The sequence below is a fragment of the Camarhynchus parvulus genome, chromosome 3 (assembly GCF_901933205.1).
Source record: "Camarhynchus parvulus chromosome 3, STF_HiC, whole genome shotgun sequence".
NCBI classification, from domain to species: Eukaryota; Metazoa; Chordata; class Aves; order Passeriformes; family Thraupidae; genus Camarhynchus; species Camarhynchus parvulus.
In genome coordinates, this window is record NC_044573.1 from 83,828,962 (window position 1) to 83,973,140 (window position 144,179).

Sequence of the window (144,179 nt, forward strand, 5' to 3'; positions counted from 1 at the left end):
CACACCCTAAAGAAAACTTAAAATAGAAGAGTGCTCAAGTGTAAAGGCAGACAGGGCAGGCTGTAAATGCCTCCATTTCTGTAGAGATAATAAATATCGAATGAGAAATGAAAAGTAGAGTGCAGTGAGAACTTTAAAGTCTTCCTGAAAAATGACCTTTTACCTCCCACAGGAAAATTCAATAGGAGAGAAGAGATGGAGCTGGGTAAGTAAAGTGGGTTTGCTCTGGATTATTACATGCTAATTACTTTGACAGCTGCTTCTGAAGCAACATCTACATTCAGGGCATATGCAGTCATTCCACTCTGTCTGTCTCTGTAGATCTAATTCTGTCAGACTGAGTTATAATTCAAGATCAATGGGAGGAAGGGAGAAGTCTGTTTCAAGCAAATGGTAGCCCTAGATGATACAAAAGTAAGAAAGATCCTTACCAGAGCTATTTAGGAAACTTGTCTGAACACTGCAGATGGGATAAGAATCAGTGATTTAAAGGCTTTTCCACCTCTTGCTCTGCTTCCCTACATGTATACATAAGAGGAATGTATGACTTAAAAAGAATATTGTTCGTGTATCAAAGTGTCACGTACCAAACAGTGGAATAAATTGTCATTTAGTGACTTTGACAATGACTGGATTTCTGTATAAGTAAATTAAAAATAGATCTTGTTATTTTCAAATAATTTTAAGATCAATGAGTTCCCTACCATTTGTATGTTGCCGACTCACTGATTATTTAAGTCATTGTGGGCTAAGTCATGAGGTGTGATTAGGTCTGCCATATAGCCAGGTTTTCTCAGGCATGTTGTCCTATTTCCAGACAGAATAAGAAGAGGGTGATTAATTATTCATGCTCGTCACAAAGCCTTGTGGGAAGTCCTACCCTTCCTTCCCTTCCCCCAGACGGATGCAATCCTTGTGGGGCTGTCTCTCACCAGGATGGGGCAGAGTGACTGATCCCAAGCCTACCAGCTCTGCAGAGCCAGTGCTGCTACCCCCTGCCATCTGGACAAGTCAGAGCCACCACAGTGGTGCCTTGTAGCTTCTGGACAGAAACCTAGGAGCCCTACAGGCAGCAAGCATCCACTTCTGCTAGTAATAATCAGGAACCGTCAGAGACCACCAAGGTCTCACAGAGCTGACTGCTTTGGCTGTATTTTTTCCTCTGCATGCTTGTGTCTCTATGCATATTAAATTCTTCCTACTTTACCTACAAGACATAGAAAAATCTCTCTCAGATTGACTGGTGATATATTAGAGATGGAAATAATAGGGGTTTTATAGAACTGGTATGCCTTCATTTGTTGCAAACATTCTCACATCCAGAGAGCTCTTAAGGAAGCAATAGGGAGGCTCATTTTACAGCCCGAAGCGCCGAGGGGATCTCGTGTCTCTACTAATAATATTCTGGATTTATGTCTCCTCACTGGTCTTCTAAGTTACTGATTATTTTAAAACTTCAAACTTTTATAAATAAAAAATTTAAACTGTTTTCTGGCATTCAATTGCTTCCCATGTGCTTGGTGTTGCTGGGGAAAGAATCCCCACTTTCAACATAAGCAACTGCTTTTTTAAAGAATGAGTTTGTCTTTTATTAAAATTCAGTATTAAACTCCATATAGGCTAATGCTTTTCTTTTGCCTTTATATCACTCCCTTATTACATATTAGGCTGACCCCAGTTTTGGGAGAATCACTTGGTTAGTTCTAAATATAGCACTGCATCTGCCCTTAAATAGGAGTGCAGGGGCAGTAGCTTTAGAGAGGAGAATTATTTGTTTTCCTTGGGCAGTGTTTGCTAAGCTGGGAAAGGCTGGTCTTCCTCTTTGCTTAACAATTATTCTATATCCCTAGGTAAGTCAATTTTCTATCCATGTTTTTCTTGTACAGAACAAATGAGAGTGCTTGTAGGAGGAGGGTGGGTGCTTTCCTGTGGGAAAAAAAAATCTTTCTTCAGGGAAAACAAATGATAAGTAGGACACAAATTGATTCATGAAAAGCAAAACAAAAAAATAAAGTGAGATTGTTCTGTCCTGTCCAAAGTCACCTTGATTTTATTGTGTATTACATTCCATCTGCTTCTTTCTGCATATAAAGAACTACACTGCAGAAGTCCATAGCTCTATTAGTATATGTGCTTTTTCAATTGCACAAATATTGGCAATACCACTTTCTTGTGTGCTTATATGGTATGATTTTTTCTGAAGTCTGTGTCTAAATATATTAAGTATAAAATCCCATAGTAGCTGGCAAAACTATTTGGCCTGCTGAAGAATGGGATGTAGGTAGGCAAAAAAAAAAAAAAAAAAAAAAAATCTACTTTTATTTTGTGTCTGCCATGCTTTCAAGTACATGTTTCCAGAAGATATGTTTCTGGTGTCTGTATTACTCTAAAATAAGTGATATGTTCTGTGCCACATGAAAATTCCAGCTAAATACCGCTGATAGAGTCCTGGGAAATCAAGTTCATGCTCTCAAAATTAGGCCTGTGCGTTGATAATGCCTATGAGCCAACAAAAGTACCATAATAAAGGATAATGACTGTTGGAATGGTGGGAAATTATTTTTATCATTTCACTGTCCAACATTCTTAGCTGTCCAGTTGAAGGGATAGAATACACTTGCCATGTAAAGGGAAGTCTTCAAACTTTATCAGAACATGTTTGAACATTTGGAATGTTAGGGTGGCAAGGATCCAAGTCAATGTGGACAAATTTAACCTCATTTAATTCCCAGTCTTGTATGATCATGAATTCACAAGGTAACATCCACATTTGTTCCCTGCCTGGGATATATACTGTTCAGCTTCTATTAGAGATATGGAAAGAAATTCAGTTTGGAAGCTTCCACTCCTCTCCTTCATAAGAGTCACAGAAAATGCAAAATTACATTATTTTACAGACTCACTAAAATACAGGATCTGGCGCTTCCCTCCACAACAATTACCTTGCTGGAGGGAAGGGTACCCATGACTCTGCCTGCTGCTCACCTCCACAGAGCAAAGGTCCCTGTCAAGGGCTGGGATATGACTGTGACCACCCATTATATATTTCAAATTACCTCCACACTGACTGTCCTGGCTAGAGTGTGAAGCAAGCCATTCAGGGACTATTACAAAATCAAGGTGTTCAGTCTAACTAATCATAGATGTGCTATAGTGAAATAATTGCATTAAAATGCTGAATCTACCAGTATGTCATTGAAAACAGTATCATTTGATGTTGGGAAATGTTGAAAGTCTACTTATTCAGAACGTATGAAATTAGTAAAAATGATAGACCTGTGATTAATAAAAATGATAGATCTGTGATGGCTGGTACTGTCAGCTGCTTGAAAATGTTGATTTATTGAGTATTCAGATAAGTAGAAATAGAGGAGATAACTCTTTTATTATTTTTTTTGTTATTATGTTTAATAACAAAAATAATGCATGCATTTTGGGGGATTATTTGAATCTGTTTAAAACAATTGGTGAAATGAGGAAAATACTATTTCTATGAAAAGGAGGTGTGGTCAGTAAAACATAAAGCTAAACATGATGTAGCTAAAGAAATCAAAAAGAAAAAACACAAAAAGTGTTCAAGCTCGCTGAATGATGTCTGGAATTCAGAAGAGTAAGCAAGTGAGAATTCCACACGATTTTTTTTTTAATGATGAGCATTTTTGTTCTATTGTCAAAAGAGCTAAAACTGAATTATTATGTGGTCTGAACAAGAAGTGTTCAACAGAAGGCCTGAAACACTTTAAAATGACAGTACATTTCAGTAGGTTTTTCATTCACAAAACATAATTTTCTGTGGAAGACCTAAATATACACAGGTGTACAGAGAAAAAAGACTGGAGAGACATATTAGAAATGTAGTCAAATCGGTTTTTTATCAAATTAGTTTCTTATCAAAATGGAGAATTACCCAGATCCTCTACATACCATTCTGTTTTGACTGCAGTGTCTAGAGCTGCATAATGACTCATGATGGTTTTACAAGATTTCCACTGAAGTCAGTTTATGGAAAAAACTGGGAAATTATAATATGTTATTAAGTCTGCAATGTCTATAGCATGGATATAAGCATCTGGAAAGGATAGCATATTTATTGAGGCAATATGGTAAATTTTTATACTGGTAATTAGGAGCAATTAATAGAAGATGGGTTTTTTTTTCTATCTTTCATTATGGTATGTAAGTGATATGGATTTAAATATATTTTATCATTTAAATATCAAGGGCTTTTATGCACCATAAAAGTATAAGTTGGCAGCTCACTGAAAACATTTAACTTTGAACAATGTGGAGAACAGCTAGCAGAACAAGAGACAGGTAGAGAAAAAAAATGTCTTAAGTCGTGGGAAAAACAGGACAAGCCCTCAAATCAGTGCAAATGGACAAAGAAATTTCTGTCTACGTGAGGACATGCAAGAACCCATGAATAATTTTTGGCACTTCTGCAGCTTGCCAGGAACAGAGATGAGCACCGAAGTGCATGTTGCAGGGTATAGCATAGGCAGGTCAGGCTGACAAAATACATGCTGTACAGTGCATTGCTCATGACACGAGCCTCCTGAACCTGGGAGTGCAAGTTATCTATCTATGGCGAGTGCAGCCATGTTCCTCTTACCATGGCATTTGTCAAGCCATCCATCAATTTAGTTGGATGTGTGCCTGCTCTCTGAGGCAATGTGAATGATCATGCTACAATTTACTGCTTGTCCTTTAAATCTTAAATTAACTCACTTATCAGACTAACAGTGTTTATATCAGACCCTTGGCTTCTCTGCTCAAGAATGTGGCCCCTTGTCACATGGTCCTAGATTATGGCTTTCTATTCAGATCAGTATTACTGTGTCACAAAACTATGCATATCCTGACCTGGGAGCTTGGCCTTTTACTCACGGTCAAGCAAAAATTGTTATATACATGCTACAAAGCATGAAGAAATGTATGTTTTTGTAAACTGACTTGAACAGTCTAATTCACCTGTGGGTGATGTCATTAATCCTTAAGGAGGTTTTGGTTGAGGTAATACTTTTCTTTGTGTTTAATAATCTTCTGGGTGGTTTATACAGCACTTAGATTAGTGCACTTTAATTCCTTTTGATGTCCTCAGCATTTTCAGTCATAGAACAAATAGGAATAATAATAATAAAAAGAAAGGAGTACAATGATGCTACATTGCACTAACAATGCAAAAGCCAGATGAGACACCAAATGTTTTAGGATCATCTTTTTCCTGTAATTCTAGGGTTTTTTTTCTTGAAATCCAGGGTTGTTAATAGGATGTGCGTGGATGTAATTCATGGATTGTTTGTGACACACAGGCCATGTATTTCAGCAACGCCTCCAAAATTCTTGCAGCAGAATTTGGTAAATAAGACTTGAGATTTGCTTTTTAATTTGTTGTAATCATTCAGATAATTAATTTGTCTTTCTCTAGACTTATGCTTTTGTTGTTGTTGTTGTTGTTGTTATTGGACCACTTCCCTCATTTTACTTTTGAGTCAGTTCTACCAATTCACTTGCCAATATAACCAGGTCTCCAGACACTGTCATTAATAAAATTTTGGTTCATCTAAATCAATAAATTCACTGGGGTTAAGCTGTCATCAGCATATCATGTTTTCTAACTGTCTTAGTGGTAGGTGTCTAAATATTAGAATATATTTCAAAAATCTCATATAAATGTGTATCAGTGGAAAACTGGTAAAACAGTCGACATATTGTTCCTAGGAATACAGTATAAACTTTTATCAATACCCTATATGCTGTTTTGACAGTGGGACTTTGATTTTGCTCTTCTGATACTTGTCTTCGCAGCACTATTAAGTATTAAATACATACTCTGAAAATGTTGTTGCAATTAACTGATGATTATTATTACATTTGGAATTGTTGCCAGGCAGCTCCCCTCTGTGTTAACAGAAGGCAAAGCGAGTCTGGCTGCTAAAAAGTTCTGTTAATTACTTGTATGAAGGATGTGAGCGGATGGCTACCCTTGTTTCTATACTAACGGTGTTTGGGTAAATTCAAAAATATACGAACCAAAATTCGAGGAGTCCTGGGTGCTGACAAATAGAAGAAAATACACTAATTAAAATGTAAATTTTACATTTAGTGAAAAAGGCTGGACTGTAAGTGACAATGGTGTTTTCTCCTCTCTCAAAAATGAAAATAACTTAGACTGATCTATCCGGATAAATGGGCATTACTCTGCAATCCTTATAAAGTGGATCTCAGTGTGAATTATATACATAGCAACATTTACATTGCATGTTGATTAAATTCACAGAATTATTTAACTTGGCCACATGTGAACATAAGTAATGCTTAACAGTGGAGTGAGCTTAATCTGTGTTTGACTTCTGACACTTTCATTTAGGCAAAAAAGGCTAATTAAAAATAGAGAAAAGGGAAAATTATGCCCTACATTGTCCAGTTAACATAAGAACTAATGTAGAAATCCCCTGTCATATACACAATAGTCACACAGTTAGCAGGAAGAAAACTAGTGTTCAATGTCTGCAGATGTACAATCGCATGATGTGCAGATGTCAAAACTAGGAGAAGCCAAGGCTGCTCGTGGGTCTGTGTGACTCTGCTCATGTAACCAAAACATTTTGTCATGTGATGGGTTAATAGGTCCATGAGGGGTCCATGTCAGTTCAGCATTGTATGAGACCGTCTTACTGAGCCAGCATCTCTGTGAGGTACTGAACTAACTTGGGTCATGCTAACTTTCATATTTCTCGATAAATGTGGCAATATATTTCTTTAATGCCCCATAGTAATGTTGTAAACCTGTTTAATTTTTGTTTTGCAGTGTCTTGTGCTTTGCCTAAAGCTCTCATTACTGAACCTGTGACTGGTCATTCTCATATCTTGAAAAAGAACTGAAAAGATAACTGTAAGTTATGCTGAAGCTGCAGCTAGGAGGTGATAAATTGTAAAAACATCTTTAGATCTCCGAACATTTTAAAATAAGATGTGACTTCTATTTAGTATACCTACTCTTTTCTCCTTAATCTTTTTTGGAAAAGTAAAAGTAGCTGATATGAGAATATCATAATTTGAGAGCACCTAGCTCTTCCTTTGACTATCTCCAAGTAACAATCAGACACAGTTACAGTTTTTTACTCTTCTTAACCAATGACTAGCATTTCTTTTTTTTGATAAATACTATATGCTGGAAATATGGTACATATTAACTGTTATTTTAACTTGTTAAATTAGTTTATCTAAATGAGTTTATAAGATTTCTTTTCAAATCCCTTTGAGCTTTCATTCAATATACGTTATGATGCTGCTTATTTATGTGACTTTTTGTTACAAATGTGAACTTTTGGTGTGGATCTGAGGCAGGTTCTTCTTGCATGGTCTACACCCAGGCAGGGCCAGGCTGTGGGGAGCTGGAGACTGGTTCTGCTATGTCATTTCTGGGGCAGAAACTGATGGCCCTGGGGACTGACATAGGGTCCTGAGCTGTGGGCAGGGTAGGAGGAACTCTGGAGGAGGCTGGGTTGGGACAGACAGGTCCATTGCTGTCCTCAGGACCCCGACACACTCCTAATGTGTTCCCTGGGTGAGCTGGTGCTGCTTCACTTGCCATGGATGCCCTGAGGTGGATCCCAGGCTGTGCCTCAGCCTGCGCCCTGGGTGCTGGCATGGAGCTGGCAGCCTGCACCCGACAGGGAGCACAACAGCAGGGATACTCCTCTCAGCTTTTTGTAGGGTATTGGATGTTACTGCAGTAATTTACCTGACTAAATCTTCATCTGCTTTATTGACTTATGCTGGGAGCTTGCTTCTGTTGTCACTGAAGTGTAGGTGCCTTGTGGGTGAGGTTTTGGCTGTTCAGCTAGGATCCCTCACCACTGTTGGGACAAATGGTCCAGGAATAGAGAACCCCATACCCCACTGAGACTGCAGTTGCACAAGCTGGCACCTACTCACAACATGGCTCATGATATTCTCCACTTTTGCAAGAAGTTGTCATCATATTTCTAATGAGCACAAAGGGACATAGGCACCTCCATGTTCTTTTAATAATGTGGTTGGTAGTCTGCTTATATCTAACTCAGTGGGAAACATGGTTTTGTCCCCCACAGTGCTTCTAGGGGCACCTAGAATGTTTCTTAGAGCCTTCCATCCAAATATTGACCAAAAACTATGCCACGCTTTGGAGAAAGTCCACAAGAAGGAAACCAGAATGATTTATAGTCCAGAAAAAATAATCCACGAGGGAAGATTGCATAAGCCAGCTTTGTTGAGTTTAAACAAGAGAGCAGGAAAGAAAAGTAAAGAAAATCTTCAACAGGCTGCTATAAAAGTGAGAGAATACTGTCTATTTGTTGTCATGGTGAATTGAACAAAACACAGTAAGCATAAATTGCCAAAGTGGAAAAAGTGAAAGGTTTGAAGAACAGAGAGCTGAACTGTCTAACAATGGCCAAAAAACTGTCAAATTTCCATCCCTGGAAATTTCTCTGGAGGTGTTAAATGACATCTGCAAAGGAGAAAAATGATCTGGTGGAATATCTTTTATGCTATCATCTGTGATTCCATAGCTCACACTGCACGACTGATAAGCTGCAGCCTGAGCTGTGTGACTGATGGCTCTATTTGTCACAAATTGCTGCAATTTTATACATTTGGACATATTCACACACATGTGAACATATCAAAAAATATCAAACCAGAGTCTGGAATATATGACTAAACGTGTGCATGGCTAAATGTATGGCTAACTCCACTCTCTGCAGGAATTACTGGCTGTCACAGAGGAAGCATGTCTTCAGTAGCAGTGCCGTTTTACCAGAGGAGGCACAAGCACTTTGATCAGTCCTATCGCAACATTCAGACAAGATATGTACTTGAGGAATATGCAGCAAGAAAGTAAGTGCTGTGCATTTGAGCATAAGCAAGTCTCTGTTTTGGGTAGTCAGTCCTTAGAATCAAGATATTCACCTTTCCTCTCCACCCCAAAAAGTGTGATTTATACAGAATGATAGTCCACTTCCTTCCATTGGCATGCTCCTTGTCTGTAGTCTCCCACCAGCATAGCTAAACTTCCTAGCAGCATTGCAAGATACCTACACAGGCCTTTTAGCTTAGGATCTGTCCTGTTTGGTACCTCTAAATTTAAAATTCTTCCTTGTAGGCTAAAATTGAAACTCTGACTTAAGAAAAATTGCTGTGAAATTTATAGAAACAACTGAAAGTCAGTTGCCGTGAAAGTCATAGAAACAACTTTTTACCCATTCTTCCATATGATATTATGATATTCCTTCTCCTGAAGTTGGCTATAACTAATTATAAGTTTTGTGATTCAATTTCCTTTTTAAACTTAAATTAAAGCTTAATGCTTCTCATTTGAAATCTCAGAGTTTTAACCAGAAAATACACATTCTTTGTATCTCAAAGCCAGAAACTTTGTATTGCGGTTGCTCCAGAATCGCCATTCTCCCTACTTAGTAATTAATATACCTACCTAATTGTCTAGCTGGTCCAGTTTCCCTTATGAAAGAGGAAAGTTGCAGAAAGATCTGTGAAATATAGAAAAGCAGGAACACTTTGAAACAGACAATGCTATGGGGAATATTTATGATTTGTGTATTAGACAGTCTGGTACCCTCGGGGTTCACTGAAATGCTATCATCACACGTGAATGATTGAAGACTGAAATAAATATAAATTTAATAGAATGAAATAAAAATGCCTAATGACCCCAGTGACAGATGATGGGCATTAAACCCTGGAAGGACAAGTGACAATCACCACTTAGTGCAGTCAATGACAATGCAAAGGTTTCTCACTGAACAGTGCTCAGTCATGGTGTTCAGCTCATTGAGCTCAAAGTAATTTCTTTGACATTTGTGAGTTCATGTTTTACCTGAATTGCTGGGTTATAACAATGTCTTTTATATTTGAAGGGCTGCTTCCAGGCAGGCTGCTTATTATGAATCAACTGGCTTGGGCAAAACCACATGTAGACTCTGTGCCAGGAGGGCACGCACCTTGGCGCATGAAGCAATGCAGGAATCCAGGAAAAGGTAAAGCTCTCTTGGTCCACTCTGACCTGTGTAGTGGCTCTGGTCCCAACTCTTTTGCCAGAGCTCTTTTCAGAGTTGACAAGACTGGAGGCTTCTCTGTCACTGTTCTTCACTAATCTATTTTGGCTGGAACACTAAATGACTGAGAGTCACTTTCAGTCTCATATTTCAACCCAGAGTTGTTCCCCTGGTCCCCACTCTGACCCTTGAAAACAGCTTTAAACCAAAAATAAATTAGAATCCACTGGGTGAACTCATTTTGAACAGAGCTACTCTACTATTCCTAAATTTCTAATTTGGATAAATTTAAATCTTTTAAATTCTTTCCTGAATATCAAAACGGTTTACTGTCATGTCTCAGTTACTGCCTTGATAAGATGTCCCAGAGTAACCATGCTGATGACAATATTCCCCTTAGTGAATTTCACTGTTTCTGCCCTGCTATGTTACTGCACCAAAGACATAGAGGGTTTATATTATGAGAAGGAATTCTGCTGTGTTTTTAGAAAATATGTTGTGCAAATCATACACATCTGTATGGTTCTGGTACTTGGATTGGTTTGAAATATATAACCTCAAAACAGAAATCTCTAGGAAAATCAAATGATTTTGTATACTTTAATTTAGGTTTTTAAAACTGTTTTAAAATTCAGCAATATAAAAAATGGCAAGACATGGCTGGTATTTAAAGTACATTGAAATGGTAGGTACAAATATTTTTTTTTAACTATCAGACAAAAAATATCTTGATTCACTGAATTTTGTGGGAGTTTTCTTATTTGGGTTATGCTTTCAGAGTCTTGCCATATGTTGTCTATATTGACAGACATGTTAGGAATATTTGATATTCACTACCTTCTTTTGTCCTGGGAAAGAAAAGAGAATCAGCATGTTTACTGAATCAGTGTGAATGAAGGAAACTGAGCTAGCTCCTCCTAAAAACATTTATGAGTTGGGGTATTTTTAGGAATTCTGGAAAATCTGTGGAATTAGGTTTTCAGGGAACAACTCACAATTTTTTCCAAACTTTATATTTTTCCTGGTAGTTTCTATAATAATTCCTCCTCATCCTTGTCAAGGAACAGCTCTTTTTGCACGCAACTCTTCATCAAATCCTTGTGAACTCCTTGGTCTGTATCTTTCAGGTGAGGGTCAGATGATACAGCCCGTGGAGCTACAAGAGCTCCCAGGTTCTAAAGCTTCTAAAGCTAAGGGTACTAAGTAAGCTAGGCACAACTTTTAAAAGGTTGTGAACAGACACAGAACTTGCCTTTACTTCTCTGCCTTCTTGTGCCCATGGGAAGGAAAATCAGGGGCCAGAAGGAGGCTAGGCAGGTTCTTGATCTTGATTACCAGAGGACTGTGGGGAGCCATGTCAATGTGACCATAGCAGAATTCAAGACTTAGAGATATGGCCCCACAAATACAGAGGGAAAGAATATGAAGAAAGTTCACATGATTTTGCATACTCAGGATGTGGATATAGATGCAAAGAATGATTCCAAACTTAAATTTTACATCCTACTGATATGGTTTCATAGCCCTTGGTGCCCTGATATGTATGATGACAAACTTAAACCTTCACAGTGGTTACCTGATTTTTTTTTCTTGTCCCACAGGACTCATGAGCAAAAGTCTCATGTAAGTGATGAGAAAAGAATCCGTTTTGCCAGTGAGTTGTCTGCTTTGGAAAAAGAGATTCACACTGCCAGGCACCGAGCTCGAGAACATCTGGATAGACTTGCTGTGCAAAGAATGGTACCTGCTGAATCTTTTTGCTCCTATGCAAAAATAATTATAAGTTGTACAGAAATTTAGGCCTGTACTTCATATATGAGTAATCATTAAACATCTTTTTGTGAATTTAAGGTTGGATCTCCTATCCTATTTGAGTCTGGTGCCAGATGCTTCTTTTCTTTTTCCATGTTTAATAGGTAGAAGAAAATATGGCTCTGGAAAGACATATCATTGAAGAAAGAATAAGTCGAGCCCCTGAAATTCTAGTGCGCCTGAGGTCTCACACCATCTGGGAAAAGATGTCCGTGAGCCTCTGCTTTACTGTGCAAGGATTTCCAACGCCTGTTGTACAATGGTAAGAGACTGGCCTTTCCTAGCTCTCTAAAAATGTTGTTAAGCTTTTTTCATTTGAAAGTTATGCCAGAACTGATAAGTGCCATGTGTATAATGGCTTTGTTAAATCCCCTTTATAATCCTCCTAGATGTGCTGGATTGTAGCAGTTGATACTGCAGTGGAAGGAGTGGGAGGAAAACTTGCTGAGTGGCCCCGTGCAATGTGAGACAAAAACTCAAGCATTTCAGAAGGCAGACAGTGGAAGGCATTCCAGTCTTTCTGGCCATTGAGTTTCCTGAACACAAAGCAGCAAGTGGCAAAATACACAGAACTCACAGGCTACTTTCTAAGCCTGGGTAAATGTGCACAGCACCACTGTTGTCACGGGCCGTATCTGTGGTCATTGAGGAGGACATAAAGGTCCTTTCAGCTGCCCTCCTCTCTGGACAGGTGCTGTCCTATAAATATGAAAGCCTCAGGCTGGACTGTAAAGACCTAACATGAGGCATAATTCTGTTGCTGCTCCCCTTTTTTTTTGTGCTGAAGTGTTTTACTGTGGTGGAAGATAAAAGTTGCTTCCCATCTTGTGACAGGGTTAGTGGATTTAAAAGCTAAAGCCCCATGCCATCTTCTCTTTACTTCTTTTTCTCATCTTCTAGATTGAGTGCACATCTTCTCTTTCTGCTTCCTTGCTGCTATGATGGTCCTGCTTTACCTTCAAGGCCCAATATGTATCTATCCATACATACTGGAAAATACTCTATGCAAGCAGAGAGAGTTCAGATAATAGTAAATGATATGTTGATCCAAAGATCCACCAGATTAAGGAATAGTTGCTGATATTTATGAGTTTTATTTTTTTTCTTGATTGTCAGGTACAAAAATGAGGAACTGATTTCTCCTGCAAGTGATCCAACAAAGTACAGAATTGAAAGCAAATATGGAGTACATGTGTTACATATAAACAGGTAAATCCTTCTGGGGAATAACCCAGCTTTTTTATACTCTATACAAAGTATTTTAAATCAAATGAAATTAAAAATTCACATAAGGGCTGTAAGAGAATTGTTAAATTCAGCACACTTTTCTGTTGGCTCTCACTTTTAGGCTGGAGAAGGTTCACTGAGTACCTGAATATTAGATTATGAAAATGAAATGATAAATTAGATGTTTTTATTCATTAACTTCAGCAATCTACGAGATATAAAAAGAAGAGGCAAGTAGCTGAAAAAACAGTAGTTCCTTTTTTATTAGAATTATATCTTCTCAGCATTTGAAGTGGAAAATTATATGTTCTTGTCATGATGAAGCTCTTTTAGGTAAACAAAATTATAGGTGGGCAGGGCAGGGATACACGGCTGTATTTGTTTTACTGTATGCTAGGTCCTGCTAAATTTTTAATTTCCTTTTTTTTTTTTTCTTCTGCAAAGTAAGGAAGTGTAAATCACTTTTTTAAAAGGTTCTAATGAAATGAATTTTATTTTTTTCAAAATGCTAACTTTGTGATATAGAACATGCTTGGGTATAACAGCTTCCCATAAATTAATCCCATGCTTTCTGAAACAATTGAAATGTTACATGTGACTTGGTGTATGCTTTTTAAAAAAATATAAAAACCAAAATAAAAATGAAGAAATTACTACAATATTTAAAATAGAAAATTAATATCTAGAACAGAGACAGAAACCCCTTCTTTTAATTTCTCCAGAGCATGAGCATCAGCTGTGCTGAAACAGCTGGAATATTTGTGGCTAACACTTGGCTGGCCAAACATTTAATCTTCTATCCTGTCTCCATCTGTCAGCAGTGGAAGCAGCCCTGAGCACAGCCTTGTGGCATTAGTACAGAAAATAAGTGCATCATTTCTTCTGTCTTTGGGAAAGACTACTTGCCTTTGTCATCCTGCAGCCAAGTCCAGCCCAGCTCTCAACCTTTTCATAGCTCAAGATGGGAGAAACACATCCCTGTACAGAACCTGGCAGCAAGAATCACCAGACTGTTGCTTCCTACGATGCTTCAAAGGCACTCAGTCTTCCACCCCCAGGCCATGCTTGCTAACTGCTCTCTGTACCCATGGAATCTGTTCATACCACTGCTTCTTCCTACCAAGATTACTTTTGAAAATAATAACAGGAGGTTAAAATATAAAACCAGCTTGTCCTTTTGCACTCCTCTCCCTTTCATCAGGGAAATGGAAAACTCTCCCCTTTGTCTGGATATGTGTGAGTGCCAGTCAGGAGAGGAAACTTTGGTCACTTCCTGATGGTGAGTGACTGTGACTGTTTATTTCCCTTGGTTAGTGCCCCTGAGGAGCTGCTTGGTGACTCCAGATGCCAGTTATGTAGTAGTAGGTCCCCTTCTGATATTTTGGGAGTAAATAGCTTTTAGGAGAAATGAGAATCAGTGCTGATGCTGCTTTCTGAGCACCTGTAATCATGAGGCTGAAGGGTAATAATGGCTTCCATCCCCTTGGTGATTTTTATCTTTTCTCTGCTGGTTATCAGTCATGTAGGCACAACCAGCTTTGGGAGTGTTCAGACCCAGCTGTATTTCAGGCAAGTTCAGACATACCACAGAGTCATTTATGGGCACCCACTCAGGTTTCCTCATCCTGTGTTTGCTAGTCCCAGACCTGTATGTACTCATGCAGACTCCCTCACATTCAGCCAAGCTGCCATCTTCAGAGACTCTTACTCCATTTCTCTTTCATTCTGTTTGGCAGTGTGGTCTTTTTGCAACCTAAAGATTCCTAGCTGCTCTCCCACAGATTTCCCTTCTACACTTAATACTGGGGGATGGTTATGATTTATAGACCTTATTAAATTAAAATTTCTAATTAATTTTTTTCTTTTTTACTAATCCATTTTATTTCAAAACTTGATCATCACCAGTATTTTCTGTCCCAAAAACACAGAAGATGGACATGCAGGAAATGGAAGAACATTTTATTAGAGCATAATTAAGCATATCTTGCATTGAAAGAAATAGATGGATAGATAATGCTTAAAATTATAAGTTATTAATGCTTTTATATCAATTAATTCTGTATCTTCCATTAATATCTTTGTGCACTTACATTTTGTATTTTATGAATAATTTGTTTCTCTGGGAGGTGGAGCCATCAGGAGTCTCTTCCTATCCACTTCTGTGCTCTTCTCAGCTGTTCATACTAAAGTGCTGAGCTGAATGTAATGTTATCCACAGCCGCTCAGAACGGCCTTGGAATTTCTTGGCTACTTTTCTAGCACTTCAGCGAAGCCCAGGGAGTGAACTTTTTCCTTCTGATGCAAGTGTGATATTTATTCCTGTGAGTATTCCCTGAGCCCAGTGGAAACATTCTTGAGGCACCAAAACCTTACCGTCACCTTGTTGTCTTAAAGTAGTAACTGGACACAATTTCATCCCCCACTGTTTGCTGTTCTCCAGAACCCATAAGCCTATACAGCAACCAGATAATTTTAATTTCTCTGTCTCATATTTTTTATGATGCTATGTTCTCAATTTACCACATTTTTTACATGTATTCAGAGCTATCATGATCATATAGTGTTTCCTTCTTGGTCTTTTAAAACTTCGAATTGGAGTTAGAGCTCAAGATCTCCCTTGAGCAGTGAAGAAAAGGAGTTTAGAGTTTAATTCTGTTCTTTGCAGATCTCATAATGATTGCAGAAGTGATATGCACTGGGGTAGGGGTTCATCCTATCTTTCAACTCACATCTGATAGGTTATTAGGAGGACACTGTGAGGAATCCTTGGAGGGAAAGCTCCTGATAGTTCAAATAAATCATACGTGTCTGAGAATGTGCGGGTTTGTTTAAAATGTATTTTTTATCTCACATAATTTAAGTATGGATAGGCACATAGCAAAAGAAAAGATTTCTACATCAGTGGTAGTCAAGATAAGGGTGGCCATTGCTTTATGAAATAGATGAAAAATATTTTCTATCTTAGTGAATATCTTTGTAATTAACAATTGTAGCATTTTTAACTTCCTGGTTGCTAATACTTGTTTAGCAACGGAGTTGGGCTTTTTTGTTTCTTTGTTTACCGTGAAGACTTATTAAAAGGATCACCTGGTTTTATTCAGCTGTGATTGCCTGTGTTATACTCCCAGCTACATTGGCTGGTGTGCAGAGGAGACCGCAGGATGCCCCTCCCTGGGGGTATTCCTGACTCCCACCCCTCACTGGGCAGGAGGGTAAGCTGAGCTGGGCGGCAGGAGCAGGGAGGGACATTCGACATTCCAGGGCACTGCCAGTGTGGTGTGGCCACACTGATTCGTATATACAACTGATTCATATATACACAGGTTCATATATATAAGGCTCAAAGACTGACAGCATTTTGTCTTTCCTTAGGGCCCTCTCCCTTTCCTGTTTGATGAAGTCCCAGCCCAAGCAGTGGCAGAGGAGCAGGTTGGCAGCTGCAGCAGCAGCAGCAGCAGCGTGCGGCAGAGCCGGCAGAGTGCAGTGTAATGCAGTGTAACTCCTGCCTGCAGAGTGCAGTGTAACTCCGCTGGCACAGGCAGGGCCTGCAGAGTGCACTGTAATGCGCTGTAACTCCTGCCTGCAGAGTGCAGTGTAACTCCGCTGGCACAGGCAGGGCCTGCAGAGTGCAGTGTAATGCAGTGTAACTCCTGCCTGCAGAGTGCAGTGTAACTCCGCTGGCACAGGCAGGGCCTGCAGAGTGCACTGTAATGCAATGTAACTCCTGCCTGCAGAGTGCAGTGTAACTCTGCCGGCGTAGGCAGGGCCTGCAGAGTGCACTGTAATGCGCTGTAACTCCTGCCTGCAGAGTGCGGTGTAACTCTGCTGGCACAGGCAGGGCCTGCAGAGTGCAGTGTAACTGCCGGCGTAGGCAGGGCCTGCAGAGTGCACTGTAATGCAATGTAACTCCTGCCTGCAGAGTGCAGTGTAACTCCGCTGGCACAGGCAGGGCCTGCAGAGTGCAGTGTAATGCAATGTAACTCCTGCCTGCAGAGTGCGGTGTAACTCTGCTGGCACAGGCAGGGCCTGCAGAGTGCAGAGTAATGCAATGTAATTCCTGCCTGCAGAGTGCAGTGTAACTCCGCTGGCACGGGCAGAGCTAGCCTCTGCTCCGGCGCCCCAGCCCTCAGCACCACCCGCACCGCCTGAAAAAGGAAAGCTTAAAAATTGAATGAACCTTCTCTTCTAGCTATTCTCATTTAACAAATGACCCCGTGCGGTCAGTAGAGTGCTATTTTAGTTTGATTAGGCACGAAAGGCTTGAGGTGATTTAATCCGGAGAGCTGGAGAGCGAGGCGTGCCCTTTCTCCGCCGGAGGGGAAGCCGGGCAGAGCAGAGGTGCTGAGACAAAGGCAATCCTCCGGCGGAGCCCGCAGAGCCTTTGGGTGTGCCAGGTGTGCTGACAAACTGCAGCTCCCTGGGTTTTGCAGGAATGCAGTATCAGTGGCTGTACAGGCAGCAAAATGTACAGATGTACTGCTCTCCTTTCCTTGCTGAAAGGTAAACAACAGCCCCCAAATCTGTGATCTGCTGATTTGTCAGTCGCTGTCCCCTGTAAGCTGATGCAGCTGGGGGCTTGAGGAAATGGCCACCTCATAACAGAGGTCCCTCTTCCCTAAACATGAAATCCAGCCAAACAAAAAGAATCAGTCAGATTCATTCTGACTGGAGAATCAGGGCAGGAGATGGCAATTCTGCAGAGTATTTTCACAATTTGATGTCACATAATGCTGAAAATTTTGTCGTTTGAATTCAAAGGAGTAGTTTTTAACTCTGTAATTTACTACGTACTGCTTCGTGTTCTTTACATGCACTGAATTGTGTTCTGATTCAGGCAAAGATGCTATTTCACTCTTAACTCTTGTGTTTAAATGTACACTAGGCAGTTGGATGAATATATGCATTTTAAATAGATGTGTCTGCCTGGGGAATATTCCCCACACAAGTATTAGCACTTCAGAACCTCATGTGGATTCAGAGCAATTTAATATTTGCAAAAAAGTATTAGTACCTTGGGACAGATACAGTTCTGCAGTCACATTTTATGCTGTCTAAATGTACTCTATGCATATTTTATCTGACCTTTGTAAAGGCTGAAAAACACATTCTCCATCATAAAACAAGAATAACTGTTATACCACACCTTGCCTCCTGGGTACTTCAAATGTAGTTTCTAACTGGTCTTGACTCAGTGCACTTTACAGTGCAATTTAGGAAATCTAAGATTTTTTAGCATACAAAGAAATAGATAATTTCCAAGATAATCCTCCATCTGAGCATTATCTGGCACAAAAGAAAAGTCAGAACATTATGTAACTTGCCATCCTGTTCAACTTTCTTCATAGTGAACATAAAACAAAAGTGCTATCTAGCTCCTAGCCACTAAAACCCTACATTTCCAATATAAGATTTAAAGGGGTCTCAGTGAGTACTAGGCTCTCTAAGATTATTTCTCTTCTGGACAGTCAGAGGAGTGATCATAGCAAAGACATATAAAATGCTTTCAAAGCAGTAAGCTACGGAAAATGGGTAGAGTTGTTTTGACCTCTTAAATAGCAAGAAGTGCCTGTGTTCATAATAACTCTAAGAGCCTCCTTTCTCTTTATAAAAAAAAAAAAGGATGCTGTAAGAATGTGGTCAGCTATTTGGTCAGTTACTTCTCAGTTCTTCCTGAGAAAATTAATTATAGCTCTATCACTAACTTTTGTGAAATATTTGCTTTTAGATTTTGAGCTTCATTTGGCTAAAGATATGACCCTTTTGTGAATCTCCTGTCTGTTCTAGAGACATTTAAGATAATATTCTGTTTTCTCTACCTTGGACATCATCACAAACAGAGCTCATCAAAAGATGTGTTTTGCTGTTTCTTAGGAGAGCAAAACTCTGGGGAGGGGATTGAGATGAGCACAGATATATATCCATTTGAAAAGTTAATCAGATATCTGCCATTCTACTTCTTCATTTTCGGGAGACAACTTTGCAGTTCTTACACTTTTACATTTCTGACACTTTGAGTGGTTTAGCACAGTTTGGGACCCCAAGTTAGTCCACAATACATGTTTCTTTATTTTCTGTATTACTTTTAGGCCACCTGTTTTTTAACAATAAATCTCTCTTCCTAAGTCCTGTGTAATTCTTACAGGTATTGGTTCTTATTTAACAATTTTATCTGGTGTTCTACTGGAAAATGAAGTCAACACTGAGAACAGATGATGACTGGTTTAAAGTGAGATTTAATCAGAGTTAACCTTAGCCATGCTGTTTTTGTATCTTTGTTGTCAGCACTCTATAGGAGCAACAAAATGTTAGAGAGCAGTTAAGTTGTATTTAAGAGAAGTGAAGCAGCCTGAAGTAATGTTTTGTTTATGTGAGGAAATGGCCTAGTGCAGCAGTGCTGGTGTAATGTTCATCACTCATTTATGAGCTGGGTGCTGTGTGCTGTCTAAACCGTGCCCAGGCAAGGGAGGGATCAAGCCTGGTCAGCATACACAGGATGGCTCTTCCAGCAATGTCCTGCCAGGACAGGTCAGTGTGCACCATCCTTTGGGATGGTCTGGCTCATCCAGGGGAAACCTGGGCTTGCAGGTGGTAGGAAGACGCTGTGCACCTGTGTGGGTCTTTGGCAGGATGTGTGTTGTGATGTGGCTTGAAGGGCAGGAAGCCTTTGTAGGGCAGGTATCTAGGGACAAGGACTGCAGGGCATGCTGTGACATATACCTGCCAGTGCCTAGGAAATGCGCTCCTGGGCTCTGCCTGCACAGCAAATTAAAGACATGCTCTGCCACAGTGGCCTCCTGGTGTGAGATAGACTCATTTTCTAACCCTTCAGGACAGGGTTGCCAGACATCCAGACTACTTTCTGGAAAAGGTCCCTCACTATCTCCTGAGCTGTGTGTGGGAATCCTTTTGGTGAGCTGGAGCACACCAAGGCTTGGCAAGGGGTGTTTAAAGCATCAACATTAGGAAAATCAAGATCCAGTTTCTGGGGAGGAATGCTGTTTAATTTGCTAATATGTAATATATGTTATTAAATATACTACCTACTATATTTACACTATTTACTGTATGTTATATATATATAGATTCTTAAGTTAGGGATATAGCAGGGTGATAAAAATGCCTTAAAGCTACAGAACAGTTAATTCTGCAATGCCCCTTGTAAGAAATTTTTGAGCTTCTTCATTTGTTGTTAACTTGCTATAGTAAGATACTGTACCTGACTGTGATAAATGCACGAACTATGCACATTTCAGTATAGAGGCATAACATGCCGTAGGAAATTGTCCTTTACTGCAGTTTTATGTTGCTTTTTAACATTTTATTGCACAAGTGTTAAACAGTATGAAACTGGGATAGTGAAAAAAATGTTCTGCTTTTAAAAATTCATTGCGAAGAAGTGCTGTCAAGTCTGACATCTCTCAAACAAGTCCAGAATCAGTTAAGCTTTATATAGCTCTGGGAACAGGTATTGTAATTTCCTTAAAATCCTTCATGGAAACAAAGTGTTAAATAACATCCCGCCCAGAGAATGGTGATGAATGAGATTACATCCAGCTAGTGCCAGTCACAAGTGGTGATCCCCGGTGCTCAGTGCTGGAGCAAGAACTCTGATACTGTCATCAGTGATGTGGATGAGGGGAACAGGTGCAGCCTCAGTCTGTCTGCAGATGTCACCAAGTTGGGTGGGAGTGCTTATCTTTTGGAGGGTAGGAAGGGTCTTCAGAGGGATCTGGACAGGCTGGATCAATGGGCTGAGGCCAGCTGTGTGTGGTTCAACAAGGCAAAATGATGAATCCTGCTCTTGGATCAAAACAACCCCAGGCAGGGGTACAAGTTGGGCACAGAGTGTCTGGAAAGCTGCCCAGTGGAAAAGGACCTGAAGGTGCTGGTTGACAGCAGCTGAACATGAGCCAGTGTGTGCCCAGGTGGCCAAGAAGGCCAATGGCATCCTGGCCTGTATGAGCAGTAGTGTGACCAGCAGGACCAGGGCAGGGATTGTCCCCCTGTAGCTGACACTGCTGAGGCCACACCTGGAGTCCTGTGTTCAGTTGTCGTGGTTTGAGAGGAAGTGAGTTTTTTGGTATGCTGTGGTCAAACAAATGGGTGCTCAGATTTGAATATTGGCACCTGGTGTGGCCACTGGAGACATGGATACGCCTCTGAGAACACAGGGGTTAAAAGCAGAGGACTCCCAGGAAATCTCTCTCTTGGGTTCCGCCAGGGAAACAGGTCAGACCTCCCTTGGCCCAGCTGCCGGCTGGGCGGGGAAGCCATGCAGCTGGGTGAGGTAGGCCTGGCCCTGAGGATGGAAGGGTGGAGAAGAAACGAGAGGCATCGGGCAGCACCCCCCCCCCCCCACCCCCCAGGAGACAGAGAGAGAGAGAGCCTGTGCCACCTTGAAATTTGATATCATGTGCTGGCCACACAGTCGGCCGGCAGAGAAGGAGGGAGTGCAGCGGGGGCACGGTGAGAAGTCGTAGGAGTTCTGGGCAGGCTGAGCTTGAGATTTTAACCTTTTTCTTGAATAATGGAAATCTTACAAATACTGATCCTCCTGGATCTGAATGGGCAAGTGTGATGAAAGTTCGTGCAAGTGAAAGATGTCGAAAGAGTTGAGAAGAATCCTAGGTGGAAGGGGATGATGGAGTGGCCTTTGGCTGGACTTTCTTATACAGCCATGGACAGAACCATTTTTTTCCTGTGACACAGAGACTGCATTCAGGGGGGAGGCAATGGCTCAGAGCCAAGAGAGTGCAGTGATGTTATGGGAGTGCATGAACAGAGACAACAGATGAGCAGGGTGGTGGTTGGTGCCCTCGATATTCAGTGAAGGAGAAGATCTCTGTTCTTGAGACCCCTTGGCCCCAGGGGGTGAAATTTGGTGGGGACAGCTGTCCCAAAAGTGAGAGACTGTGCTCTTTTTGGAACTGGACAAAGCATCCTTAAAAGGAAAACCCTAGAAGCAGCTCTGGTCCATGTGCAGTGGTGAGAGCTCTGGGCATGGAAGGAAGATGTCACGATGGCAAATGTTCTCCGGGCAGTGCCACGTGTGACAGGAAACACAAGTGGTCTCAACTGTGTTTCCAGGGGAAGCCTATGGCACAAGGGAGACTCCTCACTCCTTGATGAACTGAGAATTGATTATCTGAAGGGTGGTGATGGACCGAGAGTGGGTGATCTGAGGGATAGATGTATTGGAAATTTGATGGGGGGAGGAGGAAATGTTTTTGGAAAGTTTTCATTCTTTCTGTGTGTTTCTTTTTACATATAGTTGTAGGTTAGTTAATAAGGTTTTCTTTTCTTTATTTCCAAGTGGGAGCCTGCTTTGCTTATTCCTGGTCACATCTCACAGCAGACACGAGGGAGAATGTATTTTCATGGGGGCACTGGCCTTGCGCCAGCGTCAAACCATGACATCGGTTCTGGGCCCCTCACTGCAAGAAAGACATTGAGGGGCTGCAGAATGTCCAGAGAAGGGCAATGGAGCTGGTGAAGGGTCTGGAGCACAAGTCCTGTGAGGAGCAGCTGAGGGACGTGGGGGTGTTTAGCCTGCAGAAAAAAAGAGGCTCAGAGGGAACCTTATTACTCCTACAACTGCCTCAAAGGAGGTTGTAGCCAGGTGAGGCCAGGCTCTTTTCCCAAGTAACAAGTGACAAGGCAAGAGAAAATAGCCTCAATTGCACCAGGGAGGTTTAGTTTAGATATTAAGAAAAATTTCTTCACTGAAAGGGTTGTCAAGCATTGGACGAGGCTGCCCAGGGAAGTGGTTGAGTCACCATTCCTGGAAGCTTTCAAAAATCCTGCAGCTCTGGCCCATGAAGTCGTGGTTTAATAGTTTAACATGGTGGTAGTGCTGGGTTGACAGTTGGACTTGATGATCTTAGAGGTCTTTTCCAAACTTAGCAATTCTATGATTTCAATTCTTTTAAATTGTTTTTCAGTGTCACTGTGCCTGTCCAGACTGTACTAGGGTTTCCTACCCAGCTGCAGGCTTTTTGGTTAAGACTGTAGTCTAGTCTTAGGACTTACCCTTTTGTCTTAGATAATTAATTGTATGATAGACTTTGCAATTGATTTCTTGATTTTGTGAAATATGTGTCTGTAGGGTTGCCTCCAGGAGGAGCTGTTAGACCTGTAAATTTAGAGATAAATTGCAGTTTAACGGGACTTTCATCAAGTTGTGCTTTAGCCATCACAGTACTGATAGTATCATTTTATGATATGACACTGTCCAGAACATATGCAAGAAGTGAAAAGTAGGTGTCTGATGTCTCTGTGACAGCTGCTGCATACTCCAAAATTGGCATCCTGTTTTGCAATTTCCATAAAACCCCCTAACATATTTCTTCTCCCACATCTGGAATACATGACCTCTTAGAGGACAAGTGCAATCAGAATTTCACCACTTGGCAGTTGCCAAGAAGATAACAAGTTTGTTCTTCTGAGAAAAAACTAAATGGATGCATTCACACTATTGTATCTCATAATTGAAAATTTTTGAGTGGCCTCTATTAAATTTATTACTAAATAAGGTATTCATGATGGACTCCATTTTAAATAAGAAAAGAACTGGGGCATCAAAGTTTGTACCTATACCTTAACAACTGGTCATATATGTGCTCATGGGACTTCAAGGAAGGATGTATTAAGTGTGAGACTATCAGTGTTTTGCACCAAGTAACTATTTTTTTGCTTTATATTTGTTTATACTGTCCTTGCATAATGAATTTTTTTCTCACTAAAAAATAAAACAAACCAAACCATGTATGCACGTAAACAATTTTGACCAGTGTTCCTGATTTTGTATCATTTTCCTGGATTGAGATATAAGAGAGCAAAAAATACCAGTGTCTGCCAGATGGGAATAGCCACAGAAGGCACAATTTTAGCAAGAATGACATACTTTTATCCTATGTCTCTCTTCTAAAATATGTAAAAGGCAAGATGGATTTAAGAAGGTTACATACAGAAAAGGAGTAGTCAGACTGGCATTGTCCAGCTATCTCCTTTTGATCATTCTCTAAAGGTAATTTCCAGTTTGCTAAAGTTAATGCAGCCTGCACACTAAACTGAGATAAAACTGCAGTTTAAAACAGTAGCAGCTTTCTGATTGTCTTTCATGAATGTCTTGCACTGTGTAGACAGCAAAGAGCTTTCTACACTTTCCCTATCAGTAAAGAGCTTTATACACTTTCCTGATGGTTGACATAGTTTAGCTTGTAATATCAATCATTAAGAGAATTTTTCTTTGCATAAAGAGACATCTGTTTTTCTCCTTCCCCTTTTCAGAGCTGACTTTGATGATTCTGCAACCTATTCAGCAGTTGCAACAAATGTCCATGGTCAGGCATCAACTAATTGTGCTGTGATTGTGAGAAGTAAGTCCTACTTCATATTTAAAACAATAAATAAATATAATGCTCGTGTCATTGAATGTTTCTTATCTGTTTATTCATAGGGTTCAGAGAGGATGAAGAGCCTCACCCAGCTGCAATAATGCCCTTCCACTGTAAGCCTTTTTTTTCTATGTGCTTAGATAATTTATGTCCTCTTGTCAGGGCAATGTTTTACAGATGAGAAAACTGGATACAACTTGCTTCTTCTGACTTTGCTTTCTAAGCATTGAGTTACAGTAGGAGCTGTCCAGATGCTCCTGCTTTCCCAGTTGAATTTCTAGATCAGCATACAATAAACAGAAAACTCCATCTCCTGCTCAGATCAGACACTAATCTGTGCCAAGTACAATTTACTTGTACTCAAGAACTCTTTCATTTTCTCATGCATAGTGCCTCTGTCGCATGATATTTGCTTCACCCACATTGATGTCCAGTTTCTGGAGAAGTTTGGAGTCACTTTTGCAACTGAAGGTGAAACACTGACCTTGAAGTGTTCTATGTTGATCACTCCAGAGTTGAAAAGACTACGACCTCGTGCTGAGTGGTATAGAGATGGTGAGTTATTACATTGAGTAGAATCTACCTGGAAAATGCTGGAGGAGGCATTGAGGATTCGGATCAGGTTTAGAGCAGTAAATTCTCTGAATTAAATTTGAAATAGAGAAAAAGAAATATCTCTAGTTAGAATTTATAGTCCTGCACTCTCAATTAAGTGACTTGGTCAACATTTTTTTGAGCACACATTAGTAACAGCGGGAGGTAATGTCATATTGTGATAGTACAATAGTTAGAACATTTACTTGGAAGAGATCCAAAGCCAGTTCTTAGATTTCACAATGACTCATAGTTGAATACTGTGACCATTGAGCTGAAGGGTACTCACAGGGCAGTAAATTAAAGTTTGAAGTATTGAGGTATGGCTCTCCACTTTAATCTTCCTCCAGCATTTATTGTGAATTTTATATTAAAATCACATAAATGTATAGTTAGGCAATACTTATAGAAGCCAGGCCTAATACACATATGTTTGCTCTGCTGTTTATGTGTCGTGTTAGTAGGTTTCTTACCTTGTCTCTTTTGTCTATGAAAGCCTATGTTATGCCAGGTGAAACAGTCTTCCCATGAAGCACTCAAAACAACATCACTAAACTTATCATATACTGGGGTGACTGGTACACAAACCCTGGATGAGTACTGTTGGTTCACTGCAGCAAAGAAGGGTTTTGAAACATGAAATTCACTTAGAGCTTAGGATAGCAGCCTGTTGTAGATATTTATCCCACCACTTTTCACCAAGCACAACCTGTGTAGGATTGTAAAGTAATTATTCTACCTGAGAATTTAAGGAAAGCCTTGGCTGTTTTTGAATGGTTAGACCTTTCCCGAGACAGACCTTATTTGAGAAGGGTGGACTTCCAAGACTGGTGTTTGGACTGCTCCCAAAAAATTGACAGAAATTTCCATAGTGGACAAATGTGATGAATAAACTAAGAAATGATAGTAAGGTTAATAAGGCAGTCAAGAAAACTCAAGATTACAAAAATTGGAAAAAATTATTTTGTTACTGCTTGTTATGCCTTTTGTTTCATGTAGATCATGGTTTTACATAGATTCACATCTGATTCTTCAGGGAACAAACTACTACCTAATTTTTCATTCCTGTTTTTCCATCATTGTGGATACTTCCTTGTGATGAGCTATTAGATGTCAATAAAGTAAAAAATTTGAGATAAGAAAAATGGCTTTTTCTGTTTGGTGAATAACCTAAAATCTAAGGCTGATCCTTTAATTCAGATTCTGTTCCCACTGAAGCATACAGGAATTTTGCTATATGCTTCAGGATTTTTAATAACTAAAAAAAAATCTCTCATTTTACTCTCAGATGAACCATCATTTTCAAGGGTACCTTTACTTTGTGTCTTACTGGTGCAGTTTCTCAAGGTGCTAAATCTCTCAAATTCTAAATTTGAAACTGCAGCTAAGAAGAATTTCTAATTTTCAAGGAATGCACAGTATTGTTCCACTTTTCACTGAACATGAAATTTTCTTGCACTATGAACCAAAGCTCATGACCCTTTCTCTTTGTTATTTCGTAATGATGAGATAATTCCTTCTTGATATGTAACAATACTATGTTCTTTGTTTCTCCCCTTATTTAACTTAATAAGTCCTTGTGAAAACCTGGACTTTTAAGCCAATGGATTTTTGCTAGGAAGTCAGATAGGTGTTCATCCCATTATTCTACTTATGTGAAATAGGATGTTACAAGCAAGCTTAGATTTTTCCTTCATTACAAGTACGTGGATCACAATATTTCCAAGAGGTATACAGGTGCATTAACTGGCAGAACTTCTTCCCAAACACAACAGGAATTCATGCACTATGAACCTTTGTTATGTGCTACAGTTCCCTATGTTGAGTCCCTTGAGAGCTGGAGGCAATGCATAAATATAAGCAATGAGAAGTTATAACTTGTCCAACCTCATTGCTTTAGGCATTCTGGTTCTTTAGAGAGGTAATACTTAATTCTACTCTTGCATTAAGACGGTACTCTGTTGAATTATGAGTTGGTCTTGGGTCTTCGAAGAGACAGGAGCAGTTGTTGTGAAGTTGTTTATTGCATGAATACATCAGCCTCGAAGGCGAAGAGTTGAGAGTATCCAAGTCTGTGCTAAAAGCATTCTGGCATAGCAGTCCCAATGTTCCAAGCAGAAGCAGCAGAAGCAGCAGAAGCAGTAGCAGCTAGCAGAAATTACTACCACCTCCTTTGCATCCCAGTATAGGGGGATTTTATTCATAAATCATCCAATCAACTAAAAACACGATTCTAAAGCATTCTTCCTACACCTATCCAAGCTTAGTTCTAATGTGTGTCAGTTCTTACACAAAATCTACACACGTAGTTCTATCTGTTCATGCAAATCTGTTCTATCTGTTCTATCTAGAATTACAAGCAATGTTCTGCTATGTTTTCCTTATGTCTGGAGCTAAATTAATTTTCTGAAAGGTAACACTTCTGAACTTTAAACTAGGCTTCAGGGCTTTTTACTAGCTAACACAGTCTCTTAAGGCACTTAAGATATATTTCTACTCACTTAAAACTGAAACTTACACTCCTACTTCATGTCTGTGTGGCTTAATATATTCCAGTTTCTCTAAAGGTTCCAATTCAATCACTGCCTTCCTTTCTCTCTCTGAGGGACTCAGAGAGGCTTCTATTTCATGTATTCTAACAGTACTCTTCCTAAAATTTTTGAGTTTGTGTTAATCAAATAATAGCAACTGAAGCCCTGAGATGGATATGTATGATTTACGTATAATTATACACAGGAGAGGTATGTGTTTATCTAGTATAAATAATGTTCACACTAGTGAGCCTTACTGAGGGTATCTAGTAGACTCCTAGGGGTGTATAAGTCAGCTCAGTGAAATCCTCTGAATTGATTTGGGATTTCACAAACATGAATATGATGTCTATTATTCACGGCCCACTTAGAACAATTTAAGATACTGAAAGAATCAGTCAAGATACTGAAAGAACAAAATCAAAATAATGCCTCAGGAATGTATATCTAATCTGGACATGATTTCAGCTGATAATAGGAATTTTCCATTATTGATCTCTAATGTAATATAAACGCTATAAAGCCTTATGTACCAGCATTCTGCAGCCGTTTATATTGTAATCTAGAATAAAATAATTGATTTCAGAAGGAAAAATCATGGAGTGAAGAATCTAGCTAAAATTTCAGCAGAACAAAAAATACATGATGAAAATAAATTCCAGTATATAGTAGTTCCCCGCTCTTTGTATGAATTTTAATCAAAGTCATGTATTAGGAAAATTATCTTACACATTATAAACAGCATATGAGGTTTGAGACACACTGCTTCTGAGGATTAGTCTTCTGCAAGTAAATTCTGGGAAAAATAACAGAGTACAACACATGAATAGGCTGTGAAGAGTGAGAACTTGTATTTGTGATATTATTGTGGCGGCAGGCTGATGGATACTTGTTCTATTAGAACTTTTAAACATGTCCAACCTTTTTTTCTAATTGTCTTGCCTACAAAGTCATTCATCCAGACTGCATTAAAAAAAAGCAGGCTTCTGTTAATTTCTGGTGAATCTTTGGCCTTGTGTGGGGAAGAGAAGTTTTTCTGCCCTTACCAAACACAACTGCCTCCTCCATTTCTGCTGTCAGGTACACTTAAAGAATGGAAAGGGGTGATTCTGGCCTTAGTAGCATTACAGACTTGCCTACAATTTCTATATACTCAAACAATGGTGGCTACCAATCCACTGAAACTTTCAGTCTAAATAAGTGACCAGCTTTTCAGAGATGCTGGTTAATCAATATTTTTATGCTTAGGATTTTCTGCAGAGCTCATGCATTGGTTAAAGTTTCTAGGTGAAGATATTTTCTGATTTAATTTAAAGTACATCATGTCTCTCTACACAAGTCTGAGTACCATTGTGGCAGGCATGACAGAAAGGGGACACTCAGGTTTTCTAGGTAAGGATCTCATGGGAAGGAATGTGATTGAATTTAGTTTGTGTGCTTCTCATAAAACTACTACATGCTTAGCTGATTGTTCAATTTACTGCTGTAAGATTTAGTAGCTTGTGTCTCGCACATGCTTTGTTATTGGAATGTGTGTCATGTTTTATACTTGCTTATGAAACTCAGCTGGTAGGTGAGAACACTGATTCCTTTGCAAATGTTTGAGTGTCAGCTCCAAATCTATTTAAGCTGTAGAATAATGAACATTCATAGATATTCAGATCTTTTAAATACAGTTCTGCTGCATTGATTACAATAAATTTGTATGTGATTGGCCTTAGGGAGTTAAAAATCAAAAATAATCCAATCAGTTATTTAAAAGGATGACATGAGAAAGCTCCTTGCCTAGCATAAAGCATCCTGTTCACTTTTTTCACTAGGTAATCAGATTAATGTGCATTAATCATGGGTCACCACCTCTCACTCTTTGAGAGGTTTAAATTTAATTTAATTCAATCCTCAACAGGCATGCCTTGAAGGTCAAAGTTTGGTGTATATTTATAGCAGTTTTCAGATTAAATTGAAATCTGTTTTTTTAAATTTGGAAGAAAAAATTGAGTAAACTGGCATTTGACCTGAACAGCAGGCAAAACTCATTAAAAATGAAACAAGGTCCCACCCTGCATTCATTATAGGGTATGGCAGGTTTTCATGTTAGTATTTCTAAATGTGAGTAACATTTTTGTCTCTCAGTGTATTAAAAAGAATAGTGATGGGAATTTTGTGGTTGGCACTGCATAGTGTATTACTAGACCTCATGTTCTCTGAAAGTCATCGATCAAATAATTTCAGAGAGATGCAAGTTACTCTCTGTAGAGTTTTCATGGCATCCAAAGCACTATAATTCTGAATAAAACTGGCATAAATATTAGTTTGTGTCCCTGGTTGGCAGAGAACTTCACTAGGATGCAGGTTGTTCTAGCAGCACAGTAACATGTCTGATGGGTCTTCTCTTCCAGATGTGCTGCTAAAGGACTCCAAGTGGACACAGCTGTATTTTGGAGAAGGCCAGGCAGCTCTTTCCTTTACTCATCTGAACAAAGATGATGAAGGTTTATATACCCTGCGCATGGTTTCAAGAGGTGGAATCAGTGAATGCAGTGCATACCTGTTTGTAAGAGGTAAACTTTTAATCTGGTTCATGATGAGAAATTAAAAAAACATTATACAGTTTAGTTTTATGAAAAAAATCCCACAATAATAACTGAAGTATGAAAGAAATTTAGCCCTGTGGAATTTCATAGTCATTTCATTTGTATATAGTAGTCTGTACTAAAAACCAGTCACCTTACAGGAATGGGGAGCTTCAAGAAGAGCATGCTCCTGAGGACATTTTGTTTCCTGGAGAACCAGAGAAACCATACTTGTGAAGAAACAACTTATTTCTTTATTTTTCACCTCCTTTCCTGGTAGGAAATAAACATCTTTGCATACAATCAGTTCTCGCTGTAATGGTTTTGGCTTTAGAGATTGGACATTGGGAATGAGCCTTGTTGGGCATTCTTGTATCTTGTGCCTGGTCTTAGGGATACATGCAGGAGAAGGCAAAAGAAATATTCCCACCACTATACCAGTCATAGTCATGTCATTAACAGAGAAAAGAAACAAAGTAAGAAACTAGCTGACTGAAGAAATACAGTTTTCACAAAGGACATAGATAAAAGGAGGTAAATGTTTTAAAATAGAATAAAGGTCAGAATTTTTCATCACATTTCCGTGCACAGCTCTCAGTGAAGTAAAAATGAACTTCTGCATGTACCTGTGAGCAGAACTTAGTATTCAGTTTTATATTTCTTCATTGAAAGATAAAAATATTACGGGTTGAGCAGTTCTCTCACTCTCTTAAATACATTGGACAACATCCTTGATGTGGGCAAACTGGAACAGCCCCACTGAGGCCACTGTAGCTGTATTAATTTTAAATCTTGTTCTTCTTGGAAACATATTAGAGCATATGTGCCTTGTGGGAGTGTCATCGAGACAGTTTGTGTGGGGTAGAGGTAGTGAATGTCTTTTTCAGAGGTTTGAAATTCAGCTTCCTCACAGGAGTAGTGCAAGAGCTTCATCAGCTTTGCAGTATGCCTTGAACAAGCCACTCTGGCATCCTGATCTCATTAGGAAAATGAGATCAATTTGCTAAAGCTATTTCTGTCCAGGTTACATTCCACAAAAGACATTATTCAGGTGAAAAACACCCACTAATATACAAAAACTTTCTTAGAAGTTTTTTTTTGTAGTGATGGGTAAATTTTAGGCATCTCTCTTGTCCATTTTATAGTATGTTTGATGCTTTTGCATGCCCAGGACCCTGGCCTTGTGCTATGTCCTCTGGAGTCTCTAGTGTTGTCTGTTGGCCATTCTCTTGCCCTTTTTCATGAAGGCTGCGATCTGATACAGAGCACAAACTGCTTCACAACTGACTGGGATTAGACTCTATAAATTTAGACTCTTTACAGGGTATTTTTTTGTTATAGAAGTCTTCCTTTGAAGGGAGAGAACTTTACCTGTTAAGAGATTTCGTTAGGAGTTGTGGGTCCAGATTAGTCAATATCTTTAAAAATGAAGCCACAAAAGTGTGTCTTAAAGGTCATATTTAGGACTATAAATAAAACATAGCATTATAATTGTTCCAGAAGTTTGCAAATTTTTCGTTCTTTAAGAGATTTTTTTTCCCTGATCAACATGTTTTTATTGAGTACCTTGGTCTGATTGGTAACACATTGAGTCACAGCTTTCAGTGTGAGGGAGCATCAAAAACGCATGGGTGGGTTAAGCTTTTAATTCTCATGAAAAACATGACGTGTTTGGTTCCTAAAAAGCTTTTCTGTTCTCAAAAATATCCTTGAACATTTTGTCTGTATAAAAATATAGACATTATGGTCCTGAATCATTATTGCAGTGAATTAGTACATCGTGAAATGTTTGGGCTTCCATTCATATAAACAAGTAGCACAATGAACTGAAAGTATTCCCTTTGACTTTTTGATGTACATCAGAGGAGTTGGGGTCAAAACCAATTTATTTGAATTTGTGGTCCAGATGCTGATGCATTGATCGCAGGAGCACCAGGGGCACCGATGGATGTTAAATGCCATGATGCTAACAGAGACTATGTTATTGTTACCTGGAAACCACCGAATACAACCAGTGAGAGCCCTGTTATTGGATATTTTGTTGACAAGTATGTAAATATTAGCATTTATTTGATTTTGTTAATTTTCAGAAATATGTTTATACTGAAGAGAAAAAAATACCATTATATCCTTTTAATTGTGTGTGTGTTCTTTGGATATATTTTTACAGATACTTGGTACTGGAACTCAGTTACACACTGTGTTAAATTATGAGATTGTTCCCTGGCAAACTTTTGGCCCAGATGATTTAGTACTTTCACAGGCAATTCTGGGCACAGTCTGGGAATTAGCAGGGGCTGGAGGCCATTCCAAGTAATATTTGCAGGCAGACACATTTTATCATAAACTTAAAACGTTCAATAGTATGGATGTGGGCACATCAGAGAATGAGCCCTGACAGTATTTAATTCATAAAAACTAGAATCTATGGGCATCTTGAATTAGATTTAGCCTCTTTAATCTCTATACTGCAAAAGCTGAAACCTAGGAGTTATTACATTATGTTTTTATTTCTTTCTTAAATGTAGTACATCAGGAGCTCAAGGCCTGGACTCCTGGGAGTTGGCAGTTTAAATCAGACTGGCAGTCTTCTGTCCCTCAGTGAGCTTTGCACTTTGCTGAGGGTTCAGCTCAGTGCAGGCAGCTGGTGAGCAGAGGATCCAAGCACTGTCTTTTATGTTTTGCTCTTTGACTGAAGTGAATGCTTGCTCCTTGTAGCCAGAGCAGATCATCTGATCCTTAGTGTCTGAAACTGTCAGTCAGCAAAGCCTTTCTGAAATGATTTCATAATGTATACAGCTCTGCGCTTAAAAGCAACATTTGCAGCTCATTGCTATTTGCTTCCCTGTCATTTGGTGTAATTCAAAGGTAACTGTCTGGGAATAACTTGAAAAATAGAGGTTTATGAGTGGCAGTCAGTATGAGGAAATTAACTTGAGACCTGGGGAGTCTACCATCTATATCCAATTTATGCAGTACATAGATCTTAGGAGTATTTCACCTATATTGTGTATAATCTAGTCAGATGTGCCATTTGACACTTTGCTTGTATCACTGCAGTGCCAAGGAGCTCTTGATCATGACATGACTTTTTTCTGGTACAGTCAGGGCAACAGAGAGTCTTCTACACAAAAGTTTCTATTAGTAGGACACAAACTGTATATGTACACATATGTATATGTGTATATGTACACACAAAGGAGTCAGTATGAGAATATCACTCTTCTTCTTGATGACTCCTATACTCTGTGGCCCAGTCATTTTGGGAGGGAAAGATGCAAAGAAGTTTACTTGAAAATATGACAAAGAAGAAATGAAAATCATTAGGTGAATCTTGCAAATTCATCATGTTCTGTGGAGATGAATATTAAAAATGAAAGTGAATAATTTATTCTTTACATGGCAAGGAAAAGCACCAAACAGAAGGGAAGCAGATAGATTTGAAAAGGCCGAAAACCGTGGAAGAAAAATGACCTTTGCATTATGAAAAAAATGTGAACAGAGTGGGGATTGGATCTCTGACCAGAGAAGAGTGTTTAAAGTGTGTGACTTTCATTAATGAGGTATATGGTTTAGCTCCTCAGCCTAGCAAAGGTGACTTCTGTGGTTCTGACCTGGTGTGGGTAGCATGGGGCATATTTATTGTGAAGTGATACTAACAAAGGCTGTCTTCTGCTATTCCAAGATGTGAAGTAGGTCTGGAGAACTGGGTCCAGTGCAATGATGCTCCTGTAAAAGTCTGCAAGTATCCTGTGACTGGTCTTCAAGAGGGACGGTCTTACGTATTCCGTGTGAGGGCAGTGAACAGTGCCGGCATTAGCCGGCCTTCTCGAGCCTCCGAACCAGTTGCAGCGCTTGACCCCCTTGACCTGGAGAGAACACAAAGTAGGTTATTCAAGGCTTCTTAAAAAAAATAAATTAAGATTCTGTTTGCCCAGTTAACCTAAGGAGAAGAGTTTATTTCTTCCTTTGATCGAATATCTCACTACAGACTGCAAAGTAGCATTATGAGAGCTTCTCCATGAATAGAGTAAGCCAGCTTGCCCTGGGGAGTAGTTTTAATGTTTTAGCCTTGTCCTAAACCCCTGTGCAGATTCTGTATATCATGTACTTGCACACCTTCTGTTTCATGTCATCCTTTTTGTCAGAGGGGAATTAAAGCAATTATGTATACCTTAAAGCACTGCCCCAGTGTTGCTGGTAAAATCTGAGCCGAATATGCTCAGATTTCCTTTACATATGTTTTATGTATGTGTGCATGCTTTATGATCAAGTCCTATAACAAAAGTGAACTTCATGACACAATTGATTAGTAATCTGCCTCAAATCCATCTACTGTGACTATGACTCTTGCTTTTTAGCACATCTTTGAATAGTACTGTCTTATCCAGCCCTGTTTTCCTATGAAAGTGAATAAACCAGTATATGACTTCAAGTTGACTCTATATGGGGAAAGATTTAATAACAACATTATAGAAACACAGGTATACAGGTTTTTGAATACGTGACAAACAATAATTTGTAAAATCTGCAAATATATTGAACTAGTTTGAGAAACTAATTGAATATTTTGATTAACAGTTGTTCATGTGGATGAAGGGAGAAAGATTGTGATCAGTAAGGATGACCTTGAAGGTATGTAGCATTTCTGCAATTTCACTACATCTGCTTATTCTCCAGGAATTTTGCATCATAGCTAGAAACATAACTTGAAAAGAAATCCATCTAGTGATAAAGTCTCTATATTAAGAAATAAAGCCACATTGTGACTTGCAAGGTTGAAAGAACACAAGTGAGGAGTGAGGTCTAAAAAGATGGAGAACATCACACTCTCAACAGCAAAACTTTTATATGTCAACACCATTTTCTCACCTTTTTGCTTTTACTAGCGCTAAGCTGACTTAAATGGCTGAACATTTATTTGCCCATTTGATTGGGCATTTGATTGCCCATTTTCCCCTCTTTCTAGCTTTCTGGGAGCTAAGTATAGTTTTTTTAGACTGATTTTGACTGTTTGAGCAAGTTACTGCCATTCTCATAAAAAACTTGCACAATCTATCTCAATTCTTTAAATAATATATATCTACCTGAATACGGAGGTTATTCTTAAGGTTAAAATTATAGCCTAAGTAATGTTTTTCCTCAGGAGAATTGGAGAAATCCCTGACAACCTTTGAGATAAAGTTTGATTTTTTTCTGGTTTTGGTTGTTTCTCTATGGAATGATTTGGCTTTTATACTTGAATAATGACCTTCTTTACACTTAAACTGTTAAAATTATTAACTATATTGGATCAAAATTAAAAAAAAAAGTGCCTGAGAACAAATGTGGTTTGAAGGAGAATCAGACATTAAATGGCTTTCCCAGTGCATGGACAAGACAGATGAAGTTTCTCTATTTTTATAATAGTACCCTAAATTAATTGATATGGGTATTACAGGATCAGAGGCACGTCACAATATCAGATTGTAATTGTCTTGTTTGTCTTCACAGATCATTCTTCTGCTCTCAGGATTGCCTTAGAATGATCAGGTCCAGTAAATGGCCACTCTAGAATAGTCATAAGTAATGATATTTGGATTTCTGTCACATGGATATTCATATTTAATAGAGTATGAATATTGAAATATCACTCTTTATGTAGATCACTACTTTCATCTGCAAGATCAAAGACTATTTCTGAAAGAGCAATCTTACAGATCACAAATGGTTTTCCTTTTTAGTGCAGGCTATTCTGGCAACCATTCTGTACCACCATGTTATGTCATTACAAAGTATGGAAGCTTTTGTTTTTTCAAGAATGAAAGAAAACGTTGAGATTTTGTTACCGGAAATCACTTGGAAGCCTTTTTTCTTAATGCTGTGAAGGATTATTTTAATTTTCTTGACTATATGTCATCAATTTCATTTTAAACTCAGCTGATTCATGTATCTCTCTGAAAGAAAAAAATAGATTTGTAGGAAATCAAATATAGAAAGCATTGTGAGAAATGAATTTTCATTGGCTATGTCAGTTTGCTTTAAAAAATGTTTGTTTTTGATTTGGTAACTATATGTGATGAAGTAGTATTAGTGTACATTTTGAGTCTGGTTCGTTCTACAGATATGTATAATAGATTAAAATATCACTGCCATGATTTAGAGATCATTACTGAAATATTTTTCTCTTTTTTAAAGACAAACCTTTAGAGGATATATGCTCTTTTCTTAGCCTGAGAAGTAAAAAAAATACCTTCAAAACAAAGATTTTTTTATTTTTCTATCACAAGCCATAAAGATAAAATTTTTAGGTGTCTGCTGAGTTGCTACTTCTGACCTACTACCAAGGTAAAGCTTGTTCAGGGCTGTGTAGCTGTGTCTGTGTAGAGGTCAATCACAGGACCATGACAGGTCACTCTCCCATCTGGTGCTGTTTTACCCCGTTGTAATCCCTTGGATAGCAGAACCAGCTTTTGCTCGTGTTGCAATCAGCGAGCAGGACCATGAAAGGCTGAGCTGAATTCTTCCTACCTGGCCCAGGGTAGGCAGGTTGGCTCTAACACTGCTGGTTACTCTGCAAAGTGAGTGGGGAGAGGGGTTTGATCAGGCCACACTATGTAGTGGAGCCATCAGAGGGCTGGTGACATATTTTTATGTCTCTGATTCACAGATTTTAGAAGTGCTTTAGACTATACAGCTGATAATACCATTATGTTATAGGATATATTGCTGATAGATTCTCCTCCTTTTCCTGCTTTCCTCCTTGTTGTAAAGCTTCTCCTCTGATTGTACTTCCCTTCCAGCTATTTTTTAAAATTCTAATTTCTCATAATAACTCTTTAGATTTCTGTCTTTGATCAAAAAATGTTTGCATACAGTAAGTAAGCTTTTTACTAGGAGATTGAAGTAATTCAAATGTGATCAAAGAAAAAAGTGTGACAAATGCACAAGAGTTTCAGAGAGCACATTTGACCTTTACTGAAAGAGTAAGTAACTAGCTATTAATACTGAAGTTTTATTTATCAAAATTTAATTGGAGTGATCAGGTGAACTGCACAGATGATATCACAACCCCTAATAGCTGAGCATTGCAGTGCAGGGTGGGAAAGTTGAATCAGAAAGATGAGCTGTACCCTGAATGCTGATCCAGGAGTTAATCTGCTGTTTAACACTTGCTACATTTATTAATCTTACAGGGGATGTTCAGATTCCAAGCCCTCCCACCAATGTACATGCTTCAGAAATCAGCAAAACATATGTTGTACTCAGCTGGGATCCACCTGTTCCCCGTGGCAGGGAGCCACTGACGTATTTCATTGAGAAGGTACTGCAATGTACAGTGGTGTTCTGTGGAAAGGTGCTTTATTGCTGTGGGCAGTTACACTCAAACCATTTTCAGAACTGCAGAATGAGCAATAAAACTGTGGTCTACCAGGATTTGGAAGTGGGATATTAGAGAAGCATGGATAATCAAATGTCTTACTGCAAGTTTTAAGGAGCATTGAAATTCAAGGACCAGAGAAAAGGATTCCCCTATGCTATTTTCTTACAGCTGTCTAAATGGGAACAAATAATTATGTATGTAGCAGTTAAAAAAGAAAATAAATAAAAGAAACATCTATAGTTTTCACAATCCTACAGGCACAATTGTAAGTTTTCAATCTCTCTGTAAAAAAGGGAAGTTTCTGTTAGTTTTGTGATAGAGCAAGGAATAAACAGTAACTCAAAATTTGATCCTGACTTCATGCAGGCTAATGGCAGCATCTACTATACACTGACATTTCCAGTTTATCTCCTGTAAGGTCAGCAAAGAGGCAGATGCCTGTCTCAAGTTCACTGCTCCCTGGTATTCTTCATGGCTGCCTTCCTCCTCTCTTTGAATTGAAAGGGGAATTCAGTGTTCACAGTAGGAGAGGTTTGTTCTTCATCCACCTGAGTGAATAAAATTTAGATAAATCTCCCCCTGAACCATGTTTCTAAATTATATTGGGTTGGAGCAACTTGTTACAGTTTTCCTTGTAGGTAAAATGGGCCTCATACCTGACCTCTAAAACACAGGTCAAGCTATACTTAGTTTTTATGAGTTATACCTCTAGCACATGCACCCTCTTACCATTCCACATACGCTAAACCTCTTCATAAAACTGCCACACATTCAATTTGCACCATGAATATTGTAACAGCCTTTTCTCAGGCCCTTACTATGCCAGTTTTTTTCTTTGCACATCTAAAATTCTGCACATTCCTCCACAATTTATTCCCCAGCTGTCCTGTTCATGTCATTCCTCATTTTGCAGCCCCCCAGCTTGTCTTTTCCCTCTGAGACACACAAAAAACCCTTCCACTTCAAAAGAACTCCATAGGCCATTTCTACACTCTTCATCATCATTACTTGCTGGATGTTGAACAAATTGATATAAAGTGAACACCACTCACTGGTTAAATTTTCCAGCAAGCATGACCATTTCTCCCACTCTGCCATATAGATTCGAAAGAAGTAATGACAATTTTTATAGAAAAAAGTATCTAGTTTTTCTTTCTATGTAATAAAATATAATCCTTTCTTGCATTTATTCCTACTTGCATATGTCTTTGCTTATCTATAAATTTCAAGAATATTGATGTAAAGATTTTGAACCAGCTCTTCTCATGGAAACACCTTATTAGTTCCAGAATATGCAGAAATAGCCCAGATAAAAAGCTCAGAGGTAGATTTCCATTGAGTGGACACCTACACCTGGCTGGATGAATTTCATTCTAAGAATGAATTGGAAAAGATACGTTATCTGCTTGTTTTATACAAATAAATTTATATAGCTCCAGAAACAGTACACAGCAGTGACAATGATGGAAAAAAGTGTCTCATTTAAACATGAGACTTACTGAAGGAAAGTGAGAATGAGGACTAAAAGGCTATTATTAGAAAAGAGAGCTTCATTGTACTAATTAATACCTGAATCTAAAATATTTTTGCACAAATAACTGATATCTATGAACAGCTTAGTCAGTTCATGGGTGAATGTTTGTTTTTTGCTTTCCACTGTCATCTGTTAATTTACAACAGTTTCTAACTATTTTATTTTAAATAAAGAAGATTCCATCCTGAAGAATAAAAATGTATTTGTAAAGCTTTCAAGAGACACAAAATAGAAATGAATTTTCTGTTCTCTTGAAATACTTTTTTAACAGATAAATCAAATCAAACCACAGAAAAAAATGTTATGCTGATTCTTTGTGAAAAGAAGAAATTTATGCTTTTCGTGGCAAAAAGTAAAATATATGGCAAAATAATATTTATTTTATATTTTACAGCTTTTTATTATGAAAAAAATTGATGTTATATTTCTTTTTTTTTGTTGAGAACACTAGGTGGGTTCAGTACCTATGAGAAAGATTTTGATGTATGGACTCCAGCTGTTTACATTATTATTATTATTTGTCTATTGTAGGTGTCATTATATACAGGGTAGTTTCCAAGCACCCATGAAACACTGTTCCTCCTCTAAGAAGTTCACAGAGTCTATCAGATTTCGCTCCCAGACTTTCTGTTCCAAAATTTTATGAACATATAATTTCTATGCACCTATCTATGTGCCAAGGAAATTTTCTTCAATCTATTTATTAGGTACTTGGGTTTTACTGAAATTTCTGAATGATTCCATGACTAATTTTTGGTTAGAGTCAACAGTTTATGTGGGAAATCGAATGGACAGCAGACTTCTCTCAGAGTACGGATTTTCTGGCTCTCCTCCATGTGCACTTGTGGCGATGATAAGCTCAGCTGCTGCACTGAGAATACACAAAAGTAATTACTTTATTTGATGAATGCTTTTAGGGGACATGACCTTACCCAACAGAATAAATAAAGTTGTGAGTAAAGTAACATTTCCCTCCCTACCTTTCTGCAGAGTTTGGATTAGGGCTTGTTTGCTTGACTCCAAACCTTTAGGTGTTCATGTGAGTTTTGCAGGACATGAAAGCAATTCTTTGGGGCCAATCACAGTTGACAGTCACAGCCCTAAAAGAAGGCTGGCTGTATGTTCAATACAAGTGTGCATGTATTGAAGTCGAGACAGGCAAGGAGACAGTGAGCTATTCAGATCTTTTTGTAGAGTAATAGAATGCAGCAGCAATGAGAATTTGCATATGTTTAAGTCAGGCATTTGAGAGTGATCCTTCTCTCATAGCTCTTAAATAAATTCATGACAGGATGCAATACAGCAATATGTTCAATTTTTGACAGTTCACAGAAATGATTCATGGTTTTTTTGTTTTTTGTAGTCCATGGTTGGCAGTGGAAGTTGGCAAAGAGTCAATGCACAGGTTGCAGTAAAATCTCCTCGCTATGCAGTGTTTGACCTTGCAGAAGGAAAACCATATGTTTTCCGAGTGTTGTCAGCAAATAAAAATGGCATCAGTGATCCATCTGAAATCACAGAACCTATTCAACCACAAGATACTATTGGTAAGGTATTAATTGCAAGACATTAATGTTAAAAACAATAGATATTTTGCAAACTGGAAATAGACAACTCTCATTAGAGTATAACTATAATAATAGTAGTTGACTTTATTTGTGTTCAGTTCTGTGAAGGATTTAAAAAAGACCAAGATGCTAAATTTTAGAGACTTCCCTGAATTTTCCTAGTGATCACAAGCCTTAGTACTGAAAACAATAATCAGTAAAATTATTTTTAGTTATTCACTCTTTAGTGTTCTATTAATGTGACATCAAAAATAGGTTAATCACTAACTTTGATAATTGTATTTGCTGGCTCAGGTAATTATATACTTCCTAATTCCCTACAGTTTCATCTAGATAAGGTAGCCTTTAATTTCTTTCTTAGTATTCTGAGTTGCAAATTGCTGCTAGTGCACTGTTCCTCTGTCATACAGATGAGTAGACTTCAGGGAAAGATACAACTACATATTCAGTGGTGATTTTCCAAATGAAAATGAAGTGTTTATCTTGGGGTCACATTCAAAAATACAAATGAAAATTTAGGGAGTGGCTATTAATCTTGTTTTTGAAATATTTGTTTTGTTTTTGCACTTTTATGGAAGCCACACACAACAGCTTGATGTATTAATAACTGTCACGTTAAGTGCACATATCTTACTAGTACACTTTCTAGTAATATACAAAATATTTACAGTATCTGATATACCATACTTAAAAAATATAATCCATACTTTCAGCTTGATCTGTGACTACATGACAAAGAAAAGCATCTTTTGCTTTCATATATTCTTGATTTGATGTCTCATTAATGCATATAAATTATTTAAACCATTCAACATTCCCCATAGTAGGGAAGAAAACCACTGTATTTATTGCACTTAGTACAGAAAAGAAGCTATCCCTTAGGGGTTAACACAACACCTTCTGCATAACTCACAGCTTTAAATTAAGCACAATGCAGAAGAGTCTATTTTAAAGAGAAACTTCAGCACTGTTTTCAGAGACAGAGTTTGCCACCTGAGCTAAAATATATCAGAAACACTTGGCTCCTTTTAGTTGCCTGAACTTAGTGTCATTTGATATTCTTAAGGGTGACTGGGGCACCTTCATGGGGACAGAAATCATTACACAGTGACTGTTGGTACCTTATGAGCAGAAACTAAGTAATGGTTGGGGCATCCTAGGCCATCCTAAATGATACTTAAAATGATGCAATTTAATTGAGTGGTAAAGAGTATTGAGTTTGAGGTTAAAATCTCAATTTAGGTGTTTCCATGTAGGTATCTACACATGCAGTAGATGCTTCTGCTCTGACTCTGGCAATTGGAGCCTGGAATATAAGCTGACTGATGTTGTCATAAGTTGCCCCATGTCACCCAGCTGTAGAGTGTTTGTTTTGGGGTGAAAAGAATAATTTTCAGGACCCTACTGAGCACTGATGGAGGGCTCAGTTTAGCTGGCCAAAGAGACATCCTTTTCAAATGCTTTCAGTTTGCCATTTCAGAGGACTGTAGGTATTATCTCCCGAGTCATATCTGACAACACCATGAAGAAATGACAGATGGTCCAAACTGGCCCTAAAATAATTTGTGTGACTGAGTTAAGCCCTATCTCTTTGACTATAGTGGCAGCTCAAGGATATGTGCTTGTAGATAGACATAAAAGCATAAATGTAGGTACCTTTATCAAACTGAATCCATTTGATCTTACAAATTTATTGCATAACGTATAGCAGTATGTAAGTATTAATTTTTTTTAATATTGAAAGACTAAGTGGAAAACATGCTGCCTTTGTTTCATGATGCTTGCAGTTCTCTGCAATATCAATCTGAGGACACTAAAATATCTTCAAAAGGCAAGTACTGGGTGCTTCTCTTAATCTGTCGTGTTAGGCTGAGATCTTGCTCTAGTTTCTTGCATTGTGAAAGCTCTGATAGATATTTTATAGTGTACAGACTGTGTGCTTGTTCTTACTAAGATTTTTTTTTTCCATTTGGATCTCAATATTTCTGGTTCTATCTATGCTCATTCATCTGTTTAGATCGGTGTAAACTGACAATGAACTTTCTTTGCACGTAAAGTAAACTGCATACTACGGTACATTGAGAGAACTGTAGTCAACAGATTGGAGAAAGCTCTATCCTCTTTTTCTTGATGGTGTTGAGGTTGATCCTGGAGTGCTGTTTCTCAGTTCTGGCTTCCTTAGTCAAGAGGGATGGTTGTAAATTGGAGAGGTCTTCTGTATGGCCAAGGGATTAGAGAATGTGAAGGATTAGAGAGGTGTTTATTTAGTTTAAAACTTACAAAGATGATGGTGTCAAACTTCTCAGCATTGTCAAATGACAAATAGAGGCAAGAGCCAAAAATTGTAGCTTAGTAAATTCATTCTAGACATACTCTTTTAATGAGAGAGGTGCAGCGGGCAAGAGTGCAGTGCTGGAAAAGGTTGTGCAGGTAACTTGTGAAATCTCCATTGCCAGAAGGTTTCAAGACTTGTACAAATCAGTGACTGACACACTAGTTTAGTGTTGGTGAGGATCCCACTCTCAGTGATGGGGTAGAGGGACTAAGTGATCCTCAAAGATCCCTTCCAACCAGTGTTCCTATGCTTCTATGACATTCATCTAGCTACTTTTAGATAAACTTTTGGCATTCAAATATATGCTTAAAGTTATCCTGAAAAGCTCATATTTTTGGAATTGGGGCTATCATTACTTAACTGTAAGACAGTATTTCTTAATCCTCATGATATAGTTTATGTGCATTTCTTACTGGCACAGTAATGCTAAAGGGACATAGGCTATACATCAACCTCTTATTTGAGAGAGAAATTAGTGAGTGAAGATTTTCATATTTGAAAATATGAAACTTATATTTGAGTTTCACACTCATATTTGAAAATTTGTGGTCCTATAATTGGCTATCATAAAACCTGTATAAAATAATATAGGTAAGGAACCTCACATAGCATTCTGAGAAAAAAATAGAAAAAAGTATATTTGTATACACACACACATATAGGTATCCAGATTTAAAGAAATATATTAAAATACATATCATATTAACATGGTAGGAGTAGTTACAGCTGTAGTGATTAAATATGATCAAATTATACAGTGTTTCATCTAGTTCAAATAACTTTTATTTTTATGTATTTTCTAATATGTATATGTTTTATTTCTTTTTCTCAGTTTTACCATCTGCACCTGGTCAGGTGGTGGCCACAAGGAATACAAAAACATCCGTTGTAGTTCAATGGGATAAACCAAAACATGAAGAGGATTTATATGGCTACTACATTGAGTATTCTGTGGTGGGATCAAACCACTGGGAACCCAGTAACCATAAACCTATTAAATATAACAGGTATTGATAATGTTCCTGTATTTTGGGAAGTTTGAAAACTGCAGGATATTTTTATGGCAATTTATGTGCTAAGCCATAGGATTATAATTGAAGGAGAATGTTGAGTGAATGGGAAGAAAAACAGTCTGCAGACTCTCAGAGCCAAGATTTCCAAATTGCAGAGCAATTCTCTTCACCTTTTGATTTTTTTTCCATACATTTTTATATTCCATGACTTTGAGTTTTAAAAGCAAACTCTAGAAACATTCTGAGTGTCTTGGACATGAGAAAGTGCAAAATATGCCCTTTTAAAGTATGAGTTATGTTGTGGGGTAAATAGACCTGATGAGGAAGAGTATGAGAAAGGAGGGGGAATTCTAAAGCTTTATCACAGTCCACGAATAACAGAGCAAAAGGTCAGGCCATTTCTGCTATAAATATGGTGGCAAAAGTGCTTTGGCAGCTGACACTATTGTGCAGGAAAGCCAAGTGTCCCATTCCAGAAACATCAGAGCTCCCTGATCTGTTACATCTCTGGATAAAGAACAGTGGACCCTGTTTCTGATTCCCTTGTCATGACACTAGCACTGTTTCAATTTCTGATGATTTCTTACTCCCTCCTGAAGATATCAAACTTCATTATGAGATTCTTCAAGCAATTTCCTCTGTGAAAATCATAATTATTCTTATTGGAATCAATCACCAAATGCAAAAATTAGAATTTTAGTTTGTATTTTCTATAACAAGCACGTCATATTGTTTAGTGTATTATGACAGTCATTAGCTGAATGACTTTGTATTCTGATGAGTCCTTTTTTCAAGTAGTCAAGAAATTTGATTAAAAAACAATAGAGATTAATTCTTGGTCGAAGGGGGTTGAGAAAGCACAAAAATAAGAAAAAAAATTTCATTTCTTCATACTTGACCATATATTGCAATAGCATAGCTCTGAGTATTTTATTTAGTACAGTAATTACCTAAGAAACTCAGATCAAAACTGAAAACTATTTTTGACAATGACGATAAAACTACAGTGAAAAATACAGTTCTTTCCCAGAATAGATTAGAATTTAGCAAGACAAAGCTCAGAGGGAATATAATATATTTTATCTGACTTCACCTGCCAGATCAGTACTAACAATCTAATGAGTACTGTGATTTTTGCTACAGTGTCCCTTCCAGTTATATTGTACTACATCATGCCTTTTATTGTGGTTTCCCTCTTGGAAATATTTTCCTTTGTGAAGCACTCATGAAGTTAAGCTTTTTAATTAATACAACAATATAATGTTACAGCATAGAATGATTTCTGTAAAATATACACTAATATGTGATGCTGTCTTTTTTAACCCAGGTTTGTTGTTCATGGTTTGGAAACTGGAGAGCAATATGTCTTCCGTGTGAAAGCTGTGAATGCTTTAGGATTGAGTGAAAACTCACAGGAGTCGGAGGCTGTAACAGTGCAGGCAGCCCTTAGTAAGTGTGATTCTGTGCAACTCAGCTTCTTCTTTCCCAAATGAGTGACATATCTTCAGCAATCACCTCCTTTGGACTGATTTACTATAATGATATACCTTGCAGCCATCATGCGCATCTGTTTAATGAATGTCTATTCTCTGGCATGTGGCTATTCTAAAGAAAAGACATTGTTTTATAAAAAAAAAAGTTATTTATAAAGACTGTTAGAAATATTGGGTAAGATGAACTTTAATGGCCCAGTTGCCTTTTACTCCTAGGCTGTATCAAAGAAATTTAAGTACTGAGTAAGTTAGACAATTAGTTTCTGAGTGACCTAGAGTGGTGCAAAACATTTTAGCACGGTATCTGCTCCATTTAGAAGAGTTCCAGTAAGTTATTACTGTGTAACTTAACCAAACAGAAAATCCCCTTTGTTTGCTCCAGGTTGGAGCACAGTCTACCTCCTCTGGTGTCCCACAAACAAAATTTCTGTGTAAGGTCAGTTGTGCAGCCTTCAGTGGGAACGGTCCATGTTGAGTGAAGGGTTAAATTAGTATTTGCAACAAAGAATACACAGGTCTGGGCTATCATGGTTCAATTTGAATTAAGGGACAGTGTCAGCTCCACACTGAAAAAATTTTTAATGGAATCCATTTTCCCCAGCAGAGTGCCCTCAACCTTTTGGAGAAAACCAGTAGACATATTTGTGAGAAATAATTCTCTAAAAGATTTATAATTCAGTGTAGTCAATAGAAAGTAAATTTGTATATTACTGACAAAGTTACTCTATTTGACTTTTTTTAGGAGGAAGTGTGTCTCATATTGGTAGGTGGTGCATGGACACTTGCACATCTATCACCACAATGTTGTAAATGCACTTGCACCTATTTGTCACTGTGTGCTTTGGAGATGAGGGTTGCATGGGGTATATCATCAAACACAGAGCATGTGGATCTTACACACACTTATGGGATGTGGACAGCTTTTATCCATTTTTGTAGCCTTTACAGGAATTTAGCAGGACTATTTATAGATGACCTAGCATTAGCATGGCCAGAATCTTTCTGTAGTATTACTTTAAGATTATTTACAGGTATTACTTTAAGATTATTTACAGAAATTTGCTACAGTCATTCTTATTTACCAAGAAGTGGCAGTAAATACAAAGGCCACATTTTGTGACCTCTGAGTATAGCACCATATCTGAAAAAAAAACTATGAAAGGGCAGCTCTGCTGATTGCTATTGGTTTTCATGGTGACCACTAGTACAGCTACAAGATCAGGGACTGTACTAATGTATTCTCTTCTGAATGAGGTAAGTTACATTCTCTCAAGTTATACTGGTAGTTCAACTGAAAGTATCAGATCAGCTTTAGGGACAGGTGTTTAGCTGTACTGACTGAAGCACTCCAGTGTCAAAAAGGGGTATCTTTGGGCAGACTTTCAATTATGGATGACAAATGCAAAATTTCTTGCTACAAGGGGTGCTTGCCAGTAGGAGGGAATTAAAAAGCTCAGCAAAAGGGTTTTCTTCATCCCTAGGAAGGTGCCTTGGTGACATTTCTGCTTCTGCTACAGAAGGGAGTAAACCCATGCAAGGAACCTCATGAAGGACATTACTTTTCTTCCTCAACCTAGGTTAAGTTATTGAAAGTCTAAATATCTTCTTTCTGGGTCAAAAAGCAGTCACAGTCTGAATAGAGCATATAATGTCAGGACAGTACAGGAAAACTGTGGTGGCCATAGATCAGTCAGTCACATGAGTTAATTTCATTCAAGTTTATAGACTCTTTTTTTTACTGGATGATTTTTACTGTATCCCATAAGTACTTGAGCAGCTTTTTTTTTTTTTTTCTTCCTAGGAAGAAGTCTTCTGACCCATTTAAATATTTTAGCATAATTTTTGGTTTGGAGACTCTGGCATTACTATTTCCCTGCAAAGATCATGTATTCTTCCTTGCTACCTTCTGAGAGGGCAAAATGTTAGGCAGATGTTTTAAAACCTTCCATGTTTATATCTGGTGATAAAATGAATGTTGGTTAGCAACTTTACAATTACTTTGCTCTCATTGTGCAGCTGAGAACAGTATGCTGCAGAAAACAGAAGCAATACCAAAAATGCTAAGCAGCTTCTACACTACAGTGCTTTAGACTCTGTCCTAACTCTCAGGTTGCTTATTTCCTTGTAGCTTGTCCTTCATATCCTCATGGTATCACTCTTTTGAACTGTGATGGGCATTCAATGACCCTTGGCTGGAAAGCACCAACATACAGTGGAGGCTCACCAATCCTTGGTTATTATATAGATAAACGGGAAGCGAACCATCAAAACTGGCATGAAGTCAACTCTTCCCTTATTACCCGGACGATTTACACGGTTAGTATTTTCTGCTCATTATATTTTTGTGGTTGAATTTTTTTCCTTTGGCTTTTTTTAACAGAGAAATTCTTTAAATAATTACTTCAACAAAACTAGGTGCTTCCATTCGGAGTGCAGCAGTGTTACACCTGGGCTAAAAGATCATTGCCATCCCCTACTGTGAAATTCTAATACAAATAAGACCATTGAGATAAGTAAATTTTGGAGGGAAAAGTGTGAAGCACATTTTTCACAAGGAATAAGAGGAATGAGCTATAAACTGTTCCCCAAGCTATTTTCATTAATGGTCACTATATACATCACCACTATAACAACATACAGAGAAAGGATGGAAGCATTTAGCAGGACAGATAACTGCTCTCTGTAGGACTGAGGACTTGCAAACAAAATGGAGATGAGTTGAGAAAAAATATAACTGTCTCTGTTCTTACTCTCAAAATCTGCCTTCAGCTGAAAAAGCATGTTTATTAATGTACTCAGCATTATGTCTTGTTACCTCCTTCACAGAGTACAGTTTTGAAATAAATTACTTCTGCTTGCACTTGCAACTCATGTAATGTTTCTTAAAATAAGGAAATTTGGATGTTAACTTCCACAGAGAAAAGTTAGAGAGATAGGATATAGCAAGTAATCAATCAATGTGATGTTTTTAAATTAATTTAAACAATCATATTTTACTCACAAATACTTAAATTTTATTTCTGCAAGTCAGCAAATTTCCTGTAAACCTTAGGACAGAAGTAAGTCTTGCAGGTATTTGACACTTAAGTAGAAGATAATAATGCAGATGAGCTGAGGAAGAAGGTTTCATGCACAGAAGGCAGGAAGCAATACTCAGATGCATGTGTGCTTGTGACTGATTCTATGAGTGGCATCTCTGACACAGCTGATCGACCATGGATGGTGAGAAATAAAAAAGGACAGGTAGGATAGGCATGAAAGGGCAGTGCTAAACAATGCTTTCCACATATTTTTATTTTTAATGCATTTGTAAATAAATGAGTAATGTAAATTAGGGCTTACCCTGGGAATTTAACTAGGTGTTTAAGTGTCAGTCCTGCCAGGAACTGTATTTGTGCCTAAAGGTGCATCTTTGTACATTAGTTTGAATGGCTAGAATGTGAAATACTGATGGTAAACAAAACCAAGACAGCTTTTAGTAGCACAGAATATTTTATGACATACTGCAAACAGAGAATGCCTGAGATATTCAGTACAGCACTGGGAAATCACTAAAGGTTTAATCTTCTCTGATAAAATAATTCTATGGGAGCCCCACAAATATTCTTTCCCTTAATAACCTGGGATTTCAAAGTCATTTTTACAGACTGATCTATTTTTCTATCTTTTGGGTCAAACTATATAGCTCCTTGTCTTCAGGAAAGTTTGTCTAAATTATTTTAGTGCCTGCTATTTCTGTGTTACCTTGTTTGCTTTGGTCTTGTATTTGATGCTACCCCATATGTTTGTTACCATCACATGTTCTTTATCATTAAAAAAATCACACCAAAATCCTTTTTTATCTCACATTTTCAAAAACAACTATTTATTCACAAAAATCTAAAACTCTTTGGTATCTCCACTAGGAGTACCACTCTTAGCTGTCTCTCTTGAGACATATGATTAAATATAACTGCAGGAAAATTATTCAGACGAATGAGGTGTAGAAGACTTGTTTTTTTGTATTTAGATGTTCTGAAAGAAGAAGGATGGAAGAGGGCTGCTGCTGTGAGGTGTTCTGGATATCAAGACATTCATGCCTTTTAGTCCTCTACTTTGATCTCAAAATCTGAGATGCTGGTGTGGGGATGGGCTCATTAGATAAATCAGAGTTCATTTACCAGGGATGTTTGCAGAGGATTATTATGAATTCTGCTCATCCCAGTACCAGTGCTTACTTTCTCACTTTGTAATGGTAGGAACATCAAGAGAAAGATTCATAGAAGCCACAAAATACTACTGAGAGGCTCTTTCCTGGAGTCATATCAGAACATTGTGGAACTAATTGTTTTTTCTTTTATTTTCCTATAATTTCCTTTTCTTCCTAGGTCAGTCCTTTGTGACCTTTTTAAGCAAAACACAAAATTAACTCTTGCTTAAGTGAGTGGCTTATGAACAGCCATTCAGAAGCAATGCAGGAAGGTATTTAATTTTAGAACACTCCCCTGTAAGTATCTGCTAGTGGTCATTCATTGACTGGGCTCCTTGAATCTTTGCTCTGAACTCTTACAACTTTTCATGCCAAAATATGAGTGCTGTTATTCTGAGGATTATGTGACTGAAACGTGAACATATAATACAGAACTCACCAGTGTGTTTGGTTCAAGAGTAAAGTCTTCAAATTAGACCCTTCAGCACAGCAGTAAGGCCTGATAATCAATTAACTAATGTTTATAACCAAGCGTTTATTAAATGAATATAAATCATGGCTTTTGATATATTGAATTGTTTTCTCAAATGAAAAAAGGTAGAGGATTTGACTGAAGATGCCTTCTATGAATTCAAAGTTGCTGCTGCAAATCTGGTTGGAATAGGTCAACCTTCAGATCCCAGTGAGCATTTTAAGTGTAAAGCCTGGACTATGCCAGAACCTGGTAAGTATATTAGTTCTTCATGAATCTCAAAGTCCTTAAAATACAGCCATGGAGTTCCAGCCAAACTCTGCAGGATATATTTTGCTTAATTCCTTCCATAGTTCCTGTTGAGATTGCCCTTGCTTCTGAGATGTGTTAAAAGTTACGGCCACACCTCCAATGATGACATCTCTTTCCTGGGGAACAGATGACCTTTCCTTAGCTTGTTGAATGTCCCTTTCTTTCCCTGCTCTCACCAGCTCAGAAGAATGTTGGTCTATGTTTGTATCTCTATTACCTCTTGAAGCCCTACAAGCTCCACCTCACACTGTACAATATCTCTGCACCATAAAAGCAGTCTGTTAAGAATATTCCTGGAGTTTCAGACTCCAAAACTACATTAGCTTTCGGTCATAAATAACACATGAGAGGGGTCTGTTTCTTCTGTTTCTTGACGTAGAGACAAGTGGCACAGCTAGCCTTATATTCTCCAATAGTGTGCCCATGTAGGTGTGTTTCCCCTGGATTGTACCTAGGTGTTGCCTCAGAGATTGTTATTAGCCAGGCATTAGAAAAATGTGCTAACAAACCTACAGTAGTAGTGGCAGTGCACAAACTGGAAACCCTACTCCAAATAAGTATTTTTCAATGCTGAGTAGAGCACCTGTAACTCTAATTTCTGCAGGTCATTAACCTGCTTACAAATCCCGCTCTTTTTGCCCTCTAAAACAAAAACTACACTATTAAGTTCCAAGTAGTTCCTTTATATGCCCATATTCTTTGCTGAAAAGGTGTTTGTCTTTATGTTTTCTAGTTAAATTCTTCAGAATTCAAAAATCTTACCATATGGATTTAATGACATGACCAAAATGTTGATAGTAAAAGGGTTAATCTCCTGACCTTTACTCACTTTAATTACATTTTCTTATAATCTTGTGATATTTAGTGTAAATGCATCATCATTTGAACAATTATTTTGCTTAAAGAAATTAGCTACAATTTATGCTCTCTACAGTTTTTTCAAAACAAAATTGAAATTATGCAGTGTGTAAAGAAGTGAAAATTATCCTTCATTTTAAATGACAGATAAAGAAATGAAATAAAATGTGTTTTCAGGAAATGGAAAGAGTGAAATTTTCATAATGAACAATCTGACCTTTTTAGTGTTTGGGTGATTACACTGTTCTCATTATGCTGTGAGTTGAATAGACAGTATTGCTTTCCTCCTGCTTAAAAAAACTCACTACAAGCAAAGAACACTGCCCACCCTGCAAAAACCCTCAAATCTCTGAACCTGTTAAATATTTCACAAGCCTTTTTTAAAATATATTTTTAAACAATGGTTCAGCAATAATGAAAAGAAATAATTAAGACTGGGAGAAAGAGCTGACCCTCTTCCCAGACTTACTAAAGGTACTCAGGACTAGTGTAATGTGACTGCAATATACTCCCAGTGTCAACAAAATATTCTTCCACCTTTTGATACAGAAGGAAGGTTTCCTTAGAAAGGCCAAAACCTTTTGCAGGATTTCCAGCATAAGTGATGGATTCTTTTCCCAGAGTCCATAATTATTTCATCCTTCCACAGAACTTTAGTCTTAGGTGTCTGTGAGTTTCTGTGTGTTAGCAATGGTAGTTAATGGATTATCTTACATTGCTTTAAATAAAAAGAAATGTCTAGGGTCTCAGACTCCTCAGAATAGAACCTGCTTCATTACATTTTTCCTTCTACTGTCTAGATTTCTAACAGGTCCATTTGATAGTGTATTTTCAATTATCTGTAGATATATGGACATTCAGATTGGGATTTTAAAGAGCCCTGAGGGAACACTTTAGGTTCCTTGAAAATGGCATTAGTTCCATGAGAAATCTAATATTTATCCTTATAAGGTCTGAAACAGGTATTTAATAGGTTATTTTCTGAAATGTGTTTATCCACTTTGGAGAAAAACTTTTCTATTTTTTTTCCTTTCCCTGGTATATTTGCTGGATTTCATCCTTTACAAATTTTATGTTCATTCATCATTGGTTAAAATCATGTAGGCTGGAATGGCAATTAGATTTATTTGTCAGGCTTTCCACTCCTTTTTGTGATTATTTTAAATGGTAAGATGTGTTGTAGGGAAAATTAATATCTTGAAAACTGAGGAAATCCTTAAGTCTCAAGTTAAATCTTCAGCTTTCTAGATCTAAAGCACAAGAAACAAGCAATATAATTTGACCATGGTAGGAAACTTATATAATTATGCCTTTACATTTATATTTGTTTGCTAGTGTAAATAAATATCAAGAGTATAGTAAAAATAATTGCTATAAGTTAGACTGAATGGTACTTCAACAGGTAGGTGAAGGAGAAGGAAAATATAGTAGGAAGAGCATAACCTGGTAGTTGCAAACATAAACTCTCACTTATTTGTAGAGTATCAGGATATTTTTGGCTTTAATAATTCTTCTAACAGATATCATTCATCCTGAGAAGTTCCTCTCAGCTGTCCACTTCTCAATAAAAATTCTTTTGTCAGGGAACAAGAAGCCTGATCCAAAGCCCCTTGGTGCCACTGGTTTTGGGATTGCTTGGAAAGATCATGGCTCATGTATAGCAATGAAAAGATAAAAAACCTGATGTTAAATTATGAACCTGAATCAGGCTCAGTGAAGCAACTTTGATGTGAGGCTGGTGAGTTAAATAATAGACAAGAAGCCTCTCTTTCTTGTTGGAAAATCTTAAACTGCATGGATTTTCCACATGATTAGCTTAACCTTAAAATAGAGTTACTGAGATCTAGCTAAGCAAGTATGCTTCAGAATACTAATGTCACTCACTGTTTGAGGCAGGTATTGCTGTATACAGCCATGAGGGGGAAATGGTCTAAACACCACATATACCAGATGTATTGTAAAGGATGAGATTTTTGAAAGCAGATACAGTCAAAATTAAAGTGATACATTTCTGCCTTTTCTGGAGCAGCTTGCAAAACTTTATTATGTTGAAGTGAATTTCCAATATCTGAAATATTTTAGGTCCTGCCTATGATCTCATGATATGTGAAGTTAGAAATACATCACTAGTTCTTCTGTGGAAAGCTCCTGTGTATGAAGGCAAAAGCCCTATTACTGGGTATTTAGTGGACTATAAAGAAGTAGATACAGAAGACTGGATCAGTGCTAATGAAAAACCTACTTCAAAGCGCTATTTTAAGGTAACGTTTTCATTGAATAATATTAATATAAAACTGAGTACTAGAAGTTCTGATTGAGTATAAAAAAGATATGCATTTGAACTTCAGCTTCTGCTAATGTCTTCATATGAGCAAACAAAATAGTTGAGATTGTTTTTTAAATTGGCTTTGCCCTTTATCTTGTTTAAGGTCACTGATTTACATGAGGGTCATACCTATGTTTTCAAAGTTCGTGCAGTGAATGATGCTGGGATAGGCAAGTCATCTGAAATATCTGAACCAGTGCTTGTTGAGGAGCGGCCAGGTAAAATGAACTGTTTAATCTCCTCTGTTTCTAAAATACTTGGAATTGCATTTCATCAACGTAATTTGATATTATATCACATATAAGTATTTAAAGAATTAAGAATCTCTTAGCCTTAAAACTTCAATCATGTGGATATGGAGACAGCGATTAGAATTTTTTCTTTTACTTAGTTCAGGGGTTATTTGATAATCAATTGTTCTGGTTTTTATTCTAACAGAGGTGCTATTTGTTGTGAAACACATTTATTAAAGCTTCAGGAATGATAATAAAATTGGTTTGTTTTAACATTCATGTCTTCTCATATTCAGTTATATCTTATTCATTTGTTTCTCAATAAGCATTTATTAGTATTATCATTCATTTCATGCATGTAGAGTAAGAAACTTAATAGCATGTGATGCTGAGTCAGCATGTGATATAAACCTGCTTTAAGACCTGCTAATAAAATCAGTATCTTTTAGGACAAAATAGATATGGGCTTTAGTAATTTATGAATTGCACCTTGGCAGAAAAAGGCACTCTTGACATTGGAGTTGATTCCTATTTTTCAGGAACAAAAGAAATCTATTCAGGTGTGGATGATGAGGGTAATATTTACCTGGCTTTTGACTGCAAAGAAGCAACAGATGCATCTCATTTTGCATGGGGTAAATCTTATGAGGAGATTGATGATTCTCATAAGTTTAAGATTGAAACAGAAGGAAATCAGTAAGTCATGCCAATCTACCGAAGGAAATCAGTAAGTCATGTTAAAAAAGTGATACACAGCTAATGATATTCTTTTTAATTGGTGTTTTTAGTTCTAAGCTGTACTTCAAAAATCCTGATAAATCAGACTTGGGAACTTACTCTATCTCAGTTAGTGACACAGATGGGATTTCTTCCAGCTTCGTTATGGATGATCAAGGTAAGGTCCTCACAATTTCAAATCTTTCTGCACTGTATCACCTCAACTGCACTAAAAATTGCCCAAGGAAAAAACAGAACAGAACCCTAGAACTCTCACATTATTCCCTATGCATTAAAGAAAAACAAAAAAGAACCCTCAACAGGCTTTGTGTGATTACTTATTTTTCTGATTATCATAATAATGAAAGCTGGAATAACTTCAGGCAGCATTTTCTAGATAAAGATAAAAAGTATTGCAAATTAGAATTGTTTTCATTATGCTGGGATTATAATGATGTTTGTAAATACCCCTTACACTTTCAGTTGTGCTTGAGGCTCTAGATGCAATTTCTCATAACTGAGATGCAGGAAATTAGTGAGAAAAATGATGATGCTTTAACAAGGTCTAAATAGATTGGGTCAAATTATCATTTGGCTTGCATATATGTTAGTTTTGCTTTATTTTATTGTAGCTAATTTTTTTATTGGATTCACAATTAATTTGCTTCAGTCTCACTTTGTTCTATCATTGAGAAATGCTGGCATAAAAAACAAAGATAAAAATTTGCTGCTTTCCTAGTTCTCAGCTGTAATTGCTCTGCCCAGTCCCTCAAGTATTAAAATCCTTCTGCTTCTCAACCTACTAAGCCATTTAAGGAATCACAGTGAGAAACATGTCAAACCACCCTTTCCAAGTAGGTGTTGAGAAGAAATCCATGTTCAGGGGAAAAAAAAGTTATCCAGGACATGGAAGATTTATGAGCCATTATGATGAGAACTGCCCTTTGGCTAAGTTTTGAAGCATCACTCTGAAATCATTCTGTAGATCTTGTCATCATCTGCTCTAGCTTTGAATTTTTTTTTTTGTATAAAGCACTGAAGGTGTTTCCCATCCCATACTTCCCCTAAGTCTTTTCTGATCATATATCACTGAAAATTACAATTTTATTTATACTGGATCCCTGCACAAGTATCAGATTTTTCATCTTAACACTGAAAACCATAATTTCACTGCCCATTTACTCTCTCAAAAGCTATAACTTCTGTAATTTTGCTAAGTCCTCTATCATGTCATAAATCCATGCTAATTTTCTCTGGTCTTTACATTATCTGTAAATTTGGAATTGGCAGTAATGTTCATTTTCCAAATCTTTATTGATAATGACTATGATAAATAGGATTAGTATGAAAATCTAAAAAACTAAATTCAAGACTCTCACACAGCCTTCATGAGGATTTAGTGCATTAACTAGAACTTTCTGTACTGTTTTCAGACAAACCTGCACTCAATCTTTTTTCATGCCACAAACAAAATTTTCAGGAACAGTCTGAGAAAGGAAGTCAGGGCATAAAGGAACCTTATACACTGCTTAGAAGCTATGGTTTCCCATCTTTCTTTTGTATTGCTATTTTAAAGTATAAAATAGTTTTTGGCCTTTGTTTAGATTCCCTTGCATAAGAGAGTGTGTACTAAAATGCATGCAATAGGAACATTTGCTAAATCCATGTATTAGAAGTTAAGTTTCTTAAATCTTTTTTTCAGTCATTTTTTTAAGAGATGTGTATTTATATACAAGCTTTAAGGAGATAACTTTGCTGATGCTGATATTTATTTTCATGAACACCCATTTGCTGTCTGTATTTTTCAGAATAAATTAAAATGTGAACATTTTTCTTATTTTCAGAGTTTGAACGTTTGATGGCATTAAGCTATGAAATAAAGAATCCAAGTAAGTTGAAGATCTGAATCTATTAGACTCTTCTAGAAGGAATATAATTACATACTAATGACTGTAGTCCCAAAAAGATTCTTCCTGAGACAATGGCAACTTCATTTTTCATGGCAGTTTCACTGAGCATGGAACACCTTGCTTATTATCTTTTACTTTCTTTAGAAGAATATTAGTTGCCATCAAATAAAATCATCGTTCCTAAATGTCTCAAGTTTACCTTTGACAATACATTATAGATTGTTACTAGCAAAATCCTTACACAATGTACACACAGTAAGCTGTACATTCTCTTCTCCTTTTGAGAAATTAATTTAAAGATCAGCCAAAGACTGCATTAGAGGACTTTTCCCTGTGTATAATTTATTTGATACCCAGAAATCCATAAATAATAGGGAATTGCTAGTATTTTACTATGATATTCCTATTTCTCACAAGGTTTCATGAACTACTGATTTTTGATTCTTTTCTTTTTGTAGCAATACCACTGAAATCAGAGTTAGCTTATGAGGTTCTTGATAAAGGAGAAGTTCGTTTCTGGATTCAGGCTGAAAGCTTATCTCCAGAGTCTACTTTCAGATTTGTCATTAATGATAAAGAAGTTGAAAACAGTGACGTAAGTATATAATGAATACTATACGTAAGTGATTTTGTTTAAGAAACCTTCAGGTTTCTATTGTTATTACAGAATCATAGAGTTATTTAAGTTGGGAAAGACCTTTAAGATCATGGAATCCAACAATTAACATGACACTGCCAAGTCCATCACTAAACCGTGTCCCTAAGTGCCACATCTACTTGTCTTTTAAATACCTCCAATGATGGTCACTCAACCACTTCCCTGGGCAGCCTTCTTCTTTCAGTGAAGAAATTTTTCGTAATATCCAATCTAAACTCCCTTGATGCAACTTGAGGCCTTTTCTTCTTGTCCTATTGCTTGTTACTTGGGAGAAAGGACTGATCCCAGCCTGGGTACAACCTCCTTCATGCAGTTGTAGAGAACATTTATGGTCCTCCCTGAGCCTCTGTTTGTACAAGCTAAACAGTCCCACCTCCCCCAAATGCATCTCACAGGACTGGTGCTCCTAACCCTCACCAGCTCTGCTGTCCTCTGGACACAGTCCAGCACCTCAGTGTCTATCTTGCAGTGGTGAGCCCAGAACTGAACACAGGATCTTGAGATGTAGTGTCATTAGTGCCAAGTACAGTCCCTGCTCTGGTGCTGCTGGCCACACTGTTGCTGATACAGGCCAAGATGCCATTGGCCTTCTTGACCTCCTGGTCACATGCTGATGGCTCATGCTCAACCAGCTGTCGACCAGCACCTCCAGGTCCTTTCCCACTGGGCCACTTTCCAGCAACTCCTCCCCAAGCCTTGTTTTGACCCAAGGACAGGACCTTGCACTTGGCTTTGTTGAACCTTATGCAATTGGTCTCGAGCCAATTGGTCTCTATTCAACTTGTCGAGATATCTCTGCAGAGTCTTCCTACCCTCCAGCAGATCAACACTCCCACCCAACTTGATCCCTTTTTCTAGATAATTATTAAATATGAAACAATATTAAACAGGGCTGGCCCCACTGCTGAGCCCTGGAGAACATAGTTTGTGATATCTACCAAATGGATTTAACTTTATTCACTACAACTTTGCCCCTGGCCATACAGGCAGGGGCTAGTGCTTGTGTCCAAGCTATGAGCAGCCAGTTTCTCCGGGAGAATGCTGTGGGAAACAGTGTCAAAGGCTTCCTGGTATACAAAATCCACGGCCCTTCCTTCATCCACTAAGTGGGTCACCTTGTCACTGAAGGTTCTCAGGTCAGTAAAGCAGGACTTGCCTTTCCAAGCCCATGCTAGCTGGGCCTTATCCCCTGGTTTTCCTGTGCATGTTGCTTGGTGTCTCTCAAAATGTATCCACTTCTTTATATTCCCTGGCACTGAGATCGGGCTGACAGGCTGACAATTCTCTGGATCCCATAGCTTAATATCATGTTATTAAGGTGTGATAATACCTGAAAAGAAGGCTATTCTATAACTCTATAATATTTTTCAGTATAGAATTCCTGTTGCAAAGTGAGCCCATTCATACTGGAAAAAGAGTTGGACTCTATCTATTCAGAAGGAGAATTTACACCAAGACCAGTGTTAATCATAAATATTTTAGAAAAATAGCTCAAGAAAATGTCTGCTTCAGTTTTGGATTCCAAACCAACAAGACATGCTGTTCCCAAAGACTTTCTGAGGCTGATATTAATAGTTTTATGTATAATGTGGGAGGCACTTGACAATGCAGCAGCATTTGTAGACTTAAAAAATTTATATGGTATCACTTTCTATTTTGTTTTTTAAATTTTGGAGTAGAAACTGTGCATTGAGCAGCTACATAGAGATGAAAGGGTAGGCCACCAGCTTCCCACATTACTACAGCTCTAGGAAGACCTCTCATATAAAGGGGCATAAAAAAGGATGGGCTGAGAAGAAAGTAAGGTCATGCCTTTGCAGGGCACGAGTATGGTTCATCTACAGGCCATAAGCCCAGCACAGGAAATATACTTTCCTGTGAAGACTTCATCTCCATTGCAGCTGTTTGAAAGATTTGGTTCGTTCCTGAGAATGCAAATCCTGGTTTGGGTCAGAGAAACTTTTTCAGCCTTTTTATACCATAGAAAGGCAAAGACCATTTATTTACAAATTGACGAGTGGAAGAAGAAGTATTTCTGAGTAAAATAATTATCTGTTTATCTTTCTTTAAGAAGTAATAAATCATAGCGCTGAAAATCTGAATGTTTGTGCCTAGGATGTATTGAAATGACAATACTTTGTCTTGGCAATGTTCATGGAACAGAATGAGCTATTTTTAGCTTGCATATGTTCTGGAAGTGTTGACATCAGAAAAAGTCTTGAAACGAAGCTGCATTATTTCACCTCTTTAATTAGTAACCCACAGGTGACATTTATGTTTGGAGACAGATGATATTATTGTGGAAAGTCACATAAAAGCCTAATATTTATGATGCCCATAAAATCATTGAACTTCATCTTGCTGCATAATGGCAATAGTTAGAAGCCTAATTGCACTCTAAAACCTGTCTGGAGACTGGGCTACAGTCACTGAACATGTTCAATAGACCATTATGCTGGTGAATTGTGGCCTGATTCATGACATTGGCTGAAGTGATAAATTTTTCCTGCTAGGTCCTAACAGGGAGGTTTTTTGGTAAGAATTCAAAATAAGCTTAAAATGGAATGAATTGAGCCCCATTTACTCACATTTTATTTTAATATTTTAATATTTTTTAAATAAAACTAGAGGATAAAACAAAAAGTGTCATAAAGAATCAGATTAAAACATACATCTTGCTTTTTTTTTTTTAACTTTTCTGCTTCTGGCAAAATTTAATTTAATGTTCTGCCTGGGAACTCTTGAAGTAAATGCCAGTGTAGTCCTTGACCTCTGAGGGGAAGAGGCTGTAAGCAAGAATTTGACTTTTGCACATTGAAATTTGCACTTTTTGATAGTTTAGGTAAGTTTATTAATGCTCTTTTTAACCTTCCTCACCTATCACCTTAACTCTTACAGAGGAACTCTAACACATGTGGATTTTCTACTTAATTTCCCAATTAATTTTATCTTGTCTTATTCTTTGACATTGTATCTTTGCAGTATGTATGGGAAATTGTGTATCCAAGTTAACATACCCTTAAAAATTATTATTATTCTGAAACCCTTAAAAATTATTATTCTGATCAATCTGTTAGCTGACTGCTTTTTCAATTCCACATATTTTCTTTTTCTTCATTCTTCCATTACCCATTACTTCCATTAAGATTTAAAATATTTATATATTTGAAAATGCCAGTACTGAATGCTAAGTATCTTGACTGTGTGACACTCTTCTTCCAGACTTGTTATCCATACAACAGTGAGTCTGTTTTTGAGGCTGGCCAAGATCCATTCCTCAAAGCTAAAACAGTTATATCTGTGGGGTCATTCCTACTACTTTTGGATCTCAGGGAACTTAGAAGTTCTTCCATTTCAATAAGATTCTAGAGAATTTAATAAGTAGTAGTTTTACTAGTTTTTTTTTTACGTTTCTTTTTTCTTCTCCTTCCTTAAACTTATCTATTTCTTACTTTAGTACCATTTTTTTTTACTTTTGTAGGCCAATAAAGAGGTTTATCAAAGGATTCTATTTATAAGATATCATGTCTCCTTTTAACAGTATGTGTAGTAAATTTAAAAGTAACAGGGTCTATAGTAATTCATTGCATATAACTCCCAGATGGTGACATTTACTGTTCTGTGCAGTCGTGGCTGGAAGTTAGTATGTAATATCCTTGGCCACATAGTTTACCTAAAAGTATTCACCAAGAAACTTCTATGGGTTATCTTTACTTAGCTTTAGGAATTTGTTAGTTGAGATTCAAAAAACATCACTGTCAGTGGGGGACATAGTCTTCATAGTTGTATTTCACTGAATAAAGGAGGATATTAGTAAAACATGGTTGTATCTAAAACAGTACCTGGAAATTCTAACACATATTCTGCAAAGATTGTGCAATACTAACTTGTAATTTTCTGTTTCCATGATGATGCTTGCCAATAATTTATCCTTCTGGAATATTTAATAAAAAGCAAACACGTAAAGAATACAAACAGTGAAAAGCATATTTAACTTTGAATTCAAGTCAATATTTGGTGCTTTGTGTATTCTGCAAACACTTAAGTGGGTAACTATATATCCTGAGAGAATTATACCTCTCTTTTGCTGGACTTGGTCAATCCCTTTTGGGTCCCAGAAACTCTGTGGGGTTTGCTCAAGTTACTTTTCTCATGGTTGTTTTCTTAAAGTGTTCTTTGAAAATTTCCTAACATTAAATAAGAAAATAATTTCTTAGGAGAAAATAAGATACACTATTGACTACTATATATGTCTCAGATATTTAGTAGGGATGACCTTTTAGATTTGGTGTGATCTTATTTGAAGATCCATATTTAATATTTCCAGTTGTTTCTGGACTCTGCAAGGAATAATCCTTCTGCCTAGCAAACCCCCTTGTTGAAGCTGTACTGCAGCTAAAAGCTGGCTGTTAGGCTCTTCAAATATGCACAGTGCCATAAACAATTGTTTTCAAATACAAACCAGCTATATTATGATGACTTGAGGATTCCCAATGCAGCTGCACCCAGAGGTTTCTGTCACCACTGGGATCTTATTGCACAAGAGTAAATAAAAGCAGAGTTTTCTTCCCTTTGTTTACAATTAAAAGGACATGAAAGAGGTTGACTGTAGGTGAAGGAATATAACTCATAATTTATTCAATAGGAATCATAAGTAATTTGCACTATGCTAAAGTACTTATTTGTTTATTTCAGAGGCATAAAATAAATTGTGACCGTTCAAATGGCATTATAGAAATGGTGATGGAAAAATTTACAATTGACAATGAAGGTACCTACACAGTACAGATCCAGGATGGAAAGGCCAAAAACCAGTCCTCATTAGTTCTCATTGGAGATGGTATGTTCACTGAAACATTGAAGTACTGAAACTTTGATGACGAAATGAACTTCAATTATTTGAGTGATTTTGTGACTAACTCATATTTAATTCACCTCTTCTAAAATTTAGCATTCAAGGGAGTATTGGCTGAGTCTGAGCTCCAACGAAAGGAATATCTCAGAAAACAAGGTAAGCTGGAGCAGATTGGTGACTTCAGGCCTGGTTTGCAGCTGATGATTCATCCCTGGGGAATGCTAAACACTTATATCTTCTGTTTTTTATTAGAAGATATTGTTCAGTCTTAGGAGACACTTGAAACCTTGGCGGATCTTATTTTCCAGCATTGTCAATTTGTGACAGAACCTTCACTAAGCAGAGAAAAAATGACTTCTCACAAGAGGTTATCTTTGCTCAATATTCATGAGAAGTGTGCCTACTGTAGGCTCCAGTCCAACAAAACATTTAATTACATTTAGTTTAAGCATACAAGTTGTCTGCTCAGTATAATTGACAGAAGAGTAGACAGACAAGACAAGAAGTGTCAGATAAGGAAGATTAAAAGCTTGACCCAATGGTTTCTATTGAGGCAAAATTCCAGGAACTAAATGTATATTTGTTGCATAGTTGCTATACAGTTGTAAAGTTTGTTACATACTTGTTATCAATATTGCTTGCAGCTGAATGAGAAAATTCCAGTTGGATATCTAATTTAGAATTCTCTCCCTATGAAATCCTTAAAAAATTGAACTTGAGCTCTAGTTTGTAAATTTCACTTGTAAGCAGATGGCTTTCCAGATGAAAGTAACAATAATAATTAAAAACTTTTTTCCTAAATATCTTAAGTATTTCCTAAATATCTTAATATCTTAGTAAGATTCTGTACAGAAAAAATGTAATTCTATTTTTTGAAGGCTGTTTAAAATTGATTTAGGAAAGAAATAATACCACTTACAGCATAAACTGACAAAATCTTTCAATACTGAATTATTTAAGTCAAAGTCTTGGACTTTGCAACTTCCCAGGTTTGGGTATCAGAATTAAGGCCCCTGATCCTGCCATCACAAAGACATGTACATTTATTGAGATAAGTAAACACAATAATTTAAAAAAGGCATGTATGTCAGGAAATTTTCATCAGGATGTATTTCTTTGTAGGTTGGGACCTTCATGGGGAAAACGAATATTTTCTGTTCTGCCTGTAATATTTAACACGTTTTTAAGCTTTACATTATTTGGGCAAACAATGTTTGATGTGTTGTTTTTACATTGAATACATTATTTGGATGCTTGTTTGTAGCTACTTTGTTTCTTTCCTCTGCTTGGTTGGCAATTTGACACAAAGATATTCAATAAAGTAATTTTTCTCACTCACGATTTTATATTTTGGAAAATTACTTGATTTATACAGATTCAGAGATGAGATTCAGGTTCCTAAGCTGTAATGTAGACACTGGGTAATTATGATAAAAACTTGCAGGATTTTCCTTCTAGTTCATGGGTAGTTCAGGAGTTCCCTTTTGTTCTTGTGTAAGGATGTTGAAATTGTCATCCTTTTTCTTTCTTTCACGGTTTTTTCCTGCTAATCTTCATTCTACAGCATTACTTTAAGATTGTTTTATTTCTTAGGTCCTCACTTCTCAGAGTTTTTGTATTGGAACGTTACAGAGGAATGTGAAGTTTTACTTTCTTGTAAGGTAAGGAAATATACTTGAAATTATTTTTTAGAATATGTTGAGAAATAATTGAGGTAGAAAAATGTAAAAAATTACTTAGATACCTTTAAAACCAAAAGTTTCATATGAAAACTATTTTTTATTATTTGGAAAATTTGAGTATGAAAATTTCTGATTTACTATTCTTCAGCAGTAGTGTTAATGAAAACAAAAAAATTATAGGAAATTTCTAAATGTATTATTAGGTGGTCCAATTGTTTATAAAAATTATGAGCCATAAGAATAATTTACACAAAATATACGTCCCTTAAGATGTATCCCTTTTCTTCTTCCTTAAAAATGGCTAAAAAAAGCCAGAGTTCAAAATCTTTCTTTACTCTTTTCTCATTTCTCTTATAAAGAGTCTGTTATTTAATCAACTGTAATCAAATGTGCTACAAAGACTTCTAGAATTAAGGTTATAAAAGATGATTTTAAAATTATTTTTGGCTAATGACTTTTGAATCTTAAGTAATGATAATGTGTATTGATTTCAGTGTACCTTCTGCTATTAACATCTTTAAATGCCTTTCTGAACAGATAAATTTTCATTTGTTTTGCTCTTCTAGAGTGACTAATTAGAGGTCTGAAGAACTAAGTAAATTGAATTCAGGCATCAAACTCTTCTTCATTCTCTTTTCCTCTAATATGGATTATTTTGTATCAATTTTCTCCTCTTCTTTTGAAAAACTTTTGACTTATAATTAGACTAACTTGAATCATTCTTTATGAGCAATTTGCATGCACGTTTGTGAGATTTCTTTTTTTTTCCTACTCATTAACTAGGACACCCTTAACCTCAATTCCCAGCAGAACTGACCTGGTGGTGAAGCTGCCATTCCATGTGCTCACATTTTAGGGCTCAACACTCATTAGTTAACACAGTACCTTTGCTGGAGTACTTTATAATCTCCACATGCATGTGCCTCAGGCATGAACCCTGCTTATCCTTTCATTCACATGGGGAATTAAATGTTGCTGAACCAGTTATGCTAGTGTTAATTCTCTACAAATTAATCTGAAATTATCCTTCTTTCATTGACTGTCAAGCCTATTTATAGCACTGAAGCTGTGAAAGGCTGAGCATCTGATTATTTGCTTTTCACCAGTATGCTTTTTGTTCACAAGGTCAGAACATTTTATGTAAATGAAATCTAGGATGTGGGCTGCTTGCACACTCATCATTTTAACTATGCTATTGACCTTATAATGTTTGTTACTGTTAGTATGTGACTGGCTGTTAGGTTCACATGGAACTGTTGTTTATGGCTGTTTAACTTGTATTTATACACAGGAAGAGTTTGAAAAACAAAGCCTGGGTTTGTCCTTCAAACTCCAGACACCTGACAAACAAGTCATAGTGTGGCCACTCCACGCTATTTCTGTGGTAATAAAAACAATCAAGGAATAATCTCTGCCATCTCAGGCCATATCGTAATATTGGACCCAGGTCTCTTCCAGGCTCTGTTTACTGCACCTCTGCAAAAAAAAAAAAATTGTCAGGGGAGTTCTTGCCTTTTCTAAGAGCCTGGGATAATGTGAAAGAAGTATCTGTAAGAGAGGACATTTTACCTTGGCTATTTTAAAAGCCATTGCATGGCACAGGGAAGCCAGGAAATCATGTCAACTGGAAGCTTGCATAGGGCAAAGGACTGACTGTATGATCCAGGCCCATAACAGGAATGATGTAGAAATATGGATGGTGTTAGAAAAGAGTATAGCAAATATTACCTCACATATCCCTTATTTTCTATATGATTGGGCCTGACTGACTTTGGATTGGTTTAGTATTTAATTGTGAATTAGCTGGGATTGATGACCATGTTCTTGGTATTGTTGCCCGTCAATGTCAGTGGAACACAATTGTCCATTTGAAAGATAATTTGATGGTGTTTGCTTTTTGTTTTTTGTTTTGTGTTTATTTTTCTTCATATGCTAGCAACTACTGTCATTTTACTTCTAGTAATTCTAAATTTCAGAACATTCAGAAGCTACTTGCTCTTGCACAACTTTGGCCCTTATTTGTACTGTGTCTGTTAAAAGCAAGATTTTTGGTGTGTGGCTAAACAGTGAAAAACATAACATTTCATAGTAAATGCCAACATGAAATAACTTCAGCACTGCAAATTGCATGTGTCTGAAATCAGTCTATTTATTGTCAGATTGAGTGCTAACAGTCTTTGATGAAAAATTGTTGAAAAGCATTAAAGGCTCGTTCCTTTGGGCTTTGTTCAAATAAAATTGCCACTCATGTCATAGGACTACAGGAACAGCCACTTTGTAGTTACTGGTAAATGTAAAATGCTGCTCACTTTTCTTCAGCAAGTCATTGCTTTGGGCCAGGTGGTGATCTCAAATACTGTCAGAGATCCATAGCAACCATGCTGGCTATTATGGAAGAATAGATGTGATTAATTTGAGCTTGTTTGATAGAGATGGCTAGGAATGAGTATAGAAGACCCTCTTATTTGTCACCTTTACAGAGAGCTTTCATAGAGCTGTTCCTCTATGGAATGACTTCTCTAATGTAAAAGGGTTAGAAATTGGTGCATGTTTTTTTCCTTCAAGCAAGCCGCTTGAAAACTATTGCAGACCTATATTAAGTTCCTGGCTGCCCTCTAGTCATTTGTTCCATTTTTTGCCTTTTCTTTAAGGAGCCTTTTTAAAACAACTGCCTGGGGACTGAGAAATATCTTGCCAGCTCTGTCTTTCTACCAAAGCCACAATGACTGTGAATTCAGGTTACACATGAAAATACCATTGCACTTTTATGACTTTTAGAAGGATATGGGGATGGTGATGTCAAATAAACAAGTGTTTTTGAAAGTGAGGGTAAAAATATATGGGGTTTCTAAAAAGACCTGCACTTTTAGCTTCTTTGAATTCACAGTTTGAGGTAGTTTATCCAGCAATACTTCAAGTGTATCCAATATACAGTTTTTATATCAAAATTAGAGCAGTACTTCAGGTACAGCTGTAGTCTATTTAAGTGTTGTTTCAATGAATTGCTGCTGCAACCTCAAAATTCTTGCTTTCAAACAGCTGTTCTGCATATGCACTATGTTGTTAAGCCTGTTTTTGTTGGGAGAGACTGTAATTTGTAAGATTCCTCAGGTCTTTGTCTGTCCTATAGGACTCAATGTAGAAGGTGAGTAAAAAAGGATTTTTGGTGCAGGTCACAATTTTGAAGTCTTGGATGCTTTCAGAATAGTGATTTCAGTTGCTTCCTGCAACTTATCCACGGGAGACATTGCTTAGGTAGCTGGGATAAATCTCCAAATTGGCCGAAGACTAAGATAGGGCCTGAGTTCTGTGTTACAACTCTCTGGAGTCACAGGGCAAACACAAAAAGATAAAGTAGAGTTCAGAAGCTCTAATATGAAAGATACTTCTTCCACAGCTATCTCTAGACAAACTAAAAGCACAGAGCAAGGGTGAAAGACCATTTAAGGGAAGAGATTGCCAGGATTTTCTTTAAGGATTTTATGGGGCTCTGAAATTTGTAACCTGTATGCTGTGCTGCAAAAAAAACACTGTAGGACTAAGACTTGCTTAGTAGGACTTGGTTGAAATTGGTTTTCGTCTTAGCTTTATTTGACATGTGTTATAAAAAAAATGGTTTCATATGTTGAAAGTACCTGTGTGACTTCCCACAGTGCAATACATTTCCTCAGGACATAGCTAGGCTTATGTGCCTTTTCTGTTGTACAGGTTGCAAACACAAAGAAGGAGACTGATTTTAAGTGGTATAAGGATGGTTCTGGGGTTGATGTTGAGGAGCTGCCTGATCTGCAGAAGGGAGAATGTCACCTCAGTATTCCCAAGGTACTGTATCGCCTGCCGGTTACAAATGACAGCTTCTGCTTGACGCACTGTAGATTTGCCAGACAAAGCAGCAAGTCAGCTATCATGATTTTTATGAACAATTGTAAGAAAAGACATATTTTCTACTCTTCAATTAGCTGGTGAATATCTATTGCTAGCAAAAAGTATCTGTTTTTTTAATCAGCTCAGAGTTCATGCTTAAGTTGCTTCAGAGACCTTGGGTGACCTGTACCTCATTCTTTATTATTACTCCTTAATTTTTCAACTTGTTCAAGAACCTAATTTTTAACAGTGTTTCAGTTTTATTGCCTAAAATTAATAAGTTTGAAGTTTACAGCTTCTTAAGATTTATCTTTATGCAAACATGATAACCCAACTTCTATCTGAAACCTTAACTTGCATAGTTGCTGCCTTTGTGAAGTGACAAAACCTACCAGAATGAGATTTTCTGCTTTCAGTAATTACATCTAAATTGTTTATTTATTGGCTTCATATTCTTCTAATTTACTTCCTTCATTTCCCTTGAAAGAGGATACTGACTTACTTCATTTTTCTTGAGTATACTTTCTTGGGGAGGGTGGTTTCTACTTGTCTTGGATCGCTCTTGTTACTTGTCATTAAATTTTATGATATTTCGGCTACGGTTTATGAGCTTCTGGATTTGTATAAGTCTAAACATTAAGTCATCTCCAATCTATATATAAATGTTTGTATATTTTCCTTCAGATTTTAAAGAAATTGAAACAAACCCACAAAACCCAAAAATCCCTACTGCCTTTAATGCAATATCCCTGTGATAGATTTCAGAATATAACTCTGAATTAATTATTTACTTAGAATAATTTGACTATAGTTCCTGCTTGAATGCAAGCAGCATGAAGGAGCTGGTGTTACAAGATACAGATTTGCTGTTATGATTTACATAATTCAAAAAGTAATCATTTTTGTTGAAGAAAAATTAGATTTCTAAAGTTTGTGTAGGTTGCAGTTATGCCTTGTTACATCTTACTACAGTGCTTGTAATTTCTACTGACCGAGATCAATCCTGTCTTTTTGGAACAAGTAAAAAAACCTCATGGTTTCTAGAGGAAATTGAACTGAAATCAGAATAAGTTTTAGGCTTAAGAACTAAATGTATCTCCATTAAAAAAGCATGAACCAGCCATTCATAGCTTCTATCTCCTCTCTGGTAAGATTATTTATCCAGAAGACAGTAGAATGTATGTTGTTTTATTTAGAAAATTGTGCAGATGTTGAGCAAATCTAGTATTAGTAGTATTATCAAGTTTGTCAGTAAATATCTTGTGTTTTCCTTGCAGCTGTCTCGCAAAGATGAAGGAGTTTATAAGGCGACACTATCAGATGATAGAGGTCATGATGTATCTTCTCTTGAATTATCAGGAAAAGGTAACATTCAATCTACTGTAATGGAATAATGATCTCCACATGTTCTCCAGAGGTGTCAAAGATCTATCCTTGCAAAAGGCAAATTTGCATCTATTTTTAGCATTCTTTGAATTTCATTTCTCTTATGTTATAGAGACCTGAACTGCAGATCATCACTTTAGGAGGGGTGACACTGGGCATTTTTGTGATTAATCTCAAGCATTTTGACAGGCAGGAGATGGAGTATGTTTCTAACCAGACAAGACACTCTATTTTATAGGAGATCACTCTCTCTCAGGTTTGTTAAGCTTTAATATCTACAAAAAACCCTAAAGCAAAAAAAATGCTATGTTCATGTGGGACTCTCAGTGGGGACCAAGTGTGCTTTTGATTCTAAATTATAAAACTGTTCTGTGGATTAGTGTCAGCTGGCATCTCAGCCCCACACAGCCTCTTGCTCACTCTCTTTCAGTGAGATGGGGGAGAGAATTGGAAGAAGAAAAGTGAAAAAATCCTGGGTTCAGCTAAAGATGGTTTAATAGGTAGAGCAAAAGCTGTGCATACAAGCAAAGCAAAACAAAGAATTCATTCACTGTTTCCCATGGGCAGGTCGGTGTTCAGCCATCTCTTGTAAAGCTGGGTTCCATCACATATAACAGTGACTTGGGTAGACAAACACCATCACTTCAAATGCTCCTCACTTCCTCCTTCTTCCCTGAGCTTTACATACTGGGTATGATATCATATGGTATGAAATGTCTTTTGGGTCACTTGGGTTCAACTGTTCTTGGCTGCGTCGCCTCCCGACTTCTTGTGCACCCCCAGCCTCCTCTTCTTGAGGCAGTCTGAGGAGAAGAAATAAAAGATTTCCACACTGTACACACACTTCTCAGGAACAGCTAAAACCTCCCTGTGTTACCAACACTGGTTTAGTCAGAAATCCAAAAGACAGCACCGTAAAGCTGCTATGAAGAGATTTAACTGTATTCCAGCCCAACCCAGTACAATTTCTGTCCCTTATTCCATACCAATTATTGCACGCTCAGGTCCCACACTTTGCAATATATTCTCATTAATCACCTCCTCCCTTTCTGCCCTTTGATATTTACACAGATATTTCCTTAGTCTATGGATTTGTGTATGTGTGTCCTGACCACTGGAATAAGCAAAAGGTTCGGTAGGTCTCCCTCATATGGTCAGGGCTTCCAGTGACTCTACTTCAGATATGGCAAACTGTGTTGTACAGCCTGAAATGTACAGTGAAATGCCTGCTTAGAGAATTCTGTGGGTCCAGGAGGCTTTGAAAATGTCAACCAGCAAAACCTTGAAAACTGCCCTATTAAACCAGAAAATGGCTCTCCTAAGTGGTGGAGTTAGCCTCGAAACATAAAGGATAAAAAGAGCAGTCAAGCAGGAGCAGGGAAGACTGCTTATTCTATGGGGCAAGTTACTTCAAGCTCAGTATCCACTGACATTCAAATGAAGTTAAATGCAAATAAGAGACTTTCAAATAGATGCATGATAGATATTTAGAAAAGGTTTGGTATATATCAGACATCACAATGAGATACAGCAATTCTATTTACATTTAATATTTTTTCACTTAAAAGTATCTGTTTACTTTGACCCTGAGATGAGCTCAGTTGGTTAAAGCATAGTGCTAATAATGCCAAGGTGGTGGGTTTGATCCCTGTATGGTCTATTCACTTAAGACTTGGGCTTCAAGATTCTTGTGGGTCCATTCCAACTCACAATATTCTGTGATTCTGAGTGCATAAAAAACACTGATCTGTTGCCAACAGGAGTGAATTTTAGTTAACTTTGGTGAAGAGTGCTTCCCTGGATATATTTGCTTAGGTCACACCAAACAGGCCAAAGTGAATCTAGATTCATCCCAACCACATGTAGACATTTGTGCTAAATAATGAATATTTTTTGCCCGGCTCCTAATAGGAAGAGAAAGATGTGTTAAAAAATTAATGCAGCTAAACAGAAATCTTAACATTTCTTTTCAGCAGATGGAGGAAGTATCTGTAACAAGAGGAAAAGATGAGTATCAGGCTGAAGTCTTAAGCTGTGGTTTATTGCAGAAGGCTGTATTATCAATTGATAGTCTCCCAGGCGTTTTTCTTTTGCATAAATTCTGCCCATTATTTTCTAAGAAAAATAACCCGAGCCTCATTCAGACAGTATGGTTAACATAACCCTACCTTCTCAGACATCTGTAATGTAAGATATATATACTAAGCAGTTAGTGTCTTTATGTCAAGGTGACAGTAGAAGCATGCTGGAGATTGCAAAAAATTATGGAGCTGGATCATCATTTTTTTAGCTGAGACAAAAATGTGCATGTACAAATCAATACAGAACAAATATATAAGTAGTATTTTCTGAACTTCACACATTTCTCTGTCTTCTATTTTCATAAAAATTCAACAATGTTGAATAAGCATCCTTCAGACTTGACTATACATTCTTTAGACTATGGTGGTTCTTTCTTTTCATCTTACATGTGTCATTCAATATTATTCTTCTGCTATGAATGGGTCCCTCACTCTTGTGCCCTTGTCTCTAGGGTTCTCTCCTGCTGCAAACCCATCAGTTCTGTGATATTTCAAAAGCTTGATATGATACCTGCTTTATTTCACTTGCTGTTAAAGGACTTTATTTCTGTCAAATGCCACCCTACAGCGAGAAGGTGAAACTGTTTTCGCCAAGAATGAGATAATTTCTTTTTCACTTGCACTCTCCTTTGAATGTGAACTATTCAGCTTTAATAACTTTTTTCTTTTTGCTGGCCTAAGGGAGAGAGACAAAGATTTGGCACCAGACAGCTGACTCCACAAAAGGCTGAGATACTGAGTGACATAGCACAGAATTCATATGCTGTACACAGACGGTTTCCAATTTGTCTTGTACACCTGTTGCAATTTAATGGTTTTCTTTGCTTAAGGATATGAAGATTTCCCATATTGCTTTAATTAAACTGAACATGAAAAAGCTATATTCTGATTGAAATTTGATGGTACATTTTCTTACTTTTTTTTTCTTTCTCTCTGCAGTTTATGATGATATAATGCTAGCACTGAGTGGAATGAGTGGTAAGTAAATGCTGTCTTGAATTTTCGTGTAGTTTTTTATTTTGAAGTCATGTGAGGCTGAGACGGGAAACTTTTCTTTTAAGTGGGAAATCTCTGAGAGTCCCAATGGGATGGCATTATTAATTTTCTGAACAGGCAGTTTTGACCTTGCTAATTGTCACACTTAAAAGGGAATAAAGTATTATTCCACCTAGCTTGTTTGGTTTAGATACTGTGAAATTGTTGCAGCAATAATTTTCTTCCTACTTTCCATCAGTAAGTGAACCTTGATATAGAGAGGAGGAGGTTCTGAATCTGTTCCCAATGAGAAGCTGTTTTTTCCCCTTAAAGAATAGGGTTTTCACAAGAATAAAATTTTTACGCAAATAGAATCATTATACTACTCTTTCATACTACTCTTTCATGGCAATTATATGATTAGATTATTATTTCACAATGGATCTTGCCAGTCATGATGCTTGTATATGACAATAAAGTCATAAACTTATGCTGAACTTTCACCTGATATAAATCAGCAGATGTTCCCTGAGAGGTATGACAATTGTCTCTGTGATACTTGAAAATCATGACCCAGGTCCTGAATTTTCTTTTGTCCAGACAGCACAAATAATCCACGCCTCCATTTCCTATTCATTCCACTATCTCTCTTATTTGATCCACTTATTCTCTAATCTAGGTAAGTCAGCCTCTCCACTGAAGATTCTTTGCACTGAGGAAGGAATAAGACTCCAGTGTTTCTTGAAATACTACAATGAAGAAATGAAAGTGAGCTGGTGCCACAGGTAGATGAGAATATTTTAAAGTTGCTGATAGTTTTCCACTCTCATGTTACATTAATCTTTGACTTTGGAGACAGTCAAATAATCTATATACAGGTAAATATGTGTTCAAATGTTTTGTTATGTCAAGCCCTCACTTGTTTGAAACTGCAGTTAATATTTGAAAGGATTTTAAAACGTTTCAAGAAGTTTCAACTTCCACATTCTTCAGTGAACTGGTCTGACTCAGACAGGAATAGTCTGGCTTATCAATGTGTTGTCCTAGATTTGCAATGCTTTCTATGAAGACAGGAACACAATCAGAGCATCAATTATTAATTGCATTCAGGGAGCTCAAGAAAACTTCTGCAAGGCTGTGCAACTGTATTTATATGTCAGCCTACATATTTACAAAGTTCTTTTTCTTTCATAATAGTGATATGAGTGTGATGACAAGGAAAAGAAAAAAAATTTGCCTCTGCCTTGTACTGTATCTGCTTGAGTTTTAAAAGTGACAGTCTATTTTACTATCCATTTCATAGAAGTATAAAAGTAAAGAATGCTACATGGCTATTATGGAAATATAATATTATTATAAATAGTATATTTTTATATATATATATATATTATTTACATTTACATAGAGAACCCCCTGATGATTTAAGATTTTATAATGTCTTACACTTTGATTGTCTTGAAGATCATTGAACAGAGATTCTGAATCAATAAAATTTCAATTATTATATGAATACAATGACTATAATCAGAGCTGTTAAAGGTAAAAGAGCAAAACCAACCAACCAACTGACCAACCTCTCCTAACTTAACTTCCCATCTCCTTTAAATGGAGTTATAGCATTTTTCCTGGAAAATTGAAATGCTACACCACCCATGAGTTTAAGTTTCTTTTTTTCACCATGTACATTTCTCACTCGCATTTAATTATCCACTGTCTTGCATAGCATGAAATACAATAGAATCCTAGATCTACTATTCATCATTACTCAGGGCTCTGTGGGAAACATTGTATGTAATATATTTTCTAATATATAGCCATTTCTGTCCAGAAATCTAATTTGGTAGGCTGAACTCAATGAAGTTGTCTTAAAGAAAGGAAAATGATAAAAATACTTTTTCACCATCAAAATAATTCTAGCTATGAAGTGAAATCACTTCTGTCTAGGCAAATAAAATGAGTGATCAAGAAAAAGCTAAAACTGACTTCATTTATAAAAAATTCTAGCTAAAGATGCTTGGGGAGGAAGAATGGTAAGAAGTATTTCTGTAGTTAATGAGTAAAAGAAGAAAGTTCTCTTTGAGCCATTGAAAATGATCTGGTTTATATGCTCTCATTAAATAGCTTCTTCTATTTCCTCTGTTCATGACAGACTGTGGACAAGGAGACCACCTGATCTGAATCCACAGAGCATTTTCTTTTTCCTTAACTAGGAAGTGATGATAAGTCAAGCTAATGTCATTGTTTTTTAAAAAGTTTTTATTACTTCTCTACAGTGAATAAATTTTTTCTTGTTTTTTTAAAAACCAAAAATGTACTTTAACTTGATGCAAGAGTAATTTTACACAAACCTTTCTTTAATTGATTTTTGAAGTTAATGAAATACATCTTTCCTTCATCAAAAAAGGTGATTTGTCTATAACTTACAACCCCTATGTAATATATTTTACTGTGTATGAAGTGTACAGAACCCTAAGCATTTTCACACAGAGTCATGTATGTGCATAAAGATGTAAGCATAGCTCTGTGTGAGGAGGGTAGGAGAAGGAGAAAAGGGTGAACAAATGAATCTTAGAAATGAAAACTCAAGCTAATATTTTCAAAGTGTTAGATACTCCCTCCCAAAAGCAAAGAGTATTCTGGAAAAATGAGCCCTTTAGTTGCAATCTATCTATACCTTGGGAATACTATGTTATCATTTGTGACTTTTTTATAGATGGTTTCCTATGGACAACATGCAGGAAAAGACTCAAACTCGTCTCTACAAATCTTTTTTTTTTTCCCCCCAGGGAATCTAAGATTTCTTCTGGTGAAAAGATGAAGATTGGAGGTGGAGAAGATGTTGCCTGGTTGCAGATAAGTGAACCCACTGAAAAGGATAAGGGGAACTACACCTTTGAAATCTTTGGTGGCAAGGAAACCTTCAAACGCACACTTGATCTGTCTGGGCAAGGTATATTTATAAGATCCGATTTGTATTGCGCCTTTTCGTAGATTATGCAGATTTTGAATAGAAGAATTAGAAGAAATAGAAGAATTACTGTAAAAACAAATAGTCTTTGATCAAAACCAGTCACAGCTAAGTTTTATAACTGCTATTATCTTTTTAGTCTTGTATCTGTTTTCAACACCAGCTGCATTAGTTTTCAAGGGTCTGGTTTCTAATTGTGCTACTGTGTGACACTGTACAGGTTCTAAAAGGGATTTTAACATGGGTATGTGTTTAAATATTTATTGAGCCCCAATGCAAGTTATGTTCATGGAAAATAACACTCTTGACTGTTTGGTTACAGCTTTTGATGAGGCATATGAAGAGTTCCAGCGACTCAAGTAAGTGCTGCATCTTTTGTATTTTAATGCCATAACAACAGCGTCAGCTGTGTCAAAATATATTTTATTATTAATTTAATCAATAACATTATATGTTTCTCTTTCTTTCTCAACAACTTTAGGGCAGCTGCTTTTGCTGAGAAGAGTAAGTTTATTTTACATTTTATCATAGGTGTTTTACAATGTGATCTAGTGTTCTTTTTAAAGCATTCATCATGATAGGCTGCCATAACTTACTGAGTTCTGTGGCTGTACAAATCCTCTGTTAGCACAATATATTGCAATAACAATAGTAATTTGTGGATTTAGTTGTCTTTAATTGCAATGGAAATGCTCTAAACACTTCACATATTTTGTAAGCCTCCACTGTATCTTCTTGTGTCTGCAGAGATTTGGTGAAATGTGAATTGTGTGTCATACAAGGAGGTGTTGAGTCTGAAAGCTGCTGAGAATACTGAGTATTGGGATCTATCTATTAAGTAAAAAATTGTCTGCTGCAGCCTGCTCTGCACTGCTTGCTGAGACCCAGACTGTGGGGAAGCTCGTTACAGTTAGGGACTGTAGGAGTACTGGAAATTATATCAATTCCCTGGTGATGACATGATGCTTCTGCCCACAAAGTCCGTGGCAGAACAAATTTTTCCTTAGATTTTGGATATCATCAAGATGCTAAAAGCACCCTCCTTACTTTGCTCTGGGCCCAAAACATAAACTGTCAAGCTCAGCAGTACCTTCAAGGTTGTTATGTGTATCAGTTTAGAGTGCTGTGACAAAATCTTGGCCAAAATAATCTAAAGGGACTGACTATTCAACACATTAAACTCCTCCCAACATATCACAAAAATTGTATTTTTTTTAAAGATAAAAAAAAAAAGGCAGAAAAAAAGCCGTGAGTCATGACTCCAAAATCATTAAGAAATGAGTAATTTTGAGGTCTAAACTTCATATGATCACCATATTTTTCTTTAACTCCTAGATCGTGGTAAAGTCATTGGTGGTTTGCCTGATGTCGTTACTATTATGGATGGGAAGGTAAGGACAGCTTTTGTCATGCTGAGCAGTGAGGGGTTTACTTTGATATCAAAAGGTGAGGGAATACAAATGGTTTCGTGAAACTAAAAGCAGAAGGAGAATAATTTTATTTTTAGTTCAAATCCATAATTTCATGAGTAGATTAGACCCAAATTATCTAAAATGACTGTGGAATATATCTGATAAGTTTTTAATACCAACTTATTGAGACTTGATTAATTATTATGATTTAATTATTAATTTCTCTTAAATGACATCACTTTTGAAAGCAATAGTAATGAAATGTTGCTCATGTTACAAAAAGGACTGAAAGAATAAAACTCACACTATTAGACAAATGGTTATTTTCCCAAAATTTTGTTTTTGTGTTTGTCTCATCAGTCCTTTAAATATTTTATAGTAAGTCTAGTTCCTGTATGCTATTAGTTAACTTTGCCTCCTACACAATATCACTTCAAAAATACCCACTGACTTAGCATGCCACTACATTTTACCCCCAGTATGTAAATCTTCCTTCAGCATTCTGACTTTGGATGCATGAATTGTCCAAGACCACTTCTATTTGTGAACATATGTGGCTTTTGATCACTGAAAACTTCTTCCTGTTTTATTTTTACTCTGAGTTATATCACACCTATTCAGTCATCGTCAAGCAAGAAAAACATTCCTCAAGTATGTTCATTCCCTGAAGGGGAATGTGGAGAGAATATAAGGAACAATTCTGGTAGAAATTGTCAGTTTGGGGTTGTTAACAGTAGGGTTTTTCTTTGTTTTACTTTTTCCTGTTTTCTTTTTTCTTTTCTTTCCTAACACAATGCTGCATATGTTAAATTCTTAAGGTGACTTTTTCTAGGGCCAAATTTTGTGCAGTGAGTTTTCAGCAAAGGTAAACAAAGTATGGGCTAAGCAATCCAAATTCTCAGATGTTTCTTTCCTTTTTTCTGTGATCACTGTACCTAAATACATGACGTTTACACACACACACTTAGAGGGTAGTCAAAATTGGGTTCAGCAGTACATCTATAAAAATTTGGAAGAATGCTCATGAAAATTTTACAAGCTCCTCAAATCTCAGTTCAGCCATTGAGAAATGCTAAGCTGCCAGGATGGTCCATTAGATAATGTCAGCTATTTTCTGAATATGCTTCACATGCATGTAACATATGGCCAGGTAGGACAGTACTGTGAGCAGCCCTGTCTAGTGAAAGATGTCCCTGCCTGTGGAAGATATCCCTCCCCATGGCAGGGGGATGGTAAGCAGATGATATTTAGGGTCCCTTCTAACCCAAACCATTCTATGATTTTAAGAGCATCTTACCAGTATGTATGTATTATTTATTCTTCATAAAGTATTTCCACTTTTCCAGTCAGCCACACCTGGAATCGATGTCCAGTGATTCATGTTATGTATTCTATTTTTAAGTGATTTTTTTTAATCATCTCAAGCAATAACCTCAGGAGGCCTTGGTCAGAAAAGATTTGCTCAGTTCTCCTCCCTGCTGTGTACAGGGAAGCTTCAAGGATGTTTTTAAAACTATCATTGCCTGAACCTCATGTCAGACTAATGGGTTGTCAGGAGTCTCCTGCAGGCAGGACTGCAATGACAGTCCAACTTACCATCTTCAGACACTGCAACCCTGAGGCTATTACTGTATCACAGCTACTGGTGAGATGGTGGAAAGTCTGAATCAAGGGAAAAATAAATATTAGGGACTCTACTTTTCAGTCTTCAAGAATATGATATCGTGTCTTAGTTTAATTAGCTAAGAATAAAATATACTTAAAAATAATACAGAGGTTAAACAAATACTGATCTCAAACTTCTGTTTACCTCCCTCAGACACTGAATTTGACCTGTACTGTATTTGGAAATCCTGACCCTGAAGTGGTTTGGTTCAAGAATGACAAGGCCTTTGAAATTGATGAGCACTATGCGTATTCACTGGAACAAGGGAAATACGCCAGTTTAACCATCAAGGGGGTGACTTCAGAAGATTCAGGCAAATACAGCATCCATGTCAAGAACAAGTATGGTGGGGAAACAGTGGATGTCACTGTAAGTGTGTACAGACATGGTGAAAAAATGCCTGAAATTAAGCCTGGCCAACTTGCTAAACCTAGGCCAATACCACCATCAGAAGAAGTCCTCAAACCTGAAGGCAAATGAAGATTCTGTAACAAGTGAAACTTCATTCTATGTTTGACAAATGTAATAGAATACATGAGCTGTATTTGAGCTATTGCCACACAAAATTAGTTGGTAATGTCCAAAGGGAAACTGAGTTTTTAAGTTTGCTTAGGGAGGTAGCTGTGCAGTGGTGCTGTACACATCTGCAACAACCTCATTTTGAATGCATATAATTGAGTAAGACTTGCAAACAGTGAAAAGACAAATTCCTGCCAGGGGTTCCCATATGAAATGGCAAGTTCCAAAACCTACAAACCTGCAGTAAACTTTTATTTTTGCACTTGTCAATCCTCTGCAAAAAACCCCCAAAGTCCAAGCAATCCAACAAGCCTCTGAGAACAAATGTCCTGCCAGTAAAGGTGGTGAACTGCAGTTAGATAGATATTCAGAGATGGTCCTTTGGGCTTTGAAGCCCTTAGTCCTGTAAGTTTAGTGAATAGTCTTGCTTCAGTAGTGATACTCTTGTTCTATCAATAGTGTGACTTTAGTAGACTTTTACAAATGTTCACTCTTTACTCACTGAACCATAGATCTCATGATCATATTTTGTTTTTCCTGCTCTGTGCTAATAAAACTTTAAAAGTCACCTTCGCTACTCACTACTCCAAATCACGCCTAACTAGTTCTATTTACTCTTCTTCATTGTTTAATTATTGCTTATTGCACAATTTCACAGCTGGTAGCATGTAGACTATCGACTTTCAATAAAGAATGCAAATTATGGTTAATCACAGTCACTGGGTGGCACTTGCAACATTAATTTTACTTTTTACAATGCAGGTCAAGCTTAAACTGGCACCAGAAGATATGTATACAATTCAGTTACTTAAAATAATTATGTCTTTGATTCTCCTCTCAGTGAAAAGAACAAGGGAGCTTTTCCATGGGTGAAGTGATGCTCTTCTAGGCAAAATTTTCAATACATTTTTATGGTGAAACATTCAAAAAGGATGAGCATCAGTTCCTCGCATATCTCTCATATGATACATAATTGAGTGTTTGCAGGAATGGCTTTTTTGGATCAGGTTCCCTGTTCAATAAAAAACCACCTCTGTACCTAGAAGTTTTGTTCCTTGCTATGCAGCTTCCAGCAGAGAGTTCCGATGGTAAGTAACACTCGTGATGGACATTGAAGGCAACCCTCCTCTCTTGTGACTTCTTCCAGTCTCTAGGATAAATGAGATGAAAAGGGAGCATTGTGGGAGATGGGAGCTTGGATGAGGGGTCACATGAAGAAATGGCACTGCAAAATCTTCACTGAAGAAACTGGATGAAAGAGTTTGGCACAAGTATACAGACTAGAAATTTGTGTTTGGGGGTCACTGCTGAAAGCTGATGCTAAGTCTTTCACTCTGAGTTTCAGCTTCTGAGCTTAAGTGTGGGAAATATAGAAACAATTGTTCTGACTTCTCTGCCACCCCCCCCCCCCCATCAGACAAAGTGAAAAAAACCCAAGAAAATTGACAGTTTTGGAAAAAATTTAATTTCAGGGTTTCCTTTATTTACTTTTTTTTTCAATTTTCATTTCAGTGACATAGATATTTCATTGCTTTGTCTGGAACCCAATTCACTTGAACCACTGTGGTTTTTGTTTTGAAGAAAGATGAAAAGCAGATGAAATGGAGAAACCATCTTGCAATCTGTCAGATGCAGTAGGTTGGAGCACACATCTGGGAGACAGAAGAAAAACAGAAAAAGAGACTAGACCTAGGCATCCTGACTCCCACATAAGCTTGTTAAATGCTAGATTTGAGAGGTTCTCTCCCTTTTTTGAATTTTATCCAAATTTTGAGTAGTCAAGAGGGGATTGAGGGCGTGGTAGTGTAAACTAGTTAGGAACTTGATGGTTTGAACAAGTAATGATGAGGATGGATTCACTGTAGTTTCAAATTCTCCAAAGACTGCAAACCTCCTTTGCAACTCACTGATATCTGTAAGTAGTCATGATACAAAACAACAGGCCAGCTCTGGAAGGAAATAGCCTTTGATCACACTTTATTAAACAATGATTTGATTTTGAACAAAAATCTTTTTGAAATATTTTTGTACCCAGAGCAAATGAACAGTGAGTTTATATTTAAGTACAGTTTAAACATCCAAGAATTATACTGAATGGTAATAAAAAATACTTCTTTGGGGTGAAAACTTTTGGTTAGGTACCCACATTCTGTGTCTGGTCATTGAATGAAAATGTCCAAGATGTTTAATGACTGAAGAACATGGTACTAACATGAAGTAGTTAAATTAGGAGATTTTAGGACACAAAGAAAAGTAAGGATTTACCATCTGAGTATCTGTCAAAATAAGAAAATGTATTTTTATAGGAATCCGTCATCACAAGAACTTCAGCAAGTCTTAACAAAATAAACCATATTTTCTTCTTTTCTATTCTATTTTCTTATTAAAGGTATTTAAGATTTTCAAAATCTTATTATGGCAGGCTCACAAAACATCAGAGCCAGTCTCCATAGCATACAAAGTGAGTATCAGCAGGAATTTAATATTATTCTTATCTTCTTCTACAGTACACAGGTTAATTTTAGCTGACACTATCAAATTACTGCATGTTATGGCAGCTTTTCAGAGGTATCCTTGGGCACAGGAGACAAGGTTAGTCTCATCTCTGCTGTACCTTTTGCTGGCCTTCTTAGTTAAGGAAGTTTCACTTATTTCCTTCCAGGCAAACAGAAATAATTTATTATGACAGCTAATCCTCTGCTGAAGTACAGAAATTATCATTCACAGGAACATTGTATTCTAAAGGCTAAGGACTTCCTAGAAACTCTTTCCCATATTTCAGTGTTCAGTGTACATTTGGTTCCTTTGTACACATTTAAAAATCTTGTTATCAGTTCCAGGAAATGAATTGGTTCAACTCTGTTTAAAAGGAACTGTCTTTTCAGAGTCAACGTGCTCCTGGTTGCCAGGAGGGGCAATACAATCAGATGGATATCAGAGGGACAGAAAGGATGCTCTGGTAGTCTATTCAGATGAAATACATGGTGAGGCACATTAGCATATGCACCTGCCCTCCACAGACATGGTGCTAGCATTAGTTTAATTAATAAACATTTGAAGGGGCAAAACAAGAAGGTGAGATTTGCTTGAGAAGGTCTGATGCCAAATTAACCTAGTCACACTGAGGTCAAGGGAGATGGACTCATTTTTACTGCATGTGAATCTATTATTTTTACAAAGCCAGGAGCCCATTGTGGTGAACAGGCTGTTTCTGTTACCTTGAAGAAGAAATGTTTCTATTAGAATGATTTTCTGTCTCACTGGTGAGTTTTGTGTTGTCTGAGTTCCATGTTGTGCCTTTCTGGGCAATGCGAGCGTGAAATGGAGCATCACTGCCTTGTCACGGGAGGCACAGAAGATGTCAGCCAGTTGTGCTGACGGGCCAGAGTCCTAGCTGTGCCTGTCATGTTGACATTCTGCTGCAAGGCTGGCAAGGCTGCCTTTTCTCCAAGCACCTGCTTACTTTGAGGCTGCTTTGATATGTTACTGTTTGCTGAAAAACAGGTTTTATGAAAATTCCTCCTAAGGCCAATTTACAGGCGCTTTTTATGAGGAAAAGATTTTTTTTATGACAGTGTTTGCCTCTAGTATAAATCTTTCTTCAGCCCATAAGACTCACCTGCATCCCACAGCTCAAAAGCTTGTACACACTTCATTAATCTGCTCTTGTATGGAGACAGAGGTTCAGTGATAATAGCACCTTAAGTGATGTTAAGGTGCAGACAATTTTTAAAGGCAACTTTGCAATATAATAAAGCACTTTATTCTCTTTTTTTGTAAATCTAAGAATAAAACCTCTAGATGGCAGCAGAAGAACAAGATAGAAATAAGTAGATCTTAAAAAGTTTTGCCAGCTATAGCATATCCATCATTTTGATGCAAACACATCACTTAGGCAATGCGAGATTATTAAAGGCATTATACTTATGCCAGTGACAAGGACAGGTCTAGCAAACGACTGTTTCCTGGAAATAGCAGGTGATTTTGCAAGCAATAACACTGCCTCTTAATCTTTTCATGACACACATTAAGAGGTTAAGCATGCCTTGTAAAATATTGCAAGACTCATTTTAGATCAAGTTTTCTCCTTGGGATATGAAACCCCCAGAGTATCAACCATATTTATGAAGGAAGATTTGAGTTCCAGCTCTGAATGCAAGCGTCTCAGACTTAGCATCTTCCACAACACTGTTTCCATTACTGTAAGGCCCATGCCCTACAATTTCTATTCAGTTTTTACAGAGGGATTATTCCATTTAAAATTAACGTGAGATGTGTGAGCAAGAAGCACAGGCCTAGCTCTCAGTACTGCCTCTGCAAGATTCAGTGATGTCAAGACCTGTAAGAAACTACCACTAGCCTTCTAGATTAATATTTAATTCCTCATTGGAATGTGTCTGTAACTCTCAGCACTAGCTTTGTCCTCAGGTAGCTCAAGGTTTATCAGACTGTTGTATTTTAAAAATAGTGCACTTGTCTTCACGTCATTTTGTTTGTGAACATTTCAGCTTCCTGTGGGTGCAGTAAAGGGCTGTTAACTTGTAATAAACATGTGCCATTTTTTAAGTTAATGTAACTTCATTTTATGTTATTGTTTCTCCTCTGTTACATTCATATTGTACAGCTGACATCTGATAGGAAAAAGAGATTTAGTCACTCTACTGCAGTTAGAAGTGATATGGTTAATAGCTGCAGCTAAAGCCTTTCACATGGTATTCTAAATTATCCAGCAAGGTTACCCAATGCAGATTTCACCAGACACCATCACATCCCAAGAGTGAATCTGCCCTCCACCCTGCTGTGGACCTCTGTGGGAAGCCATTATCCATCCAATGACATTGGTGCACACAGCACGGAGAAGAGAGGCAGATGGAAAGAACTACAGCTTCTGTTAAAGACTGAGCCAGTGCAGCTCTTTACCATTTTAAATCACAGTACAAATGGTGATCAAAATTTTAGTGTGCTGGCTTGGTGACCTCACTGGACCATTTTGAATAAAGAAGTGCACTAAAAGCCAATCCAACAATTGTAAATCAACCCAAAGCTAGCCCTCCTGATTGCAAGGTAGTATGTGAAAAAGAACCCCATATAGTCATGTGCCACTTTAGCTGTCTGGGAAAAAAATTGCTTCCACATATGAAAATGGCAATCAACCTCCTGCACAGTGCTTAATGGGAGGTAAAACACAAGACAACTCCCTGGCTGGGAGTTATGAGGCCACATGCAGATATCTCCATCTGAGCTAATCACTGAAACTCCCGTCTTGGAAGTGGAGAGAAACAAGTACCAGTAGGGCACCAGTCGTGTCATTCTAAAGCAGGTCTCTCAAATAAGTGAGATGAATCATATATTCTTTCCACTGTCTGTAAAGGGAGCTTTATATAAACTGCTTGGATGGGAGACATTGTATTGGCTGATGTTTGAGGTCAGGTGTGATAAATTCTGCACCATCTTTCTCTAATTTAGGTCCTTACTTGAAGAATCTATTTAGAGATTTCTTTCTTAATACCAGAATTTTTTGTGAGTTTTTACAGGCTGTCTTCCTCTACTGAACTCTTGTAATTTTCTGCTTTGTGATATCCATCTTATTTCAGTCTCTGGAAGCATTTGTGTTTTCCATCAGTCACTTGGTCCCAACTCATAGCTGATTCTCATCACCTGGCCTTTATGAAGACATTGGATTCAATTCAAGCCTTTAAAATATGTAGGTCTTCATCCCACTTTTTGATTGTTTGTGATGCTGCTGTTAGTGTAGGACTTGTTTCTACTTTTGCTCCTCTCCTCTCTGTGGCAACTTCTCAACCAATGGATGCCATAAGCCTTTCATGGCCTGTTTGTGTCCTTTAGCTGAGCCCATAAGATGTGCCTTGTGCAGTTTCTCTGCTATGCTGGCAAAGCGCACCCTCTGGCTGGAGAAGCACCGTTCTGTGGTTCTGATAAGTCCAAGTTCCTCTGCCCAAGGCAGCTCAGTAACTGGCAAAAGCTCTGAATACTCCTGCTTCTGGGCTAGAATCTGTCTGCCTTAGTCTTCTGTTTGGCTAGTTCCAGTTGTCCTTCTGTTCAGCTCTGTTACTCCCTAGGTTTTGTGATTTCTTGGTATGATTTTTCTTCCTCTGTCATTTAATCCTGCTTTAATGGCAGAAACTGTCCCAAGAAATAAGCCTTGCTTTCAAGCCTTACTTTTCTTCTCCCTAGACCAACACCCTGTACATATCACATTTACCTCTTCTAGTGCCCGCTGCAAACTTCAAACCGTTATCTTAAGTGAAGACAGTACTTACCCACCCTAACTTCAGATCAAGAGCTGTTTAGGAGTGTGTGAGCTGACCTGCACCAAAACTTTGCTAAGGTCAGTCCAAACAAATAAAAGTACTAGCTGATTAAGTTCAGTGCTGATGCCTTAGCGCTGGTTAATTTTCTGAGGTTGTAACTGAGGTGTCCAAGCATCAGTAACCACATGAAATGTGTATGTGATAGCATCAAGACTTAGTGACTTATTAGCAAATAATTGGGGCTATATGGCCTACAGTTCTAATCGCTTTTCAGTGAGCAAGCCCATCCCAATGAAAATGAAATATTTGGTTCAGCAGCTTGTGAATCTTGTACAGTTGGTCAATAAACCCAGCATTTCTGGATGTTGATCCTTTCCTGTTCGTGATGCCTTTTTATTATCATTCACCAATGATTATCTTTCCAGTAATTTTTGGGTAACTTAGGGGAAAATGTGTTATGATTAATTGGCACATTTGTACTTGAACTCATCTGCGAGATAACAGAACTTTGCAGGCTTTGACCTTAAATTTCCTAATTTTCTTGGCTTTAGGATAGACCACCAGGTCACGTACAGTAAACACCTGTGGCAGCTTTGGCTGTTAAAGGTTATGTTCTGACCTTTCAGGAACAGGTTGGGCTCTTGTGTGATCTTTTTGCTTATCTTGGTGCATATCCCCTGCTGCTGCAGTCTGGCATTTATGACTCGTCATCGGGATTCCAATTTTTCTTAGATGCATCTTTTCTTCTAAGCATGACATGCAAACCTGTTTCACTCTGTTGTGAGGTCTTAAACCTGCTTTTGTGCTCTCTTTAAACACAATGATGTTTTACATGCACAGCTCTCCTATTAGAAAGGCAGTTAAATTCCTATGAATCTTATTTTTTCAGGCTTACTCATATGACGGGAGTCTGTGTCCCATCCTTTTGTGACTGCCTGAAGTGTCCTGCCACAAATCAGAGAATATCTCTTGCAGACCTCTCTGTCTTCTGCATCATTAAGTGCTATGGTTTAGCACCAGCTGGCAACTAAGCACCATGGAGCTGCTTGCTCACTTCCCCCGGCTCTTCACCCGTGGGGGGAGGAGAATGGAAAAGGCAAACTTTGGGTGTTGATATCATCACAGTTTAATCATTAAAAATAAAAAAATACCACTACTAGTAATAATAATTGTAATGAAAAGGGGTGAGAGCAAGAGAGGGGCATAAAATCCAAGAGAAACAAGTGGTGCCCAATACAATTACTCACCACATGCTAATCAATGTCCAGACCATTCCTGGGGAACAATCAGCAACCCCCAGCTAACTGCCTCCAGTTTATAGGCTGAGCATGACATTCTCTGGTGTGGAATATCCCTTTGCCCAGCTCAGGTTAGCTTTTCCTAGCTACACTGCCCTGCTGACAGGCATGAGACACTGAAAAGTCCTTTATTTAGAGTAAGTACTATAAGCAACTAAAACATCAGTGTGTTATCAAGATTATTCTCATACTAAATCTGAAACACAGAACTTTATAAGCTATTAAGAAGAAAATTAACTTTATCCCAGCGGGAATCAGGACATCAAATCACTTATATTGTAACCCATTTAATTAGTTATGATTTCCCCTCTCAGAAACTTATCCTTACCTGATAGTAGTAAGATTCAGAAACATCATTTTCCAAGCTCTGCACAATATATTCTGATGGGCACTGATCAGACCTCATGTCCATTTGATGCCAAAATATATGACTATTTCATTTCAAAGAACATAGCTAGCAATTCCCCTTCCATCATAGCACATCTCATTGGGCCTGACAAGCTTTAATTGAAAATGCCATGGGCTAATGACTTTACAGTAACTGTGCTCCCAAGTCTCCTCCTGAGGCCTCAAACTGTAATTAAAGATGCTCCACAGGCATTTCAGGATTGGCAGCTTGCTTATATCTGTCTTTATTCTTTCAGATATCTTGTATTTTGATGTTAAAGAGACAGGGACATTCTGAGTAGCCAAAGGGACCTTTGTCTTTAGTCTGAACAGTTAAACAAGTTGAGCCTCTAAGGGTTAATCCATCCCAAAAAATGCAACCAAGACTCATAGTGCTTTTCCCTTTCAGGAATGAATCTGGGAATAACACCAGTTCACACTCCCTAGAGATTGGGCTAGCCTTTGGAGGGTTGCTTATCCTTCTTGCAGGAGCAATCATTTGCAGCATAAGCTGAATCTGGTTCACATGGTAACAAACTTGACCCACAGTGTGGAGACCCTTGCATAATATTGACAGCCTAAATAAGCATTCTTTGAGCTCTCTCTGCTTAGCAGCATGGCTACATGATGGTGATCTCTCCCAGAGTTGGGAAACCTCTCAAGGTTTCTACTTGTGACAGAGAGAGCTTTACCAGTGACTGATCTTTGGTAACAACCAATATTGTGCATAAAGTTGCAATATGATAACTTTGATTTTAATTCCTAGCTCAGACTTTTGTCTTGATAAATTTTCAATCAGAGTTCAAATGATTGTACTCTACAGTAAAAAAAAATGAACCTTGTCATGGGACTTTGTTACACCCCAGCTTTACAGCATCATATTAAAACTGCTTTTGCTAATACCTTTGACAGCAATTCTTTTAAGTGATCTAAATTCATGACAGATTGAATGGAGGAGGAGCAGGAAAAGGGATCTGAGGAAGAAAGTTGTTTATTTCTGTCCTCTTCAAAACCTGTGTAAATGTGGCCAGGTTGGTAAATTTTAGTTTGCACATGAGTAGAGATTTCCTAGTGGTGAAAGTGTCTGATGGTTCTGTGCACACAAATCAAGCTCTAGCCAACCCTTGCTGTTCCCTTCTCAGGATCTCTGAGCAGCACTGGACCTGCTAAACTTAATATGTAGGGTGACCTGAACCTGCTATTCATTGTGAAAAGTGGGACACTCTCTTCTGTCTGAGGAGGTGCTAGCTGGGAATCATTCAGTTTGAAGTTTCTTCTCTATACCAGCTGTTCAGATACCAATAACAGAGCTGCCACAAAATAAAGATTGTGTTTGGGCAACAAAACCTGATTAAGTGTTCATTTCTGGTTGACTGGCAGTGGGATGGATGTCATATCAGGCAGAGCAGGAGCTGCACAGCTATCAGTATTCTCTCTGCAGTGATTTCATCTGTCAAGCTGCATACAGCTTTTTGCTTTGGTTTTATACAGCCAAAATCTTTAATAGAAAAAACAATAAGGGATCCTGTGACCTGCCAGTTTCACTGATGTGTCCTTGGTTCTCTGTACCCCGATTCAGTGACTCATTGTGGCCATAACCTCAGTGTTTTCGCCTCTTCTGACATGGTACAAAACAAACCTCCAGAATCTAGAATATGTTTTTCTTACCTCTAGAAGTACTTTGCTTTCAAACTTCTATTTTGTTTTCATTACCTTGCCATTGGGGCCATAAGTTATTTTGTGAAGAGTTGCAGCTCCACCTTTGAAACAAAACAACAACAACAAAAAACTAACAACAAACAAACAAAAAAAGGTGCATATTTTCACTGTCATTTTCTGATTATTAAGTTCTGCTCTGTTTTCTTTACTTTTCTGAATTATAGTAAATGATTCTGTGATTAACCTACACCTAATTTGAAAGACAAGGAGAAGCTATTTCACATAGCTCTTATTTTCCTTTTTATAAATTCTATTTTATTTTGATGGCTAATATCAGATGGGATATGATTATTCCATCTTTTTTTTACCAGTATTTGATTGAGTGCATAAACTCTTGTGCAGTATGAATCATATTGGATAAACTTGCTAACAACTGCTGCAGTATTCCTACTCAACCCAGAATAGCAAAACCTTAGCTATCATTTACTAGAAGTACATTTTAAAGTGAAAAACTTTAAGAGATTAGTGTTCAAATTCTTCACAGAAGAGCAAAATTTCGAGGATAGGATAGCAGAGAAAAGGTATTGCAGTTCATGTATAAAAAATGTCATGAAAGAAATGTCCGGGGCAACGGAGGCTCTTAAAAAATTGAGGTTGTGACCTGGAGTAAAATTAGCATGTTGGAATGTAGGAAACTCTGACAAAACACCTTCGAAAAAATAGATGTCTTGTAACTTGTTCCATCTGTTGCTCTCTACAACTACCTGGAAAGAAGTTATAGCAAGGTAGGGATTATCCTCTTCTCCCAGAGAATATGGCTTCAAGCAGAACAAAGGGAGGCTTAGGTTAGATGACAGGAAGAATTTCTTCATGGTAAGGGCTATAAAACATTGTAATGGGCTGTCCAGGGAAATGGTGGAGTCACCATCCCTGGAAGCTTTCAAGAAATAGCTGGATATGACATTCAGTGCCATGGTCTAGTTTAAAGAGTGGTGATTGATAAAAGATTGGACTCGATGAACTTGACTATCTGCTCCAACCTAACTGATCCTGTGTTTCTGTCAAAATTTAAAGAAATTAAAATGAAAAAAATTAAGAGAACTTGAGTACTTCTACACAGTGACTAATCCACCATGAAAATCTCAGTTTTTGTCAGGGGTATCCTTCCCTAGAGGGATACATTTTTCAGAGGGGTTACAGCACATATACCTCTACAGACAGATGAATCTGTGTGTTATATGATGTACTATGCATGAAAGCATGTAAAAAAAAACAATATGTGAAAATATGCACAGTGCTACTATAGTCCAGCCATCCTTCTGTTGCTTGATAAATGACTAATGGATAAACATTCAGCACCAGGTATTATGAGGAAGCAACCCTCCTTGAGGGCAACAGAATTCAAAATGGAAGCAACTCGCTAATTTTCAACAGTGAGATTCAATTAACATGCGGGACATAACTTCAATAGCAGCTGAGAGACAGAGGGTCTTTCTGAATAGATACAGGTTAGTTAAATTACAAGTTATTTAATGCTTTCTAGTCAACTGCATTTTTGTTTGTTTTGGTTTTGTCTAGGAGGGGAGGGGGACACTGGCAACTCTTTTGTCCAGGCTGGTCACTGATTTTCTCCCTGCTGTAAAAATCTACAAGGTCATTGCAGTAGTCCCATGTAGTCTGGCCATATTAAGGGAAACCTTAATTCTTTATTCAGAGCATAGATTTAGGGACAAGGTCTTGAATAAAAGAATGAGGCCCTGTCATTTTGAAGGGTGTACAACTCAACAGCAATGAGGCATCTCTTCCCTTACTGGTGAGGCAAAATGAAGCTTTTGTCACTGTAAAAGATATGTGACGAGTACAGTTGTATTTGCATTCAGAAATGGGGATCATTAAGGACCTTGAGCTGGACGCAGCCCTTTGTATATCATCAGGCTGAAATTTTGAGTCTCAGGCTTGTCATATTATTGAAACAAATGGGGTCATACAAAGTGACATGTTGTTGGGTGCTGGCAAGGTTTGGTCCCCAAGGACTTTATTCGCCTGTGCTAAAATCTGCTTATCAATCAACTGGGCATTCACATTTAATCCTGGTGCTGAAACATTCTTGCAGGTGAATCTTAATTTGTGAGCTCTTTGCATTCTCTTGTGAGTCAAGAAGTTAAACTAATTTGATATTGCACTCCCTTGATAATGAAAAAGGCTGACGAGAACAAGACAGAGTTTACAGTACTGTGTCTCATTAAATCATTTTGCATTTCAGTAGCAGGATGATTTATCTTTCAAGTGGTGTTTGTGATAAGGATGGATAAAACCTGTTAAAAAATCATAGTAAAAACACAAATGTTAATTTTTTTTATTACAATAAAATTCAAATTTCTGCTAAAAATTTTGGCTGAATGGTGCCAGAAGATGTACAAAAAGCCTCATATCCATTGATGAGACATAACATTGCCAATGGCCGGAATTTCCACTGCATCCCCTCATAATTTGGACTTGGAAGTCCTAGACTGATGCTAGTATCTCAGTTTTAATTTAAAACATAAGAATTCAATTCTAATCCAGTGGTTGTTGTGCAGAAAAGCTAAAGAACCTGAACCAGAAGAGGCAGCAAATAGAAATGTTTGCCCTTCAGGGCCAGGGGAAGCCAAGAGCATTTAATACTTCTCAAGAGAACTGGACTTATTCTGTCCATTTCAACCACATCTTTCACAAGTGTGGTCTCCCCAGATGCACCCAAAGAAGAACGTCCTGGGTTGGTTGCTGCCCCTGGAGCAACTTGGCAAATTATCTGAGCAACTTGGCAAACTATGTGCTATGGAGCCCCTTTCTTTGGAGGTGTCAGGAAAGAGTCAGGAAAGACTGGCTACAGGAAATGTCCTTGTTGGAATTGTAAGCTGCTCCTCACCACCATTTTCCCTCATGATTGTTCCCTCATGACATGACAGAAGCAAATCAATTTATTCTAATTAATCCTACTCTTGATTGCTGCTGAACTGGTTGAAGAGAAAGCAGCTGTACACTGGATTCTTCTTTCTGATGGGCTGCAGAAAGTCCCTCTGGGTGTGAGGTGAACATCCCTGGGTTGTAATTTTATCATAAACCTGAACAATGATAGTTAATAATATATGAACACAATAAGATTACTTTTACGTCATGTGTAATTAAAATGGTGTGAGAATCAAGATTTTTTAGAAAAGGAACTGCTTGAAACCAACCCCAAAACAATCATTCATATGGGATTTTGATTTCCAGGTACAGCAATGCCCTCCTCTGTGCTAGAAGCCTTCTGGGTCATGTTCACATAATAGTCTACTTACTGCAATATACAATAATGCAATGTATGCTTAACATGGTAGAACTGTTATCTTTAGCTATAAACTCATAAATAAATTCTTTATCCAAACAAATATGCTGTTCTTGCCATCATGACAGCTTGCTACTCTAAAGAAAAATTTTATATGCTTATTAACATAATTGTCACATAACAGTGCTGCTCTTGACAAGAGCAGTACAAGCCATTCTTTTTCATAGCTTTTGAATAAAAAACCAATGTGCTTGAAGTACTTTTATAAAAATGAAGATTTTCCAGAATTCAATTCACATTGATCTTTAGTATTTGGTTTCTAGAGGGGGAATCTAAAGTCTAAGCAGTACCTAGTTCTGCATATGCTCATTAGAAAGATGCATGAATCAAACAGTTTAATTCATGCACGGGTAGAAACCCAAACTCATCAACATCTAAAATGATCATTTATAACTTTATGAAACAAATGTTTTAGGTTAAGGGTGAAGACAAAAGGGAGAAAAAGGAGCTGATTTCTTATCAGAAGAAGAGCAGAAACACTCTCATGATGCCAAGAGATGCACTAAATGTTATCCATAATGACAAAATGCAGGTCATATACACAGGTGTCTAAATCCAGGCTAATGCATATTTGGCCATGTGTATCCTCTGTGCATTGCTGCAGTGTTCATGAATCAAATAATGGCTGCATCTTTGGAAAATGCTGAATCCTAGAAATGCTAATGAGGCAGTATGCAGAAGTCATAACTGTTGCCACTGTCAAGGGGCCATGAAAATTATTATCTGTTAAGATATTGGAGGCAGAGCTACTCTACTATCCTCTAAATTCTCTTGGAACTTATCTGATTTACTAACTAGTTGTTGCATCAAGATTTTTAGTTTGTCATGGCAACCTGGGAAGAGAGAGGAGTAGGATGCCATCAGGCAGCAGTCATAATGCAAGCATAAGTTCAATGCCTCTAAAGTTAATGATGCAAACTCTTCATTGCAGCTGCGGGGCACACAGTGTGACTTGGGGGAGGTGCACAGATGCTGTAAATTACTTTGGATGCCAGTACCATGACCCTGGGCCAGCTGTGTATCAGACCAGACTGGTGGCATAAGTTACAATAATGTAACTGCTGCTGTGAGTGATCCTGAGTGGCTGTTGTGGCAGATGTAATGTCACTGTCACGCATAAGTCCCTTTTTTTTTCTTTTCCTTCCTTATTCTGGCTGTAGGGTTGAAGGCAACCTGGGACCTGCTGCATTTTTTCTGCCCCACTAGGGAATTATCCCACCCTGAATAATCTTTCCCTTATAATCCAGTAAAATGCTGTAAGTCATCTTGAACACGAGTCAAGCCAAGGCAATATACTTTCCCTTGCTTTGCATATTTTTCTGTATTACATTATATTTTATTGTAATAGCATGGACACTCATTTTGCTTTAATTGTAAATCTTGGATCCAAGAAAATGCTTTTAACAATACCAAATGACTATTCAGCTGGGTAAAAATGGTAACTGAAAAGCAATGTTATTGACAAAATTATCTGTCAGGGCAACAGCATCCTCTCTGCAGCTTTCACAGTGTGATGTTATTAGTGCATGTGAAAGCTGCCTGGCTGCTCTGCTGCCTGCTTTTTAGTGATAAGTTTTATCTATTATGTTGCAGGAACTTCTGGTCAAAGCCTTGCGTATTTTGCAGTTTTCTGAATATATCTCAAGATCTTCAGGTTTTATCATCTGCAGATAATTGCTGCAAACAAACAGATATTATTCAAGTGGAAGAACAGGAAGAAACATCTGCAGCCAGGAGCACTGGCAAACAGAAGTTTAGAGGTAGCAAATGAATCATGTGAAACTAGGACAGACCTAGCAAGGAACAGACACTGTTCATCTGTGCAGTAAAACCCACTTACTTTAAGCCACAGCTGTAAAATTAATGGAGTTTTGGTAAGCTGCCACTCCCTGCGGATAATAGAAAGTTTTTGTGTCTTATGAATGTAAGACTTCTTACATTTTCCTTTCCTTATCCTGGTAACCTAGGTTTGCTGAAGTCCTTTTTACGCTGCCCTCTTCTCTTCTATTTTTTTTCTCCCATGGAATATGCCAAGACCTCTCATAAAGCAGTCACTATATTAGGAGACAGAACCTCACAAAGCCTGGGTAAATGTCAGCACCATGGAACAACTTTCACCCCTGAAAGGTCACAGACTGCAGTTCCAGCCTATTGTGGTCCAGTCAGCAAGAAACCAGCCAAGCATATCAGTTCAGCATAATGCCACATTATTACATTTATCTGGCCAGCATTAGATGTGCTGCAGCCTCACACTTTGTTTTCCTTGACTTTGAATGAATGAAGCAGCTTTTGTAGGCCATCCTAAAGCTGTTCATTCAAAGATTAGGAAAAGGCCATGTTGTCTGATGGGGGATTTAGACTGAGTGGAAACACCTAATACCAAACCCACGATCCTCAAACCCTCATCCAGCTTCTCCCTCATCTTCACCATTTACATTTGCTAAGTAACTAGAATAGAGCACTGCAATTACCTGGTAGCACTGTAGCTCTGGTGGGAACAGGGAGCTCCTGGGCCAAGCCTGCATCTGTCAAACTCTGCCTTTTTTCTTGTGTCCTCAGAAAGCATTTGCACAGAGCTGATTCTCATCTTAGACAATTCCACCTACAAAAAGCTGTTACTTGAGCGAACTTGTTTGATTGGTTTGCTTTGAGGGTAGAGGGAAATGTGTCAAAGAACTCTCCAAGTTGCAAATCCTAAATGGAAGCCTGTGCTTCCCAAAAGGTGCCTGGTACTGGTGGGCACCTACTAAGTGTAAACCCTTTCTTCAGGACCTCTTCCCCTTAGGCTGCTCTGTGCTTGGTATAGTGTTTCTTGTGGGTCTAGCTGTCCTGCACTGGGATGCCTAAAGGCTAGGTACAACACTGCTTAACAGTTTATTCCTAAATTTCCTAAATTCTTGTGGGACTCCTTGCTGTGCATACAGGAAATACTTTGGAAGTCTTAATTTTCTTATCTGTTTATCAAATTTGTCAACTTGTCAACTGAATTTGAAAAACACATGCCAGGGACAGGTGTTTCCTTTGCTACAATTTGCACATACTTATATATATATATATATATATATGCACATATTTTTTTTGTTTAACCAGACAGCAACACTAGGAAGATAGCAGGGTTGTATGTTACTAGACCCTCCACATGCTTATTGATTACACATTACATTACAGCAGAGATTATATATAGATTCCATAGCATTTTTAATGATATTTTCATGACCATCATGACTGATCTTTTAGAAGACTAGTGATAAATTACTCATCTGATGATTGCTCAGTGCTAATGACTTCTTCTCCTTGGGTGATTATTCTGTAGGAGATTACTGTACAACCTTTGAAAGTTTCTAAAGCTGTGTTTTGTGTGGGTGAGCCAACACTCCATTGAAGGGGTCTGCATGTTACAACTTTGCTGTTTCCTAGGGCAGGCTGCTGATCTCTGCCTTCATTTTTCTGAACATTATCAGAACATCTAATTTCTATTCTGCTTTAGGGTCATGCTAAGTTACCAATTTTAAACAGTTTCTGTGATGTTGACAGTTTTAATTTGTTCCACTTGGTATGTTAGCAGGCCTATTGTTTGTTCAAAGTAGATTTTTGTGTTTCTGAAAGAGACAGTTTCTGTATTTTCTCAATGCAATGCAATTTGTACCCATATTGCGGCTCCAGACATCTCCTTAAGGGCAAGTCTAATTGAAGTTGCTTGATTTCTGCTACCAATCAGAGTTTTTTCAAACTGGGTTTCTTTTCAACTGTAGTGCTTTAAGCTTGTCTTGTATTAGCAGCTCACTCAGGTGTAACATTTTCTCTGAATCTCTCTGCTTGACCACAGCCCTCTGGTTCACTTTAGTCACTCTTCCAACTAAAATTTAAAAAGCACCTGATGAGCTCTGAGACTGATTAATACTTATGAGAATTTACTGGTCCTTTCTGAAAATGATTGCATCTAAATTAAGCCACAAATCTAGCTCTGACTCACCTTTCAGCCAGCTCTGCCTTAGCTGGACTCCCAGCAGAGCAGGACAGGATTCAGGGTGGATGCAAGGACCACAGTCTAGAACTCTGTCATTCAGTAGTCATTTAAGGGTCCTTTCACTAGTCATTTAGGATAATATTTCAACAGTTCCTAAGCAAGTCACTTTACTGGACTTATGTCCCTTTTTTCTTGGGAGAAGAGGAATTTGTTGTTAGTTTCAACTGTGCAGTGTGTTATGCAGGGGGAAAGGTAAGCCTGTATGCCCTTGCATTGGAATGAATAGTTTGTAAAAGAGAGGAGGAAGATGGAAAATTTCATGGTTTGTGTTATTTGAGGCTTTTACTTGCCTCTTTGATTTCAGCAAAATGGTAATTTCTTGACATTCATGTATCTCTTCTATATCCAAGCATAAACAAAACTTTGATAAATTTGATTATCTCATCATTGACAATGTAATAATCTGTGGCTTTTTGGACCTTCGTGTAATGTACATTTTAAATATCTTTGTTTGTGATGAATTTATGTTAGGCTTTTGTTGTAGGTGGCTTTTGGGACCTTCGTGTAATGTACATTTTAAATATCTTTGTTTGTGATGAATTTATGTTAGGCTTTTGTTGTAGGTGTATATCAAAATGACTTTTTTTTCTTTCCAAGTAAATCACTAACCATGCAAAGCTTTCTTTTTCTCAGGAATCAATAAGCTCCTTTTTCCATTTGGTTTTCCAAGCACACATGAGACTTATCCTCCCTCCATTTCCTCTTTCAACATTTTAATATTTTGCATTTTAGTTGAATTTGGATGTGTCTTTACTGAACAGCTGTCAGGAAGAGATACATGAAAGCAGAGAGGCAAGAGAGACTGATGGTTGGACCAGGAAATATGCACCAGTGTCTTCAGCTTCCCTACCATGAGCAGTCTGCAGCTGGGGAAATCTCTGCTCCTGGCTTCCCTTTTCTTCCCCCAAAGCCATTTATTTTTTTATTTTTCCCATTAGTAAAGGCACTTCATGAAGAATGCAGGCAAGGAAATTGGGTCACACAGAAGAAGGGGGAGGATGGAACCCAGGACAGAGATGATCAAGGTGGTTGTCAGAATTGTTGCTTGCAATCTCAGTGTGGTGGTATGTTCTAGCTGCAAAATCCTATCAGAACAAACCAATATTTGAATCTTACTACAAACTTTCAGTCCAATAGGTGGAGGATTTATGGGTCCTCTCTGTCATGCAGTTTCTGTATGCTGAACCTTGTCTTGGCTACTGAGTGTGTAAAGTAGTAGCAAATTGAAAGTTTTCCACAAATTGTACAAGATCTGTTATAGTTCTTGATTTGGAGACAGGAAAATAGAACAGAAAAAAATTATTTATTTTGGGAACCAACATGAATGATGTAGTAACATTAGAAGAATTAAAGCATAACCACTGTCCAGTTTTATCTTCAGCTCATTTCTGCTTTGCTGTGTCACTTCATACAGAGACTCAAAAATTAATTTCTTTTGTGAAAAAAAAGTGAGGATATTAATTAAGACCTTTACTAGGTGAATATAGATGCTGTGAAGGCAAAGCCTTCACAAATATTTTAGGGAGGCTAAGCAGCAGCTAGATCATTGATGACGAATTATCTGATACTTAGACATTGTGGAAACAGTCTAGACCCAGGCCCAGAGCTAACACACACCCACACAATTCCATTGAAACCACACTCCCTGATAAAGTTCAGCATATTTCATATTAAGTAGTAATATACACTAGGTAGAGTATTTCAGAAATTACAGTATAGATAATATGAACAAAACTGCACTTCATAAATCAATATTTTTAGTTCTTAATAAAAAATTATATGCATAATCCATTTATTATATCCAACTGTTCACCATAAAGAATGTTCTCTTTTGAAAGTATTTTTAGAGTGCAGTATTTTCATCCCATATGTAATGCTATAAAATTTTCCAATTAAATAAAATTATGTGCATAAAAACATAATTTTTACACAAGATTTAAGCTGACAATAGTAAAAAAGACAAAGACTGAGAAATGCTACTATTCTTTTTCCCTTTAAATATAAAGTTATGTAAGGAAAACTTTGCCCCACAGGGTTGATGTACTTTGAGTGCATTACTATGGGAAAGATAATTCCTCAATAGAAAATGAGTATTCAAAATAAGTTCCTGAGGATGCATTTGGATTCTGGTAAATTTTTTCTGATAAAATTCTATCTATCATGTTTTTATTCAAAATAATGATGCCTTGTTTCAATTTTAAGTTGTTCACTAAATCTGTGTGTGCTAGAAATGCATGGGACTGACGCAGTTTACTAAATCATGCTATGAAAGATTAGAATTGTTCTGTGTAAGCCTCAGGAGACCTGGGGTAGTTCATGAAGCTTTCATTTAGCATTTTCTACTGAATTTATCATCCATTAACTAATAAAATAGATGTACCAACAGACTGCCTGCTGTGTTAGAACCTCTCAAATCCATTATGATGTGAGGGAAAACTTTTGTACACTTATTTTCTTGACAGAAAAATTTTCAGGAGGTCCAGCTTTCTCATTTACATTAACTTCTAGCAGAGAAGAATACTTTCATAATGAATATTTTATATTTCAATACATTGTAGCTATTACTACAATACTACTACTGCCAATATCATGAACAGTGAGAATAGAGAGTATCATTCCTCAAATGACACTGAAAAGTATAGATATTCTTTCTTCCATTCAGCAGATCTGAGTAAATCTTTACTAGAAAGGCTCTTTGCCACTAATACAAAGTTTACATATAGTACAGCTCTTTTAAGCCAACAAAACTATTTATGACACATTTATTCATTGCTCTGTGATAATGAGCAAGGCTTTATTGGGTCAGCACACCAAATTGCAATGTATATTTCTTTGTTTACTTTTAAGAGAGATTGGAATGAGGATATTATAGTCAGATATACTAATGATAATATAATTTATTAGCATTTACATCAGATGTTGACATTTTAAATCCATATTCCAAATTTATTAATTATGACCAGCAGCAGAGCATTATATTCAGCTTACTGCTGACTCCTAGAATTTATTGAAAAATGGTCTTGTTTCACCTTATGTATCAGAATCAGTTTGCAGAAAGCTTTTCTGCTGCAGAGATATCGCTATTAAATTTGTACCACAGATTAAAAGGAAAGGAAATGTTTAAAATGTCATTAAAATTGAGTAGTAAATCTTTCAGTTAAAAAAAAAGAGGAGGAGGAGAACTAATTTCTCTTTTCTCATCAAAGGTAGGCAACTAATTAGTCTCACTCCAATTAATACTTGGGTTATATAAAAGATGATTGATTCTGTCTAGGTTTTTTATCCTTTGAACATATGGCAACAAGGAACACAGAAAGTTTTAATCTGTCATATTTGTGCTTGTATCTTAAAGTGTGAATATATGGGCTATGCACAGGCAGTGGTCTGGTATTTTGGCTGCAGAGATAAGTGCATGCTATTCAATCATTTTTATTTCCACTGTTTACAGCTGATAAAGAACAGATCTTGGCCATGCAGAAAGCATGTTGATCACCTATATCGTGTACAGATGGCTTCTGAAAGTGTATCCAGATTGGTGATTCCAGAGCAGAGCTGAGAATATAACAAAAATGGTGACACGTAAAATTTAGTTTCATGGTAAGATGCAGAGCCTGGACACAAACTGGCCCTCCAAAAAAGCCATCTAGCTTGTCTCAATTTCCTACAGCCAGTCCCATGCTGCTTCCCACTCACTGCACCCCTGCTCCCCCCTTGTCCAGATCCTGTTTTCCCCCTTTTTTAAAATATGCTCTTTGAATTTCTACTCCCATGTACAAGCAGACCCTGCACAAGTTCAGCCATGGAAGGCTTTGGTACTCCGACCTTTCTCACACAGGAAAAGGTTCCATGTGCTCTGCCCAAGAAATTGATTGCCCAAGACGAGCTTGTCTGGAGTTATATGAAAGCAGACCCAAGGGAAATGGGTGGAGCAAAAGCCCTTGCTGAAGATGGCACTCAGGATGATCCAGAAGGGTAATGGTCAAGCTCAGAAGCCCAGGAACATGGGCTTTTTCACAATGCCTTGGACTGCTCATTCCTAGAGCTCATCCTGCCATGGGTAGGAGCAGTGCCAGAGAAAGTTATGCAGTAAAGCTGTTACTTGTGCTGTTTCTAACAGACCAGTTACGAGTCTCCCCATTTTGGGGAAAATTTTACTCCTCTTGTCATCCTCTCAGCCCCTCATTTCAGAGGTGGTGATTTAGAAAAGGAGTTTGCTAATCTGAGTACAAATTTACCTTAAAAAAAGTAAAAAAAAATTAAATATGGGCAGCTTGAACAGGTGAATATTTTAAGCTCTGTTATGTTTAATATGGGTGAAAATTTCTCCTGCTTGCAGAGCTTTTGCAGGAATAGAGGAAAGATCTTTGCCAAGAAAGATGCACAACTAAACTCTCTAATTAAATGAATGCTGATCTTAGCATACTGTCCTCTATCACTTTCAGTTGCTTTTTATGAGCTCTCTGCCTTGGTCTCTCTCTGCATCCTTTATATATTTACCTTCTTTTCTTCTTCTTTTTCATTTTTCTTTCTTTTTTTCTCCCTAACAAAAAAGCATAAATGATGAGAGTATTTGGCAAGGACTGGGTAGATCAAGTGCAAATTTTTATATATGGAAGGGCTAGAAGATGAGGAGATGCAGACAAAGGCAAGTTTCTCAGTGTCACAGAACACTAGTCCACTGCAGACTGCTACAAGCACTGTGTCAACCACCTCAGTGGTTCTCTGCATTTCTGCTGTTCAGAAATACTTGCTGGCACAGCTCACAGCAGCACATACTGCAGCTATTTGCTGACTGCCTCTGTATTGGCTTGCTGCAAAGGGAAAATATTGCTGACATGTTGACTTACCTCAGCTAGACTTCTCTCTTCTGCATATTTTTCTCTTCCACATGTATGTGCCATGCAGAGGCAGTAAAAGGTAGGCTGTTATCAAAAAAGCTGCTCCTTGAGCCAGCAAAACTGCTATTAGGCACTATTACTAATTAGTGACCTCTTGCTCAATGCCATCTCCAAGATCTAACCTGTGTCAAAATATTCTTTCTAGCACGATGATGTTAAGAGTGCACAGAAAATGAGGCAAAAGTAATTAACTCACCCTGAAAAAATAATACACTGACAATTTGAGCAGTATATAATTGATCAGTGTTACTTCTATAAGCATTTTTTGGCCCTACCTTGTAAATTAAATCAATTCCTGATAAAGAAGTAGAAATCCAATATCATCACTTTTATATAATTTACTAGAGAATTATTTTTTCTGTAACAAAGCATATTTTCTGCACTGTTAAACAACATCCATCTTAATGGCATCTGCCTCTTTCAGGTTTGTATGTTTTCTTGACTGGGTGGCTTGCCTGCTTGAGGGAGTTCTTTGAATTTTGAAAATTAGAAAATCCCATCTCCACAAACTGCTCTCTATGATATTCACGATATGATATACATGTTAACAGAAGAATTATTAATTTTCAAACACAATTATTCATGTTTTTGCTTTCTCAGAGGCTTATAAACTAGCAGTAAATACTATATTGTTCTGGTCATGCCCCTGAATCTGGGAACAGAGTATTTCAGTGAACTGGATGTGAAACCACTGTCCTTTCTCTTTTTCTAGCATTTCCAAAGTACTGCTTTTGCAAACTGCACCTTGAATGGCACCAACTGTGAGCAGTTTGTTGCTCTGTGATGAGGCACTTTGCTTTCTTGGACTGAAAGGGAGCTTCAGGAGCCAGATCCTCAGCTGGTGTGAATTTATGAATATATGAATAGTGTAGAAGTAAATACATTGCCATTTAGGCTGCCTGCTGATGTTCTCTTTCATTTCCTTAGAGTGATGTGTGTCATCCCACTCACATAAACCTAAGCATGGCTGATGTTATTCAAGATGTTATTTGCAAAGCAGAAGGGCTTTGCTCTCTGTAAGGAAAAAGGAGCAGTGGTCCTCCATCCACTTCATTCTCTCCTCCACTAAAAAGCTGTTCACAGGCTATTGGCTCAAGAAAATCACCACAGAATTTACTTCTAAAGTAGAAAGCAATAAGCTCCTACTCTAGGACACATAAGCAAACAGCAAAAAATGGAATTATGTTAGCTTACTCTGTTTTTAAGGGTATATTGTTAACCTTTGACCAAGATTTGATTTTCCTTGCACTGGTTTCTATTGAAAATAGCTTGTGTTCCTGGTGCCCACCAATTAAGTTCAGGCTTCATTGTTTACCATACATAGCCCTGTACTGGCCCTTGGACACAGAAGTCCAAGGTATTTGCAGCAGCTTTGCTCATCATCCTAAATTGGGAGGAGCTGCTGACTCCCTTGAAGAGAGAGAGGTCCTGGGTAACAAGGTCTAGGTGACCCTGCTTGCACACTGGGTGACCTTCTAAAGCCTCTTCCAACCTCAAATATTCTGTGTTTGTAAACAATGCATTCAATGACAGGGACAAATGTGTGACACCATTTTACAGAACAAAACACCACCACCTTTGTGTCTTCTTGTTGCTAGGGATGTAGAAATGTTCCAAAGAATAAAGTGACAGCAATCACAACATGCATTTATATCACAGGTGTAGAAAAAAGTGTCTACAATTGATTATATTTTCCTTTCTGAAGGCTGAATTAAAAGAATATCCAACAGTATAAAAAAGCCTTGGGTTACAAGTAGTGATTGTACATAAAAGATAAATGTGGTAAAAATAAAACCAGCTTTTTTACATCTTGTTTTTTCTTCGGAGCCTTTTGTTTGTGTAGCTAATAACACATTGAAAAGGTATTAGAAGTTTAATGGAGTTTACCATCAGTTAGATTCAGACTTTTTATTCGTAAAGGATAGTTAAAATAATTTGAATTATTCTCTTCACTAAACGTGTCTAAAATTAAATTAAAGAAAGCATACGAACATTCTTTCAAGGCTCCATTCAGATATAATATTTGTTCAATGAAACAGAACCCTTGCTTTAAAAAAACCACAACCCTAATTCTTTTGGATTATGCAGTATTTCTATTGGTATAGTTAGGGGAATAATTGTTTTAATTTTTAAACTGATTGGTAGATACTCTGCATCTATGTCAATTGCTTGATGGAGCATACCCCCTGGAGCTAACTAAAAGAGAGAAAATAAACCAACAAGAAGCTTATTTTCATCTCAATTGTTTTAAAAGGGTTTGGACTCTGGTAAAAAAAACACAGTAAAATTTAACACATAAACCTACTACATAAATGGGCCACAGAAAAACCAGGTGTCCATGGAACAGAACTTGTAACAGTATTAAATATAAATCTGGAGGTTTGTAGAGGTATGGAAAATACAGTCCTATTTTAACAAAACCCCAATAATAATGTCTACCTTCTATGAAACTCTTGAAAGAAGAAAATCCTTGCAATATGTCATGTTATAAAGAAAAACTGTTTTTCTGCTGTAATACATTCATATTGCAATACAGAGAAATCAAATGCATGAAATGGACACTATGTGCAAATAGGGCACAGAACAGAAGAACTTAAACTGCAGAATTGAAAATTTGGAGGCAGCAGAGAGACAGGAAAAGCTGAAAGTGTAGAAGATTGTGAGAGAATCCCAGCTAACCCTGGACATCAATAGGTGTCATGCGCTCTAGGTTCTTGTACCCACTGGGGCAAAGAAAACCTTTAAAGAATATTTGAAGGAACATAATACAGGTGTGAGGATGACTTTTGAGCCATTTCCTACTCTGATTTCAATGAATCATGGCAAGCTCAACTCTCAGCCCAGTGTTTTCCTCTCTTCTAGGACTGTGAACCAATATCACAGCAAAATGCTGTTCATGCTCCTCAGTATTTCTCGCTGTTGTACCAAAATCATGTGGTTGCCAGGTATTCCCACAGATCACTAATTTTCCTGAGGGTTTAATTTCAGAAATATATTTGTTCCTATGTAGCTGTATACACAAATGTATACTGCACATTCTTGTCCCTGCAGCTTATCCTTTAAACAACCAGGCAGATTTTTTAAAAAGTTGCAAGCCCCAAATTTCCAGCATGTACAAATCTGCTGTGATTCTCTCTGTGGGGGGCTCTTACGGTTCCTGTGGTACCAGTGGGTTCCACAAATTTACCTTTCTTTGGTCTCGCTGTCATGCTCTGTAGGCTCCAAATGTGGTCTTCTCATCACTCTAGTTTGTGATCCAGCTAGCCCTTTTGCCTGGTGCCAGTGCCCACCGTGGCTGCTCTGTGGGTATCTGTCATCAAACAAACCTTTTCATGCTCAATTTGCAGTACAGCAACAAAACAGAAGGACTGCTGAAAGGTTTACAGGACAACCGCTCTTTAATTTTAATGGCATAAATCGTGTGTAGGTCTGGACAAAAGAAGTAAACCATGTCTGTATATTGCTAGTTATACCCAACCCTCAGAAATAATCTCTGGAATATGGATTCCATATTTCTAAAGTGTCTTTTCCTAAATGTGCCCTCTTTTTCTGTTATAAATTCACAGAGTCCCTCCTCATCCCTCCTTTTTTTTTCCTATTTGTCCCCTTGTGTTTGTTCATTCCCAGCTAAATGAATAATAGAAGCAAATTCTCTCTGTCACAAGAGCAGGCTCTTAAAGTTCCTTTCCTAGTTCTGTGGTTTCAAAGTCTGCACTCATGTGTAATTTTTATGGGATGTCTAAATTGTGAGATTAAGTAGAGATAAAACAAACTGCTTGGAAGCGGTTTGGCAGCACAGCACATCACTAAATGAGGGCTAATTTGCTCAAATGAGAAGGAGAGTATGTTAGTACACAGATGCAATATGTGTTGTGGATTATCTGTGAGCTTAATTTTACCACAGCTCATCTGCTTTTTAATCTTTTAATCAAATTTAGACAAGAACAGTAATATTGGCATTACTTATTTTGTAAATACTAGTTTTACAAAGATAGGCATATCAAAAAATATGCAAGTCCTCACAATCTCCTTAGCCTAAACAGAAATGATGACATGATGAACAAACATGTGCATGCTGTTTGGCACTTGCAGGCAGAGTCTGTTGAAACAAATTATTTATTTAGAGTCACTTATCCCACAGCATCAAATTAAACAGGCAAACCAAGTCACTATACCTCATAGCTGCAATACAGAACTACTCAGTATTTCCACAATGCGTTTAAATATATTATGACCTTTCATGGTTTATTCTGTCTGCTCTAAGCAACATCTGAGATTTAGTGTTATTTTTGTGGTAGAATGTAATTTTTTTCTAGTAGTATTTTGGATAAACATATGTCTGTCTTTTTAGCTTTATTAAGACAGTTGGACAGGTCTGGTTATGAATTATTTATTCTCTAGCACTTTTTGTTTATAGTCCTTATTGCAGTTATATATTACCCTCTTCATGCACTTAACTGCTTTTGTGTTTTTGCCTTGTGACAAAGCCCTGTGAAATACTTTTGTTGACATTAATTAGAGAGAGAGCTGAGTAAGTTTGGATGTTTATGATAAAATATTCAGAAGACAATGGGAACTTGGCCTTAAGTGCTGTAGTTTTTAAACATTCACATCTTAGGATGACCAGATGTTCTCATTCCTAATGGAGTGTTCATTATTTGTTACTGCCACTTTTTTGATTTGACTAGCTGTTTTATTGAATGTATTTCCAAATCGGCAGCTGTCAATAAGCCTTAAAAGAGTTATCTCTGTGGAAGGAATATTAACATTTTTGAAGACAGTAGGTCTTGGAACCTTTGAGACCTCACTGTTTTTCAGCAATATTTCTGTCTCTTAGGAATACTGTGTAAACTTGAGGACCAGAGTATTGTACTTCTGAAATCCAATGAAATACAAGTGACAAACAATAACAACAGTGACTTCCCTGAAAATGCACTGCAAAACAAAGAAGGCAAACTTTTCCATTCACAGTACTTCAGTAAAAAGAGTTCTTGAGCATTACCAAGGCTGCAATGCATATTAATTTTTGCACTCAAGCAAAAGGTCAGCTTTAAGCCCAGACCCACAGGCAATCTCCAAGAGCTTCTGAGCTTAACCCATGCGTGCAGTTCAGGGAGATGATGCAAAGACCATGGTAGAGAGCAAGGCTTTGCCTCCAAGCCATCCAGCCCCACTCCTTAAATTCTAAGCACTACAATGCTAAGTGACAAACAGCAGATCTCTTGTTCCTGGTTTCTTGCCCATTATGGACCATGATTATTTGACTGGTTAAAAGTAGAATGCTAATCCTTAGAATGGTATTGTGGGAAGAAAAGGGGCCAATGTTTATAGAAAATATGTATACATAAATTAAGCTGTAATTCATTTAACCTCTCTCTACTGCTTCTGTGCATCAGGATTAGCTAGATATCTACCAAGCACGATCTTTCCAGTTGGTTGCGTGTGCTAACATGCACTACACTGTCAAAAGGCAATACAAGTTGGAGTTTTTATACAGTCTTTAGAATAAATTTCCTGTACTGAGACAGACACTAAAGGTAGCTCTGCATAAAATAGCAACATCTCCTAACAGTGTTACTGATACTTTTCCCAACAAACTGTAGTGATCACACAGTCAAATCACTGACCAAGTGCCTCTGTAGCACACTTGGGAGATCTGAGGTTTCAAATATCTAGATTCATATCAGGAGCCTCTGGTCTGTGGCAGACTGGTCTCCACTGATGGCCAAGGCCCTGTGCAGCCACTCCTCTCCCTCCCTCCCTCCCTCCCTCCCTCCCCCTCCACTCAATGGGACAGAGGAGCAAATGGGTAAAAGAAGTGAGAAAATCCACGTGTTGAGATAGTGACAGGGACATAATTTACATTGGTAAACCCTTGTGGGGAAAAAAACCCAAACAACCTTGACTTAGGAAAATTAATTTCATTTGTTGCCAATTGATATGAATTCTTAATTATTAATTTAGGTATTGAAAATTAGCAATGAGACAAAAAAGCGAACATTAAAGCAGTGAGGGAAAACACACAACTCTTCCTTCCCCAGGTTCAAGAGACACCTCCTCTTTTCCCCCTTGTTATGGCAGCAGGCACTCTCTGTTCCTCCCATGACAGAATAGGGCTTGCAGGAGGGTCTATAGTCCAGGTATTTTAGGGCCTTTTTGCCACTTCATACTTAACCTTTTTAGGGTGTTTTTGCCTTATGACAAAGACCTTTGAAGTACTTTTGCTGGCATTAATTACAGAAAGAGCTAAAGAAGTTTGGGTGTTTATGATAAATCTGCGCTGCCCTGGAGGTCTTCCATTGCAGCAGTGCCTTTGGGAATACCTGCTCCTTCCCTTTTTCCTCCTGTTCCCATCGCACAGGGCTGTTTCTCTGACTTTCCCCCCTCAATCCTCACTACCTCTGTATCATTTTTGCCCTTTTTTAGATACACTTTGCCAGAAGGGCTCCCACCCCATCCCTGGGGCTTAGCTGTGTCCTGTAGTGGGTTGGTTGGAATCTCTGGCTCAAGGCAGTCCTGGCCTCCCCTCACAGAGCTCCCCTGCACCCTCTGCTGCTGCTACAGCCTGGGCATGCAATATACACACACACGTACATGCACACAAAGTTATCTTAAAAGTTAGCGGGGGAGTCACCTGTTTGCATTTCAGTTGAGGACACTGAGTTGCTGAGTATTGCATGAATGAACTTCTAGTCCAGTTTTAAAAATAGAAATGCATAGCAGTTGAATGCTTTGGTGTTTACCAGTCATCTTGAAATCACTCTACTACAGCTAGCAGGTGAAGTTGTGTCTCAGTGCACTGAGATCAGAGCTAAACTTCAGAGTGAATGTTATCAAATGGCATTGCACCCTTCCAAGCTTGAAGCCAGTGCTTTAAAAGTGTATTAACTCTGGTATAAGGTAAGTTTTAAACATGAGGAAATTCAGATATGCTGAGCAACTTGTCTCCTACTTATTGTGTTGTTTCTTGACAGTCCTTCCTCTAGTCTTTCCAGTCTAGCTTTTACCAATGGCTTTTTAAAAAAAAAATACCAAGATGTATGTGGATTTTTAGGAAAATACTCTTTCCATCATCTCAGAGCCTTGGATGTTAACCCCTGCTGCTGGCAATATTCAGTCAGTCAATCTGTCATCTTCTCTGAAAATAGAGTAGATAAGCTATATATAATTGTTCTTATTGGCTAAAAAGAGAAAGATTCAAGGAAATATTAGAGACTGATGGACTAAAGACTACTAAAATGGTATGACATGTTCGTGGAAGCACAGAAGCACAGAACAATTGAGGTTGGAAAGGTCTGCTGGAGAAAATCCACTCCAAGCTCAAGCAGGGCCAAAGCAGGTTATCCAGGACCATGTCCAGCTGGGTTTAAGAATCGAGACTCGGTGACTTCCTTGGCCAACCTGTTCTGCTGTTTGACCATCCTTGCAGTAAAAAGGAGTTTTGCTGTGCCTGGATGTATTCTCAGGTGTTTCAGTTTCTGCCCATTGCTTTTCTTTCTGCCACTGGAAGTTATTGAGAAGAGTTTTTGCTCCTTCTCATCAGGTATTTATGAACAATGATAAGATCTCTCCTGAGTTCCCAGATCCCTCTGGGATCCCTCTCAGCATTCCCAGATCACAAAGTCTCTCCCTATATGTCAGATGGTCCTAGTATGACAGATGTTTCAATCATTTAATCACCTTCATGACTCTGAGGTGTATTTAGCCTATCATGTCCAAACCTTTCGTTGTTTGTTTCCCACCCCTGCTCAATCAAACATCTCAATATTTCATGCAGACCTGCTGTCTTTTCTTGATTTTCTGTTTCACTGAGCCTTAGTAAAGAAATTCAGTGTTTAAAAATATTGTTATAACCCTATAGTAAGAACTGGTTTTGGATGCATTACACTTATTTATTATTTATATTGTGTGGTATAATGCGGTAACAATGTCAAAATAATAAAAAATTTTGACCTTAGAAATAACAGAAGTTCTATCAGATGAATTAAAGGCTTGTCTATTGCAAATCTCTTAATTTTTTTTTATTTTTTCAAATAACAAAAGTCTACACTTGGTTTATCATTTTAGCATTTATTTATATAACATTTTCTTTAAGATCATGAAGCAATTTACCAGGCAAGTGCAGCCATGACAAAACTATTGATGGAAAAATAAGCAATGAGGACTGCATATTCTCATGCAGAAATAGAAATACCAGGGTAAGTGTTCGGATGCCCCAAAAAAGGCACTTAAATGCTGAAAAATAAGTTAGTACAGGTAAGAAATGAAGGCAGTCTGCAGGGGAAGAATGTAAATCTTGGAAAATAAGGCTTTAAGAGACTCAGAATATCCAGCTCTTCATGTCTTCCACAGTGTAATGCTGGGGGCAAGAAGAAGTAATGTGATCCCAGTATAGGTAAAGAGTAGATATAGGGTCATGAGCTTGCCTCTAGCTGCACTGCTGTACAGGCTGAAATGATAATCCATTGCATCTGCCTCTGTAATTCTGGGAGGGTGTATTGAGACAGCTTGAAGGAAGGCACTCAAAGTGATCTATGAATTGCAAAACAATGTGAGACTTACAGCACTCAACCCTTCGAGCTTGCTGAAAAGCAGCTTGAAAGATCATTTCACACATAAGTGAATCTGATGGGTGGAAACTTTATAACATTCTTAGAAAAAGTCGGAACAGGATTCAGTGGCTGGTGGTTAATGTTAGAAAAAAGTAGCCTTAAGGTAAGATGAATTTTACTTGCTGTGCAGATAATTAAACATTGGGGAGGTGCTGGACTCACCATAGTTCAGAGAAATATAAATTAGTTTGGAGAATAAAAAAAGGAAAAAAAAAAGAAAGAAAAAACTTCACTTTTTGAGAGCATTCATATTGCCCAAAGAAGTATAACTCAGCATTAGGACACTTGGTATTAGAGAACACCACTTCTAATATTTTCTCCAGGATCCATAGGAAAGTTTTCCTCTAGGCACAATCAAGGAAGTTTTTTGTTTGTTTGTTTATGTTTTGTGTCTTTTAGTTTTCCTTTTTTTTTGTTTTGTGGAATTTTTTTGTATGTTGAGATTGGGGGATTTTTCTGTTTGCTTTTGTGTGGTATTTAAGTTGTTTAGGTTTTTTTTTTCTGTTTTTGGAGGTTTTTAAACTTTATTTTTATTTTATTTTGCTCACTCTTACGTCAGAGGTGACCAAGACAGCGTAAGGCAGTGCCCTGCGGCCAACCATGTCACTTGGCTGGGGAATAAAACAATCATTTGTGTTAAGAAAAATGCAGACAGAGCAACTGTCTCCTGACTAGAAGAGGAAAGAAGTATTTTTGCCATTCATATTCACAGGGCTGCTGAATTCCTTCTTTTTTTCCTCCTTGGCAACCCCAAGCAGAGAGTATCCTGCAGAATTATTGAAGTGTATATCCTTTATTTCATTCTCTGCTACTGTGGGGCTCTGAAGTGATACTGAGCTTCTCTGCTTCATTGCAGTGCTGTGCAACAGTCTCAGTCTCTATGAAGTGAAATGCTTTAACATAAAACATTTGGGATTTTTTTTTGTGCTAATAAAAGGGTTGCTGGGTGAAAAATAAATGGTCTGTGTTATCGAGGAAATCAGTCTGGATGAAGATCCCTGAAGCCTCAAACTCCATGGAGCGATGGAAGGTTAATCAAGGCACTACATAAAAGCACAATAAGACCCATTCCTTTAAAATGGTTATGACTCATGGGATCCAAATATAAATTCTGAGTAGCTCTTGTTCCTCCTCTCCCATTAGAGGGCAATGTTTATGTAGGCAAAACTTCCATTAAAGCCATCATCATCCATTTGCATATATATTCAGGGGATTAAAAACTAGTGTTGAGTTTATCTGTTTAAATCATCAATCCGTGTCTGCTTAATGTTTCCTCAAATGATATTGGAATAAAGGAGCTTGTATAAGAACAGGCATCAGTGATATTAATAATGACTTCTCCCACACCAGTAGATACAATTGTAGAGAAAGTTGTGTTTGGGTGTTTGTCAATGAGCTGGGAGTTCTCTGTAAGTCAAAAATGCCAATAAGTTTAGGAGCTGATGTTTCTAATTAAATGTTTACTTTGTTTGCCTTGGGCTTTGAAAAGAGATAAGAAGCTGCTTCATGCTGATAAACAAATATGCATACAACACAAGGGGACGATGAGATCACTAACTGCTTTGCAATATGTGGAATTATTACTTTTTCACTTCATTTAAATAAGAATTATAATACTTAACAGAATGTCTGTTTATACAGGTCTAGGGCATGCTCAAGGTTACACTGATGAAAATGGAAATCAAAGTTGATAAGATGGTCTGTTTGTTGCTTGGCAAGTTGTGACAGATAATCACTACCATATTTTCAGATGTGTGACCTGTAAATACTTTGTAAATCCCTCAGTTTCATGAGTGCTACAGGTGATGTATGTGTACAGGTCTTGTAAAGACCTCAGCTGAGAAGTCCCTTGTTTTAAAGGCTTGCTCTCTTCTCATTAGTACTACCTTTTCATGTAAATTTCCTCATTTTACTTCCTTATTGCAGTCTTCTATGGGTTGTCTTGAGGACTTATTTACAAGAGTATAGACTTTATGTCTATATGCTGAAGTATTTCCTTTACAGCAAAATTGAAAACTGGAAACATTCCAGTGCTACTTTGTGTTTTTGACTGTATTTGGCATTGATTTTGGAGAGCTAAAGCTTACAGTCCCCAAGTGAAATTATGTAAGACTTGCAAACACCCAGGGTCTTTTTTTGTTGAGAAGTGTGGTTCAGAAATGGAAAAGAAAATAAGAACAAAAGTCAAACACTGAATAAAAACCATAACTTTGTTATTTTATTTATGTTGCTTTAGGCAATCACTAATGTTTTTTTCGGCTCAGTTTGATCCAAGAAACTATTTCTCTTGAATAATTTGCACATTATAAAGCTACACAGAAAATAGAATATGTAAGTGGAGCATATTATTTTGCTTCCTATCTTTCTCCATGCCTACAGATGACCTGTTTGGGGAGGGAAGTTTTAAAGCATGTGAATTTATCTATAAGACTGGTAACTGAACATCAGAAAAAAGAATCAATTCATTTCATTTGTTTCCTTTCCTTCTCTAGAGAAAGGTTATGGTATCAAGGTGTGATGAAAGAATATATCAGGAAAAAGATAAAACAAGTGGAATTTGATGCTACCCTTCTACTCTGCTCTCATGACACCCCATCTGAAGTGGTGTGTCCAGCTCTGGGGCCCCCACACAAGAGCAGCATGAACCTGTTAAAGCAGCTCCAGAGGAGGCCACAAATATGACCAGAGGGCTGGAGCATCTCTCCTATGAGGACAGGCTGAGAGAGCTGGGGCTGCTTTACCTGGGGAAGACAAGGTTCTGAGGGGACCTTAGAGCAGCCTTTAGTGCTTGGTCAGTACCTAAAGGGACCTACAAGAGAGCTGGAGAGAGACTTTTTACAAACACATGTAGTGACAGGACAAGGGGGGCATGGCTTTAAACCGAAAGAGGGTAGGTTTAGATTAGTTGTTTGGAAGAAATTTACTGTGGGAGTGATGAGGCACTTGCACAGGTTGCCCAGAGAAGTTGTGCATGCCTAATCCCTGTCACAGTTAGCTTGGAGGGGTTATGAGCAACCTGTCCTAATGGAAAGTGACCTTGCCTATGGTAGGGTGGCTGGAGCTAGATGATTTCTTAGACCCTTTCCAACACAAAAATGGTTCAGGCTGAATTTTCAGAGCGTATTTCAACTCACACCAATAGTATCTTGCTCTTTACACAATAGATTTGCAGTTACCAGTTTCTTTTGAAGTTCTTCCAAATCAATATATTACCCTTCTCAGCTTCTGTGTTCCTGCCCATACTCTACATGACAGTATTTGAACCATGAGAAAATGGCCTTTTTTAGGTAGAAAAACATTGCTGTTTTTCCACTGAATTGCATTTTCTGCAAGGCTGTGCAAATGTGGTAACAATATTTGCCAGACAATAAGACCATACAACAATAAGCATGACTTTGTAAGGAATAAAATTCCTGTTAGATGGATGATGTGTCTCCTTTTCTGTGCTCACAACATTATTCCTGGATTTTATACTAACCCTATGTAGCATCAAATGCAGATTCAGAAATGAGATACAGAGCAAGAAACTTGGACCAGTCTGAGGTTCAGGCCAACATTACTGACGTTGTCAAACCTAGCTCTTTTTGGTAACACACTTAAGCAAACTTGTCTCTGCCATATTTCCCTGCATATTGACCATGCGTCCTTACAGTCAGATACCTCCTGAGATGCTTAATCCTTCTCTGAGACCATTAGAAAATAACAGCTAGCTAAACAAACATAAATCCTTCTGAAAGGCATAAAAGTTGTACAGTTTAACCACATCTTTTTGCTACTTTGCTAGTAAACATGATAATGTCAAGGAATATTTCTGCATTCTGGAACTTCATTAGGTGAGCTGCCAGAGCAGCTCATGATGTGCTTTTAGATCTCCCACTTTCTCAAAAAACTTTTTGGCATGGTTGAGGATTAGCATGGGCCATGGACCGCTCTCACTATACAACTTACACTCAGCTATCTTATATATTGGAGGATAATTTAATAGAATATATCAAAATGTTTTGCCTAGACAGGTCATTTTGAAGATTGCTGCTTGCCACGTCCTGTGTACTGGTAAAGTCATGATCTTAAATGTTCTCTGGGTCTCTCCCTGCCGTCTGCAAAGACTACTCAGCCAGGGGCTCTAATATTCTTCTTCCAAGATAAATTCTTATTCAGTGAAAAAGAAACCAAAGAGACAATTACTAGCTATTTGGAAGCTCCAAGCACAAAACCAGACTCCCCTAAGCAGGGTAAATCTGGCTGCTAGTCCTTATATTGCCTTCCCCTAGAAGCGAGGCAAAGCCATTCATTACCTCTCTGCTGGTTTTTTGGTTGTTCAAATCAGATGAATGAAATAAATTCCTGTTTTATCCTATAAACATAATCATTGAGAACTTTTTAACAGCTTCCTCCTTATTTCAGTTTCTTTGCTATAGATGCACATCTGGTACCAAGAAAACTTGGGAATATCTGGATTTAAAAATAATTTTGCTTAGTTTACACACAGATGTGGGCTTTCTTTTATTGTTCCAAGACTTTTCTTGTCAAATATCAAGGGTTTATTGCAAACCAAAGGTATTAAATTCATTCTAAAATGTTTAAATAATGGTGACAAAGTATTTGTTTTGCTCACTGTACTTAAAAGCTGCTGAAGCGTTTTCACCCGTGACACATAAAAATGCCTTGGGCAAAAAGCAGAGTCAGAAAAATGACTTTATGAAAGTTTGAAATTTGGTAAATTTGAGTGGACATATAAACAAATAATTTTCTAATATAAACCCATGTAGCCATAGGTAATGAGGCTGCTACATAATGCAGTTTCAGTAATAGGTGAAATTATCAAAGAGATTATATTTTGCTAATTTTTAAGCTAATCTTAGTCTAGATGGATCCTAAGCAATAGAGGCTCATATCTGTTTTAAGACATTGCAAACAGACGAAGGTGCTTTCATTGCTAGTAGAATGACTAGAAGCCATCAGCAGGGTCTAATTATGAAAAGATAGATGTTATTATGGACATCATCATTGTGATGCTTCTTTCCAGGAAAGGTAAAGAAGTATTAATAATGTCAAAGGCACTCTTAAAATGAATTCAGTAAAGATGATTGTAGAATTCTGAGATGGTAAAAAAAGATGAAGAATATATTTTATGAAAAGGTTATAAGGAAAAATTACTCATGTTTCAACAGTATTGAAACTTGAAAGTGTTGTTTAACACTGCTGATTTTTCCCTCCAGGCCACATAGAGAAGAAGGCAGTGATTTAGCTCAGTCAGCATCCTCTGGGTTCATCATCTGTGAAGAAGGATTAAAGGACTCATGAGTAGAGTCTTCCCAAACAACTCTTCTTACACAAGCTGCTTACTAAGTGCAGGCTTTCTAACATGAAGAAGAATATTGGTGTTGCAGCGAATGCCAAAATAGAATTCACAACTTACAAACAATGTATACCTATACATAAAAAGAAACTGATAACTATACAGCAAAGACATTAATTTGATGGAACAAATCCAGAGGAGAGCTACTAAATTGATCAGAGGGCTGGAGCACCTCTCCTATGAAGACAGGCTGAAGGGACAGGGCTGTTCAGCCCGGAGAAGGAGAGGTTTGTGCAGACCTTAGAGCACTTGCCTGTACCTAAATGGGGCCTGAAAGAGAGCAGGAGAGGAATTTTTCACAAGGGTGTGTAGTGACAGCACAATGGGGAATAGCCTTAAACTGAAGGAGGGTGGAAGGAAAGCTTAGATTAGATACTAGGAAGAAATTCTTTATTATGCAGGTTGTGAAGAACTGGAAAAGGTTTCCCACACAGGTGGGAACTCCCATCCCTGGGCATGTTAAAACTAGGCTGGATAAGGCTGGCTCTGAGTAGCCTGGTCTCATGGAAGGTTCCCATCTATGGTGGGGTGATTAGAACTAGATGGTCTTTAAGGTACCTTCCAGCCCAAACTATTCTATGGTTCTGTAAACTACAGGAAACTGGAAAATTACCAATATGCAGAACTGAGACATGTCCATGGTAATTTTTCTCCTCAGAGTAAGAGATGATCCTGCCCTGTGTTCCTCTAAATGCTCTTAAGCCAAAACTACAACTCTTAGAACTTACAGTCTCTCCTTTCTCCATATAACCAGCATTACTTGTCAAGGCTGGGGAAGGTCTGAAAAAAGAGAATCTGATTTGGATTTGTGGACTCTGAATGTACAGTGTGGATAACCAAAAGGCAGAGCACATGGCAACTCCTCTGTGCTGTGGAGAGAAAAGGAATGTGCACAGGAGGTGTCAGATACCATGTGTGGGGTGAGTCAGATTAGACTCTAGGATCTTTAGATCCTCTGAAGTTTAAGGAGATTTTAATATTTTTCACAGCTGTGGGCCTTTCTTTTTGACAAGACTTCAGGTGCTTCTGGTTGTAACTTGATGTTCCAGGTAAATGAGAGGGCTAGTCATCTTATTATGTGAAAGCAAGAATATGCTGGTGTGTAACCAACAGACACAGAATATGTTTGGGATTTAATGACTGTGGTCTTTTTCCTGCTTGAGAATGTGCTGGGAGGCCAGCTTGAATCTGGGCATTGCTGAGTTTGGCTCTTCTGCAGCATAAACACTATTGTGCTGATCTTGAGAACAGGCAAGAACCACGCAGTCAGGAATTAAGGTCCTGAAGCACAGCCAAGACTGTTCTTATGAGTCCAAGTGCGCCCTACAAGGCTGATAAACACTTCTGCAAAGCTGCAGAGTTTGCCAGAAAGGGTCTACATCTTCTCACTGTGCCACAGCCTTTTCTCAGCTCAGGTCAAATCTCAGAATTTAAAGTATCAATTTTTTTCTTTTAAATCTCCTGTTTTCACTCCTCCAACAAAATAAATTAAAAATGCATCCAAAACTAATTATAAGAAAAAGAAAGAATTTAATCTGGTCTGCAAGAAAATGTGTTTCATGTTGTTTTCAGGGTTGTGTAAAATTTTATTAACTGTATGGGAATTTTATCCTTATATTTTGTGTTTCAAACAAAAGAAATTGTTTTTTTTCCCAAAATAAAAGTTTAATTTGCTGCTTTTCTCAAAATTATATGTACTTTTTAAAAGGTATGCTTCCTAATTTTGATATACAGTTATAGCTGTTAGCAATCAATTTCTGACTTTTATTTTAACCTTTACTAAGGATAATATCTTTTGTAAGGATATTCTCTGCAGACACCAAGAATGTAAACCATTTGCTTTTGTATGTGAATGTCTTGCTTCTGAAATCCTTCTCCTTACTTCATCTTTTCATTAAATAGAGGAGACTGTTCAGTTCCAGTCCCAAACTGTAAGTACTGTTTTGTATTTCAGTGGAGTCAAAACTAGCTGTGCAATTTCTATATTCTGTTTACAGCTAGGTACACACATTTAGAATCAGAAATAGCAGTAATAGCTCAAGGTACAACTGTAAATTAACTGCAGATCCATATTTATTTTAATTATGTTTACTGAAATTACTGTAATGACAGGAAATTAACATGTGTGTTTACATAATACAGGAATTAAAACTGATCACAAGGTTCTGAATGTTGACATTTGTCACTCTCTGAAAATGGCTTGGAGTTTTTGGGCTTTTTTCTTCTTTGCACAAAAAGCATAAATTACAGACTGACCTGGAATGCTCCATATGACAGACTAGCATATGACCATTTCATCAATAATGTCTGTATCACTTGTTCAATAAGGGGAGAAGAGAAAAAAAATGGATCATCTGATGGTTTGATAAATTGGAACGTTACTAATTCAATGGCTTTTCAGTTCTAAACTCCCTATCAGAGCTGTCTGAGAGAAGAGGAAATTTCCTCCAAGCCAGTGTATAGATTGCAGTCCAAGGCACCATTGGCAGTATTCTGCTGGAGATTATTCTGAAGCTACTGCAGTAGTCTAGTAACTAACTAAAGCTCATTAAATTAAAGCTCATTACCTAAAGCTCATTTGTGAATAAGCTAGATTTCTCTTTTTTTTTTCTTTTTTTCTTCTTTTTTTAAAATGTATTTTGGAAAGAATCTCTAATGTCCCCCTATCACTATAACTAAAGAAAAATCAAAACCAAACTCTGAACAATGCAACCAAGACTACTAAAAATGTTTAAACCAAAAACTGCTTGCTATGTAATTCAGTTAATGTTTGGCACTTTATTGTGCACTTGGGAGAGATTTTTATTAGTGCATGTGACACGAGGCAATGGTGACTACTGATCAATCATCATGTAATTAGAACACCAAAGTTGAATGTTGATTAGGTTTCTCTTCTTTTAAAATCCTTAATGAACCTATTTTCAAATTTTAATATTCTTTTGTAACCAGATCATTCCCTTATGCCCTGACAATCTCTAGTAAAGTGATAGGAAATAGATTATTATATGTGAGAAAATATAATATTATTTTTCATAATTGCATCCATTTTCCTTCAAAAGGTTCCTATTAGGAAAAGATAAAGACCATTTTTAAGTAAAAATTACTTTGCATATTAAAACAGTCATGAGATATTTTAACAGTCAGATTATTGTATAATATGTGTGTATTATGTCCTTTTCCCAGAATTTGAGGAAGTTTAGAAGAAAAAGAAATTGTTTTTGTATTGTGCCTATTGGTCTAATATTTATTCATAAATATTTCTCCTATGTTTTTATTCAGGCATCAGTCAAGACGTTTCTGGATAACAGAATCATGGGATGGGTCAGGTCAGAAGGAACCGTAAGAATCATCCAGTTTCAAGCCCCCTGCAATGGGCAGGGACACCTTCCACTAGACCAGATTACTCAAAAGCCCCGTCCAGCCTAGTATTGAAGAGAAGAGCTTGAACACGTCGGAGCAACAGTAGGCGTTGACTATATCATTGCTCTGAATTTACTTATATCACCTAAATCTATGACTAGAGTACCTTGTGGTCCCTTGTAGATTGCTTTCTCTTGCCTAAGGCCTGGAATCTTAGAAAAGTATATAACAGCTTGCTTCTCTCAAAAGAAAAGCATGATTTTATTGTATGTTCTTTTATTTGGATTTATAATTGCCCACATTGAGCCACACCATCAAAACCAGCATCTCTGCACATGTGAGGATGAAGGTTTACAGCAGCAGACCATCTCCACCCACTGGGAGGCTGACTAACAATGCAACAGGTGAGACACAGCACATCCTGCCCACCGCTGAGAAGCAGGGATCTGTGGGTCACTGAATCAGAGAACTATTTGGGTTTTAAGTCCAAAATATTGGACACAACTTACATGTCTTAGATTAATGTTAAAACATATGGTAGTAATTATGTTAGAGCAAAAAAATCCCCTCATTGTCAGCAATATTTATTTTATTTGAAAAAAATGAAGAGAGATGCAAAATACTTTATATCTTATAATTCATATTTATTAAAAAATTCCTCTGTAGCAGATAATGCTACGTGCTGTTATTCAAAGTCTGACACTTAAGATACTGGAAATATTCTTGTTCAATATTTAAATTTAAACACTTGGATTTTTTTTACCCAGCTATTCAAGTGAAAGAACATGTTTATAGTTACTATTGAATTATAGTATCAATTTATAGTTGTTAGGAGCTTTCTTTCTAGATCAGACATCTCTTCATCTGAATAATTTTTTGATAAAGGTTAGGTTTCCTTAAGTTCAATTCCACTTTGGTCATTGTAGCAGAGAATCACATCTCATTGCATGACTTTAATGTCTTTCCAAAGACTTCTTTCATATTAACATAAAAGCTCTAGTTTTTTTGACAAGCATTTTAGGATTTTTATGATAAATGAAGTAATTGTAAAAGTTATTTAAATGTGCCTTTCAAAGTTTTTCTCCTTTGGGATATTACATAGGTTATAAAACAATGTAAGAGTTTCTGGTTGGCCTTATAACAGGTAGAATAAACAAATAACAATAATAATAACTCCACAAATAAAAAATCTCTGTCTTAAAAAATCTGGCAACGGAGAATTAAATCTAATATCATATGTCATAGCAAAAAAAAATTAAAAAATAAATAGAAGGCCAAGCATTTAATAAGAAATTTATTTTAGGTTCAATATAGTGCATTGCATCAATACTAATGCTGGGAATTGCAGCATAATCAGATGCAGCAAATGCTGCAAAAAACCCCAAAGTCAGATATTGTTGCATTGTTTTCAAGATTTTTTTTTAATTGGTCCCACTTCTTGCTTAACACTTGAGATCTCAGTAGACAAATATTTTAACTGACAGTCAGGAATTTTGCTGCTAAATGGTAAAGAACAGGAAGGAGAAGAGCTGTACTGACATGGTAGGTTTAACTAGTATTGCTATTCAGATTAAATTATATGCCCTTATCTGCAAGATTTTATAATACAATCTTAGAGCTTGCTGCTACATTAAAATGCTCCACAAAGCATAATGTGGGTAAATTTGCTTTCACTGAGGATATGCAAATGTACTGGTCAGTGACCTGATTTAAAAGCCATTGGACTAAAATGAAAAATAGATCCAAATCAAATAGCATACCCAAGTTTTGAGTAATAGTATAGTGTCATTAAACTGAAATTAATAGTCCAAGCAGTTATTTACAAGAATTATATCTTTTTTCCCCCATAATTATAGTCAAAGTATTTAAGACTGAATGAAAGCAAAGTTAAAAACATAACATGGAGCAGTGTACTGTTTGCAAGGAATGCAGCTGGGTGGTGTTTGAAGTTTTGCACTGACACTAGATATTGATGTTCCTCTGTTTCTTAATCTTTTGCATCAGAATATTCCTGCACACTCAGAGGTTCTGAGGCAGGTAACAGCTATTGACTGAGAAGAGGAGTATTTAAATATCTTTGTTCCTAGCATTGATTTGAGGAATGCTGCACGTAAGCATGTTGTGCGATCAGAGGACAGGACAGATACAATCAAATGACTGGTGCTGAGAGCCTGACTTCCACACTGCTCTTTTGAAAGTTTTATTCTGCAGCAGCTCAAGAGTGCTCCTGTGGACTGCAAGCACATTAGCAACTGGAAAATATTATGTGTGCTCAGGAAATTTAGTTCCATCCAAAAGTAATTGAGTTTATATGCTCCAGGACTTCTCTCAGAACATGAAAAAAAGTATAGCAAGCGGAGGAAATGGAGAAATTGGGTTTGAAAGCTTGTTCAGTCTCTTAGATAAAAAAATCTATTCCATCCTAGAGATGATGATTGTTAATATAATGGTGATAGTCTCTTAGAGATATAATGAGGTGAGTTTTTCAGGGATCAAAAGGCTTGTTCTCTCTCAATCTACTTTGTTTTCCTTTAGCCTTTATTTTACATGTAGCTGACTGGAACTATTCAGAAAAAAAATACTTATGAAATGTCTTCCTGTTAACCACACTTTTACTGAAAATATGAAACAAAGTGTCACAACTGAAAAAATCTCCAATATCTAGCTGCAGTTTTCCTTACTTTGTTCTGGATTCTTACTGCTGTGAGCTACCATTACAACATAATTAGGAATTATGAAAATCAAAATTTTAACTTCTGAAAGGTTTGATTTTCATCTTCTGCATCCTGTGAGCTCAAACCTATTTATCATTCAGCCTCTTGCAGTGGTCAGTGCACATACAGCAGGATAGTCTGCTCTGGTGATGGCTTTTGTCTTCAGCATTTATTTAGCAGCGAAACATTCTAGTTTTTCCTTCTTTTACTGGGAGAATATGAGCCTAACATCACTAGACACCTCACACTAACATCAATAGACACCTCTAGCTCTGCCTTAATAGATATTCTTAACTTCAGGTCTGAATGTTTGCAGATTTTCAGGGTACAGGTGTTGAGTAAAGTGCCAGAGGTGGGGCCACCTGCCTTCTGCACTGTGCCCAGGTGCTGTCAAAGGCCCAGGGGAATTGGACTTTCCCCAGACCATGTGTAAATATCCAGTTACTGAAGTTCTTAGAAATGCCTCTGCCTGAATTAAGGTGCAAACGAGACCATATGTCAGTGACAATAGTATGGGTTTTATTTGATAGTACATATGAGATAGAGAGAGAGAGAGAGAGAGAGAAATAGAAAATAGGGGGGACAGAAAGAGAGTGACAGAATAAGGAAAATATCACCACTCTGTGGATCCCAACAATGCTCTGTTGATTCTTCCCAGCTTGTCTTCTTGGCAGTGATGATCCACCCCCAAAAAGCACAGAATTCAATGGGTTAATATATGCTCAGGCTAGGTAGGAAAACCCAGGCATCTCCCTGTGGGAGTGAGCTTGCCATTGTCTCCCACAACTCTGGGTTTGTTGAATCACATGCAGTCCTGTGGTGCGAGGCTTCAGGAATGACTCTGGGAGGGCACTTCAGAGGCTCTTTGCTGGATTATGACACACTCTCAGCTGCCACTCACATGAATGTCCCATGGATGTGACCTGTGGGGTTGGGGGTTCCACGGCTTGGCCAGTTTGTGTGAGGGAGGATGGGGGTTCACTTTCTCTAACCAGTGTTTACACCTGAAACCTTCTCCCCCCCTTCCTTCTGGGGGAAGTAAACCTGGCATCTGTGGGCTACTGTAGACACTAGCATCTTATCTAGGTGGTTTAACTCAAAGTTCCAGTCAGGTATTTTCAGGGAGGCTTCTTTGGTTGCATCTGCTTTACACAGTTTTTGTTACAATGGGCAAAACTCTTTTATATCAATGTTTGAGGTATGAACTATTTCAGTCTCTGATACCATGGAGATGATGCGCTTTCCTTGTCTCTAGCCTGAGCAGTCAATGGACCTGGGGCTGAGAAGGAAGTTCAGGGAGGCTCTACAGGAGTCAACTATGTGCATGTTTGTGGAGAGCTTTTGATTTCTTCGTTAGTTTTCATACAAAAGTGTTCTTACTATAAATACTAGCTTGATCTCACTGTGCTGCATATGAGTTCCCAGTGATAGAAAAATTTAGCCTTAATAAACTAAATCTAGTTTAATCGTGATTAAAATTAAAGGTCTGGGATAAACAATTAGATTAAATATTTTCTTTCTGCATCGAATTTCATGAAAGCAGAGGGAGAAGTTCAGCCTCTTACACAGACTTGTTTAGCAGCTATTTTAGACAGTGTTTCTGGAGTTGGTTTATTCATGTATTTGCTTGTTTTACTGTGAACAACTTTTCAATTTTCTTTAAAGAATATATTACTCACTTGGGAGATGGGGCATATTTTGCATTTACTCAAGTTTCTTTGCAATATTTCTATTTTTGTTTCTGTTTCTATGATTTCTATTCATATTTGTGTTTAATTTGGTTTCTAATTTACTTGGGTTTCCCTCCAATGCCTAAAGTTTTCTTCACCATTTTTTGAATGTCTGAACAGATCTTAGCAGAATTACTTCTCTTCTAGATACCACGTTACCATATGAGTAAATTTACTGAGTCAAAATTAAACTATGCATTTGACAGCCTGTTTAAAATTTCATTTTAAGTCTGCCCATAAATAATGACCATATTTCAAAAAGGGAGTATCTGGGATTTTTAAATGTCCCTTCTGTTATATTCTTTTAGATTTTCACTCCTTTTGATTCAGCTTGAATCTTTGATTTATGAGATATATATATTAAAATAATCTATGAGTTAGCCAAGTTCCCACTGGAATGCACAGATTGACAACATAATTTTACTGAAGGATATAAATCTCCAGTATCAGATAATATGCTGAAAGCATTTTATAAGTTGATGTCAACCATTTTGTGCCTTTATGTCAAATTTCTGTCTTACACTAGAAGAATACTGTGGAAGTACTTTGTCTTGGCAAAAAGTTAAGACAGCAAAGCTATCTTCCCATCATAAAAATGGAAGTGCAGCCAAATTTTGTTTCTTATCTGTCCCGACTTCACATTTGGATATATGTTCTCTTTATTTTTTTCTTTAAAATCCTTTTAGAAGATAATATCTTTTCCCCTGTCATTCCTGAAATAAGACAGAAATATCCCTTTAAATATTGATGAACAAGTGATCATGATTTTGGAATGCTACATGTTGTGCTTTGTGGTAGCTCATGCACAAGGGCATTGACATCTGCTTAATCCTCTTTCCTTAATTTAAAATAATGTATGAGGTCTGGGAACTAAAGTTTGCACAATATAGCTCTCAAAACAAATGTCTAATTCAGAACCAAGGACGTTAGGCCTGACCCTAGAAAGGAGGAAATATACAAGTTTGTTTCTACTTATTCTGTAGAGGTGTCATTAAAATATTTTTGATTCAAAGCATTTCTCTGATCATCTGTAAACAAAAATCAAAGGAAGAAAGAAGAACGGGCACACACAGACCTTCTGTCATGGCTAAGTCAGGTCACACAGAGCCCCTAGACCAGGAAAATGAAATGGTAGTAGTGAGAAACTCAGAAATAAAAAAGGCAAAGGTGGTGTAAGGGTGTTTGTGAGGAGAAATGATGCTTATGAAAAAAAGAAAAATATGGAACTCCAGAATAAGATGCATCTGGGGACAAGAAAGTCAATAGAAAGGAGTGAAGACTTACAAACTACATTACTAATGTAACAGGCCAGAGACCAACCTTTGCTTCTGAGATCAAATAATATGGCCTGGCTTCCATTCATGTGCCCCAAATATTTTCCTCCAGATGAATTAATTTCAGATTGTCTCCCAAGAACAGTACTAGGAAATTTATCAGCCCAAACACTTTACAAACATACTAAATTCCACCATAAAACTGCTATTTACATTTCTTTATCTAAAAAAAAGGTGTTCCAGAATCTTTCAATTTAATCTTATAGATGGAAAAAAAAATCCATCGATTTTCAGCATTCATTCATGGTTATGTCAGACTAATTTGCTTTGATTGTCGAAGTTAGAATTTATTTGCTTCCTTGTTCCTTGCTCCCCCTATCATATTCCAACACAGTAGCCATATTCCAGTCTTCACTTGCTGAATTAAACCATTCTAATTTCTTTGAAAAAAATGTATTAAAGTGTGATTTCTTAAAAGAACCTAAAAGAATCCTCTTTCTTTTCATGTTTAAGCAGTGTAAAACTCCAGTGAAATCCTGCTGCATGTCTGCAATCTCTTGCCATATTGAGTACAAATAAGTATTGGTTCCAACAAAGATATTTTTTGTGCTTATCTCATGTTTTAACTTTTTGTCTTTTTGATTCTGAGCAGTGTTATGAAAACTATGAACCAAATGCATTGTACTGTGTGAGGGATGTGGAAAATTCCTCTGAAAAGACATGCAAAGCCACAGGTATGTTCAAAGACCCAGAGTCTTGAATCACAGACAAATGAAGGCACCTAACTACTTTTTATTATTGTCAAGGACATAGGCATCAGCTTTGAAAGAAGCACATCAGACTAAGAGAGATGGGAAAAGAGCATATAAATGTAGTTAAAATAGATTGGAAAAAGGAATAAGGTACATGTGCTCAGGTCAAATGTGAAAAGATCATGTATTCTCCTTTCCTTTTCCCCTTGGAAAGCAAGTGGCTCAAATTCTTGATGCTGAATTGTTGATAACTGGCTGATGTCAAATTCTTTTATAAATTTTTCATTAACCCTTTCCAAGGGGAGGAATATTCTCATGGATTAGCTGTAAATTTTGAAGTTTTTGTGAATCCTGCCAACCTCTGGGCACTTGGAGAACAAACCAAATGTACTGATAGTCCTGACCAATACCTAAGATTGCTTATCCTTAAGAATCAGGAGAGATAACTTCAATTGGAAATGACAAGTAAAAAAAGTAATGCTAGTAGGAATACAAATGCATGGGTCTGAACAGAAATAAAAAAAGGAAAAGAAAAAAAAATGGCAAGACATAAATCACAGCCTCTAGGATTTTGGACACAGAACATAAAGTTTATGGAGAAAATGTCCAGCTGTAGCTAAGTATTTGTTTGAAATAACATTCCTTCCACCACCTATACAAACACTAGTATATGTAAAATACGATAGCAAAAGTTTCATCCTAGCTGAGATAAGCATTTTAATTATTTCCACTCCATCTTAAATTGTTCACAATCTGGCCTGTGAGCCTGTGATTACCTAAGGAATCCATGTTTTCCCTCTTTGAGTACAGCCTGCATGGTGATTGTTCAACTGCATTACTTCTAAAAATGCACAAGAGATATATTAGCAAAATCATCCTCCTACCTATATATCACAATTCTCATTCTCCTTTTCTGTCTTAATTGCTCAAGCATCATTGCACTTTTGGTGTATTCTAAAGACAATTTATATCCCATGATATTAATATTCTTTTATTTTTATCTTCTAAAAAAATTCTACTTAGGCTCATTCTGTCCCATATTTATTTGTATGCAAATAACTGGATGGACTTTACTAATCTTCTATTAATGATCTTACATCCATTTTTATTAGTCTCCATAAATTCAAATTTAATCTCTTATTTAGCTAATTTCTATGTTGAGTGCACACTTGAGTTTTATCTTCATTTCTATCAACCCCTTTATGGTATTCTTCCTTTGCTTTATCCTGCTGTGTTTGCCTTTTTGTGCTGCGTCTGACTTGGAAAATGTTTTTAATTTTTTAAAACCGGTCCACTAACAAAGAGTCATCTTCTGTTCAAACTCTTTCAGTATATGACCCATTCAATTCCAAGTAACCCCTTGTGAAATATGATGTTTCTCTCTGTTGTTGTATTAAGATTCGTAAATAAAAGGCATACTGGATGATTTCTCTTTCCATCTCATGTTGTCTTTTTATTGCCACTAAAATTTTCCCCTTCTCCTACATTCATTTTTTTAAACTAACAACACCTTTTCCTCTGAGGTATCCATCATTCCAGGTCCTCAATTTCCTCTTTTATTCTAGAAGAGAGAATAGACTAAGGTCCCCTAGGCTGACCTCAGGAAGAACAGCACGACATAGCATGTTTTGATATGGCTAAACTTCCCTGGCCCAACAGATTGCAAAAAGCATCATGGCCTTGTCTTTACTGCTTGCTGGGAAGTGCCTACTCTGCCTGAACTACTCTTGGGCATTTTAAAGGAGGAAATCTTGGGCTGAGTGGAAATTCTTTCAAGAAATGCACTGATAAATGATACGTATATGTTAGCCTGGCCTGTTATCTAGAAAAGTTTGCTGCTTGCCACTGGCTGTGTTATGGGATGTTGTGGAGAGGCTGCTGAGCCCTGTTCAAGCCTGCATCTGAAAATCCCCCATTTTTCTGTAAGGGCACGAGTGGGAACACCAGTGGCACCCTGGTGGGTATGGAAGTGACTACAGAGGCCTGAGGGTGATGGCTGGGGCTATAAAAGACTGATAGTGCTTTCCAGAATTCTGCTGGTGAGGGCAAAGGGTATAAGGAGGAGGGCAGTGATTCAATGTGTTAACAATTGATTGCAGAGCTGGTGCTGGGAGCAGAATTTGGTTTTCTATCACCATGATCTGTTAGAAGATCAAAATCTGCTTAGGAGAGAAGCATTTGGGATCCACCTGACTAACCATGGCAAAAGTATATTTGCCAGCAGGATGGCTGACCTGGTAAAGAGGGGTTTAAGTTGGAATTTCAGAAGAAATTAAGTTACCAGAAGGTCTGCTGGGGATAGTGAAGGACACTTTTGATGCTCAAAGAGCCTGGAGCAATGTGGAAAAAAAGGGAAAGTAAATACAATGAAACACAGCTGAAGCAGGGTTACCTCAAGAATTTGCATGTAAGCAAGGAGGTGAGTACAAGGTGCAAGAATCAGCATGAGTTCAAGGAGAAGTAATGCTTGACCAAGCTGATAACCTTGCATGATGAATGAGTGTCTTGGTATTTGAGGGGTAGCAGTGAATATAATCTACTTTGATTTCAGTAATTTTTTCAACCTTGTCTCCTGTGAGATAGATTCTTATAGAGAAACTGATGAGGTATGAGCTGGCTGAGCAGACAGTGAGGTGGAATTAGAGCTGGTTGAATGACTGGACTCTAGTTGGAGGCCATAACCAGTAGGGTACCACAGTGGTCAATACTGAGTGAAATTCTCTTTAATATTTTTATTAATAACATGGGAAACATAACTGAGTGCATGCTGATCAAGTTCACAGATGGTACAAAATTGAGAGGAGTGGCTGATAAATTAGGTGTCTGTGCTGCCTTTCACCTGGGTAGGCTGAAGAATTGGGCAGATAGGAACCTCATGAAACTAGACAAAAGGAAATACCAATTATTTCACCTGAGGAGGAATAACTTGGCAATGTCTGTAAATGCCTGAAGGGAGGATGCAAAGAGGACAGAGCCAGACTCTTTTAAGGGGTGTCCAAGTACAGGATGAGAGGCAATGAGCACAAACTGAAATTCAGGAGGTTCAATCTGAAACATGGTAAAATATTTTTACTCTGAAAGTAACTGAACTCTGGCACAAGTTTCTCAGGAGGACATTGTAGATTCTTTGTCCTCAGAGATGTTCGAAGTTGATGGCATACAGACCCAAGAATACTGCTTTGGCTGACCCTGTTTTTGAATGAGGGCATTGGAGAAAAAGCTCTCCAAACTGTATTTTACCGGCCCACTAAATTGAAAAAAAAAGTGACATTTTTGATCAGGACCTGCAATTTTAAAGATGATCTTTTTGTCAAGTCCATTAACAGTCTTCGTTGTTTATTAAGCTCCTTGTATTATCTTTGTTGGCAGCATTATTTAAAATAAAGAGAAAAAAGCAAACAAAATAAAACTAGTCCTCTTCAAGTCAGCAATTTCCATAAGAGCTCTGTTTTTTTCAGAACTCCAGTTGTGTCTGAGTTTGAGGTAACCAGTTTGTATTCTTTCTCAGGGACAATATCTCCACGTATACTTATCTCTGTAAAGCACACCTATTTTTATACTTTATTATTGAATTTGTTAATGTTTCATAGTGTTGGAGGAGAGAAGTACTTTGGGATTGCTGTCTTCCTTTTGCAACCTAACTCCCTGAAGTTTGGATGATTTTGAGTAGAAAGGATAGCCTTTCTGTTTGTTACAGAATCAGCTGGAGCCTGGGCTGTTCACAAATGCAGTGAAGGTAGAAGGAGTTGTGCTCTCCTTACCTTCAGGCAGCATCTGTGGCCTCCCAGCAAAATTACAGTGTAGATGTAGCCATAGCACCTGGGAGTGGGATGTTTTGTCCCACCTATTTCTTTCACATAAATATGATAAATGCACCACTGAAAACTTAGTTCAGAGATCTGAGCATAAATCAGAGCAGCAAAACAAGCCAGAAGGAACAATCCCTCAGAAATCAGAACCCCCCTGTATTTTTACAAGAAACAAATCTACTTAATGGATAGGCAGACAGCAAGGAGACTCCCCAGTGATCAAAAAACATTCGGAAAATATAGAAGTAGTTCAGGACACTTCATATGAAGGAAAGCCTTTCCTCTGTAAAGGAGGCAAAGAATGACAGAAGGCCAAATAAGCAGATATATCAGGGTGTGGAGCTCTCTCTGAGTGGCCCAACTGGTGTTACTGTAGCTTGAGGTCCCTGGAACTTCCCTCCCAAAAGAAATGAACAGAACAGAAGAAGAGAGAATGGAGGGGATGCTGTCTCTTCTGTGTCTGTCAGAGTGATTGCAACTAAACCAAATAGAGATCAGTAGGAAGAAAGGACAACCAAAAAAAGGGATCATGTGCAGTTAAGATAAAAGACATCTGTATATCTTGAAACAAGAAATTAATACGGATATGTGAACTTGTAACAGTGCTGATTATCATTAGAAAGGTAGATCTAATTGTCAGGTCTTGATTTTTGAGTCAACAGGGCATAATTTCTAAATAAGAAGGTTGCTCACTACTTGTGGTGTCAATATAAAAACCATGCAAAAATCTGATGTGAAGGGAAGTGAAGAATACCAACACAGAACAGTGTTCTGGCAAATCATATGGAATGTTTGCTTAAGAAAAAATTACAGAGATTAGTGACGAATTTGAAATTTTGTCATTTCTATTTCTTTTGTTGTCAGAACATCATTGACCAGGGATAAAGTTTTGCTTAGCACACTACATCCTTGTTGCAGAATATGAGTCTTAAAATGATCTCAGTTATATTCTCTTAATTACATAGTTTCATTTTCTATAACAGGTTAAATGTTTATATAATTGAATCAAATTATTTCCCATGGGATATTCTGTGCATGCACATATAGATTATGTGTATCAATATGCCTCTCATTTCTACAAAGAATAACCATATCTTTTTAGGAATGTTGAAATTTAAAGTAGAGAGGACTTAAATCTGTGGGTAAGGATTGCTGGCTGTCTTAGGCATTAACTTTAACTATAGTGTATATAGGCATATAAAGAACATGTTTAACTTTTTCAGTTTATTAAGTGATGATGCAAGAATCCTAGAAACATATATCAAAATGAATCCCTTATCCATATCAGTAATTTTAAGGATTGGGGATTTCATATTTTCAATAATAAACTTTCTAAAATACCACTAGCTCCTCCTCCAGTAACAAAACATTAACATGATTTTATTTCATTGTTATCTTAGGAAAACTTTAATAAATGCATCTTAAACTGTTTGCAATTGAAATTCTATATGTGCTGTGATTAATAATTTTGCATGCTACTTTGGTCACATTTTACTGCTTGATGAAAATGATGATTTAATTATGATAAATTGATGAGGCATGCATTTAAAAAAACTCCCCAGACTTGGGTTTTTTTTTCCTTAAATTCTTGATTGGACCAAGGTCACTGTTGAAAGGAAAGGTTTTTTTGTGAGTAATTTATAGCATAGTTATTCTGGTTTGAATATTCAGGTTTCCTCTAATTTTGAGCCTTTTCAAACGTTGAAATCTTATATGTATTGTGCCTTTTTTAGTACTCAGTTTTACAGCATAAAGAGTATGTCATTAGAAACCACAAAGCTTTTTGGAAATCAACTATATTAGAGCAATGGGAATTGTTCTACTCTTTACCATTGTGAAAACATATGCTGCTCCTGTGGACCTAACCAACTCTTGGTCCCTTACAGTGATAAAGATTCTGTTAAGTCAATATGAGGTCAGGGAGAAAGGTTAGGCAAAAAAGCAATATTTACTGATGTTCCAGCTTTGCGCTTCCTCAGGGGAAAAATGGCAGCAGAGCTGATGGTAAGTTTTGCCCATGGATATTCTAAATATCTCTTGGAGTCAAAAAATAATGTAAGACTTTTAACTTCCTATTTTAAAAAGAGAGTAAGAGAAAATTATAAGTGCTTTTCAGAACTGTTTTGAAGAAAGAAAACTAGAGCAGCATCCTTTTTGAGAATAGCTAATAAATTGATCAGGAAGATTGAATAGATGAAAAGAAAGCTAAACGTGGCAAAAATTTGAGTTTAACATCTCTCTTATTTTCCCTTTTGTCCTCACACTGGTTCCTGATCAGTGTGTCCTTGGTGTTCCACCACTTCATTTAACTACTATTTTCTCATGTCATTGAATCTGCATATTTCACACTTTCCTCAACACAGTGGAATATTTTCTTAAGTACTTGTGAAGGCTGTCTCTTTTCACTTCAAATCTGCTTTTTCTGTTCAGTTCTACCATCTGTTTACCTAAATAATTATTTTCCAGCTACTTTAAAACTCCTTAGTTCCATCTGTTTTTTCCTTACCATTGACTCAGCCTTCAAACCTTCCTCTGTCTTCTCCTTCCCTCCCTGTCTCTTTCTCTCTCTCTCTCTCTCTCCCTTCATCCCTCTCTCTTTTCCTCTTCCCCATGTAGGACCCTGCCAGTTTCTTGCAAGATGATATTATTGAAATGCACCACAACTTCCTTCTCAACTTTTCGTTGCCTCCTTGTTTTCTTCCCGACATTCAGTTCTCCTTTCTCCCTGATGATCTGCATACTTTCTAGCAGTTGTCTCCCTCAACTTTGCTCTTGTTATTGTGACCTCTCTTTAACTCTCAAACTCTTCCACATGACTCTTACTTTTGCATTTTCTTTCCACATAATTTCTCACTACTTTCTGAATCTTTTATTTAACAATGTAAAAAGGGCAGCCTTTGCTCTGTGAAAGATATCCCACCTTTATCTTGAATGTATTCTCATTTGTTGTACTATCTTGTTAATCCCTTTTACTTCAAGCTCATTAAATGCAGACTGGTTTTCCCCATTTATTTATGGTCAATTTATCCTTTACATTGAAGGGTACTATTTTTGTTAATATCTTTAGTGACATTTTAGCAAAACCTTAGACTTTCACAATATTTCTTCATCATCTTTGACCTCTAAACTGCCTTTTATTTTGCTTGAAATAATTTTCTGTCTTTGCTTCTGGAACTGCTCTCACTGTGTCTCTCTTTTTACCTGTCTAATCATTCTGTTGATAGATCATTTAGAAACCCCTCCATATCTCTGTTTCCTGTAGTTTTACCATAGGTCATGTCCTCCATTCTTTAGATTTATGTTTCTACACTAGTAAATCTTCCTTTCTGTGAAAACTAAAGCTAAATAAAACTACAGCCTCATCCAAAAGGCTAGGAGTTTCTTGTGTTTAAATGCATTGATTCTGGGGAAACAAAACCTCCAGCAACACATAAAGAAGTTTCTAGAGACTGAATGAAACATATAATCACTTGATTAAACCTAGCAGCAAATGAGATTTTATGACGCTAGATTTTCTCTTTTTTGCTTAGGTTTCAAAGAATAATACTTCATTAAAAATCTTGAGTTACCCATAACACCACTCTTTTAAATTGCCAGAAGGAAGAAGGAGAAAGCTTACCATAGCTGCCAGTTGACTTGATACTCTTGGTGAATGATTTTCAAACCCCATTCATATCCTAATACAAAATGTGGGGAGTTGAGCTCTTCTGGACTCTTATTCAGAGGTATGCAGAGCTTTAAATGTGAAGGAATAGAGTCAGTTTTGTGCCACACTTGTGCTACTGCAGTCAGAGGGCTGTTCAGACCTCACCGATATTCTGGCAGCTTCTCCAAGAGTGTAATTATGTAAAAATTAGCAGAGGACTGGACTGATAGCCAGTTTTACTGTCTGAACATAACTTTCTGGTTTTATATAGAACAATGTATAATGGTCAATATCAAGAGCACTTGAGAAAGCTTGTAAGGAAAGAGGATCAAGAAGAAAAATAAAGGCAACAAAATTAAAACCATCTAATAGAGCAGATGAATAGAATTCCTCAAAGAGAAGTAAAAGATATGCTGGAAAATGGGTACTCAGGCCCATTGGTGTGATTCTTGGGAATGGTCCTGTGCAAGGTCAGAAGTTGGACTCAATGATCCTTGTAAGTGCCTTCCAACTCAGCTTATTCTACAATTCTGTAGCAAAAAGAACCTGAAAAATGAAAAGTCTAGAAGAGAAAACTGTTCTGGCACGTGGATGGAATGAAATTTTGCTCAAAAGTGGAAAGACTCATCCTGGACCCACCCCTCTATCCCAAAGCTTTCCCTGAAATCAGAGTACTAATGCATGTCCCCATGGCTTGAGTTGCAAGCAATAAGACACAGAATTACAAAAAGAAACTCATGCTGGGATAGGAAAATATCACAATTTTGGTCATAAACTTTACATAGTGATGAAAGGAGATTATGACATAATTTTTAGGTTACACATCATAATCTTCTTTCAGGTGTCATAAACAATTAATGTCTTAGTATTTACAACCACTTTAACAATCAGAGATCAGGACTCTTTTGTTTGTGTTAAGTGTGATAACTGATATCTCAGCGCCTAAAAATAAGCTGGATGCCTCTAAAAAGACTCTGAAACATATAGCTTATTTACAAAAAATTGAGAGTACAGGAAGCAGGTGTGAGGCTACTATATACTGTGACAGAGCACCATAGTAGCTTAGCTTAGACATGTAAATATATTTGCTCTTTTTTTTCCTGCTGATTAAAAAAAAGAAAGTGTAATTAAGTAATGGAAAAATAAAGTTGTTTGCACAGGAAGTCCTTATCTCACACAGTTTAAAGATGCATTAAATTTTGTTTGACTACTTTGAAACAACATTTTTTCAGAATATGACAGACTAAATAAATATTTTATTGTCCAGTCTCTTCCTCCCTAAATCACAAGTCACTAGGGGTTGTTTTGGTCAGATGAAGTCTATTGCTAATATTGATTTAACCAAATTAACAACAGGCCGTCAAAAATGATGTCCTCAATTTGTGTTCCAATCACAGTAAATAGAGGACTATCCAGAACAGGGTAAAATACAGAGATATTTAATTTTAATCATTTTTTGTCAAGTAATAGAGGAAAGAAATAGTATTGATGTAAGCTTTTAACTACAAGTGTGTGTCTGCCTTTGATTTAAACTATATTGCAGTATTATTAAGTCAAATTTATTTACGACATCAGACGTTTATGTTGTAGGCCCAAAATTTTACTATACCACAGGTTTTAGTCTGCCTTCTGAAAGAATGAAGTATAAGTTAGGATGGTTGCCGTCGCTCGCTAAGAAGCCCGGGCGGCGCTCCACAGAGCACGAGACAGCTGGAAAGTCGCGAGCGGACGCAGTCTGTCCTAGCCAGGAAACAGCAGGCTGCTGAAGGCAGAGCTGCTCCCCAGCCACCTGGAGCCCCTTGGCGGTATAGCTCAAGGAGGTGCTCCAGCAGAGCAGGGTGCGGATGCTTGGCAGCGGCAAGGCGAGATGAGTGGAGTCGTTGAAGGAAAACGAGAATCAGCCAGTTGTCCGTGGGAGGAACGAAGGTTTATTGAGGGCGGGAACGATACAGAAGGGATGGGAGCCACGAACAACTGACCAATGATCCTCCCCCTGGTCAGGCCTTATAAAGCCGACCCCAGGGGGAGGGTGAAACAAACATAACCAATCAACAGACATTACATCAGTACAGGAGACAAATCAACAGAAGACAGAGGAGTGGCTTTTCCCCCTAGCCCAATCACCACCCGAACCCCGAGGAACTTTCTGGACCTTGGGAGTGGGGCGGGGGTGATGGACAGGGGGGTCGCCCGGACAACGAAGGAGGGGAAACATTGATGGACAAAGAAATTTACATGAAATAAGGAGGACCCGGCTGACTGACACTTAACGGACACTGGGGGTAGGGAGGGAACCCTGGAAATCCCCTTGCTCAAGTCGCCATCTTTAACTAATAGGACTTAATGGGAATAAAATATAAAACTTACAAAACTCAACTTTAGAACCTCAAAACAACAAAACAACACGCACCCCAACAGATGGTCACAAAACAGTTAATCGTTAACTTCTGCCTATAAGCAACACTAGAATATTTATGACTGACTTTATGGGAAACCATAAAATCTAGACATGTCTTAATGTGACCTAAGTTATATTTTTATTGAATCTTCTTTTGCGAATTGACCCTTTTTAGCAATATTAGAACTCCTGACAAACATGTAATGGCATGACACTTTCTGCTTGTTTGTAACAGAAGCTGATCAAAGAGTCTGCAACAATGCAGCTTTGTTACTCTTTTACCATATGATTGAATACAATATGTGCATATGAAGGTATTTCTGAACACCTGGAGGAATGTCTCAAACAGACAGTGAAATCAGATGCCAGAAGGTGTATCATTCCTTCCCATATAATTTATTTTTCCCTGATGTCTGAGAGCTACTCAGGGAACCTGGTTGAAAAAGAAATCCAAATGAAAAATTAGATTTCTGGGGAGCTGTTTCAGCTTTCTTTATGCATCCCAGAATTTTTAGTTGAGCACAGATCTTGAAATGTGTATGTGTACTGTCTAATTTTGAATCAATGTAACTAATAAAATTATGTAATTTCTAGTTTTACAAATTCTCAAAATAATCTTCATGTTAACTGCTACACTATTTTACTTGTATTTAAATGTGATAAAGAGATACTGGAATATTCTTCTTTCTGCCTCTTTTCTATTCTACTACTTATACTAAGGCACTTTACAAGTAATGATCCCCAAACAAGTCAGTGTTGCAGTTTCTGGTTTTATTCCTATTACTTGTAGTCTATCATCTTGGTGTTCCATCCCAGTGCACAGAGAAAATAAATCACTGGTCAGGCAAACAGAGCTGAGAACAAGCCAATGCACCTGCCTAGATCTAGGGCTGAGGCTTGGGTCCTGGGCAAACTTTGTGTAGACACAACAGGAATCCCCTGAAATATTTCTAAACTTGGATACACAGGTTGAGTTTAAAATAAATTTCTAGTATAGAAAACAATGCACACCTCAGTGAGTAGACCCTCTTCCAAGTTCTCTATTTTTACTTAAATTTCCTACAGAATCATATATTTTCTGGCTTAAAAAACTGATCTTTCAGTATTTGTTTATTATTCTAATGTATCACTGCTCCTATAGATGAAAAAAAATACATTTTCATTCTTTATTCACCCAAGAATTATATCAGGAAGTTGGCTTTGACCCAGTTTTTGTCCTGTTACATTACTTCTAATGAAACCTGCTCAGATACACATTTATTCTTAAGCATGCCTGTGTGCCCCATTGTCCTAGTGATGTGAGATCTCTCCTTTCTCTTGAGATCCTCGTGCCTGCTCACTTTTAACAAGACTCAGAAATATCTACTTCGTGCCAGGATGGAATCATTCACCCTGCAAAGTATTGTGTGGCTATCATAGTTTCTTTTATGAGGGATATGTAATTCAGGTGAAAGAAAGGAGTATTTATAATCACAAAGAAGAGGCAAATAAAATAGACACCATAATTTAGTGAACAGGTAACATTTCACGTCTTTCAACTCAAGAGTTTTAAGCAAGATTCTTAATATACTAACTGAAAGAATGGAAAACTAATAAATAAGCATAACTTGCCAGTTACTCTGTTCTCTACTGCTTGTCACAGAGACAACTCACAAAACTCATATATTCCCTGTGAGTCAAGAAAAAATTTCCACTGGATTTCTAGGAAGAGCCTGATACATTTTCCTGCCTAAGAAAATATCTATCTCATTGTGTTTTGTTTTTTTTCACTTTTGATATGTTTCTATTTTAAGATTTTCCTTAATGATTAGCATCTGTTGTTGTTGGTTCGTTGTTTGTTTTTTTCTGTTTGGTTGGTTGGTTGGGGTTTTTTTTTGTTAAAAAAAATATTCCCATGTTGTGGCTGTTGTTCTTGCTATTATATATGAAATTTCTTTGCTGCCACAACAGAATCTCTGCATGGTCTGAGAAGGAATTGTTTTACACATGGTGTTGCAGACAGACTAATTATAATTCCAGTAGCAAAGCCTGGGATCCACACAATTTACTGTGTGTGCTACATGGCTTTAGAGCCTAAATATCTGCCTTTATAGAGTGGGAGCTATTCATTAAAATTCAGCCATTTATCTTATCATACATTTTATATTAAATACCATGACAACCACAGGAACTTTTTCATGTTCTGTTGATAGATTTTATTAAAAAGTGACTCACTGCCATTAATGAGCCCTTAATTCATCAGCTGAATGAATTGAGATTTAAAATGTTTACTTTGCTCTTATAATTTATAATATTTTGTGATCCACATTTGATGCCTACTTACTCATCTAAATGGAACTGAACATGACAAATTTGATCTCTAATTTAATGCTTATGCTACCTAGCTGACTAAGTTTTCATCACATGAAATGATCTGGCTTTCTAGAAAGACCTGACCAGTTAAAAAAGAAGTCAGAACTCACTCAGAATCAATGGACATATTCACTCCTGCCTAAGCAGATGTCCTGGCTGGCAGCACAGGCACAGGTCCCTTTCAGCTCTAGAGGTTTTATCCCACCAATCTGGCTTCCTCCCCTTTTTGTGGATGAAAGCTGCCAAACAGAACAGGGCTGAAAGTAGATATACCTATTTATACATTTTAGTGTACCTAGGAGGGGGCAACACGTTGTTTCCAAGTACAAAGTAGCTTTACAGAAGCAAAGACTGTTGTCCAGTCTTTCTTTTTGCTGTTTGTGTCTCTGGCAGACTAGGTCTGGAGAGAGGGGGTTGCTGCTGCAGTTGTACCATGTGGATACCCCCAACCTTAGGAGAATAGGATCAAAGTAATACAGAGTCAGGAAAGGTGGGAAAGCTGGGAGAGGAACTTAAACTTCTGAAAGGATAAATGCTGGCGACCGCTCAGAATTTGTAATCAGACTAATGAAAGAAGGATGGAAAGGGACATGTTTTGCAAATGGGGGAAGAGTCCTTTTGCCACTGAGCAGGGTACACAGGAATGGTAGGAAATGGGGGAGTTTGGTGGGAGGGATGATGAATTTACCTTTCAGTGTGTGGGTGAATGTGAGTCATTGTCACACACCGTGCAGATCAGCAGAGTAATTCCAAATACTACTCATGTTGTCCCAAATATGAGTTCTTTTACCCAGTGTGCAAGAGCCAATCAACATAATGAGTTTAGATACTTGACTTTATTAAAGTTCTGCAGAATAGGGTGCCAAGCACCAAACACAGCTGATATCTTTTAGGAAACAAGCTCAGTTTTTTATACAAAGAGATAACAAAGAAAGAATGATGCAGAAACAGGTGATTAGTCACTCATACTTACATAATAAAATTCCTAATGCGCATGTGGTGGTCTTGGCACAGCTCATTATTCCATCACCTACATATACAAATTTCTGTGGGGGTGTGTTTTTTAGCAATATAATTACCTAAGATAACTTGAGGTTATATTTCCATCCTATCAGGTACCACCAAGTTATTACTTAACCTTATTCTCTGTTAGAGTTCCTGCTTCTACCTATGCAGAACAATTATTTGTCAACAAAATAAGGATTTATAGTATTCTGTTTGTGGGGACTCTTCACTTCCTCTGGCACACTGTTGTCATGGTTTCAAGATCAACCTATAGTTGCTGTTAAATTTTGTGGCTATTTATCTGTGCCATGTATGTGTGCCATGACAGATAGTGGATATAACAAAATATTCTTTTAAAGAATATCTTATATGTATTAACAGTTTAGTAGTTTATGCTTATCTGATTGAAAATTTTGGATCTTTTAAAATTGGTAAGACTACTCACCAATTAGAGAGACTTTGAATATCATGAAAATACTCTTATTCCTAGGATGAAAAAAATTCATCATTTTCATTGGTCACATTATATGCATAAAATAGAAACTTTGCTACACATTGATCAAAACTTAAAAATCACAGTTAAAATAAAATTTCATTAGTAGTGTTAAATTACACAAATCAATCTTATGAAACAATTACTGGCCCCTAAATATAATTACAAAATTAATTTGGGGGGCTTATTGTTTCTTTTTTCACATTTGAACAATAGTGGCTGAAATTTGAACTCAGTGAATGATGGATATAAAGTTTGTATAGTCAAAGAAAAGAAGCACTCTGTTCAGTAGCTTCTTTTAGGAGAAAGAAGAGCTAGTTAGAAGATAAGTTTTGCTAGTGCATTATTCCATCATGACCATGACTCCATAGTGTTTTCAAGGAACCGTGTAAAACCAATATCTTAGTAGATTAGTGTTAAAATGAAACAGTGAGCATCTCTATAAATATACTATCACAGTAAACCCATAGAGTGCATTTAATACAGTTCACAGGAGGAGAACAAGCTGCTTTCACAGTATCTCAAAAAATAGCTCAGAGAGATGAATAGACAGTGATAAGACTCAAAGAAGGCATTTTCTCATACACTCCAAAGCCTGAAGTCTGATATGACTTCAGTCTCAAATCACTACCTGCTCTTGCTGCCTGTCAGAATAGACTGACTTGGAGTATGCTGAGAAAAATATTCCCCTTCACTACCATTTTCATTCCACTGCACTGAGCAACACTCTTAGTAGAAAAGCTACTAAAGTACATGGGAACTCTTTTCAAGGATCACTTCAACAGAAAATAACTTATTCACACCTAATCAGTGGCATAATATTTAAATAAAGCATATCACAATCATCTGGAAAATATATATGTAGATTTTTGATTTTGGCAACCTACCATTTCCTGCAGTCATTTATCAATATTCATTTTGAGCTGAACTGAGCTTTGTAAAATGCCTTGGCAAGCGTGCAGCAGGTGACTGTATAGGAAATACAACTATGCTTGTATCTAGACCAGGAAGACTGTTCTCCTAGGTTATTGAAGACTGGGAAGCTGATTCATGCTGGTCTGAACAAAAGCTCCATTTCATTTCTGCTTCGAGGTTGTTAGCCTTCGGCAGGAGGCAGGGATAGCCTGTAAGTGCTGCAAACCATTTTGGGAAGCATCTACCTTGGAATCAGAATCACAGAATGTGTAAGATTGGAAGGAATGCCAGTGGGTCATCTAATCCAACCCCCTGCTCAAGCTGGGCCGTCCTAGTGCACATGGCACAGGATTGCATCCAGAAAGTTTTTGAATATCTCCGGTGAGGGAGACTCCAAAATCTCTCTGTGCAGTTCTGTTCAAGTGCTCAATCAACCATGCAGGAAATGTGTCCTCATGTTCAGGTGGAACTCCCTGTCCATCAGTTTCTGCCCATTGCCTCTTGCTCTGTTGTCCTGCTGCTTGCCACCATGCCTCTGGTCCTGTTTCTTGGCCTCCATTTGATCCAGGTCTTTCATAGAGAAGATAAGCACTCTTTTTAGGCCCTTGTTCAGGTGATAAAGCCTTTTTTTTTTTAGCCTGTGTTCTTATTTTGACTTTTACCAAATATTGTCCCTGTTAGACACTCTCATATGTTCATACATTTTTGGGAGATGAAGGCTCTACCTCAAAGCATCATTATAATTTAAGTAAAATCTAGGCTTTTGTTCTTTCAAATTGAGAAATTTAGAATAAAAAAAATGTTTTCTGTTAGAAATAATTGAAAAGTGAGTTCTCTTTTCTAACATGCAGAGGCATACCATACCTGCTCAAGGAAGTTCTGGAAGCCTGAGATATTTTAATTTGAAGAATATGTAAAAGGTTAATTAAAAGGCTGCAAATTGCTTAAGAGGTATTATTTAGAGGTGTGTTTTATTTCAGTGCAAATCAGTAATGGCAGTTATTGGATAATATTATTGGATTTTCATTGATAATAATATTGGATTTAAGAGATAAGGACTCAGATGAAGCACCATAATCACCCTGAGCATCATCATAACTATCCTTGAACTAACCTTTATCCTAATCCAGAGATGTAGGACCACTGGAATACTTCCCTGCCTGGTCATCTAACAAGCATTTAGCCAGCTAAAAGATGCAGGGTATAGTTTCTTATCCTATAAATCATCCAGTAAGCACTAGATAATGCTGATTTTCTGTCATGGGACAAACTTAAAACCAAATAATCTCTTGTCTAATTGACCTGTTTGCTACTATGGCTCTCAGTGGTATAGTCAGCTGCAAAAAAATAATTTTACCTAATGGTGGTCATTTGAAGGAAACTGTGTAGCAGTTCTCATCCACCTCTAAATTTGTTTTGAAGTAAAACAGGTCTGATTTTTAAATTATTATAATATAGTATTACTTTGTGTATAATTAGAGGAAAATAGATCTTGATGTATGATGGAGTGATATAAAGGAGAGAGTTTTAAAATTGTGTATTTCAAATAGAAGCAAAATTCCTACATACACTGTTTTGATGTGATATTTCTAGTTAATATGGCCCCTTACCATAGCCTGCCATTTTGTGTATTCTAATGTTTCATTAAGCAGTATTTCTAAAAACTTCTGAAATTATGAAAGAGTGTAATCACATGAGTTATTACATTACTTCACCATTTTAATGAAGAGGAACACAATCTTTCTGAGACGTGGAAATTAAGAATTTTCTTTTTGTTGTTCCACTTTACCACAGACATCCAGGTGTTATCCCCCTACATGTTTGTTACCTCTCTTGTCCCTTAACAGTAGGACAAAGATTATTTTGGTGCAATAACTTTGTAAAACTAGCAAAAAATACTGTAGGCATCACATATTTAAGATTATCCATATTATATCTTTAATATGGACAAAGTTAGAGAACTGGTAGATTTCAACAGCTCAGTGTTTGAACTTGGTCAAAGAAAATTCCCCACTGCATTTGGGTGACATGGCTGCATAGAGTCAGAATCAACAAACACCATAGGCTTAAGAAATTTCAATAATTTGCAGAGTTGCACAATCTGCAATATTTTCTGCTGAATTTGACCATGAGTTTTCCTTTTCCATCTGGGATGCGGAAAAAGAATTATGCACCTGCTAGAACAGTTCAAAATATTTGAATGCAATGTAAATAAAGCCTTTTGAATGTTTGTTGAGGGAACAGTAGAACTATATGGATGGATAAAGTTGCAAATAAGAAAAATCTCAAAAGCTCAAATAATTTGAAATTTGAAAGGCCCTCTAGACACCTAGTTACTTCAGTACATGCTTGAATATTTACGGAATATTGGTTTTTACCACGTGTCTGCCCAGTCACATGTATAATACTACCACTACTATAACACACAATACTCCTACTGCACTATACAACACTACTAAAACAGTGCAGCTCTTACCACTCCTGCTGCTGCTTCTGTATGAAGGGAATACTAATACTACTGCCCTGCCATCAGGAATTTTTGAAGGTTAAATGCTTGTACATTATGGAGGGTAAAGATATTGTGGCAATAACATAAATACAGATGGCAATCATGCCTACAATATAAATGATGGAGACTTGACTATGTAATTCAAACATTTAGGTTGTCTCACAAAGTGCCTAACAAATAATGACAGTCATTTTTGCCATTTAGATTCTCTCGATATTTAAGAAATTTATCTTAAAAAATCAGAGAAAAATAATGGATATTTTTAACAATTTTGAGAAGCAGATGGCAAAAATCTCCATACCATCTGAGACAAATCATCACCACATTTTTGCCCTGACTCCTAGTTTTCTTTATTATAAATGTTGGGATGTACATCTACAAGTCAGTTGTGTCTGTACAGAAAGTATGTTTTGTGCTGGAGAAGTAACACATGCAACTGAGGAGAAAAGGCCTTGACTTTGGTTTGCCTGGTGAGATATTTTTTCATTGTATAATCCATGGCTCAGATAAACCCCGACCTTGTTTCATCTTTGATGAGGACTCAGAGATAATGAAACATACTATAATTAGTAAACTACAGAGTAAGGTCTCATTGTTAATAAATCTCATTAATAAAAGCAAAAATTTATGTTCAGATTGTTGCATTATAGATGCTGTCTGCAGTAAGAGAGCCCCATGGACCCTTAAACTCAAGCTGTATGAGAAGGTCAGATTTTGTTGACATTCAGGAACTGATAAAATCCTGTCTGGAACCTATCACCCTAGTCTGTCTCCATACTGTACAACAAAAGAAAAAAATGTTTCCAGCTCTGTAAGACACTGAAACAACCACTCCATCACCTCTGGATTTGTATGGGGAACCACAAGAGAAGCTATTACACAGTTTGAAAAATAAGAAATTTCCTAAAGACCTTCCAACTAGCAATCAGCTGGGTTCATTTCAGCAATTCTAGAGAACCTTCTTAAAACAAAAAGGTAGAAATAGTGATGTGGAAAGAGGAGGACATGACAGCCAGTTCTCCAAGCAGGGACATGCTTCCCCACTTCCAGAATATAATATTCCTCCTCATCCCTTTGTGGCAGCAGCTGTGGAATGGACAAGCCAAAGGAAGAACACAGATGCTGTGAAGCATAAGAATGAAGATGTTTAGAGAAGGAGAGCAAAAGCAAAAGATGGGAATGAGGACAAGAGGAGGACAATTTTGGGTCTCATGCCTTGTCTTCAAAACTGGAAAATGTCTAACCTCCAGAATTCCTGATCTTCAGTGGCAGAATGAACATTTCTCTCTACTCCCAGAAACCTACTTCTTAATATCTTTTCCTCTGAAAGAAAAATTAAATTGTGTAAATGAAGAATTAAGGGTAGTGGGTGGATGAAAATGTAATAAACGGCAAATCCATTGTTACAATTATGCTATAGAGAAACAGTCTGTTCAAATTTAAACATGTGTGTCTATGATATATGGAGGAGTAATTTCTATTTTAGTAAACACAAGAAACATTTTATGCACAATATAAATAAATATCATGCAGAGAATTGCTAGGATAATTAATAATCAAATTGTCAGAGATGAGTATACACTGGACATTATCCTTGAACAGTCATACAATTAGTACAGAAAATTTTCTTTGAAGTATTTATTGAGCAGCTACACCAAAAATTTGTCTTTATGCTCTCAACTCAAATAATCAAAGACAATATTGTTTTTAGGAATTTATGATATAGTTCATATGTGATGCAATAATCAGTTGTCTATAATACCCAATTCTGCAGTGAGCTGTAGTAACTAAGTGAAAATTAGGCATGCCATCGAATAAAGTATGTAAAGAATCTTCTTAACTATGTACTGACTTTCACTGTACATTGACATATCAGGCTATTTTTCTCAGTACAAGTTGTTCTTGAATCTCATCTTCATCAGTTGAAGCAGAAAATGATGCAGAGAGAATTGATACAGTTACATATTTGTGGCTTGCTTTAAGCAGGTGATTCTGAAATAAGTTTTGCTCAGTTTAGCATAGCTGTTTGCATCAAAATTTAACAGTCAATAAACACATACTTTTCTTGCAGCAGTGACAAAAGTGTCTCCTGCATATGCTGCTTGGCATTTCAGTGGATGGCTAGAATTTAGTTTCTATCAAATGACACATCATTCATTTCTGAATTTTTTCCTAACACAGATAACGAGGTTTTACAGGCCTCCAGTGCCCTGCCTGTGTGTGGTAAAATAGAACTCTTAGCTTTTCCTTTGCACTTCAATTATCTATATTGTGTTACTGCATTGTGTCTTGTGCTCCTATTTAATATTGCAGTGCATAATTAAAAAGTAATTCAGGTAAAATATTTCTTAGCAAAAGTCCACTTACGTATTTACTTCCTCAAAGAGGAAAAACAAACTGGATTATATAACAGCGTCTTTGTTCTCAACAATTCAAGATTCCTTTGGGTCATTGGTTCATTTTCCCGAAAGCTAAGGATTTCAAGAGTTTAAATATCGGTTTGTAGCTCTTAGCTACATTTTAATTACAGTACCCTGCCTTTTCATCTAATATCTTTTCACTGTGAAGACATTTCCCATATCCTTCCCAGCTTCTTGATGGAGTCCTGCAGTGCTCCTCGGGTAATTGCATTGTAGGGCTTGGAGCTGGAATAGGCTGGGACATAGTTTAGGTAATTGTAGAGCAGTCAGCCCAGAAGAAACGAATCTTCTAAAATTTCTTCTGCTGATGGGTAAAGAGCATATAATTTTGACATGTGCGCCT

At 37.4% G+C, this 144,179-nt stretch overlaps 1 protein-coding gene across 1 annotated transcript; it reads left to right on the forward strand.

The window, feature by feature from the left end:
• Positions 1–1,769: 1,769 nt before the first annotated feature.
• MYOM2 (myomesin 2) lies at positions 1,770–78,615 on the forward strand. The gene is made up of 38 exons (XM_030945190.1): positions 1,770–1,850; positions 6,812–6,895; positions 8,751–8,883; positions 9,921–10,040; positions 11,660–11,798; positions 11,975–12,132; positions 12,987–13,079; positions 24,387–24,475; positions 24,556–24,606; positions 24,884–25,048; positions 30,018–30,179; positions 32,098–32,239; positions 33,877–34,076; positions 34,773–34,826; positions 37,367–37,494; positions 40,452–40,635; positions 43,824–43,998; positions 45,332–45,453; positions 47,626–47,813; positions 50,284–50,410; positions 53,411–53,589; positions 53,758–53,872; positions 54,427–54,583; positions 54,676–54,782; positions 56,449–56,493; positions 56,973–57,109; positions 61,868–62,012; positions 62,124–62,183; positions 63,621–63,688; positions 67,418–67,531; positions 68,851–68,938; positions 71,980–72,018; positions 72,695–72,800; positions 74,802–74,965; positions 75,306–75,342; positions 75,465–75,487; positions 76,319–76,374; positions 78,215–78,615. Exons 3-38 carry the CDS (start codon positions 8,777–8,779, stop codon positions 78,539–78,541), a joined length of 4,371 nt encoding a protein of 1,456 aa, XP_030801050.1. The 5' UTR covers positions 1,770–1,850; positions 6,812–6,895; positions 8,751–8,776; the 3' UTR covers positions 78,542–78,615.
• The last annotated feature ends 65,564 nt before the right edge of the window (positions 78,616–144,179 follow it).

Excerpts from the sequence above, each read along its gene's own strand:
- MYOM2 (XM_030945190.1), top strand. The coding sequence starts at position 8,777 with ATGTCTTCAGTAGCAGTGCCGTTTTACCAGAGGAGGCACAAGCACTTT. Across the intron at positions 67,532-68,850 it reads GTCACCTCAGTATTCCCAAG|CTGTCTCGCAAAGATGAAGG; the intron begins GTACTGTATCGC and ends TTTTCCTTGCAG. Across the intron at positions 75,343-75,464 it reads GAAGAGTTCCAGCGACTCAA|GGCAGCTGCTTTTGCTGAGA; the intron begins GTAAGTGCTGCA and ends CAACAACTTTAG.